The sequence below is a fragment of the Dama dama genome, chromosome X, assembly GCF_033118175.1.
Source record: "Dama dama isolate Ldn47 chromosome X, ASM3311817v1, whole genome shotgun sequence".
Taxonomy (NCBI): Eukaryota; Metazoa; Chordata; class Mammalia; order Artiodactyla; family Cervidae; genus Dama; species Dama dama.
In genome coordinates this window covers 32296557-32411694 of record NC_083714.1, presented here as the reverse complement: position 1 = coordinate 32411694, position 115138 = coordinate 32296557, and the positions used below count along the sequence as shown (strand labels likewise).

At 37.6% G+C, this 115138-nt stretch overlaps 1 protein-coding gene, 1 non-coding gene and 1 pseudogene across 6 annotated transcripts; 1 reads left to right on the top strand and 2 right to left on the bottom strand.

The window, feature by feature from the left end:
* The first annotated feature begins 17981 nt into the window (after positions 1 to 17981).
* SMARCA1 (SWI/SNF related, matrix associated, actin dependent regulator of chromatin, subfamily a, member 1) lies at positions 17982 to 88478 on the top strand. Of its 5 annotated transcripts, none has more exons than XM_061135951.1 (25): positions 17983 to 18298; positions 22923 to 23009; positions 24784 to 24950; positions 25262 to 25362; positions 25469 to 25569; positions 28501 to 28680; positions 35818 to 35973; positions 37094 to 37225; positions 38569 to 38637; positions 42198 to 42307; positions 43808 to 44034; positions 45453 to 45574; positions 48144 to 48179; positions 49110 to 49262; positions 51207 to 51339; positions 52108 to 52256; positions 53719 to 53838; positions 59416 to 59526; positions 59784 to 59897; positions 68490 to 68612; positions 70639 to 70771; positions 73177 to 73295; positions 73420 to 73632; positions 86780 to 86890; positions 88002 to 88478. In XM_061135951.1, exons 1-25 carry the CDS (start codon positions 18125 to 18127, stop codon positions 88071 to 88073), a joined length of 3213 nt encoding a protein of 1070 aa, XP_060991934.1. In that variant the 5' UTR covers positions 17983 to 18124; the 3' UTR covers positions 88074 to 88478. The 5 variants fall into 5 exon arrangements, with proteins under 5 accessions (XP_060991935.1, XP_060991938.1, XP_060991934.1 ...); XM_061135953.1 differs by having other exon boundaries at positions 86780 to 86921; XM_061135954.1 differs by having other exon boundaries at positions 87933 to 88068.
* LOC133053352 (small nucleolar RNA SNORD112) lies at positions 22739 to 22809 on the bottom strand. Its single transcript, XR_009692265.1, has one exon. It is a non-coding gene; the product is annotated as a small nucleolar RNA SNORD112 (small nucleolar RNA).
* On the bottom strand, positions 78743 to 79895 carry LOC133051820 (poly(A) polymerase alpha-like; annotated as a pseudogene).
* Positions 88479 to 115138: the final 26660 nt, after the last annotated feature.

Here is a 115138-nt window from a genome sequence, read left to right as displayed (position 1 = left end):
ATCCATTGCCTAATATATAACTCATTGTTAGCAAAGCATTGGGTGACAATAGCCCACGGTTATTTCACACAGCGATGCAGGTTTGAAATTTCAAAGCCACGTGCTTGCTTGTGTCTCCTGCATTGCCAGGCGGCGCTAGTGGTAACGAACCCACCTGCCAAAGCAGAAGATGTAAGAGATGCGGGTTTGATCCCTGGGTTGAGAGGATCCCCCGGAGAAGGGCATGGCAACCCACTCCAGTATTCTTGCCTGGAGAATCCCGATGGACAGAGAAGCCTGGCAAGCTACAGTCCATAGGGTTTCGGAGAGTGGGACACTAGTGAAGCGACTTAGCACGCATGCACCTGGGAAGCCCCATATGCTAGATTCCTCTCTCCTGATTGCTTCGTATCCAGTCAGCCGGCAAATCTTATTAATATGGTCTTTGGAATTACCTTTAGATTCTTTGTTTTCTTGCCATTCACACTGCCATCACTTGAGTGTAAGCCCTTGTGATATCTCATTTGACCAATTTAGTCTGTTGACAGTCATAAGAATATTCTTCCTAATGTTTCAGTTGTGTTATTCTTTTGTTCAAGACTCTATGATGAACTATATATCAAGACTGACTTTAAACCTGTATTAATTAACACAGTGTGGTATAGAGGTAGAAAGACCAATGGAATCAAATACTGAGCCCCAAAACAGGTCTACACATATATGGAAAGTTGATATGCGGCATATTTGACTTTTCAAATTAATGTGGGAAAAATGGATTATCCACTAAATGGTGCAGGGAATATTGATAATCCACATGGAGAAATAAAATTTGATCCCTATATCACACCATAGAGGGAAAAAAAGTCAATTCCCCATGGGTTAAATATCTAAATGTGAAAAGCAAATCTTTACAACTTTCAGAAGAAAATAGGAGAATATCGTTATGACCTAGGGAATGAGAATGATTACTTAAGACATTAAAAAGGAGGAAGTAGGGGAATTGATTGACACATTTAGCTACATTAGATATCAAAATGTATGCACTTCAGGATAACATGAAAGTATGAAATGTGGCAATATCAGAATATAAAGGACACATGTACTTAGTTACAAACAAATTGCACTGCCAGACATTTACTATACGGTTAACATGTAGATGTTCCCAAAGAAGAATGGACAAGAATGTTCATCTGAACATTTCTTTTTTAAGAATGTAAAGAAATGCAAATGAACCTGTGGTCCATTCATACTGTGTGAAATACTATGCAGCTGCAAAAATTAACATGGTAGATCTCTAAATATTAGCTGATTCAGAAGGCTGGCCAGTATATATTTTTGGGTGAATAGAATAAATCACAGAACAGGCAAAAAAACGATAACATGAACAAGTTAAAAGACAAGCCACAGGCTGGCAAAACATTTTCAGTAACTATAATTGACAAAGGATAACCTATGAGGTTCTACACTCTAAATGTCATAACCTAACTCACTCTCCCACCACTCACTCCAACTCATTCTGCTTAATCACACTGTTCCATTCTATTCCTAGGATTTGCCAGGCACACTCTTACCTCAGGGCCTTTGCACTGGCGGTTCACTTTGCCTGCACTCTTGGGCTTCCCTGGTGACTCAGATGGTAGTAAAGCACTTGCCTGCAATGTAGGAGACCCAGGTTTGATCCCTGGGTCAGGAAGATCCCCTGGAGAAGGGAATGGCAACCCACTCCAGTATTTTTACCTGGGAAATCCCATGGACAGAGGAGCCTGGCGGACTACAATTAATGGCATGGAGTTGTGAAGAGTCGGACACGACTGAACGGCTAACACTTTCAGAAAGATTTGCCTGCACTCTTCCCTTCATCAGGTCTTTGCTCAAAAGTCACTTTCTAAGAGAGGTCTTCCTAGACAACTTTACTTGAAACTGCAGTTCAGGGGCTTTCCTGGTGGCTCAATGATGAAGAGTCTGCCTGCCAATGCAGGAGACACAGGTTCGATCCCTGGTCTGGGCAGATTCCACATGCCGAGGAATAACTAAGCTTATGTGCCACAACTTTTGAGCCTGTGTTCTAGAACCTGGAAGCTGCAACTACTGAGCCTTTGTACTACAACTGCTGAAGCCTGCATGCCCTAGAGCCGAGGCTCTGCAATAGGAGAGTAGCCCCCACTCATCACAACTGGAGAAAAACCCATGCAGCAATGAAGGCCCAGCACAGCCAAAAATAAATAAGTAAATAAAATTTAAAAAAATCATTGTGTGAAATTTTATAAAGGTTTTTTAAAAATTGCAGTTCAACAATTTCCTTTCCCACTTCCACACACACATACTCCCTGTCTCTCTTCCCTGTTTATTTTTTCTCCTGAAGATTTTTCACTGTTCATTATTTTATTTTACTTATCAATTGCATTTATGGCTTACCTTCCCCTACCAGAATGTGAGTTCTGGAAGGGCAGGAGTTCTTACATTCTTGCATTCCCAGCACCTAGAACCATTTCTAGAACAAAGTAGATGCTAGAAAAATATTGATTAAATGAATAAATGAATTTGTGTCTTGAATGCATAAGAACCTCTACTAATCGGTGAGGAAAAAAGAAAGAAACCTTGTAGAAAAACTGACAGGGACTTCCCTGGAGAGCCAGTAGTTGAGACTCCACGCTTTCAGTGCAGGGGGCGTGGGTTTGATCCCTGGCTGGGGAACTAAAATCACACATGCCTTGCATGGGGCATGCTCTCCCCCAGAAAAATAAGAAAAAGAAAAACTGACAAAATGTATGAATAAAGGGACTTCCCTGGTGGTTCAGTGGTAAAGAATCCACTTGCCAATGCTAGAGACACAGGTTCGATCCCTGGTCAAAGAAGATTCCACATGCTGTGGAGCAACTAAGTCTGTGTGCCACACCTACTGAGCCTGTGATCTAGAGCCCATGAGCTGCAACTACTGAAGCCCTTGTGCCCTAAAGCCCATGCTCCGAGACAAGAGAAGCCACCTCAATGAGAGGCCTGCACACTGCCACTGGAGTGTAGCCCTCACTTGCCACAGCTAGAGAAAAGCTCATGCAGCAACGAAGACCCAACACAGCCCAAAATAAATAAACGAATAAATGACTAAGCAATTCATAGTCAAGGATATCCAAAGGACATGAAAGGACAAAAGGATATGAAAGGATGATTCACCTCATTACTACTCAGGGAAATTAAAAATTCAAGCCATTACAGCAACATGGATGGACCTAGAGATTCTCATACCAAGTGAAGTGAGTCACAGAGAAAGGCAAGTATCGTATGATATTGTTTATATGTGGAATCCAGAAGAAAGCTACAAATGAAGTTATCTACGAAACCAAAATAGAGTTACAGATATAGAAAATAAACTTATGGTTACGGGGCGGGGCCAGTAAGGACAAATCGGAAGGTTGGGATTGATACATACACACTATTATACATAACACAGATAACTAATAAGGACCTACTGTATAGCACAGGGAACTCTACTCAATACTCTGTAATGGCCTATATTGGAAAAGAATCTAAAAAAGAGTGGATATATGTATTTGTATAACAGATTTACTTTGCTCTACACCTGAAATTAACACAATATTGTAAATCAATTATACCCCAATAAGTTTTTTTTTAATCTCAAGCTAAGAGATACTATTCCACAATCATTGGTTTGACAAAAATGTAAAAATTCAGACAACACCAAGTGTTGTTGAGAATGTAGAACAGATAGAACTCTGATCACTGCTATAAGGAGTATAGGTTGATAGAACTGCTGTGAAGAGCCATTTGACAGTGTATAATACCCTTCAACCCAGAAATTCTATTTCTTGCTGTAGACCTAAGCAAAATTCTAACCTTTGTGCATAAGGATACATGTAAAAGAATGCTCACTGCAGCATGATTGGTAATCTCAAATAAAGGAAACAAATTAAATGTCCATCAGGAGTTGAATGAAAAAATGAACCCTGGTATTCATGAAACTGAATATTATTTTGGAATTAAAATGAATAACTCAAGCAACATGTATAAACAGAGTTAAATCTCAAAAATATGATGTTGAGCATAAAGAAAAAGTTACAAAACATGTACAGTATACCATTCATATAAAGCTTGAAAAGATTATATATTGCTTATGGCTATATACATATAATAGTAATAATATATAAACATGAAAGAGCATGATGATTGTTAAATTCAAGAAAGGGAGAGGGTTGAAACTGGGGAGGGGCATACAAGAAATATCAACTATATCTGAAATATTTATTTTTTCAAACACAATCTGAAAGTTGATCTGGCCAGATTTGATAGAACTAAGTGGAGGATACATATATTGTTATTGGTATATATATATATATGTTATATATACATATATTATGTTATTCCATGTACTTTTCTACATTTGAAAATGTGTGCAACAAATGAAGATGAAAAATATATAGTATGGAGTTTAGGGTTATCGGTGTCAAACACTGAAAACAGGACAAAGAAAATGAGAATTGAGAGAGTCTCTTTGGATATGTCAAGGAGTTCACTGGAGACCATGAAATAAGTAATTTCAATAAATGGTCAGTAAGAGGGTAGCAGGTTTCCCTGGTGGCTAAGTGATAAAGAATCTGCCTTCAATGCAGGAGCCACAGGACACTCGGGTTTGATCCCTGGGTTGGGAAGATCCCCTGAAGAAGGAAATGGCAAACCATTGCAGTATTCTTGCCTGAAGAATCCCATGGACAGAAGAACCCGGCAGGCTACAGTCTATGTTGTTGTCAAGAGTCAGACGTGACTGAAGCTACTCAGCAGGCAGCACGCTCGAGAGGGTAGCAACAAGTTCACAGGAAAGTGAGGAGAGACTGTATTCAGCGAAAACGGGGGCAAGAGACTATGTATTGAGGGAGTTTGGAAATAAAAAGGAACGAAATATAATTTTAATATAATTAGTTTGAAGGGTTGAACAAAAATTCTTGCCAAAATGTGAAGCCTCCTTAAAGCAAAGGAGGAGTCATCGAAGAGAGGGACAGAAGTTTAATCACCGGTAGGGTGACTAGGATCCCACAAGCCTAGAGGTGGCAAAAAAAAAAAAAAAAGAAAAACCAAGAGTAAGAGGTTGTGAAGAAATGGAAATATACTGAGGTGATGATATTAAAAACTGTGGTCTCTCACAAGGGAGATGATGATTTTTGTTAAAGTAATAAGTAGATGTTTTAATAGAAATAAAATAATAAACCTGGTGGTTTAACATTGAATTCCTATGACAGACATTCTTTACATGGCTTCACATACATACTTTCATTTAATTCTCAGGAAATTCCTGTAAAGTCGTAATATTATGCTACTTTGTATAATATTATATTATACATTATGCAATTTTGTATAGTATTTTATTATAATATTATATTACTTTGTATAATATTTTATACTATAGTATAATAGTACATTATACTACTTTGGATAATACTAAGTATTGTTTCCATCTTCAAGATGAGAAAACTGAGTCAGAGACGTTTAGCAACTTGCTCATTAGCTAGTTGATGGCAGAATCAGGATTCAAACTTAGGTTTGTCTGACTCCAAAATCTGAGCTTTTAATCCAACACATTACAGCATTCATTCAATGTTCACAGTCATAACAGTAAGTGTTTTATTTAGAAACTTCTATGTGCCAGGTACTATGGTAACTGCTCTACCTGAACGATCACATTTAATCTGATGGAATTTCTGATGAAACTGAAGTTGAACGTAGAGGGTTTAGGAACATGACCAAGGTAAAGGAGGGAACAGTTAGTGGTAGAGAGTGATAGCGAATCCAGAAAAGTTAATGAAGGTTTTAGAGTGACAGAGAGAGCCCAGTTGGAGGCAGATGGCATGGACTACCATAGATGTCCAAAGCAGCATGAGTCTGTAACCGTCTCTTGCAATGCTTGGCAGATGGAAAGCAGGAGTAGGGAAAAAATCCCAAGATGGTGCATTAGGCTTGGGGATTAGTATAGCAGGCAGAGGTCATGGGGTGAGGGAGTCTGAAGTGGTGTTTAGGATGTATTCAAAGTTGGGTAAAAATTTGTATCTACTCAGCCTAGGGCCAGCAGAGGGGGATGAAGGCAAGCTGGACTAGTTTCTTATCATTTCCCTAGCCCTACTACTGCAGCAAAGTATTGTACATCTTTTTTAAGGATCACTTCAAGTACCTCACTTAGTTATGGGCTTTTGTATGTGGTTAAGTGTTTCTGTAAGATGGCTAAAATCATTATATTATCCATAACTGCCCTGTGACTTACTTATGGTTGTTAATGCTACTACTATTTTTCTAGTCACCAAGTTTGAAACCAGATTTATCCATGAACCCTGCATCTCCTTCATCTCTTATAGCTAACAATTCAAGTTTTGTCAATTCTGTTGTACATTCCTTAATACGTATAGCTCTGATCATTCTCATCTATCTTCAGATGGCATTTTGCCTAACTGAATAAAGGTCTTATGTCCTATACTTGCATTTACATACAAAAGGCATCCAATGCAAAGAATTAAATGGTCATTGAACAAAATTCAAATAAATGAAACTCTGGCTTCGAGAAAGCACAAGTCTCACCATTCACCATCACCACAACTACCCCCTCAACACACATACACATGAATAAACGTGTGTTCAGTGCCTGCCTTTATCCATCAAACAACTATAACTAAGTGCTTAGGACTTATGGGCTTTCTCAAAATAAAAAAGTGAGATCTTTAAAATAGACTGTAAAATACTTAAAAAAAACTCAAAAATAATTTCCATTAAAAGGACACAAAATATAACATTCTATCAAGTTCATTAATTATTTAATTTTACGTTTATTAAGAAAGTCAGTTGTCTTTGAAAACAGTTTTTAGGTTGGATCTTCTGACTTCCCAAGAATTTCCAAGTGTGCACAATGATTATGGAGAAATCACAGCCATTATAAATTAAATTAGTTATGCACAGGCACATAATTTCAAGAGCAAAATTACAAAAGCCCTTTCAAAAATTTATAGCAAAAATATAAATTTTTAATGCAGAATGGGGACGCATTGTAATATGTTTAATATGATGCTGGCTGAAGCCTTCACCAGAAAGAGTGCATAGGGCCTGCAAAGGCAAAAACAAGCCTGCCTAACATAGATGAGGCTGGGGAGGAAGATTCTTATAGGTGAGTCAGCAGCCAGAGGCTGGAAGACAGGCTGAGCAGAAGCATAAATGATTCATTGATTTTTAAATCACCACTACTTGAAAAGCCTTGCTTTTCAAATACACAAATCCAACATAGATATTGTGCTCCATGCAGAGCAGCATAACGAAGAGCTCATTTTTATTTATGTATCTCCATTTATACTTTCCATTCCTTATAGAATTTGGGGTGAGAAAGACTCATGTGAAGGGAATAGGCCCAGCTAGTCTCCTTTGCACACGAGGCCCTGAAAACCCTCCTCCAACTCTCTACAGCTCACCTTCCCTTTGCTACTCTATTCCTGCCCTGTTTGGGCTTCCCTTGTGGCTCAGCTGGTAAAGAATCTGCCTGCAATGTGGGAGACCTGGGTTCAATCCCTGGCTTGGGAAGATGCCCTGGAGAAGGGAAAGGTTCAGTTCAGTTCAGTCGCTTAGTCGTGTCTGACTCTTTGCAACCCCAAGGACTGCAGCACGCCAGGCCTCCCTGTCCATCACCAACTCCCGGAGTTTACCCAAACTCATCTCCATTGAGTTGGTGATGCCATCCAACCATCTCATCCTCTGTTGTCCCCTTCTCCTCCTGCCTTCAATCTTTCCCAGCATCAGAGTCTTTTCCAATGAGTCAGTTCTTCACATCAGGTGGCCAAAATATTGGAGTTTCAGTTTCAACATTAGTCCCTCCAATGAACACTCAGGACTGATCTCCTTTAGGATGGTCTGGTTGGATCTTCTCACAGTCCAAGGGACTCTCAAAATTCTTCTCTAACATCACAGTACAAAAGCATCAATTCTTCAGCATTCAGCTTTCTTTATAGTTCAACTGTCATATCCATACAAGACTACTGGAAAAACCATAGCCTTGACTAGACAGACCTCTGTTGGCAAAGTAATGTCTCTGCTTTTTAATATGCTGTCTAGGTTGGTCATAACTTTCCTTCCAAGGAGTAAGCGTCTTTTAATTTCATGGCTGCAGTCACTGTGGTTTTGGAAAGGCTACCCATTCCAGTATTCTGGTCTGGAGAATTCCATGGACCGTATAGTCCATGGGGTCGCAAAGAGTCGGACACGACTGAGCGACTTTCACTTCACTTCACTTCTTGCCCTGTTTAGTTTTTTCTTTCTTTCTTTCTTTCTTTTTTTTTTTTATCCTGCATCTCAGTTCCCAGACCATGCATGCAGTTCTCAGTGCATCAGATTTAACCTAGGCCATGGCAGTGAAAGCCTGGAATCCTAACCACTAGGCAACCAGGGATTTCCCATGCCTTAGTTTCCTAATTCCCTTCACCCTCCTCCCCTATTTCGCTCTGCTTGACTAGGATCTCCTTTCTGCTTCACAAATCCCATAGCCAGGTCTGACATCACCCAGCCTCCTTTCTCTCAGAAATTGGAGTTAAAAATTATCAGAAAGGATTCTATCCTGAACACATCTTTCCAGAGTTACCTCCCAAATCTACTTTTCACAAATGTTGTGCTCTACCCAATATTTCCCTTAGGAACTGAACAAGTGCAGTGGTTAGTGGCAGTCAGATGGGTGTGTTCATGATTCAGGTGTTCCTTTGATCATCCAGCTGAATACTTCTAACTTGCCATCTTGGTCTTCACCTTTTTAGAGTGTTAAAAAATTTTTTTACTGGTCATAAGCTGTTTAACACATATCTGCGAAAAATCAAAGGGATGCTGATGTTGAAATACAGACTGTAAAAATGATTAAAATTCTACGAATTCCCAAGATGATACTCATCAGACCCATAGGCTGCATTTATCTGATCAAAATTCTTACATGGCACCTGAAGATTTCTCTAGCAATTTGAAAATCCTAAAAGAAAAAATAGAGTTATGGCTGAATTCAACTCAGTTTTTTGCTTATCAGAAATAAAAATATCTACATCTGCCAAGTAGAACCATCTTTCCAATGTCATCATTCAAAGGTTAAATGCAAAAATTAGTAAAGCAATAAGCAATATATTTTTTAGATATATTTTTTAAAGCACAAAATCCAAGAATTCCAATCAGGTTTTGAAAGTAGTTTTTATCTATTTGTGGTATTTAATCTACACTATGATGGATCCAATAGGATGGTCTCTTAAGATTACCCAAGCTCTCTTCTAACTTCAACCCTGTGACCTTTTTTAAATTAAAAAACACTATTTATTTATTAGGCTGCACTGGGTCTTAGTTGCAGCACACAGGATCTTCAAACTTCATTGTTGCACATGAGATCTAGTTCCCTGATCAGGGATCGAACCTGGGCCTGCTGCATTGGGAGCATAGAGTCTTAGCTACTGGGCCACCAGGGAAGTCCCAACCCTGTGACCTTTTGAGGCAGGAGGTGACACATGAGGATGGTCTCCATTCCGAGGCAGATGTCACAAAAGAAGGGAGGAACATACTCTTGGTTTTTAGATTGTTTTATGTCTCAGTCCAGGATATAAGACGTAAAGATTTGGAAAGAATCCTTGCTGGGCAAGACATGTTATGTTACTCACTCCATCCATCCTTCCATCTTAAGATGAGAGTCTCAGAACTGAGAAGAAGGCGAGTAGGAAAAGAAAACAGAAGCTGGAGTCTTGTGGTTATGACCAGGGGAAGCAGTGTTGGGTGGTTGTAGGGATCAGGGTCATTAGAAGCCTGTTGGGGAGTTGGCCACCTTCAGAGATGGCAGAAGGAATGGATGACAGGGTGACTGTATATCTCAAGGAAGGCCAGGGAAGAATATACCAAGAGCCCAAGATGTGGATGTCTCCTCCTCACCACTGCTATTTTAGTCTTACATAAACTCTGGAGTTCAAAATCAACTTGAAGGTCCTAAAGGAGGGAGGGAGACTACACCTACATCTGACTGAGTTTAAACATGAAATGACACACACACAGAGAAACACACACACACATACACACACAAAACATTGAATTTACAAGGATAAGTCTAGATCGTTTTCTGCTTTCAGGAAGAACAGTGCCTGTAGAAAGAAATTACGTCCTGATACAGTCAATGTAAACTCCATGACTCTGTCTTGCTTTGGCTGTGTATCTAGCACTTAGCAACAGTAGTTAGTCAATATAGGTTATCTCTTACAAAAAATAATGTATGATTTAGAATTTTTTACATTTTCTAACATCTAAGAATATTAAACATCAAAACAAGTTGGGAAATGCTGCTCTCATCAGTCTGACTAATTTCTTAATCACATCTTCCATCTCTTGAAAGCTGCCCTTCCCTCTAACCTCCCTTGCAGCTGTACCTGCTGGAATCCTCACTACTCTTCAATGCTCACCTCAAATAGTCCTTCTTCTTTGATGCTTTCCTCCTGTTACTGCTCAGCTGGAAAAGAATGTTGCTTCTTCTGAACAACACTGTTTCTCTCTGTGTACCTCTTATAGACCATATTGGAATTTTTCAAGGTCTGCTTTGTATCATATTGTTACAGAACAAATAAGCACACAGTGAAATAACAGAGCATGAGCTCTCAGCATTCTTAACTCCCCGCACCATCTCCTCAGTGCTTTACAGGGGGTAAATTTATTTTTTATTAAAACAAAAATTGTTGAAATAATATTGTGTTGGTTTCTGCCATACATTAATGCAAATCATCCATATTATACTTTTAGAAGCAAGCGTTTATAAAGCATTCACACTTTCCTATAGTATGTCTATTTTTTCTGCTTTTAATGTGTGTATACAATTTAATAAATTACTACCAAGGTTACTTGCCCATGTAACCTCTAGCCAGATCAGGAAACCAAGCACTGCTAGCATTTTGGAAGGTACCCCCAAACCAAGTGCCTCTCTCTCTGACCACCCCTTCTTCCTCCACCTAGAATTAAACCAGTGTTAGTACTGAGCCAGCATACTCTCATGAGATATAAAAGCATCTATCCGATAGGATTTGAATCGTAACAATCATTAAACATTTTGAAGATCATTCCTGGATATAACTACTATCTTTATTTTCATGCTAATCATTTTATTTGCTTTTCTTTATAGTCAATTATGAATGTAACCATAAATACTTTCACTTATTTATGAAGTTTATATGGATAGCATCATACAGTATGCATGCTTTTATAACTTGCTTATTTCACTCAATATTGTGTCATGCATGTAGATATATATAGCTGCCATTTTCATTGGTATAATATTCCATCACGGAATACATCACATCCATTCCCCTGTGGATGGGCATTTGCATGGTCTCTGATATTTGGCTCTCATAAACAAAAGTCGTTATGAATATTCCTGTACACAGATTTTGGTGATTACATAAGAATGATATTTTCTGGGATATATTATCGTAGTGGGATTTCTAGGTCCAAGGTGTCATAGATTGGGCTATCCAGAAGCAAAAGCTGAGATGGGGTGTTGAATGCAAGATGTTTATGAGGACCAACACCTGTGAAAGAAAGTCAGAGGAAGGAGGATTGGGCCGAGGGGGACGGTGACCTGACCGGTGACACAAGTCTGACAAAGCTTGAGCCAACCTGGTGTGGAGCTTCGGAACAAGTAGAGCCCATCAAGTGTGCTCTGCATCTGGCCCGGCTCATTGACACCCTGACCTTGTTCATTCATCTTAGGAAGAGCATGACCCTGGGGCAAAGCAACTCTCCGCAGCTAAACTAGACCTTCAAGGAGTTGGCAGCTGGAGGCTATCTGTTCATGGCATTCCTCATATCTGCACAGAATGTCCTTCCTTGAAGGAGAATCTGGGTGGCACATCTCTTTCTCTATCATGCAAGGGTACATGTGCGTTCAGAGCTGGTAAATAATGCCAAACTGGTGTCCAGAGTGGTTCCACAATGTACACACTCAAGCCATACTACACGAGGGTTCCCATTGCTTCTCATCCTCACCAACTCTTGGTATTGTCAATTTTTAAAAATTTTTAGCCATTCTATTGGATGTATAGCAGTATCTCATTGCTGTTTTAATCTGCATTTCCCTGGTTCAAGGTTAAACACCTACTTACATGTTTATTGCTTTGCTATGCCTCTTTTTTCCACTTGTCTGCTTGTGTTTGCTTTATCTTCCTTAGACAATGAGTCTTTTTCAGGTAGGGGTCAGCAAACACAGCCAGATGCCCATTTTTATATGACCCTCGACCTAAGGACCGGTAGCTCAGCTGGGAGAGAATCTGCTTGCAATGCTGGAGACCCCGGTTTGATTCCTGCATTGGGAAGTTCCTCTGGAGAAAAGATAGGCTACCCACTCCAGTATTCTTGGGCTTCCCTGGTGGCTCAGTTGGTAAAGAATCCACCTGCAGTGTGGGAGACTTGGGTTTGATCCCTGAGTTGGGAAGATCCCCTGGAGGAGGGAAAGGCTACCCACTCCAGTATTCTGGCCTGGAGAATTCCATGGACAGTATAGTCCATGGGGTCACAAATGAACGACTTTAAATTACTCGACCTAAGAATGGTTTTTATGTTTTTTAATTGTTGAGAAAGTATAAAATGGAATGATATGTCATCACATGAAATTCAAATTTCAGTGTCCATAAGTAAAGGAGGAGGAGGTGGAGGAGGAGGAGGTGGAGGAGGAGGAGGTGGAGGAGGAGGAGGAGGTGGAGGAGGAGGAGGAGGAGGAGGAGGACCCTCACCATATACACGATTATCCTATTGTCTATGTCTGGGCTATGCTATAGCCCAGAGTTTAGTGCTTACAACAAAGACCTTTTGGCCCAGAAAGCCTGAAACATTCATAATCTGGTCCTTCACAGAAAGAGTTTGCTGAGCTCTGTTCTAGGTCGCTGGCCCTAAAGTGTGGTCCGTGGACCAGCAGCATCAACATTACCTGGGAACCTGCCAGAAAGGCAAATTCCTAGCCACACCCCAAGCCTATCAATTCTGAGTCTGGGAGTGGGTCCAGCCATCTGTGTTCAACAAGCCCTCCAAGTGATGCTGGTATGTTAAATTTTGAGACCACTGGTCTAGGCTCCAGGAAAGGACATAATCCATTTTCTATGCCAGTCATCATAATCCTTGACGTACTGTTCCACACAGAGTGGGTAAACTGTAAAAAGAGCCTTGAAAAGTGTTCTATAAATACATTATTATGCATATAAAATCTGTCCAAAATGGACACCAAGGACAAAGTTAAAAGAGGAAAAGTGGGAGAAATCACAGAGGGTAACAAAACACCTGAAGGGTATGTGAGGAGCAGGGAAAACACGATGCCACTGGGGAGCCAGCCCCTGGGCCCCCTTCCCTCCACTTCATTTCAAGTAGACTTTTATTATATCCATTTTACAGCTGCAAATTGGAGGCTTAGAGAGGTTAAATTATTTGGTAGAATTCAAACTACAAGTTTTTTTGACTATAGAGACCAAGCTGGTAATAACTGTGTCACTCTGCCTCTAATAATATTCACCATTTGTTTTTTAGCAAACCCAATTCAGATTACTTAGCCTGTGTTTCACATTTTAGGGCATGCATGGGTGTGTAGAATTTCAGCTTGGGAAGTATTTAAAAAATCTGGCTATAGTTTTTTTTTCCTGAGCTAGGTTTTGTGTGATAACATTTAGAAGTAAAAAAATTCTTTCACTATTTAAAAAATCTGGCTATATTTTTTCCTGAGCTAGGTTTTGTGTGATAACTTTTAGAAGTAAAACAATTCTTTTACATGCAACTTAAAATATTGTCAACAAAAACCAGTTCCTTAACCAGGTAGCATTACTATAAACACCACAGTAATTTATATTTCTTCTGCTATGTTACACATGAAATAGCTGCATTGTCTCTTCAGTGTGAAATTGCTCTGTTTTTTTTAACTTACCCTGTCTACTATTTCCTACTCCTTCTATTAGGGATGATTTCAACCTGCCCAGGTTTCAGCAATATTTTTTGATTCACCTGAGAAAAGTGTTATTTTTTTTCAGTATTTTTTTCTGAAGTATAGTTGATTTACAATATTGTGTTAGTTTCAGGTATGCAGTAAAGCTATATATATATATAAATATATATATATATATATATGATGTCATTTATAAGTATGAATACCTTCATAGAGGAAAATTAGATTAGAAAAGCAAAAATAAGAAAAAGTCACCCTTAATCCCACCATCTTGCTGTAACTACTATTAACATTTAGCGTGGTACCTTTCAGACCTTTCTTTTGTGCAAATCTATTTATGTAAATAATTTCTTTCTCTCTTTTTGCAAAAATGGGTCACTCTGTTTTCTTGCTTGCCTTTTTTCACTCAACAATACATTAGAAGCATATTCCCATGTCATCAGATATATATTTACATAATCATTCAAAATGACCATTTAGTATTCCATTTATGAATATACTATATGATATTTTGCCAAATGCTTCTTCTCGGACATCTAAGTTGTTAGATTTCCCCCTGTCCCTGAATTCTAACTGTCCTGAGTCCATTACTGTTCTAAGAATTTAATTTGGATACAAGAAGAATCTGAGATCATTCTATAACTTCCACCTTACAACAACTTCTATGTGTAGCTAAAGAAATTATCTGGGTTGATATAATACCAAAGCCTTAAAAGTGACAGTTTCTTCTAAAAAACAGAGAGTGAACACCATGGAGACAATTGGCAGAAATATTTTTCAGTTATTTTCTCAACATAATTTTTGCTGTCAACGAGGAAGCCTTGTGAAAAACAGAGAACTTAGTAAAGGTGAAGTGGAAAGATGAGGTTTGGAGCCAGACAGTCTGGCTTTGAATCTGGTTTCTGTCACTCACTATCTGGGGGACCTTAGAGGAGTTGTTTAGCCTAAGTCTTTGTTTTCTGATATGTAAAATAGGGATAAAATATTTATTTCATTAATTACCAGGAGGATTAGCAGTATCATACGTAAAGAGCCTAACACAGTGCCCGATACAAGAGTATACACTAGACATACTAGCTATTTTACTATTTTACCTTTTCCTTAACGTACCAAGGAAACTGCATATTTTCAAAAATGTCACTAGCTTAAATGTCTTTGATAAGAATCGTGAAGTAGCTTTGTGATAAGAACAGAACGATCACTAGAGTGGTAAGCAAGATACTGTTACCAGAAGTGTTTGTTCCAGCTTCTGAAGAACCCTGAGCAAGGGGATCACAATGTGGTTCTTGGCATACTGTGGTTTCAGTGATGAATTTCAGATATAGGATCGAGAAGGAACACCAAGCCCTTGACCTTGCCATTATGAACTTTATGAAAGCATTTAAAAGCACCACTGGACACACATTCTGGGAGCTAGTAAACAAGTTTTGGCTATGTGAAAATGACTATTGGATAACTTCTACAATGTTCACTGTTGGCCAAAATGGACATATTGTCCTGTCTTATGGACTAGGATTCATTTTGAGGTTCTCAAAGATGACGCCACGGTTCTCTATAAAAACTTGCCTTGCTCTACAGCCTCAACAGGGAAGAGCAATTCAAGACCATTTCAAATGAAAAGACCTAATAGGGGAAAGTAGGAACAGACAGGGCAAGGTGCTGAGTAGGATCAGAAACAAGGTGACTCGAGAACAAAGTCTACAGATAATGAATTTTAGGCAGATTTGCAAATAAGGATAGTACATGCTCTGTAAATAGCAGTTGTTGCCACAAGCCAAAGGGCAATATTTACATGAATCCGGTGGCAAGGTCTGTGGACCAAGCCTTGACCTTTCCAGCGAAACTTATACTTGGTAGCACTTTCAGCCACGTCATCTTGCAAAGGAAGGATCACATAATACATACATGGAAAATTGCCAAATACAAATATGTTTTGTTACCCCAAATTAATTTCTAAATTCTTTTTTTTTTTTTCGGAACTGGGAACACATGTTCCCACAGAAAAGGTGTTATGAAAGTATGTGAGTTCCCCACATCTCCTCACAAAAGTGCATTTAGACCACTACTTTAACTGAAATACCATACCCTGGAAATGAGAAAATCAATCGAATAAAGTACTCTTGCAAGCAGGAACACATCAATACACAAGGAATGTTTCTTGAGACTTTCTTTGTGGATGCCCCAGGCAATGAAAAGGGGAATTCTATCCTCCCATAGCTGCAATTTGGTGATAAAGAACTCTTCCATTGCCCTTGTCTGGAAGGGTCCTTCTCAAGTCAGGTGGATCCATGTACTATAGCATCCGTCTCTTTCCGTGCTTCTTGAATTTTCCCACCAGACAACTTAGTGAGTTGAACAGCTAGTGGGGAAGGGGTAGGATATTCAATTAGAAGTTTCAAACTATCACTATCATTTGGAGACACTTCAAACTCTGCAGTTCATTCTTTAATACATTTGCACATTTTAATTAAAAAAATAGTGTTTAGAATGACCTGTCAAGTAAATTAATTCCATCCCACTTTTGGATTGCAGTTGATGCTTCAGAAAAAGGAACGATTTTTAATATTGAGACTCCATATACCTGTTGGATAGTACACATGTGTACTTCAGGGTGAGAAATGTAGGCACTAGGGGCAAAATCTAAAGTAAATGAGGAGAACATAATGAAAGTAAAATCAGAGAAAAGCTAGCACCACCAGCCTGTCCTTTCTTCTCAGCGGCACACTCCTTCCATCTTCTGTGTTTTGCTCTTTGCTCTTTCCTTTTCTCTGTTCAAAACCAGTCCCAGGACAGGATCTCACACTCATTCACACTAAGGTGTAAATGATCAACAATAGCCAAAATGTCACATGGCCTTTGGACATTAACGAGTCAGAGCTTTAAAACAAAAAATGAATTTAGGGTACTATCCCAAGGAGAAAGGGATATATTTGGGGGGTAATTGTGTGCTTTCCTGCTTTTTGCAGAAATCACACTCGATTTCAGATTCATAATTCAGGAAGGTGTGTTGAGGGAAATTAATCATGACTTCTTTCCACTTTGGAAAATACTTGCCTCTTTTTGGAAATTTTAGTTTTGTGATTGTTGCTTGGTATACTGTGTTCTATATGTTTTGTTATCTTTTTTCCCTAATGACTGAATTTTAAGACTAAGATGTAAATCTTTCTGTTATTGATCAAAATAAATGGGTGGGGAGAAACAGAAACAATAATATTTAATAACTGATATTTGCATACCCTTTACCAAATTCCTTTGTACCCACGATCTTGCATATGATTGGTGTTGACTTACTACCAAGTAACAACAGGGATATGAATAAAACAAAAAACCCCCCACAATAACTCAATCTAATTATTAATATTAGGCACCTAACATGAATTGCCCCAGGTTCTGTGGGGACCTTGACCTTGCCCCCCAGGACTTTTAAAATTCAGGAGTGAACGCAAAAGAAGGGCTTCTGTACACTGGCCATCTAAGAGATAGCAGAGTTGAAAACAGATCGAGTCACGCTTTGCCTTCTAAGTGAACATCTGCAGCTGCAATCAAGAGATTCAAGGAATGCTTCTTTTGCAGAATTTACAAAGGTGGGAAGGGCACCACCGGTTCCCCTTTGGGAACCTCGGAAAGGGCAGTCCCGTGAGGGGCTCTGGGCTTGCAAATGGTGAGACAGACCTTCCACAGTAGAGTTATGAGCAGAGGAAAAGTTCTTTGTGCAAGAAGGGGAGAGCGCCCCGAGGTACAAAGAGCAGATTTAAGGGGAAGAGGATTCCTTCTGCACACATCTGCGAGGGGAGCTCGGGCTGACTGTTGGGGGCGTGTGGGGAACGAGATTTTCAGGGGGCCGCGGGCTGTGGGTTCCCGCCCCCACCCCTGTCCGCGCCCCACGCTCCGGCAACAGTTGGTCGTGCGGGGCCGCCCCGGCTCGGAGTGGGGAGGGGGAGTCTCGCGATCGTTCGGGGGGGGGGGCGGAGGAAGGGGGGAGGGTGACGGGGGGAGGCCATGACGTAGGGTGGGTGGACGGAAGTGGGGCAGGGTTGAGGGTTATTTAAAGAAGGGGGGCCCGAACGAAGGGGTTGGAAGCGAGTGATTCCCCACCCCTGCTCCATCCAGCTCGTTCCAGTGCAGACACTGCCGCCGCCCCGGAGCCCTCGTCCCCTTGCTCGTCCCCCTCCTCGTTCCCGCTCCAACGCCATGGAGCCGGACACCGCCGCAGTGGCGGGCACCGTGGCAGCCTCTGATGCGACCGCCGCGATCGTGCTCCTAGAGGACGATCAGCCGGGGCCGTCCACCTCTAAGGAGGAGGGAGCGGCCGCCGCGGCCACCGAAGCCACCGTGGCCACGGAGAAGGACGAGAAGAAGAAGGAGGTAAATAGGAAGGGGGTGTGTATGCGGTGGACAAATCCCGCGCCGGGCCCCTCCGAGGGGCCCAAACCTTGACCTTTGGGCGCCGACAGGTACCCGCAGAGCTCGGCGGGGCTGGGGGCGGCGGGCGCGCGGGGTGGGGGCGGCGGAACAGTCTCGGCTTCGCTCCCCTCCCCCTTCCCTTCTCGCCGCCGGGAGGGCGGGGGCGGGGCGCGGGCGCGGCGCGGGGTGGCTGGTTCCCGTTATCCCGGGGCTGGGGGGCTGGGGAGCCCCCCAACAGCCCCCGGCCCCCTTCGCGTTCCCGGAACTGGGGTAACGGGGTGGGGGATGGGGCCGTGCAGGAAAAAGCCTCCGCCTCTCCCTCTCCTCTGGCTCTCTCTCCCCCTCTTCCCGTCGGCCTCTGCCTGGGAAATCTGGGCCCTTCAATCCCACACTCGCGCAAAAGGGGTTTTGCTGGAGGCTTATTTTTTTAAAATTTGAATTTCCAGGTGCCGGTGGTGGGGAGGCGGAGGACGAGAGGAGAGACTTTTTCCATCTTTGATTGGCAGTGTCGGCCCCTTGGGTGGCAGGGAAAAAAAGAAAAAAAAATCATCTCTTGTTCGTTTGGTCCCCGCCTGCTGAGTGAGGCGGGGGTGTCACCCCGAGAAAATGAGCTCTCGGCGTTGTACCCCCGCCCCCTTCCAATCCAAACCCCAAACTGAGGCACCGTGGACGCTGACTTAGGAAAATTTCCAACGTGTGCACCCTCACCCTCTCCTGCCCCGCCCCCGACGGTATAGTGTTTCACTCCAGGGCCACCCAAATGGTCCCCCAATCCGGCCCCAAGCCTTCCAGGCTTCCGCCTCTCTTTCCTAGTGGGCGCTGCTGGCTCCTGGACACACGCAGGTTTTTTTTTTTTTTTTAAATTTTTTTAAAACTCAGCCTCGCCAGAATGAACTGCTGCTACTGTACATAAGGGGACCGCTCTGACACCTATTAAAGCCAGATCCAGAAAAATGTGTATTATCTCCGTAAGGCATATGTCGTATGGACCGAGACGTGCAAATAAAAACTAGGAAACTCGCTGAAAAATTAAGATAAAGAATAGGATGGGGCATAAGGATGTTTCATGTATAATAAAATTGCTTATGGCTGGATTTTTTTCCATTTACGAGTAGACATATCGCAATTTAAAAAAAAAAGGTAGGTAATGAGAATTATGCTTTAGTGATCTCCAGTGGCTTTGTCTGAATCATTATATGATACTATACGACCAAATGAAAAGCTTTTGAGGGAAATTAACACCTTTCGCTCTGAATTAGAGTAATTTTAAATTAAGCAGTTGCTTAAGTGACATATTTTACTATTACAAGGTTGACTAAACAGAAAGACAATTGTAGTGCTAAGTGAAAACCATAGAAAACATACGCATTTTAAGATCTGTGTGGTACTTGATCGGTAAGACAATATCAGTGATTAAAGCTGGGCCAAATACCAAGCATCAATATAAATCAATGTTGGGAAATTTCAGCAGCGTGTCTAGGTGCCTTTTATTCCCTAGACTGGACGAATGTAAGTGCTCACCCGTCTTTTGTACGGCAATCAAGGTTCTCGAATCTCCAGGGTGTATTAAATTTTTTGGATTATGAAGAGATTGGGAATCAATAGAAAACCTGTATAATCACTGAGTTGAGGCATAGATATTGATGTAACTCTGTGGCCTCATCAGAAATTGCCCTAATAGTACCTCATTTGTCCGTTCAGCACAGGGAAATGAGATGCTGCCTGGAACTTACTTCCTGGATATCTGAAGTTTACTACTTTAGTCACTGCTTCTTTTTTATTTTTAATTTTTCCTTGAAAATCTGAATAGCCAAAACATCTGCTTAAGTGCTTTCATTTGTACCATTCCTTCAAATAAAGTAATCTGGTACTTCCCCCCATTCTAAATATTTACACGCTGCCTTGACGCCTTAACTGGTGTCCTAAAAAGTGCAGATTAAATGCCTTTTTCTTATGTGTGTCAGTTATTGTACTCTGACAGTGATACAAAGGCATTTAAGACCTAAGAGGTTGTTTCCCCTCAATTAAATAACCATCTCCCAGACATTTCAATATTGTGTTGATTTTTTTTTTCATAATTTTTCAGTCTCCTCCCTCAATTGTCAGACTGTTGCCCAGTCACTCAGTGGTGTCCAACTCTTTGTGACCCCATGGACTGCAGCATGCCAGACTTCCCATGGCCATCTCCCGGAGTTTGCTCAAACTCATGTCCATTGAGTTGTTGATGCCATGCAACCATCTCATCCTCTGTTATGATAAAGGACGTAGATGTACCAAAACATTTCAAATAAAACAAATGTAAAATACAGAATTACTAGTGATCCACTAGGGGGAGGGAAATCACCTGAACGCCCAGCAGAAGGGCGATTCCTGCAGTGGAACTGAAGTTTCAGTCCCTGGCTTTGGCCATTCCTCTTGCTGTTGCCAGGGTGTCTTCTTCAAGTGGTGGTTCCCAAGTCGTTTGCTGCTGCTTTTACTCTCTGTAGAATGGGAAGCCAGATTATCAATCATGCTGAAATTGTGTGTATATTAAATAAAAGAAAATAGTCGCTGAATGAGAGCATTTTCATGATGCATAAAGTAGCTGAGAGTGGATTGTCTTCTGAAATTTAGCTAAGAAGGGCATTTTTGCTTACCTTCTGGTTCTTTTTTTTTTACCTTCTGGTTCTTTAACTTCCTTTTTCTAAGTGACAGTTGGATAACCCAACGCCATGAAAATTGGAGTTGGTATTTTTGGTAATGTCAAGAAAAAGGTCATGGTCTTTAAAACAGGACATCTTGGTGATGTTGTGTTGCATTCTTATAGCATCTAGACTACCAGATGAGAAAACCCATAAGGAATTCATTAGAATATCTTAGTCACCTTTTATATTTCCTGGGATGAGAGGTACATTTGCAAAAACATACACATACAAAAATGGGAAGATTTTGAAGGTAGATATTTTAAAATTTGTTGTGAAAGATAGTGCCAATTAAGTAATTGGCTACTGCTTTAAATGGCAATGCTCACGATTAGGAATTTTAATTATCATATAATTAAAATTTTATGATATTCTACTACAAGGTAAGGAAAAAGTAACAAGTGTTTTTCGAATAGTAAAGCTTTAGTTTTCTGTAAGTGAAATTTGCATTCCACATTATTAGATATATACTTAGGTATTTGAGGAGAGGTAATTTTTGAAACTTGTAAAGTTGATTTCATTTAGCTTTTCAAGGAACGATAAAGGATTTTCTTATCCAATTTTCTTTACTTTTTGCTTTGAAAATAAAAGAGGGTTTCTAGCATATGTGACAGTTTGAAAGTGTGGTATTGAGGGCATTTGAGTAGTTTCTATTCTCATCCATCCATAATTACATTCAAAACATCCCACATATATACGTATGAGATGCTGTAAATCAAGACGGCTGTTATTGGGGCTAAGAATAACTGGACAGTATCTAATCAGTGCTCCAAAGGAGAACCCTGATCAGGGTCAAATTCCATAATCTTAGTTTGGATTTCCTCAAAATAGAAATTTTAGTAAATGTTGGAAAACATTTATTAACTACCGGAGCCAGATTTTTCTTGTTTAAGATCACATTCTTCCATTGATTTATGACCTAAGCTTTTAGGAACATGCTGTTAAAAGTCATGCTCAAATGGACATAATTTCTTTAGTTTTCACAGATTTGTGTTTTGACTTTGCAGTCTGCGTTAAAACTCAAATGCCCTCCACTTTGGTACTAATGGGTAGATTTATATTTTTATTATTTTATTTCTTGATTTCTTTCAGGGATGGAGGTATATTCTACATATCTGTTTATAAGTGCAAGCTTGTCTTTAAAAAGGATAGGGTACCTGACATAACCCCCTGGATAATTTCAGTATTTTTAGGTAGCTGATTTATGTTACTATTCATTAAATTACAGTGTTTTAAATATCAAAGGTTAATAATTAATAGCCCTGAGAAACTGCTTCTACAAGATATTCATGTATATACTTTTAAAAGGTTTTCTGTCCAGTTGGAGAAAATTAACATAAACCAGAAGTTTGAAACTACTGTTTCATTGTTTCAAATATAAATGATCACACTGCAGTACATAAAAGTTTTAATGTTACAATTAAAATATAAAAACAATATTAAAAAATTACATCTTTTCAGGAGCAGAAACCACAGTCTTTTCTCATGAAAGTTTGGCTTGTTTCCATTACATAAAGAAGCACCTTTGAGAATTAATATTTACTTTCCTTGAATTCTTTGGTTTGTGGTTGAAAATATCCTAGGTTTTGAATCTCCTCTTCAGTGGTTATGCACTTCTTTCACTTTACACAATAGGTGAAAAGGCTCATTTTCCCACCTTTTGGTTTTTATTTTAATTAGTATTATTTCTCTGGCTTTACAGTTCTTTGGATTTTTTTTAATTGGACCTCAGGTGCACAGAACTGGATTAATCATAAGCCCTGTTCATGACATGCTCTCATCATTGGTCCATGCATGGCCCATGTGGATTTATTTATTTAGTATTTAATTACTTTTTATTTTCTTCAAATGAGAATGCTGACCTTGCTTTGCAATTTGATGATTTATTTTCTTTGAAATTCTAGAAAAACGTTTCTCCATTTCAACTCAAACTTGCTGTTAAAGCTTCTAAATCTGAAAAGGAAATGGATCCAGAATATGAAGAGAAAATGGTAAATATGTTCTTGGGTAGAAGAGTGAATACAGCAGTTGATTTTTATAGAGGAGATGTGAAAGATTAAAAAATACATGTGTGTATATGATGAATACAGAATCATAGACTTTAGAATTAAAAAGTAATTTAATATATAATCCATCATAATAGATTTTTGTGGGATAAATGAATCTCCTCATTTTCAGATGAGGAAATAGAGTATCAGAGAAATGATATGGAATAGTTGAGACCAGAAGCCACATCTCTTCATTTTTGTTTAGCCCTCTTTACCCCATAATAGGATGTTTTATGCTAGAAATATTTTATCCACAAAGTGAAAATATAAGTGGCAATATCAGTATGGCTGAGAGAAAGCAGGTCACAAAACCAGCCTGGTATTTTTTTTCCTCTCTCTCTCTCTCTGCTCTGGATATGTGAATGAATGCTCCATATTATGAAACATGTAATATATCTTTTTGAGGGAAGGCTAATTGCCCAGTGTATGAAAATATTACACATTTAAGCAGTATAACCTTAGATATACCTACCTAGTGCTTTGCTGTACATTTCATTATTTAATTTTACCTCACGAAAACCCATATTTTAGCTTTAATTTTAACTGGACTTTTATGCCTTGGGATTTTTCAAAACCAGTGAACTTGGTTAACTGAAAAGAGAAATAAATGAGTAGTTGGAACTGAATTTTTTTTTGTCAAGGAGTTGTTTTTGAAAGTAAGTAGAAATGAAGTACATTTTTCGGTCGTTTGTAGTGATTTTACAGAACTCAGTGCCTTAACACTTAAGGCCACATCTAACGTGGACAAGTTAATGTTTTAACAACTCTAGAAACAACATTCCAGTGAGGATAACATAAAATGGAAAGATTTTGGCCTCCTTCCAGCTACTGGTCTGAATGTATTTGTCTAATTCTTGTATTTATGGTAATGAATTCTTGGAAGATTCTTATGTTATTAATTATGCATCCTTCATTGGTAATCAAATATTGTCTACCCTGTGGTTAGAAAGTGACTGGGAATTAAAAAATCACCTTTGTTTTTTTCTTTATCTAGAATTATAAATAGTCTTTTGATCTTTTAAGATGTTTTTAGTGAAAAAATTTTATTGCATTTATTTGTATAAGCTATATGACCTTTTAAAATTTATTTAGAATTTATAACATACACTTTTGAATTGCTAATGTGTATTAACTGTTTCAGTTATATGTGTGTGTGTATTTTTTTTCTCTTAAGTCCTCACTTTCAGGAGAAACTTTATATACTTTTAGCATAAACCACAATTCTGCAGATCACTATACTTGAAGAGAGAAATGTATTGTACCAAATCATTGAAAATATTTTGAGAGAAGATGACACTATATTCTGAGTTTTAAATTATTTCTAGATGAAAATTCTTGGCTTTCCAAACCATTCAGAATTTGCTTTTTGACCCCAATACTTTAAGCAGAATACTTATTATTGAGGCATTTATTAAGCCTGTCAAATCACTTGGCTTCTATTCAGACAATCTGAAAATATCATTTCCAAATTCTCCTTATTAGCTGTGGGAGCTTGGGCAAGTTACTTACCCTCTGTGGGCCTCAGTTTTATTTTTTATCATCAGTAAAATGGGGATAATACTAGTACCTACCTCATAGATTTATTAAAAGAATTAAATGAGTTAGTATGTTTAAAGTACTTAGAGTGTAGTACAAATTAATTGCAATGTGTGTATTTGTTAAATTTTGAAAGAACACAAAAGGAAATCATTACTTTTTCTTTTGTCTTGTAAATTAGAAAGCAGATCGAGCAAAGAGATTTGAATTTTTACTGAAGCAGACAGAGCTTTTTGCACATTTCATTCAACCTTCAGCACAGAAATCTCCAACATCTCCTCTGAACATGAAATTGGGACGCCCTCGAATAAAGAAAGATGACAAGCAGAGCTTAATTTCTGTTGGAGAGTATGTTGGCATCTCTCTAACTTTCTTCCCTCCTTTCTTCCTGCCCTTCATACTTGCCTTCCTTCTTCATGTATTTAGTGTGATTTTATATCCAAAAAACAAGGTTATCACCTGTGTAAATATGTTTTAGAGACAATATTTTTTTTTCTCAATAGAAGTCAACCAATAAAAATGTCAGCTGGTTTTTATCAACTTTTATGCAAGACTCTAGATAACTTTTTTTTTCATAAAAGATATTAACAGAATATACTGACTTAATTGACACCTTAGCATTTGGATTGAATATGAAGATATTTCTTTTTCTGTTTCAGCTACCGTCACAGGCGCACAGAACAAGAAGAAGATGAAGAGCTCCTCTCAGAGAGTCGGAAAACATCTAATGTGTGTATTAGATTTGAAGTGTCACCTTCGTGTAAGTACCTCATCATGTTGATGTTTTTTGTTTTCAGTTTAGTTTTAGAAAAATTTTACTTGGTTGTACTAATGAAAGTATGTGAGCCTTGATTTTTTTTTTTCAGATGTGAAAGGAGGACCACTGAGAGATTATCAGATTCGAGGACTGAACTGGTTGATCTCTTTGTATGAAAATGGAGTCAACGGTATTTTGGCTGATGAAATGGTAAGGAGTTGGTAGCTAAAAACACATTCTCATTTATCAATAATTTTATGTAAATTTGAAATACCCGAGCTGAAATTCCCACCCGCCCCGGAGTTTGGGGGCTAGATGTTTTATTTAGCTGTAACATACAAGGTATTTGTAAAGTCTAGAATTGTTTAACCTCTGGAACATATGCTTTCACAGGCCCCCAGATTTGTTATTGAAATTTCCTCAAATGGTATTAAAAAAAAACCCCCTTGTACTTTTGTCGATATTTGCACTTTGGTTTCCAAGGAGCTCAGAACTATAGTGAACGCCGAAATGGAACATCTGTGTAACTTTTAATGGTCTGCCATTGTGTCTTTTGTGCCTTTTCCTATTCTTTACCTTTTACTTTCCTTGGCCCTCTTTATTTCTCTTTGACCATTAATTTATGTTCCATGTTTTCATTGTAGGCTACCTGAAATCCTTTTGGGACTGAGGTGGGGCTAAAAGCCAAACGCTAAATGAATGAATGCATGCATGAGTGAATGTAAATGCCTCTGTGTGTGATCAAACAAAGTGTGAATAGATGGAATAAAGAACAAAAAAGTGAAGAGCAGTATTGAGTCTTGATATAGTAGAGTGCCAGCTGGGTCAGGAAATGAGCTGAGAATTGATGGGAGGTATAGTCGTCCCTCCATATACGGGGTAGATTAGTTCAGGGACTCCCTGTGGATATCAGAATCTGTGGAAGCTCAAGTCCTCATGTAGAATGGCATAGCACAGTTGGGCCCTCTGCGGATTTTGATCTGCGGTTGGTTGAATACCTGGATGTGAAAGCTGTGGATTCTGAGGGCGCACTGTGTAAAAAAAAAAAAATGACCAAAGAGAAAAAGTAAGGCCATTTAAAATGCTAATTCAGGAGGTCAGAGGAGTATATGAAGACTTGGTTTGACATTTTAAGACCAAATGTATACAGTGTGGGTTAAGAGAGGGCAGGGATACTCCTATTTATGACTCCAGAGCCATATTTGCAATCACTTGTCCATGTGAGCCACATGACTATTTATGCTCCATAGCTTGTAGTGTAGTAGTTGGTTCCGTAAGTGCTCATCCCTGGCTAAGCAACTGGTAGGTGTGTGGCAGGTCCTTTAAATCCAGGGTCTGGAACTCCTTACGTTTAGTATTCTGGGTTGAAAACTGCAGTCAGCTCAGGCAGGAAGGAGCTTAGTTAATTGTTTGCAATCCCATGGACTGTAGCCCCCCAGGCTCCTCTGTCCATGGGATTTCCCAAGCAAGAATACCAGAGGAGGGTGCCATTTCCTTCTCCAGGACAAGGGAAAGACTAGGATTATTTGCCCCAAGCTCCTCTTGGCTACAGCCTGTCTAAACAGGAATTAACTAAAGATCTTTCATATTGAATTTATGCCGATACCAGTTATATTTTAATTATTAAAAAGGAGAAAGTTTAATGATGCTAGAAAATTTGGGAAAAAAATCAGGAAAAAATTTAAAGTAAGTTTTATTTTTATTACCTAGAAACAACAATACGTAACAGTTTGCATATTTCTTTTTAGCCTTTTTCCTCTGGTTTTATTTATTTTTCATATTTGAGGTCATATTGTATATATGATTTAGTATTCTGATTTCTTCACATTTGTACATATTTTCCACATAATTAAAACATTTTGGTAAAAATAATTGTTAAATACTGCATAATAATTAATTCTAGGAAGGTAACATAATTTTATTCATTTCATATGGATTGGTTGATGTATTATATATATAGTATGTATAATATATATGTATATAGTATATATTGGTTGATATATATATATATCTCCTTGATGTCTAATAATACTGTTATGAGGACCCTTGTAATTTAGTTTTCTGCACCTCTCAGATTATTTCCATAGTATTTCTAGAAGCAGAATTACTTGGTTAAGGAGTATAAACATTTTAAGATTTTTTTTTTCATTTTAAAATTTTAATGAATAGCATCCATAAAACCCATCTCATAAGTAAAATGTCAGGCAGGATAAAGCCTATAAAAATAGCTTTTAGCTTAGGTTTATAAAAGAAATATATACCTTGACTAGAGACAAAGTCAGAAAGTGTTTTAAAAGGTCGTGTGACATAGAACATAGTTCCTTTTCCCGTAGGTTAGGTAGTGGGTTCATGGGTGTTCAGTATATTATTTTTCTTAAAAAGTCACCTGGACTAGGTGATTCCTAGGTTCCTTTCTGGCTGCAAAGTTCTTTTATGTTTTGTTCCCTTATGATTCCTTAGGTCTTCAAGTGTATGAGATGCGAGTATAGAGCTATAGACCTCTTGAGATGCAGAGTCTGAATATTTCAAACCTGGGCTGTAATGATGTTGAGGGCAATGGGAAAGAAAGAGTGGTATCTAAGCAGGCTGACTGGGCTTCCCTGGTGGCTTAGTCTGTAAAGAATTCGCCTGCAGTGCAGGAGACCTAGGAGATGCGGGTTTAACCCCTGGGTTGGGAAGATCCCCTGGAGAAGAAAATGGCAACCCATCCCAGTATTCTTGCCTGGGAAGTCCCATGGACAGAGGAGCCTGGAGGGCTGTGCGTGTCCAACGTTTTGTGACTAAACCACCACCACTAACACCAAGCAGGCTGATAAAGGAAATGTGTCTTTGTGAAATACACAAAGTTCCTAATTTTGCAAACTAGTAGAAAAAATGATAGGGGTTGCTCACTCCTTTAGGAGTAAAAGTCTCCTAAATAGAAAATTGCTTTGTTGAGCAAATTTCTAACTGCAAGTTCTTGACTGCTTTTTGTGCTCAGCCAAAGTATTGAATTAGAATGGTTATTCATTTAAAAAAAAAGTCTTTTAACTTTTCCCAATGTGAGATACTTGGCAGATATCTTTTGTAATGTTGCTACTAACAAATGTTTCATTAAATAAAAAGTGATTATGGATTTTTTTCTCTGTGATGATAATGCAGGGTCTTGGTAAGACTTTACAAACGATTGCTTTGCTTGGTTACCTGAAACATTACCGAAACATTCCTGGACCTCACATGGTTTTAGTTCCAAAGTCGACTTTACACAACTGGATGAACGAGTTTAAGCGATGGGTCCCATCTCTTCGTGTTATTTGTTTCGTTGGAGACAAGGATGCGAGAGTAAGTGAGAAACAGGTTTTAAAAGGCAATCAAGAATAACAACATTTCTGGGGTTAAATTTTTGTTGCTATAAAAGACATTTGAGTTGACTACTACTGAAGAACACTTAAGTTGTGCTTACTCTGTGTTAGATTCTTTTGTAAGTGCTTTTTTTAAATACCACATTATTTCTTGTTATTGACGTTTGTGTGTATCTCTGTCAATGTACCTATACATTTTTTAAAAATTGGAATATAGTTGCTTTCCAGTGTTGTGTTTCTGCTGTACGGCAGAGTGAATCGGTTATATGTATACATATATCCCCTCTCTTTGTTTAAAATTTCCTTCCCATTTAGGTCACCACACAGCATTGAATAGAGTTCCCTGTGCTATATAGTAGGTTCTCATTAGTTATCTATTTTATACATAGGGGTGTATATATGTCAATCCCAATATCCCAACTCATCCCACCCCCGCTTCCCTCCTTGGTATCCATATGTTTGTTCTCTACATTTGTGTCTCAATTTCTGCTTTCAGATAAGTTCATCTGTACCAGGTAAGCACTTTTAATATATTAGTTTAGCTAATTCTCACAACACTCTTCTGAGGTAGATGTATTACCTATTCGTAACAGAAAATCCATTATTATGCTTATTTGCATTTACTTTTAACTAGCTCATTAATCTAAGCACTTTTGAGTTGCACTGAGTGACTTTTTATTTTAAAAAATCTTATTTTATTGACCATCTGTTTTATCAGTGATTCTATCATTTGTGCTATTTTGATGCCAAAAGTGTATGAATTTGCATTTCAGTTTAATTTTTTTACTTTTGATTTTGACTTGTTTACATCCACACATGCACATGCAGATACACGTGAATGGAATCTTTTATCCTTGTACGGAGAACCTTGTGTTTTGTGTTTATGCATAGACACAGCTTTCAGTTTTGATCTTTGAATAGAAGAATAGGTGTCTGCATACATTCTTAGAAAATATTAGAAATTAAGGGTTCTTGTTTAAATTAACTATTTGTCAATCTAGTAGGCTACAATTATTTTAGGACTATTGAATTAATCTAAAAATAATGAATTATGCAAAAATACCAAAATGAATAATCAGCTTAGAAAGCATATTATTAAACTTGGTCTTTATTTTGCCTCCAGACAACATAGTTTGGAGTAAAGATTTATTCTATTTTACATATTTAGATAGGTTATCAAAAGATATTCTCAAAAGAGTGGTAACATAATTATGTAAGTTTATTCTTATCATTTTGCTTGAAGAAAAATTACTTAAATTTATTTAAATTTAACTTATAAATAATTTAAATATTGAAATACTGAGCTCATAAATTTAGAATTACAGGCTTGATTCTTCCCTATGCCTCATATTTTCCAGTAGCAAATTAGTCACTTAGAACTCTTTCTGATCACTGCTATTATTTAAATGTAATACCATTCCTTATAAAAATTTTGTATTTCCAAATTACTGATTTGTTTTGCTGTAATTTTCTTGAAGATCATAGATATTGAGAAATATCTGGGCTTGTGTTTTCATCATGTCTTAAGTCAGTTTAGTTGCTCAGTTGCGTCAGACTCTTTGCGACCCCATGGACTGCAGCACACCAGGCTTTCCTGTCCATCACCAACATGTATGCCAGTGGTTTTCGATTTTATTATATGGAATCCATGGGCTCCATGAAGTGTCTCTGGGAGTTTTCAAGAAAGAGTGGATTTAATTGGTTACTGCCCTCTCTCTCTTTTTTTTTCTTTTTTTTTTAAGTATAAATTTATTTATTTTAATTGGAGGCTAGTTATTTTACAATATTGTAGTGGTTTTGCCATACATTGACATGAAACTGCCATGGGTGTACATGTGTTCCCCATCCTGAACGCCCCTCCCACCTCCCTCACCATCCCATCCCTCTGGGTCATTCCAGTGCACCAGCCCCAAGCACCCTGTCTCACGCATCGAACCTGGACTGGCGATACATTTCATATATGATAATATACATGTTTCAATGCCATTCTCCCAAATCATCCCACCCTCGCCCTCTCCCACAGAGTCCAAAAGACTGTTCTGTACTTCTGTGTCTCTTTTGCTGTCTTGCATATAGGGTCATCGTTACTATCGTTCTAAATTCCATATATATGCGTTAGTATACTGTATTGGTGTTCTTTCTGGTTTACTTCACTGTATAATAGGCTCCAGTTTCATCCAACTCATTAGAACTGATTCAAATGTATTCTTTTTAATGGCTGAGTAATATTCCATGGTGTATATGTACCACAGCTTCCTTATCCATTCGTCTGCTGGTGGGCATCTAGGTTGCTTCCATGTCCTGGCTATTATAAACAGTGCTGTGATGAACATTGGGGTGCACGTGTCTCTTTCAGATCTGGTTTCCTCAGTGTGTATGCCCAGGAGTGGGATTGCTGGGTCATATGGCAGTTCTATTTCCAGTTTTTTAAGAAATCTCCACACTGTTCTCCATAGTGGCTGTACTAGTTTGCATTCCCACCAACAGTGTAAGAGGGTTCCCTTTTCTCCACACCCTCTCCAGCATTTATTGCTTGTAGACTTTTGGATAGCAGCCATTCTGAGTGGCGTGAAATGGTATCTCATTGTGGTTTTGATGTGCATTTCTCTGATAATGAGTGATGTTGAGCATCTTTTCATGTGTTTGTTAGCCATCTGTATGTCTTCTTTGGAGAAATGTCTGTTTAGTTCTTTGGCCCATTTTTTGATTGGGTCATTTATTTTTCTGAAATTGAGCTGCAGGAGTTGCTTGTATATTTTTGAGATTAATTCTTTGTCAGTTGCTTCGTTTGCTATTATTTTCTCGTGTTCAGAAGGCTGTCTTTTCACCTTGCTTATAGTTTCCTTTGTTGTGCAAAAGCTTTTAAGTTTCATTAGGTCCCATTTGTTTATTTTTGCTTTTATTTCCAATATTCTGGGAGGTGGGTCATAGAGGATCCTGCTGTGATTTATGTCAGAGAGTGTGCCCTATCTCTTTACCACTCCTGGACTTCGCAGGTGGCACTGGTGGTAAAGAATGCAGGATGGTGCAAGAGACTGAGACATGAGTTTGATTCCTGGGTTGGGAAGACCCCCTGGAGTAGGGCATGGGAATCTACTCCAGTATTCTTGCCTGGAGAAGCCCACAGACAGAGGAGTCTAGCAGGCTACAGCCCATAGAGTTGCATAGAGTCGTATGTGACTGAAGAGACTTAGCACGCCCTACCTCTACCCCATGGGAGGTTGAAATTCTTCTAGAGACTTCAAAAACTTCTTAATCATGAAAACTAACCTTCAAAGTTGGCGTTTTACAAATTACCACTCATTAATGTGTTGGGATTCAGCTTAGTGGGTGGTGCCAACAATTTTTGGAAACATTGAGATAGGATAGAATAGAAAATAGGAGTGAAAATATGTAATATGTATTGTTTCTTTCTAAAAACATGTCCTCAAACACATATGTATACCAAATTGCAACTTAAAACACAATTCTACTGTGGGCCATGGTCAAAGACTTTGAGAACTAGTAATTGTTAATTACATAAATAATTAATGTGCCATATGCAACACTTAAAGATTGATGTCATTATGTATAGAGAAATCCTGGAACATTACTTATAGACAGATTTGAACATTTGTACTGCATGGGATAGATATATTGGGTCTTTTTACTTTCCTGGCCTTCTGTAAACATTTTATGAGGTCAATTTGGTAATAAAATATTTGATGTAGGCTACAGTAAGTGTTTAATTGAGGTAGGAAATTATTTGAGAAAATCATGATCCTATTTGAAGCTAATGTAGTTCTGAAGTATTTACAGGTATGATTCCTAAACGTGATTCTCTTTTAAAAAAATGTTTTATTTATTTGGCTGCACCTGGTCTTAGCTATGGCAAGCAGGATCTTAGTCGCAGGCATGTGGGATCTTTAGTTGCAGGCGTGTGGAATCTAGTTCCTTGACCAGGGGTTGAACCTGGACTCTCCGCGGTGGGAGCTTAGAGTCTTAGCCACTGGACCACCAAGGGAGTCCTCCAAACATAGTTTTTGACACCTTCCTTTTCTACTCTAGAGGCGTCTAAGGTCATGGACATGGAAACAGATCTGGTTTTAGTTTTAGTTTTGCTATTGACTGTGATGTTGAATGAATCTCAAAAGGCCTTAATTTTTGTCACATATGTGAACTTTTGGATTATGTGATATTGAATGTTCTGTCGATATTTAACTCTGAAACTATCAAATAGTTACACAAGTTTCAAAGCAGAGCTAATTTAAATTAAAATATGTGTATGTTCTGTGAAACTGTAGGAGGAACCATTAAAGTGAGTATTTCATAAAATCTAATAAGGATAAAGTATTTGCAGGACCAGATGGGGTCTGGCGCCCTGGTTCTTTTTATTTTGCTTCTAACTCCCTAATGTCTTAATTAACTTTTTGACTATGACCACTTCCCAGGGTGAGGCTGAGATCTACAGAGGCCTTTTTTCCTGTCCTCTCCTTCAGTCCAGGCAGTCCTTTTATACATAGTGGGCGCTCGTTGAATATTTGTTGAGGGTGTCCCTGGTATGTTTGGTACACGACTGAATTTATGAAATAACGACTTTGAGATGAACAGTCAGTTATGTTTAAACACTGTCATTTCAGATTTATAGTACTAATCAGCCCCTTCTCAGTGTAGATTTTGCTGCTCCCTGTTAACCTTTCTGTTTTTATTTTAACCCATAATAGAGATGATCTGGAATTCAGTTAATACACATTAGAAGCGCTTTCAGTCACATTGCACATTGGCCACATGAAGATTTAAAAATAGTTTTAAGCAGTCTCACTTTTTTTTTTCAGTTTGAATATATTTATTTATTTATTTATTTTTTATTATTTTATTTTATTATTTTTTTTTATTTTTTCAGTGGGTTTTGTCATACATTGACATGAATCAGCAATAGATTTACACGTATTCCCCATCCCGATCCCCCCTCCCACCTCCCTCTCCACCCAATTCCTCTGGGTCTTCCCAGTGCACCAGGCCCGAGCACTTGTCTCATGCATCCCACCTAGGCTGGTGGCCTGTTTCACCATAGATAATATACATGCTGTTCTTTCGCAACATCCCACCCTCACCTTCTCCCACAGAGTTCAAAAGTCTGTTCTGTACTTCTGTGTCTCTTTTTCTGTTTTGCATATAGGGTTGTCGTTACCATCTTTCTAAATTCCATATATATGTGTTAGTATGCTGTAATGTTCTTTATCTTTCTGGCTTACTTCACTCTGTATAATGGGCTCCAGTTTCATCCATCTCATTAGAACTGGTTCAAATGAATTCTTTTTAATGGCTGAGTAATATTCCATGGTGTATATGTACCACAGCTTCCTTATCCATTCATCTGCTGATGGGCATCTAGGTTGCTTCCATGTCCTGGCTATTATAAACAGTGCTGCGATGAACATTGGGGTGCACATGTCTCTTTCAGATCTGGTTTCCTCAGTGTGTATGCCCAGGAGTGGGATTGCTGGGTCATATGGCAGTTCTATTTCCAGTTTTCTAAGAAATCTCCACACTGTTCTCCATAGTGGCTGTACTAGTTTGCATTCCCACCAACAGTGTAAGAGGGTTCCCTTTTCTCCACACCCTCTCCAGCATTTATTGCTTGTAGACTTTTGGATAGCAGCCATTCTGAGTGGCGTGAAATGGTATCTCATTGTGGTTTTGATGTGCATTTCTCTGATAATGAGTGATGTTGAGCATCTTTTCATGTGTTTGTTAGCCATCTGTATGTCTTCTTTGGAGAAATGTCTGTTTAGTTCTTTGGCCCATTTTTTGATTGGGTCATTTATTTTTCTGGAATTGAGCTTCAAGAGTTGCTTGTATATTTTTGAGATTAATCCTTTGTCTGTTTCTTCATTTGCTATTATTTTCTCGTGTTCAGAAGGCTGTCTTTTCACCTTGCTTATAGTTTCCTTTGTTGTGCAAAAGCTTTTAAGTTTCATTAGGTCCCATTTGTTTATTTTTGCTTTTATTTCCAATATTCTGGGAGGTGGGTCATAGAGGATCTTGCTGTGGTTTATGTAGGAGATTGTTTTGCCTATGTTCTCCTCTAGGAGTTTTATAGTTTCTGGTCTTACATTTAGATCTTTAATCCATTTTGAGTTTATTTTTGTGTATGGTGTTAGAAAGTGTTCTAGTTTCATTCTTTTACAAGTGGTTGACCAGCTTTCCCAGCACCACTTGTTAAAGAGGTTGTCTTTTTTCCATTGTATATCCTTGCCTCCTTTGTCAAAGATAAGGTGTCCATAAGTTCGTGGATTCATCTCTGGGCTTTCTATTCTGTTCCATTGATCTATATTTCTGTCTTTGTGCCAGTACAGCAGTCTCACTTTTTTTTTTAATAGATTCCTGTAGTAGATAGAGCAAGCCTCCTTTATAAAATCACATTTGTAGCCTCATAACATCAGGACTTTCACAAAAACACTAATGGGCTTTCATGACCCTTTAACAGAGTTTATCACTCATCCCTGCTAGAAAGTGAAGGAAACATAGGAGTGATCTCAAAAGGTTGGAATCACTCATGTGTATTGAGCTTTTTTCGTTTTTTTTTTTTTTTAAATATATATTTATTTATTTATTTGACTGTGTGAAGTCTTCATTGCAGCAATCAAACTGCTAGTTGTGACATGTGGGATCTAGTTCCCTGACCCGGGGTTGAACCCAGGCCCCCAGCATTGGGAGCACGTAGTCTTAGCCACTGGACCACCAGGGAAGTCCCAGCTTTTTTCATTTATTAAAATGATATCATGTTGGTTAGTGCTTGGAGCTTGGTAAGAGTATGGTATTCCGAAAGTAGTTCCTTTTGCCCATGTCCTTTTGATCCCTTGTGGTATGAAGAGTAATTGTCATCTTCTGGTGATACGGACTTCTCCAGTTCATTGAATATACTGTACTTGTTTAATGGAAGCCTCTGCTTCTCTTTCGTTAATGGAAGTATTAGCGTGTCATCCAGATAATTGACCACAAAGTACCTTTGGGCTTCAGCATTCCTATCTCTAAAATGAGTGAGACCAAATGATTCTAGAATAGTCTCTTGATGCTTTAATTCTGTGACATCTTGTCAGCATATTCTAATATAAGGAACTTTGTTTTGCATCAGGCTGCTTTTATTCGTGATGAAATGATGCCAGGAGAGTGGGATGTTTGTGTTACTTCTTATGAGATGGTAATTAAAGAAAAATCTGTATTCAAAAAGTTTCACTGGCGATACCTTGTCATTGATGAGGCTCACAGAATAAAGAATGAAAAATCTAAGGTAAGCTAGTTCTGAATATCTGTATTAAAGTTTCTTTTAACTACCACATCTATTGGTTTACTTCCCTGTATTCAGAATTTAAAAAGTGATAGATTGTGATTTTATTCAAAGAATGTGAATGAAAATCAGTTTTAAAAATGATTTTGGAGTTTAAATGATTGAATACAAGATAAATAAAAATTTAACCCAGTTTTTAATGTAAAGAAAATTCATTTACTATACCTGTTGCAGTCTAAATAACTCTATTATGCTACAGTGTTTTAATATTTTTGCAATATTGGTGTACAAATGTCATTTGCTTTGGTTTATTTTTTATTGAGGAGCTATCTTATATGTATACGTATGGATTAGGAAAAAAACTCATTTTCTAGAATTACCTGACTTGTGTGAATTAGAGTGTGGTGTTAACATTGAAAAATAGCAATATTTCTTGCCATTCCACTCCATCAACAGTAGAAAAAGCATCAGTTATGATGATGAACCTCTCTTTGGGTCATTGGTCTGCTTTGGGAGAACCAGAGACAGAACTGAAGCAAAATCACCAGGTGGTGCTTTTGTAGTTAATACTCGATAAGAGGATACATGTTAGAAAATAATTGTTAATTTAAGAGCAATATAAAATGAGCCTTTTAATTGATAAGATTACTGTGATTTCTACTTTTTGTGCTTTAATTTTTGTGGTTTTATATTTAGAAAGTTAACATAAGATATTCCGGGAAGACGGGCTTAGGTGTGGTGCTTAAAAATTGTGACCAGGCCAAGTTAGAAGTTGGTGAGGTGTGGTGGATGAACATGATTGGCATGGAGAAGGTGATTCTATGCTGAAAAGTGACCAGCCTGGATTCCATAAGAGTTCTGACTGTTTCTGTGGACCAAAAATAGAAGAAAATAAATTTTTTTAAGTGGGGGAAGGGTCTCAGATGTGACTGTGATCTGCATTCTTGTAAGTGTAGAAATGCCTATAATATTTTGTTCAGCTGTGCTTCACTGTGGCAATGTCACCTGAACTAGGATTAATAGTTATTTCACTTTTATTCAAAAAATGTTTTGGGTTGGGTGAAGAACTGAGTGTTGAACATTCTGATAAATAAAACAATGTTAACATAACTTATTTTTCTAGCTCTCAGAGATTGTTCGTGACTTTAAGTCAACTAACCGCTTGCTCCTGACTGGAACACCTTTGCAGAATAACCTGCATGAACTCTGGGCACTACTCAACTTTTTATTGCCTGATGTCTTTAATTCTGCAGAAGTAAGTTTAAGTCGTGCGTTTAAAGTATAATTTTCTTATGTTCACAGACGTCTGTTTTCAAAACACAAAATGTATGCCTGTGTGCTAAGTTGCTTCAGTTGTGTCTGACTCTGCGACCTTGTGAACTGTAGCCCACCAGGCTCCTCGGTCCATGGGATTCTGTAGGCAAGAATACTGGAGTGGGTTGCCATAGATGGAAATTGACAGTTCTTTTTCATTTGTGATTCTTTGTGGTTTAGCTCTTGAATAGAAATTTTTTCAAATGGGGATATTTAGAGAAATAAGTTTCTTTGCTTTGAGATTATCCTATTAAAGTTTGCCTGTATCACATTGCCACCACAACTTATGACATGAGGTAGGCTGAGTTCAGAATAGTGCTTTCTGCATTTTCTTTTAACTAAATTGGAAGGGCTTTCTGCATACTAGTTTAGCAGAAAGTAGAGTCATTGAAATAATCTTGACTTATTGCAGGTATTAACATTTGGTGAGTACTAAAGAGCTTATAATATGTGATTTGAGAAGCAACATATTTTATAAATGTTTGATTTATACTGTTTTTATCATTGGCACAAGGTTATGCTGGTGCAACAAACAGAATTGAATGATTTAAGGACTTTGGAGCTTGATTTTCCTCATTACTAATATTAGTTGATAATAATAAGTATCAGGTTCAGCTACCTATTTGCATACCTTACCTTGCTTTTGTTCATTTTTATTGTTTGATTAACATTTTCATTAGCATGTCTTCCATTTTATATTCTTATTCCTACTCCTCTTAACTGGTTATAATTCTGCTGTGGTATGCTGTTGCTGCTACTGCTAAGTCGCTTCAGTCGTGTCCGACTCTGTGCGACCCCATAGACGGCAGCCCACCAGGCTCCCCCGTCCCTGGGATTCTCCAGGCAAGAACACTGGAGTGGGTTGCCATGTCCTTCTCCAATGCATGAAAGTGGAAAGTGAAGTCGCTCAGTTGCTCAGTCGTGTCTGACTCCTAGCGACCCCATGGACTGCAGCCCACCAGGCTCCTCCATCCATGGGATTTTCCAGGCAAGAGTACTGGAGTGGCCCGCCATTGCCTTCTCCGCTATAGTATGGGGAAGCCTAATAAAAGCCTTTTAAAGAAAAACTGCTGATAGAGTACCTGTATAATGGTGTTCAAATTTTGTTAACTGCTCCAGTATTTATTTTCAGAAGTAAATAATATTGGCCATAACAGTTAACATATTTTTGACAATGCTTTTAAAATGAATTATTGCTATATGAGTTGTGTAAGAATTTATATAATGTTACATTTATTTAAAAAAAAACTACACACTTACTGCAGAATTTTCACCCCTCCACAGGACTTTGATTCTTGGTTTGACACTAAAAATTGTCTTGGTGATCAAAAACTTGTGGAAAGACTTCACGCAGTAAGTAATAGCAGACAGGAATATTTAGTAATTAAATATATGTAACCGAGCTGGAAAACATACTGAATCTGTTGGAACCTGTGGATGTGCCTCTGAGCTCAGTCTCAGTGTTTTTCTCTCTCAACCTTTCTGACAACCTCTTTGGGAGGCACACTCCCACTATATGCTCAGCCTCTCTGTGGAACAGCGCTTTTGCTTTGGCGCTGTTCCATGGACAATGTGGTCCTCTCCCGTAGAGGCTGTTCACTTTCCCCTGCCCCATGGATCCCATGAATGAGATCGCATTCATTGAACACCAGTTTTCCCTTCTTTGGTAACAGCTTCTTGTATCCTTCTTTCACTCATATTACTCCTTTTGTACTTGTCCTGTTATCTCACAAAGACATCCAGTGCCTGGATCCCTGCTTTACCCCCATCCATCAGCCCATTTCTGTTGTTACATTTTCTGTATTCAGCAAGGAGCAGGTTCTCTATCACTTGAACCACTTTTTTGGGGGGCCAATATCTCAAACTCCCTTGCTCTCTTGATCTGCCATTTCTGCCCTAAAAGCCCTAAACAAATTATGTAACTGTGTCTCTGTCCTCTGGGTTTGAATTCAGCTTCTACCACTTACTAACAGAGTGACCTGCTCTGTACTGGGGCTGCTCAATACTGACTGATAAAGAAGATGACACCCACTGTACAGGTTGGAACCACTACATTTTCATGTTTGCTGACATGGTTTGATTTCCTTTAATACCTTCCCCTTAATACCTTCCCCTTCTGGGATTTGATGATGTTGGTGATCCTTCTTCGTAGCCTTCTTCAGCATTCTCTCTCACTTCCTGTAAGAGCTATTTCAGTCTCCCCGAGACCTCTAACGCATGTGTTCCCTGTCCTCCTTTCTCAGCAAGTAACGTCATTCCTTTCTCAAAGAGGAAATAAAAGTCATTAGGCAGGAACTCCTTGAAGGATATCCATCTTCCAAGAATATCTGCATCTGTATTACCTTCTGTTTGAGTGGAAGAGGTTTTCTTTCTCTTGTTGGTGGTTGGTCACTAAGTCATGTCTGACTCTTTACAACCCCATGGACTGCTGCACGCCAGACTCCTCTGTCCTCCACTATCTCCCAGAATTCGCTCAAATTCATGGGCAGTGACTAATTCTTCCAACATGAACCCTGGATCTCATCTTTTCCTGTTTCCTTAAGGACTTTTCTCCTTAATTTTTCCTTTTTATTGGCTGAATTTTCTACCTCTCTCTCCATGTTGGCTCTTCTCCCTCAACATGTAAACATGCTCAAGTATCTCCCTCATTAAATCCTAACCCACACTTAGACTTTCCTCCCTATATCCACAGAACAGTACTCCCTCAACGCTCTGCCCCTCTCAATCTGTGATTCTGGTTTCTTCCCTTGATGGCTAAGCTATTTGAAAGTTTCGTTTCTCCCCCCTTCATCCACCACCAAATCGTCTATTCACTCTTCTTTTTTATTGGCCTTGATGCCTATGGCATGTGGGAATCTTAGTTTCCCGACTGACCGGGCATCAAAACTGCATCCACTGAATTGGAAGTATGGAGTCTTAACCACTGGACTATCAAGGAAGTCAGTATTCACTCTTTTTAAAAATGTACAACTATAATGTTAATTGACTCAATGGAATTTTGTGAGAGGGTATAGATGTGTTTTGCTTTTTTTTTTGTCTGCTGTTTTTAATGAGAGTCTCAGTCTTTGTTTATAAATTAAAAAAAAAAAACATGTATTGCTCACCTCTCCTTCTCTCCCCCTTCCCCAGAAAAATGTAAACTTAATGTGGCAGGGATCCTGTCTGTTTTCCACCACATTGTGCCCCGTGTGCCTGGTCCAGAGTAACTGCTCATTAAATTTTTTTATTGACTCGAAGCCCCACCAGTCATCATGTGTTATGTAAATATTTATTTAGAGTTAAACAGAACAAGTCAGAAACCAGTGACCTTATGTAATAGGGAACTTATTGTAAGAATGCAGAGGCGTAGAAGACAAATCTTCGAAGAATCCTGTCATACAAGTTGCAGTGTACAGCTGGGCCTCTCATAGCAGGAACTTGGTCAGCTCTGAGGAATGGCTACTCTGTTTCTGATGGGTCCTATTCATTTCTGAATCCACTGACCATTAAATACAACTGAAACTTAACCTCACAAGTATTTGTGATTTTTCATTATACCATTTGGTCAGTGCCCTGACTTCTCTGTAATACTTTGTACCTCTAACCATGCCTTTCGTGCTTAGTGTCTGGGGATGGGATACATTTTGTCTTATCTCTTTGGCTGTTCTTTTCTGTCCCCATCATGGGCTTTTCTTTCTTTGTCCCTGAAAGTTTAGTGTTGCAGGGCTTTGTCTTTGATTTCCTTTTTCATATGTGCTCTCCCTGGAGGATCACCCCCACAGTTTCAGCTATACCTCTATACTTATAACTCCCAAATTTCTCTCTCCTTACTTCTCTCCTAAGCTCAAGACTTAGAAATCCCACTGCCATCTGCGTGTTCTGCCTGAATGTCTCACAGACAGTTTAAACTCTTAAAAATGCAACTTAGACAAATTTAAGAGGCCCAAACAGGAAACCAAAAGTCTTCTTTTACACTTCCCTTTTCCTTACCTCCCATGGATCTCTAGTAATAATAGCTACAGTTTACTGATGTCTACCGTGGTTAAACTCTACTTATGTACTACCACAGATTGTCACAGCAGTCTTGGAAATAGGTATCTTTATCCCCATTTAAAATGCTTAGCATAGATATATACCATAAATCTATATGTTTTGGATGAATGAATGAGGAAACAGGCTTGGAAAAGTTAAAGAACTTGCCCAGTTTACAACCAATAATCAGGGACTGGGCTAAATGTAAATCAGCCTGATGTGGGTTTGATTACTGTTTCTACCATTTACTAGCAGAGTGAATTTGGTGATGTTACTAAAATTGAAATAAACATCTTTCCCTCAAAGACTTATTGTAAGGATTTAATACTCTAGATTCTAAAGTTCATGGTGCATTGTCTGGCACATTCAGGTGCCCCAGAGATGTTTTTTTTCCTTGTAATAGAATCTGCCTTGCAGGTATACACGGATAATTTCATGTTTTTTCTCTTTTTGTTCTGATCTTCTTTTTCATTGAACCATTTTCTTCTCATTCATATATTTAAAGCCATTTTTAAATGGCTTGAATTTTTATTTCATTTTTAGAGACACTCTGATTCATACTCTGATCTCAGATTTCCTCTCAGGTTTACAAATATTATATGACAGCAGATTATTTTAAAAAGATTCTTTTTGTACTCTTTCAATAGTCAGTGATCTTGTTGTCTTAATTTTTACTGTCTTTTGTGCCATCAAATCATGGATGTCTAATTTAGGCCCCTTATTCTGATTTGCTAATGGGCCGTTACTTGGTTCTTTTTTACCAAGAAAATTAGCAACTGGTGTTGGTAGTGTTTTTCAGATTATATAGTGGGAAGTAAATTTCACTTTAGAGTGTTGTCAACGAAATAAATGGTTTACAATATTGAATGTTTTATAAACGCTTATAAAAACTCACTTTTTAGGTTTTAAAACCATTTTTGTTACGTCGAATAAAAACTGATGTGGAGAAGAGTCTGCCTCCTAAAAAGGAAATCAAGATTTACTTGGGACTGAGTAAAATGCAGCGAGAATGGTGAGTTATTTTATTTCCACTAGAATTTATGTATAAAGATTTATTGGGGAGGGAGGTGGGTGGCGGGATCAGGATGGGGAACACATGTAAATCCATGGCTGATTCATGTCAATGTATGGCAAAAACCACTACAATATTGTAAAGTAATTAGCCTCCAACTAATAAAAATAAATGAAAAAAGCAGGGGACTGGAAAAAAAATAAAAATAGTAATAAAGGTAAAAAAAAAATAGCTTTGTAGTGTTTCAATTGTGACTTTAGTTCAGAAAGTACATTTTAGGTTTAAGTGCCAAGTTATGTAGTTCAAATATTTTAATATAAAATTGATGAGTGTTTTATTTAACCTTCAGGAAAGAGTATATGGGGAGTCTGTAGACCTGTGTTTGAGTCCATGCTTTGCCTCTTAATGGCTATTTAGCTTGGACAAGTTATGTAACCTCAATTTTCCTTCTGTAAAATGGTGATAATAATACTTATAAGAATGATGTCAGAGTTAAAGGGAATAATGTCACTGGCACATTTGTTAGTTATTCTTGCTTTTTCCATCAATGAAAATAGTAATAACCATAATAATGAGTGAAAATATCAATGATTGTAGATATTATAAAAATAGAAGTTGGATTGGTTTGAGAAATACAAGCAGAGCAGGAAATTGACAAGAGGAGTCACACAGAATCATAAATTTGATATAAATTGAACATGTTAATGTAATAATGCTAGTAAGAGAAGCAAAGTGTTGCTTATATAAGTAAAATTAGATAACTTATACTATATAGACACTTCTCTATTATTGAAGCCAGTATAGGGTAGTGGTAAAGAGCATATTTCTCTAGACTCAGAAGTAAGATCAAGCCCTTGCTTTGTCCCTTTCTGTGGCTCTGAATAAATTGTTTCACTTCTTTTAGCTGCCTGAATTTCCATCAGTAAAGTGGAGTACATATCTCAGAGTTGTGAAGATTTAACAAGATGATTCACATGCCTGGCACTTGCACTCAGTACAAGTTGGCTATTGTTAGAATTAAATATTACTACTCCCCAGGTGGATACATAGATCTGTTTTTTTTCCCGGGTGAAGGTCTGGAAAAGACAATAAAAATGTTTATATGGTCAGAAAAAAATGACCTATGAAGACAGGTATAAGAAATTGCAACTGTTTTTAGTTCAAACAAGTAAAAGCTGGATGCCAACTTTGACCAAATATTGTAGTTATTAAATAATATTGTATGTAGTTGTCTGAATTGTTATCAACTGATGGCAATTTTTAGCAATGGATAAAAGCAGGAGGAAATCAGTTTATAGGCAGCATACAAGTTAAAATACTCAAATCCTTGCTAATTTTTTGGTTCTGCTTATCAGATTTAGTCTCCAATCAGATCTTTTTGTTTTTCTTTAAATAGGAATGTAAGCAGATTATCAAAAGGGCATTTTTTTTTCCAAAGGGACATTTCTTGATGTTAAGCCTGTATAATAGTTGATGATTAATTATAGTTTAAATTTTTAGGTATACAAAAATCTTGATGAAAGATATTGATGTTTTAAACTCTGCTGGCAAAATGGACAAGATGCGACTCTTAAACATTCTGATGCAGCTTCGAAAGTGTTGTAATCATCCTTACCTGTTTGATGGTGCTGAACCTGGTCCCCCCTACACCACTGATGAGCACATTGTTAGCAACAGTGGTAAAATGGTAGTCCTTGATAAACTATTGGCCAAACTCAAAGAACAGGGTAAGTTACAAATCTTTAAATTAATGTGAAATAACTTAATATTGTATATGAATAACATTTTGCTTAGTCATTCATCATTCATTCATTCACTTATTCAGCAAACATTGTTGAGTACTTACTCTTTGGTTAGGAATTGTCCTGTGGGCTGTGTATGTTGTTGTTTAGTCAATAAGCTGTGACTGACTCTTTTGTGCCCTTGTAGACTGTAGCCGAGAGAAGGCAATGGCACCCCACTACAGTACTCTTGCCTGGAAAATCCCATGGACAGAGAAGCCTGGTGGGCTGCAGTCCATGAGGTCCCTAAGAGTCGGACACGACTGAGCGACTTCACTTTCACTTTTCACTTTCATGCGCTGGAGAAGGAAATGGCAACCCACTCCAGTGTTCTTGCCTGGAGAATCCCAGGGATGGGGGAGCCTGGTGGGCTGCCGTCTATGGGGTTGCACAGAGTCAGACACGACTGAAGTGACTTAGCAGTGGCAGCAGCAGACTGTAGCCCATCAGGCTTCTCTGTCCATGGGATTTCCAAGGCAGGGAGACTGGAATGGGTTGCCATTTCCTCCTCCGGGGATCTTCCCAACCCAGGGATAGAACCCGTGTCTCCTGCAGCTCCTGCATTGGCAGGTGAATTCTTTACCACTGTGCCACCTGGAAAGCCCCTATGGGCTGGGTATACAAAGATGCATAAGACAACAGTCCTCGCCTTGTAGATGCTCTCAGTGCACTGAGGAGGCATAATTGCAAGTCATTGTGATAAGTGCTGTGATATGCCGAGATATTAGGAGTTGAGGGAGTCTTCACAAAGATGACATTTGGGGTGAGCACTGCAGAATGTGTAGGAGTAAACAGTGGAAAAAAGGAAGGCAAGGGTTTTCCATCTCTGCAATGAGGCAGAGGTGTGAAAGAAGGGAATGTGGAGCTTATGGTATTTAGGTAGCGTGGCAGTGGCTGAGTCTGGGAAGGTGAATTGGGGCTATTACAAAAGGCCATTTAAACCATGCTTTATGGGTTTTGGGCTATTTTGAAGGTAGTGTGGGTGATTGCAGAAGATTTGGTTGTGGAGAAGGACACATGCAGACTTGTATGTTAGGAAGAGAAGCTTGGAAGCAATGTGGCGGTGTATCTCCTGAGCCTGAGAGACTAGAAACATCCTCAGGACAAAGTAAAGGCAGACTTTAAATCATCTCAATATGTGTGGGGGATTTTGAAGACCTTAAAAATGTATAACTCAACAAATACTTACTTCTGTATAGTATCCGTTGAAGAAATATGTGTAGGGGGCTTAGTATTCGTTAGTGGTATGAGTGTTCACATGCTATATATTTATTTTGCATATGATGTTTGCTTTTATTTTTGTAACTTTCAAGTTAGTTTTTCACAAGTTGAATAACTTGCCTTTTTTTGGTGAAACGTTTTAGGTTCAAGGGTTCTCATTTTTAGCCAGATGACACGCTTGCTGGACATTTTGGAGGATTATTGTATGTGGCGTGGTTATGAGTATTGTCGACTGGATGGACAAACCCCACATGAAGAAAGAGAGGTGAGGAAGAGAAAATAAAACAAGACTTGAAAAATCAGAGTTCAGTTACGCCATGTTTTTCATCATTAGGTAGTTTTGAATTTTGGCCTTTTCTTTAGCTAGGTGCATTGAATTGCTCACTACCATCTCTTGCTCCTTGAGATCTTCAGTTGGACTTTCATTACACTGGCTCTTTACAAATCATTCTTTTCCAAGGTTTTCAAAGACATCCTCGCTTATCAAAAGGACACTGCACCATCACATCCTTACCTCCTCTAACCACTGCTATCCCAGGCCTTTTGACTGCTGTTTCTCAGCTCCCTCTTTGACCCTTGATTCTATGTCATTTTCTTTTCCTGATTTGCCTCCTACATTAGACCCTCGCCATTCATGGAGTTGAACAGTTGAGACTTTTTCAGTTTATGAGCAACTGTAAGGACTCATGAGACAATAATTTGTAAAGGAAATGATCTCAGTAGACATTTTGTGAAACTGAATTTGGACGACATAGGTACAGGTGCTTATCATTCAGTTGGATCTTGGAAGACTAAAAGGTTGGTGTGCAGGAATGAGTCACTTAGCTAATGAGGAAGCCTGTCTAGCACCCAAGTATCTTTTAACTTGGAAATTCTTAAAGATTTTAAGATTATTTCTCATGAATATCAGGGGTCTAATGTATATAAAACCCTTCAAAGCACTTTTTCTGAGGGAGGGCTTTGCTAATGTATCTTCTCTTTTCTGTAATCCTTCAGGGCTCTGTCTTTGGCCTCTGTTTTAAGTCTATACTCATGCTGTGGGCAGAGACCGTGATTTCATGGTATAGTGGAAAATGCATTGAACTTGGTTTCCGAAGACTTGAATTTAACATCAACTCCACCATTATGTGTGCAAGCTATTTAATCCTCTGAGCCTCAGTATCTTTAACTGTATATTATAAGGGTCCTGTTAATGCCTAGGCTTTTGTTTTCCTGACAGTGTTGTGAGGATCACTGGCTAGAATAGGTATGAACATATGAACATAGTTTTTGTACTCTGCAGTGCAGTATAGATCACAGGTCATGAAAGTGCACACAGGCCTTTTCACTTCTCAGCTCTTGGACCCCTTCTCAGGCCACAGAGACTCTCAGCCTATGTCCTTGTCCTTCTGTAGCTGCAGTGGGCACTCTGTCCCTTGTGTGCCTCCTATAGCAGAAGCACAGGCCCTTTTCACATTAAGAGTTTCCCTGCTACCCACTATGGGGAAACAGTTGTGGTAATATTTATAAATAAGGATGTTTCAAAGCTTACACTGTTCCCTGCTCTATAGTCCGACTCTCTCGGAAATGGTAACTCAAAACTTTATTGGGCTTTTGCTGATTTTTTCCTGAGAATGGATTTCTGCCAATCCACATGAAGCATAGGCCATATAGTACCATTCAAGATGGCCCTTCTTCCTGGAATGAAGATGATATTAAAGCAGAAAAGTAGGTGCTTTCTGATCTCAAATAGCCAATTTGCATTTCTGACTAATCTCTCTGCTCATGAATAATATGGACTTTACCTAATTATGCCCCAATTATCTGGTCTCTTAAAATGCTAAATAATGTCCTCCCTTCAGAGAGTTGGAATCACGTGTTTTGACTTTGGATGCAGCACAGTGAGAGCTGTTCATTTTGTTTTGGAAACATCCTGCCTCCCCATTATGTCATCATTCAGATAAGCATTTCATCTATTTTCCCAATAAGAAGTGGAAATCTACCTTGGATTCCTTACTCAAATTGTTCACGAGCTGTTCAAAAGCAGTTTTTTCTCAATAGCACTCAGATTTGCCATAGCTATAGCTAAATTCAGCTAGCTTCTGTAACCTTGGCTTACCTTAACTTTAACCTCACTTTTATAGGGAAAGGAGCTAACATTTGTCAAGCAACAGCTATAAGCTAGGCAACTTTATAGTTCCAGTTGATTTCTCCTAGCAGCCCAGTGAAGTATTGGCATAATTTGCTCCACTTGAAACTGTGTCTCAGAGAGGTTAAATGCTTGCTGAGAACCACATGTGTAATAAATGGTAGAGTTATGACTCACACCCAGGTTTTTGCTATTTCCTCTACACCAAATTGCCTCTCACTACACCGTGCTGCTTTCTGTACTGCCCCTCTACATGCTGTATGGACTGCAGCAGAGTCGCCTTCTCTGCCTGCAGCTTTTGACCATGCCATTCCATTCCTTAAAAATAGAACTTCCTGTATTTCATGATTATAAAAGTAATATATGATTGCCAAGGAAATTTGGAAAATAAAAGTATTTCTGGCTGATCTTTCTATGCATATATAATACATAAGTAATTAATATTATACTGTATATGCTACATATAAAGTTCAGTATCCTGATACATTTTACTCAACATTATGTTGTACTTCCCCATATTAGTAAAAAAAAATCACTGTAAAAATAATTTCAGTGTACTGTTTCATCCTATGGACATACAATAAATAAATTTATTCCCCTGTTGTTGATCATTTAGGTTGTTTCCAATTTTTCACTATTATAAATAATGCTTAAGTAAAAGTCCTTCTACATAAATCTTTGTGCCCATCTCTGATTATTTCCTTAGGATAAATTCCTAGAAGTGGAATTACTGGGTCAAAGGGTATGAACACATTTAAGACTCTTGATGCATGTTGCCAAATTGCTTTCCAGAAAGGTTGTACCAATTTACACTCCCAGCAGCAATGTATGAGAGTGCCCGTCTCATCGCCCCCTCGTCAACATTGAGTATTATCATTCTTTTAATCTTCAAAAAATGGTATTATGTTTTTTTATTTGCATTTACTTGATGACTAGTGGGACTGAACATTGTTCTTGTGTTTATTAGCCATTTGTATTTGTTCTTCTGTGTACTGTCTGTTCTTTTTATGCCCTCATTTTTCTATTGACGTCTTAGTGGTTTTTTTTTTTCTAATTAATTGAGATCTTTATATAGTAAGGATATTAATGTCCTATTAATTTTTAAGACTCTTTACTAAATGTCCATGGATTACCTTCCTGATTTTCCTCATTACTTCCCTGTTTGCTCCTTTTCACCATATGGTAGTAAATCTACCTACCTCCCCTTTATCTGTTGCTCTCATTCCCATTTCTAAACTTTTTTTTTCTCTCTTGGTTGGTCTTCTAAACTATATCTTCTCTATTAATCCTTCATAAATTAATGGGAATGAAGTTGAGATATCTGACATTTTGCCCCCTAAATAAATTTCAGCTCTCACTCAATTAAAACATTTTCACTATTTTTATTTTAAAGTAATTTATCACTTGCTTGGTTAAATTTGTCTTTGTGATTGTTGTTTGTCTTTACTGGTGTAAGTGTCTAAAGATTAGTTACGTTATTTAATATACTTTTTACTGTATACACAGTGCAGTTTATAGATAGATGCTTAAATATTTTTGAAGGTGGAAGAATATTACAAAGTGGGGGTTTGAGCATGCATGTTAAAATGTTTATTTATTTCTTAAGAACGCTGGTAATATAATTTTATTTTTCTCTCTTTTCCTTCCATCTCCTATCAATTAAAAAAAAAAGGAAGCAATAGAGGCCTTTAATATTCCTAATAGTAGCAAATTCATCTTCATGCTGAGTACCAGGGCTGGAGGGCTCGGAATTAACTTGGCAAGTGCTGACGTGGTTATACTCTATGATTCAGACTGGAATCCACAGGTGGACCTGCAAGCTATGGTTAGTTACCTTTAATGATATCAGAAATGTATCTTCGGTGAGAAAACTATTGCTATTCATAAAGCATGAAAGTAATTTATGATGAAAGGGTGACAGCAGTCTTTGGGAAGTTTGGTAGATGTTAAAATAGATTTTTTTGGAAAACAAAGTTGCTATGCTAATTGCAAAAACAAATGAAATGAAAACAGATAGATGCCAAATCTAACTGTAGCATTTCTGTGTTGATTCTGGCTTTTATCATGAAACACAAATGTAATTTTTCCGCACTCCTAAATATTGAAGAAGATACATTCATGTTTGAATGATAAGGGATTAAAAATTAGTCTCTAAGTATTATTCTGCTCAACAACTAAATATATTAAAATCCTTAGCACTAAAATTGGGAGAGGTAGGATTTTAACATCTGTAATGAGACAACTGGGGCAAGAAGGTGAAAATGTAACAAAGGAATATATTCCAGGAAAACATTTGCTACCTAGAGACACTCTCAGAAACTACTCCACCCTAAAAAATTCAAGGAGCTTTTCTTACTTTTAATCATGGTATCATTTATTGAACTAGAGCTACAAATTCAGTCACTGTGACTCAAATTTTAAGGTGAATATAATTTCAGAAGTAAAAAGATACAAAATAGCTATGCATTCAAAATCCCCAGAATTTTTGGGACAATTGACTGTCTTTGGAAACAAAATCATATGCCAATGAGGCAGAGCTTAGAAGTCCTCCCTTTTCTTTTGTAATAGAGAATTGAAAATATGTACATTAGGACATTTTAAAATCCACATGCTTTGGCATGCTGCTGCTGGTGCTGTCACTTCAGTTGGACTCTGACTCTGCGACCCTGGACTGGAGCCCAGCAGGCTCCTCTGTCCATGGGATTCTCCAGGCAAGAATAATGGAATGGGTTGTTATGCCCTCCTCCAGGGGATCTTCCCAACCTTAGGATCTAACCTGCGTCTCTTATGTCTACTGCATTGGCAGGCAGGTTCTTTACCACTAGCACCAATTATTACTACTTTAACATGTTGATCTGACTCGGTAAGAGTAAGTCCCGGTAAGTTAGTGTTAGTGAACGGGAAAGTCTGTTGATAACACTTCATTTCCTTAAAAGTGTTAGAATATAGCTGATCTTTCACAATTTACTAATTTGAGTTGGAAATGTAAATGTGTGTAGGGGTGTTGCATTCTCTTTCAGCATGCTGTGTTGAAACTGTTACTGGTGCTGGTGTTTTTATATTTAGTACAGGGCTGTTTGAAACTTGTTTCTTTGCTTTTTTTTTTTTTTTGTTTGTTTGCTCAGCTACCCTTCTTCCTTCACATATTTGCTGAGAGCTTCTGGGCTTTTTAAAAATACTCCCCCTAGCTGTTTATCTGTTATCAGAACTTGCCACCTGTCACCTTTACCAACTGTAAACCACAGGACCAAATTCTAGACCATACAGTAAGGGTATTAATCTCCCATTAGTGTTTATGACCCTTTACTGCAGATCGCTGAATTGCCTCAGTAAGCAGAAAGAACTGCTTGCTGATGAGAGAAAGCTGACTTTTGCCACCATAGCAACCCTTGTTAACTACTTTGCCCCTCACTTAAAAATCTCCTCGCTAGGGTGGAAGGTGTTTTTATTTAATAGCTTAAAGTTACTCAGTAACTCAGTCAGGAACCTTTCAGTTCTTTTTTCAGCTCTTTTTAGACCTTATCTTCAAGGGCTTTTGTCTTTTGTTCTTCTGGAAATTTCCATTAATGATACAGCAGAATATTTGTGGATTTCTTTGTTCCCAGGGTTCTCTAGATAGTCTTAACATTCATTATCCTTCTTTCAAAAGTGGCCACTCTAAAGAGATCAGGAACTAATTTTATTTTCAGAATTTTATAGCGTAAGCTAGCTATACCATACGTTTTATCCAGAATACCCAGTGTCTTATATTAGGATTTTTTTTTACTAGGATCGTGCACATCGTATTGGTCAGAAGAAGCCAGTACGTGTGTTTCGTCTCATCACTGACAACACTGTTGAAGAAAGGATTGTTGAAAGAGCTGAGATAAAACTGAGACTGGATTCAATTGTCATACAACAAGGTATTTATATGTGTAAACTTACTTAGATGTTTCTTTGGAAAAACACATACAGTTTTCTTCAAAGGAGATTACTTTTAATGATAGTTGACCAAAATCTGCAATCTTAGAGAAGAAAGTCAAATTAAAAAAAAATCCCTATTTTGAAACCTTGTGTTCAGTATATGGGGTAGGTAGTTGAACCTCTCTAGCTTATAGTTGAATGTCAATGGCATGTCTTTTGAAGTACTTGATATTATGTAGCAGATAAAAGTTTGGCTTAAAAATTTTAAATTATGTATTAGAGGGTGTCTTTTCATACAGAGAAATTTGATCTGAGAATTGAAGCTTGAACATGAAAAAATGTTTTTGTCTTCCTGTGTTTTAAGTTAATTTTATAGAAGGAAATTCATATTGAAATGGAAGGTATGGTAGAAGAAAAACTTGCAGGGTTATTCATTTAAAAAACTACTTCAAAGTTCACTAATTTTCTGCTGTAAAGCTTTACTTATGGTTAAATGTGTGCTTAGTCACTCAGTCGTGTCAGACTCTTGTGACCCCATAGACTGTAGCCTGCTGGGCTCCTCTGTCCTTGGGATTCTCCAGGCAAGAATACTGGAGTGGATTGCCATTTCCTTCTCCAGGGTATCTTCCCGACACAGGAATTGAACCCAGGTCTCCTGCATTGCAGGCAAACTCATGGTTAAATGTAGTAGTGTCTGATTAGAACTATTATGCTATGCTTTCTCTGAAATATCATTGAATATATACAATTTTTATTTTTATTATTAGGAAGACTCATTGACCAACAGTCTAACAAGATGGCAAAAGAGGAAATGTTGCAAATGATACGTCATGGAGCCACCCATGTTTTTGCTTCTAAAGAAAGTGAGCTAACAGATGAAGACATTACAACTCTTCTAGAAAGAGGGGAAAAGAAGGTAGGTTAAAATGGCTTTTTGTTTTCCAGATCGATTGCTTTAAATCGACATACTTCAGCATAGTTATTGTATTGCATTGTTGCAAATGCATGTTTCAAATGCATGTTTCAGAGAACATGTTACATGTCCTCTGTAAGAATTTGTAGATTTATATCTAGGGATAATTTAGTATTTTTTATATTTTTAGTTTAATTTTTGGTGAGAAAGACTAAGAGCCAGAGTTTAAAATCAAGTGACCTTATACCTCATACTTATAATATTGGCATTTACTGTACTTAAGAGCCAAGTAAATTTTTTGTTTAATCACTTCTATCAGGACTGCGTTTTACGACCTTTCTTTTTGCATGGGATTAGAAATTATCTTGGAGAAGGAAATGGCAACCCACTCCGGTATTCTTGCCTAGAGAATTCCGTGGACAGAGGAGCCTGGTGAGCTGCTGTCCATAGGGTTGCACATAGTCGGACATGACTGAAACAGTCCACCAGGCTCCTCTGTCCATGGAATTCTCTAGGCAAAAATACTGGAGTGGGTCGCCATGTCCTTCTCCATTCTGTCTCTGACTTATTTCATTTAGCATAATAGCCTCAAGGTCCATCCATCCTGTCTCTAATGGCAGGATTTCCTTCTCTTTAACAGCTGAATAATATTCCATTGTATTCATATACACTACATTTTCTTTATCTATTCATCCATCGATGGACATTTAGGTTGTATTCCTATCTTGGCTATTGTAAATAGTGCTGCAACAAACATGGGGGTAAAGGTATCTTTTCGAATTAATGAGTTCATTTCCTTCAAATAAATACCCTGAAGTGGAATTTAGAATTGCTGGATCAATGGTAGCTCTATTTTCAATTTTTAGAGCAAACTTCATACTGTTTTCCTTGGTGGCTGTACCAGTACCAATAGTGCACAAGGGTTCCTCTTTTTCCACATCCTCACCAACACTTGCTATTTCTTGTCTTTTTGATAATAGCTATTCTAGCAGGTGTGAGATGATATCTCCTTGTGGCTTTGACTTGCATTTCCCTGGCAATTATTGATATTGTGCACCTTTTCATGTATCTGAGGTTATATGTTGGATTTTGAGCAATCTTGTACTACTATGTTTCATATTAGTGTGCAGATGTGTTGTTTAGTCCAAGTTTGCCTTTGTTTTAGCATTGCCATATGTCCCATTAAAATTATGCAGCAGAAATTATAATAGGGCTATATTTTCAATGATGAAAGATTTTAGAGAAAGCCTTAGTGAGAGCACTTAAGAAGAACCATTGAAATATTTAAAATACTTGGGGTAAATTAAATTTATATTCAAGTTTGATGTTAGCATTGCATTATTACCTTGTAAATGAACAGATTTTATATTTCATATCAATAATTGCCTTTAAAAAGACAGAGAAGTCACAGATTTTTATAAGTAATTCAGTGATAATTTTCTGATTTCAATGCATTCAACTTTAGACTGCAGAGATGAATGAACGCTTGCAGAAAATGGGAGAGTCTTCTCTGAGAAATTTTAGAATGGACATTGAACAAAGTTTGTACAAGTTTGAAGGAGAAGATTATAGAGAAAAACAGAAGGTAACTTTTTACTGTCAACCGTTAGATTCTCAGATTAGCATTTCTTCCCATAACAATTAAATATTTAACAAAACACTGGCATTTACCTGTTACAATACTCTTCTATAGAGTGAGAGTTATGTAGGTCAAAATGATCTTATCCATGGGCTATGTTTAATATATTCTGCTGGTTGTTTATTGTTATTATTATTACCACTATCATCATTATCATTTTTGCTGTTGCTGCTATTACTGTACCACTACTTTCGTTTTTGAGAAGTAGTATAGGATTGTGGTTGAGTTCCTGGATTCTGAAGCTGAAATCATAACTCTATTACTAATTAAGTGACTTAAAATTTTTTTTAGTTGAAGTATAGTTGATTTACAATGTTGTGTTAGTTTCAGGTATACAGCAAAGCAATTCAGTTATATGTGCACATATTTTTTTTTCAGATTCCTTTCCGTTATAGGTCATTACAAAATATTGAGTATAGTTCCCTGTGCTGTACAGTAGGCCCTTGTTGGTTATCTATTTTATATATAGTAGTGTGTATATGTGAATCCCAAACTCCTGATTTATCCCTCCTCCCCTTTCTCCTTTGGTAACCATAATCAAGTGACTTAAGATAATCAGTGTTTTCACCAATCAAATGGAGGTTGTAGTAATTACATTTTAGAGTAATTAGAACAAAATGTGCAGTATTTAGTATTAATTACATTAGTAATAATATTATTGTTGACATATAGTTTGTTAAATGCTGGAAGGACTTTGTTACAGGTGGTCTCATAAAATAATGCCTTGTAATATACTTCATGGGCCACAAAGTTCCCTTGAAAAAATGTGAATTTTGTTTATTTTCTCTGTTTAAACTGAAATTATGGCTGTAATTTTTAAAACTTTTAATATTGAAATGGCTTTAGACTTTATTGCAAAAAATAGTACAGAGTTCACATGTATCCTTCACTCAGCTTCCCATGTTAACAATTTACCTAATCATATTACAGTGATCAAGTATAGAAAGTTAACCTTTTCCCCCAGTACCCTAGTATCCTTTCCCTGTTCCAGGGTTTACAATCCAGGATACCACTTTGCAGTTTCTAAAAACAGTTTTATTTTTTAGAGCAGTTTTAGGTTCATAGCAAAAAGGAGTGGAAAATACAGAGTTCCCATATTCTATCTGCGTCCCTCCAAGAGCTTCCTACACTATCAACATCTCATTGAACATCTGTTGAACCTACATTGACATATCATTATCATGCAAATGTCATCATTTACATTAGGGTTCACTTTTGGAATTGTACAGTCTATGGATTTCGATAAATTTATAAATGATTGATATCCACCATTATAATATCATCCAGGATGGTTTCATTGCCCTAAAAACCCTCCGTGTGCTGCCTAGTAATCCCACCTTCCCCTCAGCCCCTGACAACAATTGATCTTTGTACTATTGCCATAGTTTTGCCCTTTCCAGAATATTATGTTGTTGGAATCATACAATATGTAGCCTTTTCTGCTTGGCTTCTTTCACTTAGTAATATGCATTTAAAGTTCCTTTGTGTCTTTTCATGACTTGATGGCTCATTTCTTTGTAGTGCTGAGATCCATCTCTGATGTACTACAGTTTATTTATGCATTTATCTACTGAAGGACATCTTGATTGCTTCCAAGTTTTGGTATTATGAATAAAAGCTGCCATAAACATTCATGTGCTGGTTTTTGTGGGGATATAGATTTTCAACTCTTTTGGGTAAATCCCAAGGAGCACGGCTGTTGGATTCTATGGTAGTGGTGGTGGTCTAGTTGCTAAGTCAAGTCTGACTCTTGCGACCCCGTGGACTGTAGCCTACCAGGCTCCTCTGCCCATGGGATTTCCCAGGCAAGAATACTGGAGTGGGCCGCCATTTCCTTTTCCAGGGGATCTTCCCGACCCAGGGATAGAACCCAGGTCTCCTGCACTGCAGGTAGTTTCTTTACCAACTGAGCCACCAGGGAAGCCCCGATTGTATGGTAAGAATATTTAATTTTGTAAGAAACTGACAACCTGTCTTCCAAAATGGTCATACTGTTTACATTCTCATGGGCAGTGAATGGGGCTTCCCAGGTGGCACAGTGGTGAAGAATCTGCCTGCCAGTGCAGGAGATGTGGGTTCGATACCTGGGACACGACTGAGCAAGCATGCAGTGTAGTAGTATGTCTTTTGTTTTAATTTGTATTTCACTGATGAATGATGTGGAACATATTTTCACTTGCTTATTTGCTATCTGTGTATTTCATTAGGGAGGTGTCTGTTCAGATCTTTTGCCCATTTAAAAATCAGATTGGGTATTGTCTTATTATTGAGTTTTAAGAGTTCTTTGTATATTTTGGATAACAGTCTTTTATCAGCTGTCTTTTTTTTTTTTTAATAAGACAAGATTTATTTCTTCTCAGAGTTTACATGAAACATTGGCTGGTAGTCAGATAGGTCTTTTGCAAACACTTTCTCTCAGTCTGTGGCTTGTCTTCTCATTGTCTTCACATTGCATTTCATTGCTGTGTCTCCTTGGTCTCTTCTAATCTGTGATAGTTCTCAGTCTTTCTTTGTTTTTCATGACCTTGACACTTTTGAACAGCGTTTTTCTGCTGTCTTGTAGTTTGTCTTTCACTTTGGGTTTTTGTTTTTTTTTTCATGATTTGATTGAGATTATGCATTTTTGACAAGAATGCCTTGGAAGGGATGTCCTGTCTTTCTCAGTACATCATACCAGGGAACATGATGTCACTATGTTGTGTTACTGGGGACATTAATCTTAGTCACTTTGTTGAGGTGGCACCTGCTGGATTTTTCCACTGTAGAGTTACCAATTTTCCCTTTGTAATTGATAAATATTTTGGTGGGGGGAGCTACTCCTCAAACTTTTACAACACTGATTTTGGCATCTCTTGGTAGAGTTTGCCTACAGTAGTTATTGGGGCATTTACCTAATGGTAATTTTGTATTTCCTTCATTCCATCTATATTTGTTAATTGGGGTTTTTCTGTAAGGAAAAGCTGTCCCTTCTCCCCATTTATTTATATACTCATTTATTTATATCAGCATGGACTTAAGAATATTTTTTCAGTTATAATACAATTCTGTCATTTTTATTTTGTTACTCAAATTGTTCTGTAAAGCTGTTATATTTTTTAACTGGCAGAATGAATTTTTAAAATAATAAAAGCTTATTCTTGGGTATTGATTTTATTGAAAAATGAGAGGTGAGTCATTTTAATTTGCATTGCAACTAGTATGGTGATAATGCTTTGTTGCTACCATTATTCCTGGTTAGTTTTTAGTATCTTGACCAAAATATTCCATCTCTAACTTAATTGAGACCATTTATGGTTTACTCTGATGAGATGGAGGTGATAGCCTGCATGCACAGCGTAGAAACTGCCTTCCTAATATGCTGTTTAGATCTCATTATGTGACTTTTTAAAAATTAATTTTGCAGTTATTCCTATGGGCTTATTGGTTTTAAGAGTGTTTTTTAAAGTAGAAAATATTAAACAGTGAAGAGTCTAACCATCACTGGTGCATCTTATCTACATTCTTAGGGAAAAATTAGGCTTAATAAAATATTTGTCATTTCTAATATAACAAATTTTCCTGTGCTTCTAAGCAAATAATGAGGTGCAGATAACAAAAATTTTAATAACAATTATGATGACATACTTTTTTATATACTTTTATAATTGAATGATTAAATCAGAATTTATCTGAATATTCTGAATTGAGATTATATTTTATTATGTGTTTCCTTATTTTTTAGATAGGTTCTTAAAATAGGTTCATAATATCCTTTGAAAAGAATTGAAAACTTGCAAGAATGTTGTTCATACATATCATGGAAATTGCACAGTAAGGGAGATTTTCATATAAGATTTGCTGAACTAGTTGCATTAGTTCATAACCATACTTGATGAATTAAGTCACAGTGTCTGACATTGATTCTGAATAAATTGACCTAAATAAGTTTGTATTAATGTACTCTTATCTAAAACTAATTTAGCATGTTTGTTCTGTTTTTGAAAGTTTAGGAATTGGCCTTTAATACTTGTTTCAAATTTGAATACCTAGACCTTCACACAAGTATAGGTTAAATGGCCAGATACATTACTTTTAGAAAGTCGTTATTATTGATTTATTTTAACCCCAATTGAGACAAATAAAATATTGGTTATTGAAAAATGTCTTTTCCATTACTGTCATCTCACATTAGCCCATCTGAGGGGAAAAACAAAACAACTCATTTCACTGTTGTGAGTATTTCTCATTTTACATAAACTCACATTATACTATCCATCTCTTATGAACTTACAGAATTAAAAGAGACATTTAGTCTAACAAAGAACTATTTTTTTCTGTCTCACAGATGTTTCCATATGTGGATGCCGCCATTTTACTTGACTTTATCTTTTGCTTCTTTAGACACTGAGAATTTGTAGATTTCTAACCATTCTAGTCACCTTAGTTAATTATTAGCTTAAAAAATACTTAAAATGTATTATCCACTCTTAAAACTCAACCTGTAGATGTGGTCAAATAGAGTGGGACCATTAATTGTAGATTAGTGGCCAGTTTTATGTAAAAGCACTAGGCTAGGTAGTGTGAAATCAAGAAAAATATCTGAGCTAGAAAACCATACCTCAGACTCTAGAACTTCATTTTGTCACTTTTGTATATTGACTTTTAAATAACTTTTTCTAGCTGATATCAGGGTAAAGTTTTGTAATGCTACCAAATCATTGTCTACCAAATGCTACCAAATCACCCCACTTTGGATGTTTAATAATAGCTTACATTTAGCTCTTGGCAGTCTACCTAATGCTTTCACATATATGGTCACATGTAATCCTCAGGTAGGTATTATTATTATTACCACTTTACAGATGGAAAAAATAATTTCTTCAAAGTTATACAGTTGATAAAGTGGCAGAACCTGTTTCAAATTCAAGTCTTTCTGATTCCACTGGCTTGTCCCACAGCTACCTTACCAAGAGGTCTCATTTTAAAATTTCTCTTGATTTGAAGGGATATGTGGCTGTCATGTTGATATTCAGTATTTTATGCTTTTCAACTGTTTTCTAATTCATACACTTAACAGAGTTACCAGAACCAATGTTAGTCTTCCTCCAGTATTAAGTCACTATTTATTTTGACATAAAATATTAACCAGATTGTACAAATTCTTCTCAATTACTAATAAGGAAGAGCTAAGCTTCACACATACTTAAAAAGAAAAAAAAACCAAAACCATCCTTGCACCTAAAATTGCTATATAAAACGAGGTTTTGGAATTTGGGATATATAGCTGTGACTTAAAAACACTTTTTGTTTTGAAGTATAGTTGATTTACAATATCGTGTTAGTTTCAAGTGTACAGCATAGTAATTTAGTTATTTTTTCAGATTCTTTTGAGGTGCATGTATCTCTTCCAGTGAGAGTTTTACAAATCAAGTTTTGATTCTTCCTAATGCTTTGGTTTTCTCACACTTCTACAGCCTTGATGTACTGGATATTTATAAAACAATTTGGAGTAATTAAGCTCTGCATTCTTGTTTTTGTGTACAGCTTGGAATGGTGGAATGGATTGAACCTCCCAAACGAGAACGCAAAGCAAACTATGCTGTGGATGCCTACTTCAGAGAGGCTTTACGTGTTAGTGAGCCGAAGGTTCCAAAGGTAAAGCAGTATGAGGCCAGGTTTCATGTCCTATATCAGAATTCTCTTGTAGCATGGTCTCTGATTCAGATGTACTTATATTAGTGCTAAATCTTAGTCTCTAAAATATAACAATACAGAAAAGTACTTGATATGCCCCAGCCTTATGAATGGATTCCATTGTATTTATTTTTCTACATATAAAAGAAATAATAAAAGATAAGTTCACTTAATGAACTGAAAACAAATATGTGTGTAATGCATTTTTTCCCCCACAGGCTCCACGACCTCCAAAACAGCCAAATGTTCAGGATTTTCAATTTTTCCCACCACGTTTATTTGAGCTCCTTGAAAAGGAAATTCTTTATTATAGGAAGACAATAGGCTATAAGGTAATTTTTCAGTTTTTTAGATTAGCATAATATAATCTTTTAAGCTAATGTAATGTATTAAGCTAGACTAGAAAGTGTTCCATTTTAATGTGAGAGAACCTAAGAGTAAATAAATATAGTGGTGTTTTTAAAATCAAAGAGAAGGTTTTACTATAAGTAAAGCATCAAACTACCCAGTCACCAGTGAGATCATCACAAAATGAGATTAATGGAGAATTATCTACTATTTCAAAAATATTTTAAAATATTAAAAATTCATTTTATTTTAATAATGCTAGTGTTCAAGTGCTCAAAGAATATGTAGAATAAGCAATAGGTATGTATTTAGATAGAAGTGAATGTATGGTAGATGATAAATTTTTGATTGTTTTCCTCAAAATGACCAAGAAATAGTATTTTCATGTTGATTGTTCATAGATTGATAGAAGCCCCGTTGGTGGTTAATAGATTATGTTCACTTAGGTGTTAAAATAATGATAAATATTATAGTGAATTGTGGAATTTAAAAATGATCTTTTGGAATTCAAATTTCTTATTCATATAGGTAGATAGGAACCTATTTATAGTGAGTGAAATTTAAAGTTTGTGATACTAAAGCTATCACATTGAGAGATTAAGCATTCCAGGCTATTTCTGTATGTTGAAATTGGCTTCCTAGTGAATGGAAAGAGATGACCAACGGTATAATAATTGATAGTATGAACAAAATTATGCAGATATTAACACTCATATAATTTTATGAAGATTTTTGTTTTATGAATTGAATGCTGTGTTTTAAAATTTATTGTGAATCTTTATCACAAGTGGAACTATGACCAATCATTTTGATTAGTAGCTGTCATGTGCCTAGAAGAGCTTCATATAGGTATATATATATACATATATATGTATATATATATATAAATATATATAAGATATTTAGTTAGTTCATATTTTGGAACTGAATGACTCTCTGGAATGTTTCTACTATGTGTCCAGAGTTGGAGCACTGTCTTTTGAAATAGAACAAAAAAGTTTTGCTTGCTGTTTATGTACCAAAGTTTAGATATATTTAAATAGGGATAAGAAACTTAAGGTGAATGTAAGTGGAAATGTATATATAAATAGGAACAAGAAAGTTAGGGTGAATATAAATGTAAACATTTATAAATAAAGTGGTTAGTTATAATCTGGTTAGGGAAATGTGATTAAATTTGAATGTATTTAACCAACAGGACTGGATAAAATCCTTCTTAGGAAGTTGTAGAAGAGTAAAGTACTCGCGGTTGAACATCAGATCAGGTATAAAACCAGCTTCAAAGAAAGTGAAAACAGCGATATGTTTGAAGAAACAGGGAAATTATAGGTTCAAAATGTAAAATAAAAATAGTAAAATTAATAAAGTAGTGAATAAGATTTCATGAGGTAAGCATATATATACATGATCCCACTAGGGATTATTAAACATTTTAGATCATTATTTTCTGTTACTTTTATTGACTGTTATTAGTGAGACTTGAAAGGAGAATCAAATTGAAATGTTAGACCTCAGTTAGTAATCAACCAAATATCTGTGTAGAACATCTTATAATTGACTAATGCTTTACCACTTCATTTGATTTCTAAGAAATGCTATGAGATAGGTGTTGTTTTCACCTCTATATAATAGATGAGGAAACAAGTTTGGAGAGGTTAAATGACTTGTTCAAGGTCAGGTAGCTAACAGAGTTGCCAAAGGTGCAAACTTTGGCAACAGAGATGCCAAAGGTGGTCTCAAACACAGGTCCTAAGCATTCAAACGCTATGCTCTTACCACTCAGACATTTGGGGCTATTTCTGCATGTGACATAACTCTGCTTCTTTCTGCAGCCCTAAATAAGGACTGTGTTTACAGTGGTTTGACATGGGAGGTGAGCCAAGTGGTAGTCAAGTAGCAGCAATAAAAAAATCACCTCTGCTAATAGAGCTGTTATACTCCTTCTTTGGAGATACTGAAATTCTGTTCCTGTGATAATATAGTGCCCACCACATTCTCACCACAGCTCTGGTTTTAATGTAAACAGTGACTGTCACTACAGGCAATTCTGGTTAGGGGTTGGGGGTCTTACATGAACAGTTGAGCAGTGGCCAGCTGGAAGGAGATGGAGGAGAGAGGAAACTTTACAAGAGAGAGGAATGAAAGTACAACTTTTAAAGGGTGATAGGGAGGAAGATGTGAGAAGAGAGGAAAGGGATGAGTGATGAGAGGGAAGATGGCGTGGAATCCATGCTATGGCACCTTCCTGTGTTCTGTTCTTCACCTCCTGGAGAGAAGTGACAAGAAAGGGAGTGTGAGTGAAAGGAGGGCTGTTTTTCATTTGATACATATTCATCGAGTGCTCCCCTGTGCCAGATTCTGTGCCAAGCTCTGAGGATAAACTGGTGAATAAGACAACGGGGTTCCTCACACATGGTACTTACATTTTAATGGGGGACACAGACATTACACTGAAAGCACAAAGTAGTGACTTTATTTGGTTTCATTGCTTATAAAGGGTGCTACGAGGGAGCATAACGTGGATATCTAATGTGGACTGGGAGGTCAGGGAGGTGGTCTCTAAGGATCAGCATTTAAGTTGAGATCAGAGAGATGCATAGGAATTAGCCAAGTGAAGTATGGAAGAGGATCACTAGGTTGGGGAGCCACAGATACAGAAGTGTTGTAGAAAGGAAGAGTGTCCCTTTAGAAACTGAAAGAAGGCCAGTGTTGCTAGGGAGTGGTGAGAAGGAGAATGATTTATGAGTGGGTTGAGTTGGATCATGTGGAGCATTGAACATTAATTATAGGTCATATTAATTAGGTGAAACTTTAGAGCAAAAGAAAGCCTTTGAGATGTTTTTTTAAGGCAGAGGGGTAGGTGGGCGATGGAATAACAACAGCAGATGCTTATTTAGTCCTTACTTGTGTTGCTTACTCTCCTCAGTTGTTTACAATGATTAGCTCATCCTTCTCAGAAGAGCCCTGAATCTACATACCTATTTTACAGTTGGGGAAACTGAGGCATAGAGAGGTTGAGTAATTTGCCCTGAGTAATTTGCTCAAGGTCAAACCACTTATAAGAGGTAGAGTATGATCAGCTTTACATTTTTAAAAACCGCTCTGGCTGCAACAGAGAATGGTGAGTTTCTCCAGGGAAACCAGCCAGGAAGCTGCCACAGTGTGAAGATGAAAAGATGGAGGTGGCTGGGAGTGTGGTGGTGGGTTGGAGGTGGAAGGAGAATGATCCCCTGGCACTCCACTCCTAGTCCCAAACTCTCCTCAGCCCCATCCCGGATTGCCTTTGTATTGTCTTAAGACTTCCCTTGGTCCTCCATATGCATACTTAGCTGAGGATTTACAAGACAAAGAAGAAAATATCCTGGATGTTGGTTCTTTCTGAACCTTGTCTCTTCCATTCTTTACCAGGGGCTACAGACCTGAGCTAAGGTGGGTGCTTTAATTGGGTGGGTCTTGTGTTTGAGTACAGTTGTCCCTCAGTATCTGCGGGGCATCGGTTCCAGAAGCCCCCACAGGTACCACAATCCGTGGATGCTCAAGTCTCTTATATAAAATGGCGTAGGATTTGCATATAACCTATGCAAATGCGTCCATATATTTTACATCATGTCTGTATTACTTATAATACCTAATCCAATGTAATTGCTATGTAAATAGGTATAAATACAATGTGAATGCTATGTAAATAGTTACCTGCATGCAACCAAAGCCAATTCACGTTTTGCTCTTTGGAACTTTCTGGAATTTTTTTTCTTGAATATTTTTTGATCTGAGGTTGCTTGAATCCACGGATGCAGAACCCACAGATACAGAGGGCCGACTGTATGGACAGATGAGCATGGCATGTTAATCATCTGCAAAAGCTTCCTGTTAAGGACGATGTGGTATTGATAAGTGTTGGGCATATCTTCTCAAGGATATCTAGCATTGATTTTTCCCCCCCCTACTAAACCTCCAGAAAACTCAACCTGAGCCACAAAAGTGAACGGAGCAATAGTTTGTTCTCAGATAAACGGGACCGTTGTGTTGAGTTTCCTGATATTCTGTACATAGTTAAGCTCTCAAAAAAGGGACTCCTCTCCCCCTTTTTGCTTAAATGATTGTTAGCCCAGGGATTAGAGTTTCTGTGTGAAGCTGGGGTCACTGTGGTGCATGGTTCCATTTTGCCCATTTTGAGTCCCCACAGTCACGTTCTGTGGTGGCTTGGGGTGGAGCTAGTGAGGGACTCAGTAGGCTTGAAGCAGTTGGTAAATAGCATTTTTCTCCAGGGCCTGCTTATTTGCATTTTTATTTCCTGTTGTGTTTTTTCCGCTCCATACTCGGCATGACAAAGTCACAGCAGTATTGTTGTTAATAAGATCTGGAATTGAAGAGTTTTGTTTTATTTGAAGCTGAGAGAAGTAGTTGTTTTGCTGTCACCACTTGGTGGAGAGCTGTGTATCATGTGCCTGTTTTCCCTGCTGTCTAAGTTTTGACCTTGTTGCAAGTTAGACATATTCAGAAGCTTCATTGCTCTTGTGACTTAAAGGAGTTCCCCTGATGCTTTTAATTACTTGTTCACTAAAATCTTTGTGTTGGAAGAAGGTGACTGAATTGAAATTTCAATTGCAGAATTTTAAAAATCCAGAGTATCCTGAAGTCCCATGAAGTCTAAAGACCTGCAGTGAGAGTTTTGCCGTAGTAGAAGCTGAAGAAGGCTGTAGAACATTCTAACATATATCTTCAGTAAAAAAATTCTTTAGAAGTGGATGTAAACATTTGACAAATGCAGGAAGTTCTATGATCTTTGTGAGTTTTGGTAATGTGTGGTTGTGGGCCACCTGTTTTGCTGTGGTAGAACTAAAATACGTGAGTTGATTTCAGGTCACTACTTTCATTTTGTGTGTTGTCACATTTAATTCTGTACTCCATATTTCTATGAAATGCTTGCTGAAACTCCTAAGAAACATGACCCTCCTAAAAGTTTTTCACTTTTCCGTGGAAAATAGCTCTTAATCACAAATTCCTTGCAATCTGACTAGAAATCTAAATAATAATTGAGCTGTTTTCTTGAAAGATAACTTCTTGTATGTTAAGTGTTGCTGGGGACCATCAGTGAGATATATACAATGTGAGTACTTGAGATACTATCTAGGTATCTGTTTGGTCTATTGGCCTATAATTTGTCTATTTAGTTCTTTTACAGCACTTTGAGATCAAGGGAAGCTTAGTGCTCATAAAACCTCATGAGGTGAAAAATGAATACCTTTTAAAAATAATAAATATTAAGAAGTAGATTATTTGTAGGAGAGACAGGAATTTAGGAATTTTGAGTCATTTCTAATTAAAAAATTCTAACAGCTATTTTTGAGTAATTTTTAGAATTAAAATAGTAAATGTAAAATTAAATGTCATTCTCAAGTTTTGCTGTATTAAAAATAGGAGCAGTGGATCCTAAAATCTAATGGGTATAATGTAATATTCTGATTTTGCCTTTATTAAAATTCAAGGGATGAATTTTTAGTATTGGGGAATATCTACATAGGAATAAGCAGTTTATTTTGTGTTGGTGTATTATTCATTTTCTATCATAAAAATGAGGTATTTGTGAAATTTTTTGTTAAAGTAAGGATTTTTGGGTATGCAAAGTTTGAAGCTATTTGGTAGAGCAATATCTTAAGATTAAATAGGTTTTCCTCAATTAAAATTAAAATTTGAGGCCAAAGTAACTTCACCAGCAATTTAAGGGGTCTGTTAAACTTTTAAAGCTGTGTCTGTAATTTTTTCAACATTTTATTATGAAAAAATTTCAAATATAGAAAAATGTTGAAATAATTATACAGTGAACACCACATATATTCTCCAATTTACATCTTACTATATTTGCTTTATCACCTATTTAACCATTTCTCCAGCTTTCTATCAAATGAATATCCTTAATTTTTTATGCATTTCTAAGTTGCAGACATATTTCACCCAAAAGCACTTCAATATGCATATTATTAGCCAGAGTTCAATATTTATTTGATTTTTAATATAAAATTTATATACATTGAAATATATAAATCTTGTGTATCATTTGATGAATTTTGACAAATGGTATGCCCACATAACTGAAGTCCCTACAAAAATGTAGAACATTACTGTCACCCCAGAAAGTGCATCTTTCCAGTCAATTCCCAAACCCACTCCCCAGATAAACTCACTGTTCTGATATTATTTTCCTCTGTAGATCAGGTTTTTTGTTCTAGAGTTTCACAGAAATGCAATCATATAATATTTGTAAGGCTTCTTTCACTTAGCATAATGTTTTTGAGATTCATCCATGTTGTCTCATTATCAATGGTTCATTCCTTTTTACTGCCGAGTACTATTCCATTGTAAGGAAATAGCACAGTTTGCTTATCTAGTCTCTTGTTGACGGACATCTGGACTGTTTTCTGGATTTTGGCTCTTGTAAGTAAAGCTGTTGTAAGCATTCTCCTAAAAGTCTTTGTGATAGTTCAGAGTGAAATTGCTGGTGTGCTGGTAATCTAACAGTGGAATTTAGCTATTGAAAAAAGTTACGTTAAACCATGCATATCACTGAACTACACTTCATTTTTAATTTACAGCTTCCTTTTCATTTCCATTTGCTATCATCCTAGGTCAGGTGATCATACCTCATTTCTAGATTAGTTTAGCTGGTTCTCTTGCCTCTAGTCGCTTCCCTACTTCAGTCCATCCAGCACAAGGTTTATAGGTGGTATAACACTACTCCTTTGTAATCTCCACTGGCTTGCTGTTGCCTACTGTGTGGTTTGAGAAGGCCTTCTAATTCTGTCTCCACCTGGCCTTGTTTCTTATCCCTTCTCAACATAAACTCTATATTTGCTCCTTCTGGTTTTTGCCTTCACTGTTTTTGCTTTACTGCTCCAGCCTAGAATATTCTTCCTCTCTTTTCCATCTCCCCAGATCTTTAGAATTCTTAGAGTACAGCTCAGAATTCCACAACTAGGTTGTGAGCTCCTTGTAGGCAAGGACCATGTTGGCTACTTTTTATATTCTAGTGAACACCTGTCTTAGTGCTATGGATAAAATAGACATTTAGTCAGTACTTACTAATTTGATTGTCTCATACTGATGATTACAAATGAATCTGTTTTTTCAGTATTTCTTTAAGATGTTTTCTTTTGGCCACACTATGCATGTGGGATCTTAGTTCCCTGACCGGGGATCAAACTTGTGCCCTCTGCATTGGAAGCACAGAGTTTTAACCACTGGACCATCAGGGAAGTCCTTCAGTATTTCTTTTTAATGCCCAGTTAGTAGGTTTCATATTTAAACAACTACTGGATACAATAGTTTTTTAAAACATTTAAATTACAATCCTGTGGTTGAAACGCTATGAAATATCTATAATGATTAGAGAGATATACCCTAATATGCATTTATAATTACATCACAGTAAAACCGTGACTATTTGATACCCCTGGAGGATGAGTCATTTATGATGTGCATTCCAAACAGTGGAAGGCTTACCATCAATCCTGTTCTTGCCGTATTTAATGGAATGCTATAAATAATGTACTATATATGTTATATACCTGCCCTCCTAAATCAATGTGCTGCATTGTCACTGCAGATGCACTTAAAAATAATGTGAGGCTTTGCGCTGAGTAACTTAGTTTATCACTCCATACAGTGAATGCTGCTCCATACTGCTGAACTGTACGGGTTGTCTGTGTTCATGGGGCCACACGGAGGCCCCTGGGGCTACAGTTTGGAGATACAGATGACTGGCTGATTGCTTGCTTCCTTGTAGAGCTGAGCTTCTGTCCTCAGTCTTTTGAACTTGAGCTCTCTTCTCAGTTGTCAGTGTATTGCGATTCTCTATACTATGCAGAAATGTATAGTATACACTACACTTTCTGTTGGTCACGGCTGCTGTAGTCTTTTTCCCTTGACTGCAGGCCCCATCGCAGCTGTTTGTGTGCTTTGCTTATCCCTTCCCTCTTATATATATATATATAGTCTCTTTCTTTCTCTCTCTCTCTCTTTTTTTTTGCTTCTTCTTTATCTGTCAGTTCTTTCAGTCTTTGCATTTTATGTGAAGATGGTCTCTCTTTCCATACCCTGGCAGGCAGTAAAAGCACTCCTTTCTTTTTGCACGCTGAACTGATCAGAGCATTGGATGCAATCTTCAGGTGCATTGCCACTTCTATACCCTGGTCTATATTGCCAGGTGAATATGGACTCTTTCCGTATTACCAGACTGTTTGTTTCTGGGCTTGAGATTGTATTGTATAATGTTGGTGTTGGGGATAATGATATTATTACCATGTATTAACGATATCATAGGGATGTTTTTTGTTCCACAGTATGATTAAATCTAGAATATAATGTGGCATTTAGCAATGGGTTTTTAACTATAAAATACCACATGGCACATTTAAGAACAATTTTACTTTGGTAATATCATGGTAGTAGAAATGTGGAGAGGATCGTGTGTCATGGTATGATAATCTACCGTTGAAATAACTCTACATATTGATACAAGTATACCCCTAATTAATTTTTCTCAGCAGTTTACTCATAACACATCTCTCGATCTTTAGGTCCCAAGGAATCCCGATGTCCCAAATCCAGCTGTTGCTCAAAGAGAGGAACAAAAAAAGATTGATGGAGCTGAACCTCTTACACCAGAAGAGACTGAAGAAAAAGAAAAACTTCTCACACAAGTAAAATATTTTAAGTGATTGAAATACTTCTAGTCAACCAGTAGAAGAAAAGAAAATATAGATCACACTTACTTTTTATTGTATGAGCCTGGTACCCTGATCAGACACACCAGCACAGCACAGGGCCTTAGTGTAGACATACATTTAGATTAGCTGTCCCTATTTTTTAATCCCTTACATAAAACAGTTTTGGAAATACTAAAAAATACATAAATGAAAAATATGTGTCAATTATTAGAAATAAGACATGCATTTTATCAATTATACTAAAGTCACTTAACCTGCATATGAATCCTGATAGACAATAATTACTAGCATATTCTTAAAAATTTATTTTATTGATTATGAGCTGTCCTCTGAAATTATACTCTACTAATCTTTTATTTATGGAATGACTTCATAATTCTAAAAATCCTTCATATCCTTTCTTGAAAAGAACTTTAATACAATGGTGAGAAATTTCTGAAACTTTTAAAGATACTCATTGTATAGTTAAAAGTTAATAATTATTAAATATTTAATATTTATATTTAATAACAATTAAATATAAACATTTTCATTTGAACAATATATTAATGCTTTCTGGGCATTGTTGCTTTAATGAGTTTTATGAGTGACATACTTCCAAAACAACCTGTAGAAGATAAAAAGAATTACAATGCAAAGGATACTTGCAAAATAATAAATAAAAATGTGTTCTACCTTAGTATAGAAAATAGCCAGCAAGATTTATTATTCAACAAATTCTTTTGAGCGATATGCAAAGCACAGTGCTAGGAAATTTTCCATATTAATTATTGAAAGTTCATTTTTATATTTATATCTTATTTATTATATAGATCTTTTCTTTGTTATAACATGTAATTTTATTTAGTGAATTTTTACAAATTACATTCATAAGTTTCTGAGCCAAATGCCTGGAAGTCATAAAGTTCAGTTGGAAAATGTAATTGCAGCTGGCTAAATATTAGGACTTACCATAGAATAAAATAAAACATTTAAATATTCATGTTTTATTTTCAAAATTTATTTCCTGAACACAAAAATAAAGTTATGGTCTTAGAATGTTCCTTGGCTTGCAGTATATTGTAAATGTATAACATATTGTGAATATACAGTCTCAACTGAGAAATTGCTTTTGTTTGTAATTAGAAACAGAATCAATTTTTTGCCTCTTTTAGTACTTGAAGTCATCTTTAGTCATTTTTCTTTACTGCCCTAAATAATTAATCTTTCAAAAAATCACAGGAGTACAAAGGAACAAGATGTAGGGTAATTGGAAAACTTTATCAACTAGAGGTTAGGGATGGAGTTTTGCTTTGTTGAGGGTATCACATTTATGTGAGTTGGGACAGGAGGAGTGGAAGACAGAAATTTAGTCTTGTGACTTCAGAGACATGCTAATAAATACCAAAGAGACTGAAAACACTGATTGGTCGAACTGTTCTCTTTTAGGAAAGAAATCAAGTGGGCCCAATAACACCGTTTATAGAAATCCTATTTATGAATATAATTTTGAACAGAAATTATTTATTCATAGTAGTTTGGAATGATGTAAAGAGTTATAAAAATTTTCTTCAGTCTTTTTTTCTTTATGTATTTTTTTGATTTAAAGCATCCACATTTTTTTCTTAATTTACATGGGAACACATCTGTGAAAAAAATGAAGTACTGGAATATCCAGGACTTAAGCATTTATATTAGCATTTCTATTTTATGTATTTGTATTTTAATGTAGTAGGCATCTATAAAATATGGAGTTAAAAACTATATAATATCTTGGAACTATAAATCAGTTTTTAGTACTTACAGGGAAATATATTCTCTTTATGATAGAAAAGCAGTTATTTTTGCAATAACACTAACTCAACTTGATTCCAACATAAAAAAACCTGGGATTTTATAAGGAGAAAAATTTTAAGTCTTTTGACTTCTTTTTAATGTATTGTTGTATAGAGCTAAATAGAACAATATTTGGAGTTGTTAATTTAACCTCTATTGATGATGCTTGCTTTTTTGTTCACAGGGATTCACAAATTGGACTAAGCGAGATTTCAATCAGTTCATTAAAGCTAATGAGAAATATGGAAGAGATGACATTGATAATATAGCTCGAGAAGTGGAGGGCAAATCCCCTGAGGAGGTCATGGAGTATTCAGGTTTGTATATATAACTTCAAAAATGGTGTTTTACTTGTAACCTTATGCATTTCTTTGAGTCAGTTTAATTATACCTTTGTTCAGAGACCTTTAGACTTTTATGAATAAACTGTAGGTGAAAGTATAAAATATAATTGCATTTCTATGAAAAGATTATAAGACTTACAAAAACAAATTGCTGTTGTCCCTTCTAGTTAGCTAATAGAGCCAAGTATAGCACCGATAAAACAAGGGTTCTGGGCAAGTCAAGTCTAAGACTTCGGTTTCAGTGGATGGAATTAGTGTTTTTCTAGGTTGTCCTTGAAGTAGAGAATTCCTATCAGGTTCTTTTAGATCCTCAGACACTCTCAGGGTTCCAGTTTGCTCCAGGGAGGTTATGTGAATTGCATTAACTCCAGGCAAGCTGGAGTAGATCTGAAAAGACTGCTTGAATAAATTTGTTGACAGGTCCTGGAATCAACTCCCTCTCTTACTCAGCTGTGTCTTTGGTCTTGACCAGAACTAAATTATGTGCCAAAGCATATGGAGTAGATACTGATTTCCATGTCACAGTGCAGCCAACCTCAGGCTTCTGAAAAGAAATCTTACTAAAATAGACAAGTATGTGTAGTAAGTTTTCTTTATGTAGAACATAGGAAGTTTCTAAAGTCCAAATAGGTTGAGTTCTCAAATTTAGCCACTTCACTTTCACTTTTCACTTTCATGCATTGGAGAAGGAAATGGCAACCCACTCTAGTGTTCTTGCCTGGAGAATCCCGGGGACGGAGGAGCCTGGTGGGCTGCCGTCTATGGGGTCGCACGGAGTCGGACATGACTGAAGCGACTTAGCAGCAGCGGCAGCAGCTATATAGAACCTAGGACATTTTTCCCCTTAGAAATGTTACAAAGTAGGTTTAGATTTCTGTGCTAGCCCCTCAAAGCCTACTTAGCCTAACAAGTGAAATTCTATATTTTTGCTGTGAAAAATAGTAGGGAGGAAACATTGAAATGCTAATAAATATGCCAAAGATTAATACAGACTAGGAACAACTTTTAATTAATTTATTTTTTAACTTTTAATTTATTTATAGTGCTAGTGCTTGAATAAGTCTGTGTGTAATTAGGGAGAAGATACTTTATTTTTCTTTTGCAAATGTGAAAGAGCCTTCTGGTGATTGCCAGGGACTTTAGAGGTGGATTATATTGAGTTGTTATTTCGTGTAGTATAACATCAAGTCTATGAATGTTCTTTACTTTGATACCAGCATAACATTACTACTGCTGTTAACATTTGCCGCATAAGTTTAGGGCATTTGGAGACTTAAAAAGGGGTAAAATAGAGAAGAGAGTTAAATTTTAGCCACAAGAGTTGAATGAAAATAGTGTAAAAAGATATGTGCTGAGAAATTTTCTGAAGTAGAATTTTCTTCAAAAGATAGGAAGAGGAATAAGCATCAATGTGTATGAAGTTGTAAGAAAAAAAAGTTGATTAAAGAAGATATTATGTCAGATATTCCTTCAAATTGACACCAGGCCAGGTAGGATGACTAACTCAGGACAGCTTAATTGGGGCTGTGCTAGAGGATATAATGTTCAAATAAAAACATAGCTTAAATCAATATCTGTAGTATCTTTTGAAATTCTAGTCATCTGAGATGGATAATTAAAAACTTCATAATAGGGACTTCCCTGGTGGTCCAGTGGCTAGGAGTCCACTCTCCCAATGCAGGGGGCCTGGGTTCAATCCCTGGTCAGGGAACTAGATCCCGCATGCTGTAACTAAGATAGAATATCCCACTTACCATGACTAAGACCTAGTGCAGCCAAATAAATAAAAAAATAAATAAATAAAGTAGAAAAAAAGTTTCATAATATTTCATGAAAGGAAAATTGCTAACCTAAAATCTTCTTGTTGAGGTCTTACTTTTAAATGAAAAGAGGTATTTAATATCCCTCATTTATTACACCTTAAGAGTATTTAATAATTGAACATATATACACACACACACACACACACACACACACACACGTGAAAGTGAAAGTGAAGTTACTCAGTCATGTCCAACTCTTTGCGGCCCCATAGACTGTAGCCTATCAGGCTCCTCCATCCATGGGATTTTCCAGGCAAGAGTACTGGAGTGGGCTGCCATTTCCTTCTCCAGGGGATCTTCCCAACCCAGGGACCGAACTTGGGTCTCCTGCATCGCAGACAGACACTTTACTGTCTCAGCCACCAGGGAACCCTGTGTATATGCATATATACGTGTGTGTGTGTGTGTGTGTGTGTATACTGATGAATCTGAATCTTAAGTATAAACAGTATAAGTTCACTGTATCATTTCCTGCTAAGTCTTCATTCTATAGTTCCTTGGATTCATTTATGTAAGATGACAGAAATGTGAAATAATAACTCTTGTTTTTTCCAGCTGTGTTTTGGGAGCGTTGCAATGAATTACAGGACATTGAGAAAATTATGGCTCAAATTGAACGTGGAGAAGCAAGAATTCAACGAAGGATTAGTATCAAGAAAGCCCTGGATGCTAAAGTACTATATTTCCTAATTGTCAAATTACCAATAGATTGTTTCACTTGATGATTAAATGGTGGTTGGCTTTGACTTATTATTACTGCACATTTAGTTAGAAGCACTATTTTGTTTAAATCTATAGATTGCAAGATACAAGGCTCCATTTCATCAGTTACGTATTCAGTATGGAACTAGCAAAGGAAAGAACTATACTGAGGAAGAAGATAGATTCCTGATATGTATGTTACACAAAATGGGCTTTGATAGAGAAAACGTGTATGAAGAATTGAGACAGTGTGTTCGGAATGCTCCTCAGTTTAGATTTGACTGGTTTATCAAGTCTAGAACTGCCATGGTATGTATTCCTTTCTTGCTTATTTCCTCCTACTTTTTATTTTGAAAAATTTCAAACGTCACATATCCTTCACTTAGATTCTGTAATTGTTGACATTTGCCACATTGGCTTTCTCTTCTTAATAGTATATGCATTATGTGTATATAGATGTATATGTGTGTGTGTGTGTATATACTTATGTACATAGAATCTGTCTATACAAATAGAATCTATATATTATACTCAGGAATTCAGAAACACAGCTATGTTCAGAAATCTAGATCTGTATTTTCTATTTATTAATATACAGATCTATGTTTCTGAACCATTTGAAAGTAGGTCACAGACATCACGTGTTCACCTCTAAATACTTCAGCATTTATCTCCTAAAAATAAGTGTTTATCTCCTAAATAAAAATATTTTCCTCCATGACCACAATACCATCATCCTACCTGAAAATGTTAACATTGATTCAGTAGTATCATCTAGTATACAGTCCATGTACAAAATTTTCCACTTGTCCCCAAAGTATCTCTCATAGCTGTTGTTTTAAATTGATGAGTCAGTCACAGTTCACATAGCGCATTTGGTTGAGTCTCTTTAGTCTCTTCAATCTACAACTTTTGTTTTTCACAACAGTGACTTTTGTAAGGTACCCAGGCTCATTTTGTAGAATGCCCAATATGTATCTCATTGTTTGCTCACAGTTAGATTTAGGTTAAGCATTTTTGGCAACAGCCTGCCTAAGTGATGCGTATTGCATCACATCAGGAGGCTCATTATGTCAGGTTGTCACACTCTTGGTGATGGTGAGTTTGATTACAGGGTTAATATGGTGGCCATCAGAGCTCTCCACTGTAAAGGTAGTTTCCCCTTTGTAATGAGGCAGGTGATATTTGAGACTCTGTGAATAACTTAAGAATTTATTTTTAATGAGAAGGAATTGTTGCCTGAGTTTTTGTAAGAATATCATGAGACTGAATAATTAAGAAGAGATTTTATTTTAGCTTGATGAAATTTCCTGTTACTTTCTGACATGAATTGTGTTTCTATTAAATCTTAATGCCACTTAGCAGTGTTCTTGCTGGTATGGAAGTAAATGCTGGTATGGAAAGAGTCATGTTCGACTCTTTGTGACCCAACCCCATGGACTATACAGTCCATGGAATTCTCCAGGCCAGAATACTGGAGTGGGTAGCCTATCCCTTCTCCAGCAGATCTTCCTGACCCAGGAATCGAACTGGGGTCTCCCGTATTGCAGGTGGATTCTTTCCCAACTGAGCCATCAGGGAAGCCGGAAATAAATGCAACATGTTTTTAATGTTGGCAGTGTCAGTCTTTTGTTAGTTGAGGTAATTAAGACAAAAATAGATTCATATAGCCTAAAAGAGTTGGACACGACTGAGCTGAGTGACTGAACAACAACAATGAAACATTAAAAGTAGCCAGAAACCAACAATCCAAACAATGGACATTTTTCTTTAGTTTCTATCATAAATGTTTTCTTGGCCAAAAGTTCATAGAGATGTGAAGCAATGCTTGATATTTTGTCTGACCCATTTTATATTCTCAGTTCAAATTGAATAAAAAGAAAAGTCTGAATTGCTATATTGAAGGTGCTAATTTTGGTGGATGCTTTATAAATCAGATATTTTGTGTTAAAACTTTAACACAAATTTAGAGTGTTCCTGGATTGTTATTAGACTGTGTCTATCAGGTTTGTGGAATACATAGTACTGAGAGAGGTATAGCAAATACTTTGGATCAAGCCAGAATACAAAAGGAACTAGAGAAATTGTAATGATGATTGAATCTCCCTTGCTACATGACAGTAATAGGGATGAATGTAAAGTGCTGTACTTGTATAAAAGAATAGGAAGAGGTATAAATGTTAATAATACACAGTAGAAAGAACTGAGGAAAGAATAAAAAAGATGAGGATTAATCTGTAGCATGAAGGACTGATGGAGGGAAGAGTTGTTTGACAGGTTCTTTGGATTGTTGAAATAGACTATTGAAGAACAGTGTAGAATAGCTTTTCTATTAGCTTTGAAAATTAAATTCTATTTTGACTGTCTGAAGACTTTGGCAGTAAGCTTGTTGGCCTTTTAAGGTGCCTTCTAGCTTGGTGCATCTATGACCATGTTTAGCAGAGAACTCCTTTCAGAAGCCAGGCATTAAAAATTTTTAGCCATTTGGGATTTTATGCATATGGTGATCTAATTTACAGCAGCATTAACAGCTTGTAAAAGACAAATACCCACCTGCATTTGTTGATGAATTATCTTTTAGATCATACATGCCCTTTTATGTGATGGAACATTTGCAGAGTTTTGTGTATTATTTCAGTGGTATTTTACTACTTTTTAAAGGTTGAGTTTAATGCTGTTTTCAGTTTCTGAAAACATTAAGCTAAAGCAGTAGGGTGAAACAGATTCAGAAGTGCAGGGAAAATCTTATATTATTTGTAATATGAACATGACTGTAGAACTATGTAACCTTATTTCATTTTCCAGGAAAAAACCAAGTGTATTGTTAACAACCACTAGATGTCTCTGAACTCCCTTGTAAAAAATCTTTTCCTCCATCTTTCTACAAAACATTTACATCTTTCTTTACCAAGAGGTTTAAATCTCTAATGTATGTTTTTCAAAGAGTAGATATTAACTACATACGTGACTGAAAAATGAAACTTTTATTTTGTCTGTTAAAAACAAAGACAGTTCTGTCCTTAATTATGTTCTGGAAGGTGGAATTTATGACTTCTAAAGAATCTTTAAAAACATATAGTAGCTTATTTCATAGTAAATATTTTAATCCAGAGTTTTTGTTAAATTTTCCACCATATCATTTCCTTCCTAGTTAATAGGTAATTTTTATGTATGTTTCTGGATTTAGACTATTCAGACCATCTTTTTAGAATATTTCATGATAATATAAATCATTAGGGAATTAAAAAATGGATTACTGTTATTTCTAGATGATCTCTTTTTGCCTCATTTTAAATGATTGGTCTTGTATAGTGGATCATTCACAATCTAGGAAGTGAAACTTCCCTCTTGAAGGAGGCAGTTGGATTTCCAAAATTAAAATAATTTACGGGAGGTGGGAGCGGGGATCGGGATGGGGAATACGTGTAAATCCATGGCTGATTCATATCAATGTATGACAAAACCCCCCCCCAAAAAAATAAAATAAAATAAAATAATTTACTTCATTGAAAAACCCCAAAATACAGAGGATATAACTTGATTCATTATGTGAGTGTGTCACTGTGTTCAAATTAACATTTTATTAATGATTAAACCTTAAACTTAGCTTACTAAAGAAGCTATCTTTAAAAACAATCTTGCTTAAAGATTACTTTCCCAGAGACACCAATAAATAGTGTGAAATACTTAGAAAAAAATAGAAACTTTGGTAGTTATATTTTATTCAGAGATCTCAAACTACTGAATTCATGGCTTCTGACTTAACTAACAGTCTTAAAATGCTTAAAGGCATGAACCTTCACTTCTGAATATGCCACATTTTGAAAGCCTTCAGCTAAAGGTTGAAAATTTCTTTGAGGCTCTTTTCCGTTTAAAAATGCTGGCTGTACAAAAGAGAAAATGAGTTTTAGTTCCATTTCTCTGTGCTAAAAAAGATTGTGATTTCTTTCTCTGAGAAATTGTGTGGTCTTTAAGTAAGTAATCAGTCTCTATTGAACTACATAAACAAGTAGGAAGGATATGATCAATTTAGATTTTTAAGCTCAGAGCATATGAATTGCCTTAACCATTTTCCTTCTAAGAAAAAAATGTATTATAATGAGGTCTTAGTCTTAGGACATTTAAAACTATCAGAATTAAAAGTATCTTTGCCTATCAGAATTTAAAACTATCAGAATTAAAAGTATCTGATATCTTTATATCAGATATAAAAGTATCAGAAGAAAAGATAATACTTTGTATAGTACCTTTTATACTATAAGGTTGCCAATCCCTTTATCAACAGTGTCTCATTAATTCCTTTTACTGAATGAATTTCAGGGCACTGTCTTCATTCATTTAGTGACAGACTGACATGACTGGGAGATTTGAAAAGAATCTGAGAAGTCTAAAAGATCTAGCACATTAGTCAGTTTACTGGAAAGGACATATTGAAAGTATCCAGAGTTTAATTAGTAAGTCCTTGCTCCTGCTTAGGTTCTTTGAAGTACTCAAAGGATAAAAAGCAGAATTTGGCTGTCTGAAATAAAGAACATTTCTTGATATAGTGACTATGCTTCCTTGGCAAGGTTGCTCTGACTTTTCATTTTAGCCAAAAAATATTCTTAATTTTTAGACTCTAGGGAGTTTTTTCTTTCCTCTGCTAGACTCTCAAGAAGCTCCGTGTGCATATCCTGTGGCCATGGACCTTAGAGTTGAATGAAAGTATTAATAATTAGTGATTACAATTGCCTTGCCTTTTGTGGTAGTTCAAATGAATTTTTAAGGTAGTGTTTCAGAGAATCACACGCTGTTGTACAATGTAATAAAAATTTCATGTTATTGCTGTTTGTTTTCAAATCACAGTTTTATTATTAATGAAAGTGTTCCTTATTTAAAATTAAGAACATGACATTCCTCATTAGAGTTGTAGGAGAAAAATACTTTTTAGAAAATATTGCTATAGCTTTTTATGAGCTTGCTTCCCTTTGTGTAGGTTTATCTGTGATAGTAAACATTAACTAAGTTATTAGTTCAGCACAGGATATTTGATAAATTATCTGTCCAGTCAGAGAAGAATTTTCTTTATATATACTTTAGAAAAACAGAAGTCAAGTTAAAAAATTTCCAAGCTATTCTGTAGTCACAATGATACTTTTGTTTGTTGCTTATGCAGTATAGCCTAGGAAATTTTATAAGGAAGGCCACTCATGATTTTTCATTTTATGTACTAGTACTTAATTGTGTGATAACAGCTAATATTGGTATCTTAGAGCATTGCTTTCTTTTTTTTTTTTAGTATCCTTTTATTATTATTTTTTTAAACACAAATGCCTACACAACTTTGACTTACAAGGCAGTTCTATATATAAATTGTTAGTGACCTTGATATTATAAACTACGTACAATTAAATGTGGTTCCAGGGTACATAATTATGCTTCTCATACCAGAGGACAATTCTGGTTGAGATTAAAAAGAAAGTGTGATACGAACATGTCCACTCATACGTAACAGAATGGGAAGTCTCCCTCAGTTTATGCAGATGACTTCTACTCGTTACTGCACAGTGCGAATTTGTAGGGGAAAAAATAATACACTAACCCTTGGGTCCCATATAGGCAAATTAAGATTGCATTCTTCAGGCAGTTTCAATAGGACTGGATTTGGCCATTCCCATTTAGAAAATATCAAGAAAAATTTATGTACAAGAGTTGATGCTATTGCATTTGGATAAAGCTGGCAAGTTCTTGCTACTAGCATAGCCCAGGAAACACCACCGAGGAAACCTAATATATTGGAATAGATGTGGCGTTTGGCCCATAGTTTGATAGCTCTCAGGGTTAACCTGAAGTTGTCAATGTTTGGTACTAGATATAAAATTTCATCGGTTACCCTGCAACCATTAAGACTTCTTATACATTTTATATTTAAATTTTTAAGCAGACTGTCATCTCTTAAGTCCAAGTCTTCTGGAATAGTCTGCAGTGCTAATCTTGCAAACAAAATATCAATCTCTATCCCATCAAAACACAGTTTGATAACTGGTACAAATGCCTCTTCAACAGCTCTTAAATCTTTTACTTCTTCCTGTAATTTCAACTTATCATAGAACGAGGTGAAAAAATCACTTCGATCAACATGTCTTGGTGCAACACACAGTGCATCAGTATCAGCACCTTTTGTATGTACTCCTAATCTATGAGATCCAAATGTAAACATTTTCCCACCAACATTTTCAATTACAGATGGTGGAAGGTTCTTGCTTTCACTGATTTCTTGTATCCACTCTTTTACCAGGTTATTTAATTTTCCCAAAATTAAAATCCTGCACTGCAGTTCCTCTTCCTCTTCAAAAACCCCAAAGGGCTTCAGAGTCTCAACTAGCTTCTGTGTGAGTAGGCAGTCAGTCTCCTTGGGGGCTGCTAAGCTGATGGGAGAAGTAATGCCATAGTGCTTCTGTGGCGGCTGTTTGCTGTGATCCCTGTGTTGTGACTGGAAATGGCATCGTCTCCTGCACCGGCACCGCCCAGTCACTACCCCCCAACCCCGCAACCGCCACCGCTGCCGCCCTGGGCATGATCCAGAGCATTAATTTCTTAATGAAATGTGAGGATATAAATTAATACATTATTCAAAAAATTGGTAAAATAGAAAATTATTGATGAGTTCTTGACTCTAGAATTGTTAAAATGTGTTTATGCTTATAGCTATGTATTATTTCCCCATGTGCTTGAAAGACTAAAATGTCCTCTTCAGCCTTAATTTTCAAAAAGATCCTATATAGAAGTGTGTACAGAAGGAGTTGTTCTTAACTTTGCCTTAAGGGTTAGGTCAGAGGAATGGTTTCACAGAAGAGGTCCTTCTTGGAAATGAGCCTTGAAAGACCAGGAAGGAATTGGCCCTGGGACTATGAAAATGGCATGTGCAAAGGTAGAAACAAGCACAGCATATTCACAAACTGCAAGTAGGTTGGTGTACTGGGGTGTGAGTAGGAAAGTCCCGGAAGATGAGGAAAGAGCTGGCAGCCGAATGACCAGGGGCCCTGTTGAACTGCGATCACTGCTCCATAGGAAATGGGGAGTCATTGAAAGATTTTAAGAGGGCGGTGACATGGTCAGATTTACTGTATAGAAATACTGCTCTGTGGAAATGGGCAAACATCTACCTCAACTCCCATATAGGCTGATAATTCCCAAATTTCTATCTCTGTCTCTTCTCTGTTCCTCCTCTTCCCGCCCCCCCACCCCGCCCCCCGGCCTTGGCTAATATATCACCATCTGCCCCAGAGTCATTTTTTTACTACTGCTGTCTTAACCTTCAAGAGCAAATGGTTACATCTAAAGGTACTAGCATAACACCTTGCACAAAGTGGGCATTCAGTGAATGAATGAGCATGGAACTTTGGTTCTGCGGTTGGCTTCTGTCTCATAGACCCTATCATTGGGTCACATTTGGATAGAATGTGAAGAAATGTAGCAATGGGTTTGAGTTCTTTTTTCCTCTTCCTTTCTTTTCTTTTCATCTACCTTTCTCTAATGATGGACTTTAGTTGGCTATAATCCCTGCAGCTTCGGTTTGAATAGCCAGTTGTAAACATCATGTTTTATTAGTAACTGTAGTGTTTGATTTAAGACCGAATTGTTCTAACAATCTGAAATATGATACATGCACTAACAGGAGTTTGTTTTACGTACTTATGTGCTATCCTGGCAACCCACTTCAGTATTCTCGCCTGGGAAACCCCATGGGCAGAGGAGTCTGGTGGGCTACAGTCCATGGGGTTGGAAACAGGTAGCGACTAAATAGCAGCATCAGCTAGCCTGTGAGGAAGTGACATGACATTTTACAAATAACGATGTTTAAGTAGCAGCAATTAGGTAAAACTGTCATAACATTTGATACTTGCTTAAGAAATATAAGATATTTTTATATTATTATTATTAGAATATATAACTCCCATCTAATGGCCAGTGTGCTTGGGCCTTGAGATTCTAGCATGGAATGCCGTTGCTTTTTGTTAGTATGAGAGGGGTTACCAGGTGACAAAGAACCTGGGAAATATATGACAGAAGATATAGTTGAAGATGTTGATTCTGAAGGTAAAGTACAGGGAGTTTACAAAACAGCAAAGGAGAAAAAACCTCCCAGTTTCGTTTTACTAAGAACTATAGAAGAAAATTCTGACTTCATAGAACTACCTACAAATTTTGAGGCACCAGTGTGGAGTGCAATTATTTATTTTTTTTTGCTCCTGCTCATTCACCTGCTTTTGACTTTGAACCAATAGCGGGCACCGACCTTCTGTCATTCAGACTTAGGCAGGCTTAGTGTCTAGGATTTTAGTACATAGGAAATGTAATGTGGAGTCTCTTTAATCTCTTTCAATAAGTCACTTCAAGTCTACTGATGCTTTCTGTGCCTTTTGAATTGATGCTTTGAAGCTGAGTATTGGGGCAAAGGATGTTTGAACTTGGTGCCTGGCGTGATTGATATTCACCACACAGTACAGGGCAGCGCCACTTACTGCAGACATCCCATCATTTATTAAATAAAGGTAGAGAGCCATGTCCTAGTACTCAAAAGTTGGGACTTGGGTGACTTTGCATTGAACAGAATCATAAACCATTAAAAAGACATGGAAAACCAAGGCAGACAGTTTGCTTAAAGTCAGTCTAAAGTCTAGTTTAAACCAGGGTTTGGCAAACTACAGCCCTTTACCTATTTTTGTACAGCCTGCAAGCCAAGAATGATTTTTACATTTTCAAATGGTTGAAGGAAAATCAAAAGAAGGCTGTTTCGTGACATGTGAAAATTGTACAAAGTTCAGATTTTAGTGTCTGTACAGTTTTGTTGGAACCCAGCCACACGCCTTCATGCTGCAGTGGCAAAGCCAAGTAGTTGTGACAGAGACCATGTGGTCTGCCGAGCCGACAGAATTTACTGTTTGGTTCTGCGCAGAAAAGATGTGCTGACCCCTGATTTAAAGAATGTGTACGAAAACTGGAAGGAAAGAAATAATATAACCAAGGTAGACATAAGCATTATACAGTCCTTCAGGAAACATGTTAAATGAAGGATGGGTAAAGGGGGAGTCTGTTGAGCCTAAAGGAGAGATGTTTGGCAGGTCTGGTGGTGATTGTGGTGATTGTGATGGAGGCATGAGAGCTGCCTTGTAATATTTGAAAGATTGTCATACAGAAGAGGGGATCAGCTTGTTCAATCTGACTACAAAGGTTAGACCTAGAACCAATTGTTGGAAATGATAAGGTAGCACATGGTAACTTTGCATAAGGGAATATTTTAAACTTACTCAGAGGTGGGCTAGGCAATCTTGTGAGGTAATGAGTACCCCATCATTGGAAGAATTCAGACAGGCTGGACAGATAATTAGCAAGGACTTCGTAGAAGAAATTCAGCATCAACTTGAGTGATTTTTAAAGGTCCTTTTCAATCTTGAGAGTCTGTAATTTTATGAGTCCCCCTATTGAGACTCTGTATCAGGGGAAGATTTCGGAGTACATAATATACCTTTGATTACATGACTCCTCCTGCTTAAAAATCATCAGTGAGATCCTTCTGTCAACTGAATTAAGTAAAATTGCTTAGTTCTTTGTTTTTAGCTCCTAGGTTCTTTGTATTTTGATTCAAACTTAGTCTTCTCCATCACTCTTACCCTGCACAGCATTTCCCAAGTTGGTTTCTACCAAACATTGTTCTAGGATTTGCAAATATACAATATGCAAAACAAGGTTCTGAATCCTGCCCTTGACCCTTGCAATCTACATTAGACTGCTAAGAGCTCTGTGAAGTCCTGCCATGACAAAATTTGTTTAACCTTTTAAAAACCTAGCATTTCCTGAGCATGTGTGAACACAAAGTACTTTTTTCTCCCCTTTGGCCACAGCTATTAACACTGCACAACAGTTTTCCATTTGTCATTTTCCTACTTTGTTCTGTTGTCTTTCTTATTTTTGTATCTCCTGTCTTCCTCTTGTGTGCTGTTTTTCTCCCTTCAATTTCATTCCTAAATCCAGCGTGGGGAAATCGTGAAAGAAAGAGATAATTAGACTACAGAACTGTGGAAACAGTTTGAGACCATGTGAACCACTCCCTGTAACCCCAAGGAAAATAGAAAGATAAAAGGTAAAAGAATCTAGGGGGAACATGTATGTGAAAGAAGAAATTATATAAGATAAAATTGCTTTAGACATCATAAAATTTCTCAGAATCATTTTGTTGTCATTTAGTTATTCAAAAAGTGAATCACTGTTTTATTGGTAATCTGGCCTCTTTATTTGTAATTTCTGCTGTTGGCTAGTGTTCTGTTTATGACACCATCTGCTTAGTTAGGCAGTCTAAGCATGTGAATAAAAGATGGGGTTGGTATCTTTAGAGGAAGTGGCGTTACCTACGCTAGGAAGGTAGCATGCAGACTCACTCATTCCTTGATGCCTTTCTCCAGAGAGTTAGATTATTTTTTTGTCTGTAGTTAGTGACAGGTTAAAAGGAATGAAGGTAAGAACTTATTATACAGTCTATTTATAATCATCTTGAGATAGTCTACTTCCTTGCATATGAAACTGTCTCAAAAGTATTAGTTTTTTCCTGAATCACCCATATGAACCATGAATATGTATCTAAAGATATCTGCAGTCACAGGCAACTATTACTTATTGAGAATAATAATAGCCAGAGGGTATAGCTTAATGATTCAAGAATCAGCTTCACATAAAGACTCTATCTAGTCTCCCTAGAAACCAACAATCAAATCTCATCAGGGTCAACTTAGCCCTTTCTATAATAGATAAATTGAATAACATGCTGTTTAATTTGTATGTGTGGTATTGAATGAAGCTATGAAGAGTGTTTGGTCTGCATATTAAAGATACTGCTATTGTTTTGGTAAGTATGGAAAATTCCAATGTTATTTTTCCTAAATTATTTAACCTTGAGTAATTGAGGATGATTATTTTTAATAGTTAAATAATAATTTATTAATGAAGAATTTTTTTTCTGGCTAGACTGTCTTTGGTTTTCTGCCTTCTTTACAGAATAGAAACTGCTTGGATAGTTGATAATATTTCTCTGTGCCATTTTTCTTGCTTTTATTTGGAAAGATAAAACTGTATTTAAAAAATCTGCCACTTTTAAAAAATGTTAGATTGCAGTGTTCATTACAAAAAATTTAGAAAATACATGCTAGTATAAAGAAGAAAATAAAAGTTCCCATTGGTTCTATATTCAGAAATAGCTTCTGTTAACCACCAGTAACTCTGCACATAGTTCTCTCTCAGCTATTTCTATTGTGTATGTGTGTATGTACTAAGATGTATTTATATGTATATCATAATTTCCAAATTAGCAAAAATTTAGTTCCCAGGATTTCTCTGCGAAAAAGCACACTGCTCTAAATATTGTTTTGTAAATCTTTGTGTACATCTCTTATTTCCTTACGTTAAGCATCTAGAAATGGAATTGTTCATTCAAAAAATATGAAATTTTTAGGATACATCATTGATATTTCCAATTTTCTTTCTAGAAAGATAGTATTTTGGTCTTCTTGGGCTGCCATAACACAGTACCCACATGAGGTGACAATTTCTCATGGCTTTGGCTCCAGGCGGGTTGGTTTCTGGTGAGGCCTTTCTCCCTGGCTTGTAGATGATGTCTTCTTCCTGTGTCCTTACACGGAAGGACTCAACCGTTATGACTTTGGTTAACCTTAATTACTTCCTTTTAAAGGCCTGCTCTCCAAACCCAATCACATTGTGGGGCTGTTAAGGCTTAAACTTATAGATTTGGGGAGGACACAGTTTTTTCACAGTGGCATCCCATCACCAGTGAAGGAGAGCTTCCATTTCACCATCTTATTGCCAACATTGGATGCACATATTATACACACATGAACATGTCTTTGCTAATTTGATAAATATATCATTGTTTTACTTTGCATGTCTTTGAGTGAAAAAAGTTTTTAATATTTGGACACTTAAAATTATTTTTGTTTTCTATTCTTGTACTTTGACCACTTTTTGGTTGAAGTTCTCAATTGTTAATAAATCTACATTTTTATTTGAGCATTTAGCTATTTTATATCTTATCAGATATTTTTGCTTATGCAAAAAGAAACCATTTTAAATGATATTTACCCTTTGATATTAAGCCGTTATTTACCTTTAAAATACAGCAAAGTATACAAGGTTAATATATATGACTGTCCATATTAATGAATCATATATTTAATGCTCACCATGCGTTCATAAAAGCTGTTTATAGTTTGGATGCATTGATTTGCTGGCAGTGAAATATAGGTAGTGGCAAGGTTAATGTGGAATCTTTCCAGCTATTGTTTGCTTTGAATTAACAACTGCAGCAGTATTTCCTCAGAACTTTGATCCCACGAGGTATCCTTTGAGAAGAGATTTCTGCTGATTGAATGGCTTTGGGAATTGCTTGCTTTCTCCATCTCCTACCCTAGTGGTTGACAGTGCTTATTAGAACTTTAAAGGCTCTGAGCAGCCCTGTAGAAAAGAAATCTGACTTTTGTAAGCTGAGTACTTCCAAATCGTACTTTGACAAGAGGACATCCCCTTATTTTTTTAATGTGATTTTTGTTAACTTTTTGTTTTGAAATATTTGCAGATTCACAGGAAGCTGTGAAGGAATGTCCAGGGAGGGCCCATGCACCCTTCACCAAGTTTTCCCAGATGGCAACATCTTCCACAAACACTGGACAGTGTCAAAATCAGAAAATAAACATTAGTACAATCCAAAGAGCTTATTCAGATTTCATTGGTTATAGATGAACTCATATTTGTGTGTGGGTGTGTGTGCACATGTGTATGTGTGTGCTAAGCTGCTTCAGTCATGTCTGACTCTTTGTGACCCCATGGACTGTAGCCCGCCAGGCTCCTCTGTCCATGGGATTCTCCAGGCAAGAATACTAGAGTGGGTTGCCGTGCCCTCCTCACAAGTGTGTAGTTCAATACAATTTGATCACACATAGGTACATGTAACTAGCACCACCAGAAGACTTACTCATGCTGGCTCTTTAAAATCACACCCCCTAACCCCTTTTTTCTAGTCCCTGGCAGCCGTTGACATGTTCTCCATTTCTAAACTTTTGTCATTTAATAATGCTATATAAATGGAACACTGTGCTATGTAACCTTTTGAAATTGGCTTTTTTCACTCAGATAGGGTTCATTTAGGTTTCTGCATATACCAATAGTTCTTTCCTTTTTACTGCTGAGCAGTATTTCATGATATGGATGTACCACAGTTTACTCATTCTCCCACTGAATGATATTTATCCACTTATCATATATTTAGTGGAATATAACCTGTATGAATATTGTTCTGAAGAATACCAACTTAGAAATTCTTTATCACAGAAATGATAGAATCAAATAATTATCACTTTTTGAAGGTTGTACCTGGGTTGCAGAAATTAAAAGTCTTCTTTATTTGATTCAGGAATTCCAGAGACGCTGTAATACTCTGATTTCGTTGATTGAGAAAGAAAATATGGAAATTGAGGAAAGAGAGAGAGCAGAAAAGAAGAAACGGGCAACTAAAACTCCAATGGTAAAATTTTCAGCATTTTCCTAACTTTTAGGTAGATCCCATTTTTTTACATAATTAAAATGCCTCTATTATGTTTAACGCTATAGTGATACCTATTATAAAAACTGGTTTTTATGAAATGCTGATTTGTTTTTGACAGAAAAAGCATTACACTACAACCACGTGTTTCCTATTTGTTTGTAGAGTATATGGTTAGGAACTCCCTAGTAACAGGGCTCAGTATTTTAAAAAAATTTCTCATGACTTTTAAGCAGAAGTATAATGCAAGTAAAATCCTCTGAACTGAGACTGAAGTTGTCATGGGGAGTAGAAGAGGGGTGGGGAGGGGTGGGGCGGGGTGGGGCTAAGGTTGAAACTGGGAGTTCTGATTTGATCAAAGAAGTTTTCTGATCTTTGTGGAACTATGAATACAAATAAGAACTTTGAGGAGACAGCAAAGCTTTACTTGATTTACTTGGTAATAAGTTAACTGTTAATAGTAAGATGATTTTAACTCAGTCAGGTTGCCTTGTATAGTTACAATTTCAAGTACTCTTTAACATATTATTTGAGTGTGGTTAAGTAAACTACCATATTTCATCAAGTCTAAGATGCCTTCCATTGTAAGACAAAGCATTATTTATGTGCTACTAAGAAAAACTGCTGCCAAGTAACTCTGATTTGTCATCAATTATAGGATGCATCCTGATTTCAGAGATGCTAAAGTGGGAAATAAGTGTGCATCATAGAATATATGAAATATGGTATTTTAGCATCTATCATGACATTTCAAAAATAATACACTCATAAATAACATTTTTCCCAGAAAATTTTAAGTATTAAGTAGTTCTTTAAGCATACATTTTTAGTACCATGTGTAAGTAGAAACTTGATGACTATTTTTGATGGGTATTTTATGTCTTTTCTTAAAAAGAAAACATGTTTGGAGGTTATTTTACATTGGGTTATATAGTTTGTTGGGCTATATAGAACATTAACTGTGAGTATAACATTTAAGTGAATATTCATGTTAAAATTTTTTTTTGATGCATTTACATCCTAGATTTAACATTGTTGGGCCATTTAAAAATGTGCATATTGGAGCAGAACATTAAATCTGTTTCCATTTTAGTCACAGAAAAGAAAAGCAGAGTCAGCTACTGAGAGCTCTGGAAAGAAGGATGTCAAGAAGGTGAAATCCTAAAGCCTAGAAATAAAGTTTTAAATGGGAAACTGCTATTTTCTTGTTCCCATCTTCAAATGCTAATTGCCAGTTCCAGTGTATTCATGGTACTCTAAGAAAAATCAATTTGGTTTTGATTTCTTGCATATTTTATATATTTTACAATGCTTTCTACCTGAAATGTGTAGCTTTATATTTTATGCATTCTAGTATTTTTGTGTACTGTATTTTGTGTATTTCATGTCTTCATCTAAATCCTCTCAGTCCTTGTTCTTTTGAAGCTTGTGCTGAGGTTTTAGCTTTTCTATGTTTTATATGCCGCTGCTTTGAAAGAGAACCTAGATTCTATAGCTGTATTATTGTTGTTTCATACTTTAAATTTATATGGCTGTGGAAAAATGAATTAAAATGATTTGAGGAGAAAGACTTTTTCACTTCTTTGTTGCTTTCTTTTCTATTGAGTATGGGCTTGTACGTGTTACTGCATACTGTGATTAGCATAATAATTGTTTCTTTGAGGTCATCTAAATATTTTTTTCCTAAAGGAATAAAGGGTGAGAACAGAAAATTATTAAAAAAACTAATATTTGATACTGTGCTTGCTGTCAGTATGCATTACATTTAAATTATTCTCTAAATATTCAAGTGGGAAAGTATAATAAAGAAATGTCTATAAGAAATTTAATTATTTCCTGTGTTTTGTGCAGTAGAAAATAGTTGTGTTTACTGAATTGTATTGCTCACAACTATGTATTTGGTTGAAAGTTAAAGCTTTGCTTGCTGACTTGTGCCTGATCTTTTGTCACATAGAGCCAGTTCAGGGGAGTCTGGGTATAACACGTAGATCTATTAACAACTCAGTTGTGGGTATGAAATAAGCAGCATGCATGCAGAAGAAAGGGGGAGGTCTTCTATAGGAATGCAAGTATGCTCAGTTAACAAGACAGAGTATCCGAGTTTTTATATACCAGAAGCTTTTATCTTTCCCACACCACAGACCCCACACAGGCCAGTGGGATGTGAGATGGGAGGAGATCTGCTCCACACAGTCGCTCCAGGCTCCAGTCTGACCGAGGCTCCTTTGTTTCATGTTTGCACCATCTAGAACGTGTGGGTTATTGAGCTGCCACCATAGGAGAACAGGACTCTGGAGAATCATGTATAGGCTCTTTATTTCCTCAGTCCAGAAGTGACAGATGTCACACCCATTTATATTTCATCGTCCAAAACTAGTCACATGATCTTGTGTATTTGCCAGAGGACTGGCAAATGTAGGAGAACAAATGGAATGCCTTACAGTACTGCCTCCGCCACAGGGGCTGTCACACGAAACTGTTAGTGTGTGATTAATCAGAGTCAAGGTCAGGTTATGAGGGAACAGGGAAAATGGATCAGAGCCTAGTGTGAAACGCATAGCAGTTAAGTAAAGCTGGGCATGTGGGATGGTGGTGTTTGTTATAAAAACAAGATTTGGACGACTAAAGAGTTGCTCTCTCCCTGACCCAAGATCTTTTGCATTTCCTCTCCAACTCTGTTTAGTGTACCACTGGCAAAGCTTGGTGCAAGTCAGCATCTTTCACATCCTCATTGTCATTGGGGTTCTGCAACATAGGAATAGATCTTCTAGAATGACAATCCATCGTCTGCTGGACTCTTACAAGCCTTTGTTCATTATCCAGATTTCATATTTCTTACTGCCGGGCTCCTGATTGGATTATTTTTACTGTTTCCACTATTAGGAGACTCGTACTCTGTTGGAGGTTGGGATGAAACTGGGTTGCTATTAAGAGATGAGTTTACAATGATGTTAGGTCAAGGGACCCAGAGATATCCAAATCTGTCCTTGGCTTAACCACCCTTTCTGTAAGGTTCACAAAAGAGGCAAAGGTAAGCAGTCATACTTCACCTGCTGGTGCTTTGCTCCAAACTTCAATCCAGAGCTCTTAGATCCAAAATAAAATCTCAAATTTTCCACTCCAATGAAATTAAAAGTTCCAGTCACCTGAGATGGAGAAAATTATACATTAGAGGGTCTTATTAATACCCACAAGTTCCGTGCACTGAAAAATAGCCCTATTAGGGTCTTGGACTCTGATCAATCAATCAGTTCAGCATTTCTTGGGGGAGAAATGAAGGTGGAGGGTGGGAGCAGGTACAATTACTATCTTTGAACTTCTTTCATGGACCTGTAACACTCTCTACTTGTTCTTTCTCTGTTAACCCAAAGGGGTTAATGACTAAGCTGTATGTGGCTATCTACTTTAGGAGAGAAAATCTGCAGGTAAGTTCTTCCACTCTTTTTATGGGACCATTTTCCTGGCCATATGGCTCTTTCTTGGACCCAAGAGATGGGAAATTCAGCTCTCCTAGATTATGTGCAGCGTCACTGGTGAATGTAGCCTACCAAGGAGTCCACACAGCGAACAAGCAGATGATAGCATGGCCCAAACCATACGATGCTGGGAATGCACAATGCCCCAAGTCTCCGTAGGAAACCCCTCTGATTGTCAATTTTCCACAGAGAAATTAAACTGTCATAGAAAATTTCAAAGTCCCAACAAATAAATCCTGTTTCACACCAGAGGCCTGGGCTGATGGGGTAGTAACCCTGGACCTGACTGCCATGTTGGATTGGAAGAACAGGATAGTCAGTTACCATGTCAGCTGCTCAGAGACCAGAAGCAGTGGAAGAGTGCTGTATCCATGGATGCAATTTGACAGATGCACCGTGCTCCAGCCTACCAGTAAAAGTGGTCTAATAGATGGTACTGGAATCTGACCTAACCTGATTGCTTGTTTGGAGAATGTGCAAGGAGGGAACCAGGGACTCTGGTTTTCCAGTAACCCCCAGGCTCTCGCAGAGGCCTTTGTAAAGCATCTGTCTTGATCTGTTGGATACTCTAAAATCAGAAGAAGATAGAGAGGTCAGCAGTCTCTCATTTGCATCAGAGTCACTTGTCTCTCAGTCTTTATCACACAATTCCTTCTGGCTCCCCAGCCTACAAGTGCTTAGGCTGTCTGGAAAACCTGGGTTCTTGTCAGATTACACATTCTCCCGTGAAGTATGCCCCCAAATTAGGTCCATTATATGAGACCTAGTTAAGAGAAGTTACTGACCTAGAGTCTTTGCAGCTATCTTAGTCGCTGGGTGTTTGGCTTGAAAACCTAACTGGTGAAACTATAATATCTACTGTCACCCAAATAAAGTTTTATTATTTCCCAATTATTGGCAAAGCTCCCCACTGTGGTCTCTTATGGTGCTATAGCCAGTGCAGCTTGTTCAGATTCCTGGGCCAGTGTCAGTGATGAGACGGGGGTCCGCATGCTTTTTCTCCAGGTGTTTTTTTGAAATGCTCCAGTTGCCATCAAATTTCAAACAAAGTTGTTCCCCAGAGTTTACCCATGGCATGAAGCTCCAGTCGGCCACAGTTGTGGCTGTGTTGATAACAAACTCCGTACTGACTGCTTTCATTTCCCTCTCTCACTTCCTCACTCCTGTCTGACTGTTTCCTGGGGCCAACTCATAAAGAAACTGCTTGTGTTAGAATCTTTGTCTCAGGGTCTGCTTCCGAGGAAACCCAAATTAAAACCCCTTGTATGCGTAGCTCTTCTTCAGTTCAGTCACTCAGTTGTGTCTGACTCTTTGCGACCCCATGGACTTTAGCACGCCAGGCATCCCTGTCCATCACCAACTCCCAAAGCCTACTCAAACTCATGTCCGTCAAGTCGGTGATGCCATCTAATCATCTCATCCTCTCTCGTCCCCTTCTCCTCCTGCCTTCAATATTTCCCAGCATCAGGATCTTTTCAAATGAGTCGATTCTTCACATCAGGTGGCCAAAGTATTGGAGTTTCAGCTTCAGCATCAGTCCTTCCAATGAATATTCAGGACTGATTTCCTTTAGGATGGACAGGTTTGATCTCCTTGCTGTCCAAGGGACTCTCAAGAGTCTTCTCCAACACCATAGTTCAAAAGCATCAATTCTTCGTCACTCAAGATTTCTTTATGGTCCAACTCTCGCATCCATACATGACTACTGGAAAAACCAGTGGTTTTTTTTTGACTAGATGGACCTTTGTTGGTAAAGTGATGTCTCTGCTTTTTAATATGCTGTCTAGGTTAGTCATAGATTTTCTTCCATGGAGCAAGTGTCTTTTAATTTCATGGCTGCAGTCACCATCTGCAGTGATTTTGGAGCCCCCCAAAATAAAGTCTCTTACTGTTTCCATTGTTTCCCCATCTATTTGCCATGAAGTGATGGGACCAGATGCCATGATCTTAGTTTTCTGAATGTTGAGCTTTAAGCCAACTTTTTCACTCTCCTCTTTCACTTTCATCAAGAGGCTCTTTAGTTCTTCTTCACTTTCTGCCATAAGGGTGGCGTCATCTGTGTATCTGAGGTTATTGGTATTTCTCCCTGCTCTTCTTAGCCCTTAGCTATTTCACAAGAAGGTGTTGGGTGTTTAAGAAGAGTAATGATCGATATTATATCATTATTCCTAGAAGATCTACCCTTCTGTGGACAGTTAGTGTGTGACTTGACTGACCCAGGATATTTTGCACTGGTACAAAGTACTGGATTCTCATTTCTCTCCATTAAAAAATGAGACTTTTTCATCTCACCAATAGCTATGGTACTGGGAATTACCAGGAAGATGTTAAAAGCTTCCCAAATTTTTGGTAAGGCCAGAGCTGGTATCCAGGCCATTGTCTCTCTCAAGCATTCTCTATGCTGGTTGGTGCCCCTTCCCTGTAGCAGTGATTCACTGAGGTAACTGGACTAAGTGTTGGCCTTTCGCACTGTACTGTTCCATATAGCCATTATAGAAACTTGGTCATAACAGGCTTTTTCCCCCATCTGTTGGTCTTTCTAGTGACCTGATTATTTTGTCCCTTCCCTGATACATTGCTTTCCCACTGGGAGAACTTTCATTTAGGCCACTCTAAGATTCAAGCTATATCTTTCTCTTGACTTTGAACCTTGCCTTCCATATTGCCCCCAAGACATGCTTAGTTAATTTCTTATCTTTCTGTGATCTGATACTAGATTTGTCCATGTGTTGGACTATCAAATTATGTGGTTTCATACTAGATTTGTCCATGTGTCGGACTATCGAATTATGTGGCCTATTTTTTAGGATCTCCATATACCTATGGGAGGTTGATAGTGAGTACTGTTCCTGTCAACTGTCTACCTTCCATCATTAATACAGTTTTGAACTAACATATCTCCTTCAGTGGTAGACACTAAAGCCTATTTGCTACATCTGAGACAGAAAATATCTTTTAATAAGGTCTCATCTTGGCTAAAGTATTTGATGTGTGACAGCCATCATCAGTTAGGATTGATACCTTATTTGTCTCTGTTGTAGAATCAACTGTAAGTCTCCACACACCATTTAGTTTTTGTACTGGCCATATAAGAGCATTACCAAAATAAATTTACCCATTTTCTATTAATATTGGCATAGTATTCCATCTACTGTTTCCCAGTATATGTTGGATAGGTGGCTTTTTACATTCTTGATAGCTGATTGCAATTAAGTCTGGGTGTATCTTTGTACTTGTGTCCTTTTTTCCTTTCATATATATCCATCCTGGTTTCTGGGATCTCAAGGTTTCTTCTTTCCCTTAATTTCCTCTTTCCTAGTTTGCCTCCCATCACTCCTACAGCTCAAATTATCTCCTGGACAAGAGGTTTTAGTTCATTTAAAATATCCTATAATCATGCTACCTGATAAAGGGCCTTCCACTATGTCCAGGCCACCTCAATTCTCAAAGTCAGGGCAAGAGTCTACCTTCCTCAGGCAATAAAGACCTGGATTCTTTTCTACTAGTGATCTCTACCTCCCTGCAATGATTGCTTCCCACAGTGGAAATCTCTGAAATCCACAGCCATGACTGGAGCTTGGCCAATGCTCACTGAAGATACCTGATCAGAAAAGCCATTGCAAGGAATATACTGTCTCCTGATTAAGCCTTGCAAATCACTAACAGTTATTTTTTGTTACTCTATACTTTTAATCTTTCTATAAATTCATAGATTAGAATTTAGAGGATGCCCAAATCAGAGTCAACATGAGAACATAGCTTGGAGAAGGGACTCAGAAAACTTCAGAGAAGGCACATGATACCACCAGAATTTAATCTCTTCATCTTTTTCTCTTTACCCCTGGACCTGCCATCTAGTTGGCCATATGATTATTTGGATCTAACCATCCAATAGGCAAAAAATGTCACACACTTCTTGTAGGGAGACCTAGATTGTGTTAGAGACACTCCTGCTCCCGTACTTTGCAGTCAGGGACAAGGTTAGCTCCTAAAATGATTATTTGCACCAATACCAACACCTGCCTATTACACATGGGAGATTATAGTTTGGGTTTACAGAAGCACTGCTGCTTCTGTAGTTTGAGGACTGAAATTCAGTCTCTTCTGTGGGACCTTGCCCTCTGAATGTCAGTTTCTAGGACATATTTCTACTGTCTACCGAGATCATGTTAGGATTAGGGATGGAGATAAGGTCCAGGTGTTATTAACTGTGGATGGAATTACAGTAGTAGTAGGCTAGAGAACTCAGGAATACTTATCTTGCCTTGGCTCTACCACTCTTGCTGTTCTACAAAGGATACATATCCTTAAAAGAGTGTCAAAACAATGCAAAGCAACATTTTGTTAACTGCGACATTGGCCCCAAACCCTAGTTCAGCACTGTATTGAGCTGGGCTTGTTCACAGGGCAGCTTAGGGTAGAGGCAGCCTGCAACTCAGAACTAAAGCAGGGTGAATGGCTTAGCATTTCCTGTAAGCCAAAATCAAACTTCAGAATTTGCCACTCCAATGAGAAAAAAGCTCACAGCAACCAGCTCCAGATGGAATGAATCCAGAAACAGGCTTTCCATTTGGGATTGTTTATATTCCTAAGGCTCCACCCACTAGAAACTGGTTCAACAGGTGTTCAGGAATCTTACCCATCAGTTGTACGTGAACTGTGAACTTCCAGATGTTCAAGCTGGTTTTAGAAAAGGCAGAGCAACCAGAGATCAAATTGCCAACATCTGCTGGATCATCAAAAAAACAAGAGAGTTCCAGAAAAACATATATTTCTGCTTTATTGACTATGCCGAAGCCTTTGACTCTGTGGATCACAACAAACTGTGGAAAATTCTGAAAGAGATGGGAATACTAGACCACCTGTCCTGCCTCTTGAGAAACCTGTATGCAGGTCAGAAAGCAACAGTTAGAACTGGACATGAAACAACAGACTGGTTCCAAATAGGAAAAGGAGTACGTCAAGGCTGTATATTGTCACCCTGCTTGTTTAGCTTATATGCAGAGTACATCATGAGAAACCCTGGGCTGGAAGAAGCACAAGCTGGAATCAAGATTGCTGGGAGAAATAACCAACAACCTCAGATATGCAGATGACACCACCCTTATGGCAGAAAGTGAAGAGGAACTAAAGAGCCCCTTGATGAAAGTGAAAGAGGAGAGTGAAAAAGTTGGCTTAATGCTCAACATTCAGAAAACTAAGATCATAGCACTTCATGGCAAATAGTTGGGCAAACAGTGGAAACAGTGGCTGACTTTATTTTTGGGGGGGCTCCAAAATCACTGCAGATGGTGACTGCAGTCATGAAATTAAAGGATGCTTGCTCCTTGGATGTAAAGTTATGACCAACCTAGAAAGCATATTAAAAAGCAGAGACATTACTTTGTCAACAAAGGTCTGTCTAGTCAAGGCTATGGTTTTTCCAGTAGTCATGTATGGATGTGAGAGTTGGACTATAAAGAAAGCTGAGTGCAGAAGAATTGATGCCTTTGAACTGTGGTGTTGGAGAAGACTTTTGAGAGTCCCTTGGACTGCAAGGAGATCCAACCAGTCCATCCTAAAGGAGATCAGTCCTGAATATTCATTGGAAGGACTGATGTTGAAGCTGAAACTCCAATACTTTGGCCACCTGATGTGAAGAGCTGACTCACTGGAAAAGACCCTGATGTTGGGAAAGATTGAAGGCAGGAGGAGAAGCGGACGACAGAGGATGAGATGGTTAGGTGGAATCACCGACTCAATGGACATGAGTTTGGGTAAACTCCGGGGGTTGGTGATGGACAGGGAGGCCTGGCATGCTGTGGTTCGTGGGTTCGCAAAGAGTCGGACACGACTGACTGAACTGAACTGAACTGAACTGAACCCATCAGTTGAGCACTCTGCCATGACTTGTGTAAGAGGATAGTAAGAGGATCAAGCGGAGCCTTGAACCCCTTCCCCTGGAGGCCAATATGGACACTGCTTGCACTGCCTAGATATCTAGTTTCTGTAGCCAGGTCTGTTTCTATAGCCTGTGGTTGATTTAATGTTGTTATATGGCTGGAACACTGACGACCACAAAATGTCAAGAGAAGTACCATTACAGAATGCAAACCTGACAACTTCTCGTGAGAATCATATCACCTAAGTGGGATTTCTTATTTACCATATTTTGTGATTATTGGTGAGACAGTTTGTCAGTGAACTTGAGTCCTTGAGAACAATGGCCCATTATGTGACAGTGTCACAGTATTTTGAGTCTTCTCTTCTGGGAGATGGCAACTGTTGCCAGTCATGATAGTAGGAGAAAAAGTGTTGCTTTCATATGCTATTATAAATGCACATTTACTGCTAAAATTTAAATACAGACACACCGTGTTTTTAAAAGATTCACTTTTATGGTTAAAAAGGCAAGATAAACTATGTGTGAATAACTTGCATGCTATAATTTTCTTCATGTGGAGATCTTCCACAATGCTAGGTGCTGGATGGAGCATGGCAAGATATATTACTACTACATGGCAAGATACCTGAGCCTCCCGGACCTGTTAACTAGTGGCTGTACCTCCCAGGGTGCAGGGGTTTGGACTTAATACATTAAGGAGAATATTCAGAATTAGCTTCAGGCTTTGAGGGTAACTGAACTTGGTTTGGTTTTACTTTAGTTAGGCTCTGCATCAGTTAACTTTTCCTGCCAGCCACTCTTAAAACTTAGTGGCTTAAAATAACCATTTCTTGAAATCAAAATTCTGTCGGTTGGCAGTTTGGGTTGGGCTCAGATGGGTGGTTCTTTTGGTCTTGACTCTGTTCACTCACATATCTATGGTCAGCTACTGGCTAAATATCTCTGGTTGTGGGAATTGACTGATTGTAAGCCTGGGTAATGGGGGTAGCTTTATCATCCAGTAGGTTAGCTGGGGCTTGTTCACATGGCAGCTTGGCAGGGATCCAAAAGAAAGAGCAGGAGTTTAGAAGGCTTTCTTGAGGCCTAGTCTTAGATTCCACACTAGATTCTACTGGTCAAAGCATATCACAAGGCCAGACCAAATTTATAGGATAGCAAAATTGACTCCACTTCTTGATGAGAGATGCTGCAAAGTTACATTGCCAAAGGTCTAAATACAAGATGTGGGTGGACAAGAATCTACCATGAGCTTCTGTTGAGGTGTTCTGATTTATAGTTAGTGTGTGAATAACAGTCCTCTAGGAGTGTCCCAAATTATAACATGGAATCCCCTTGTACACAGCTCAACAGTCCAGAGTCTATCACTTAGAACCTTCCTTCCTAATGTGTCCATGAAGGGCATCAAGATATTTTGCACCTGCCTTTTTACTCTGCCATTTGAACTAGTAGTCTTTTTGAGCCCCTAGGTTGGATCCCTTATCTATCTGGCTACAAGAACATTTGGACTCCCCATTTCTGAGTACAAGGATGTATATATGTCACCATTATGCTAAAAGAGAAAGAGACTGCTAATTGCTTCCTATATATTGCTTCCCTATGTATGTCTTAAGGGGCTTCCGCAATGGCTCAGTGGGTAAAGACTCTGCCGGCAATGCAGGAGACACAGGAGATGCTGGTTCAGTCCTTGGATTGGGTAGATCCCCTGGAGGAGGAAATGACAAGCCACTCTTGCCTGAAGTATCCCATGAACAGAGAAGACTGGTGGGCTTACAGTCCAAAGGGTCACAAAGAGTCAGACACGACTTAGCAACTGAGCACACACAGCACATATATCTCTTCTTGCTTAGTAATAAGACTATATTTTCAGCTGTTCACATTGCCAGTTGTCTTAAAGACTACGTTAGCCCGTTTCCTTTCTGGCTGGGTATAGCTGCATACTAAGGTTTGGCCAGTGAAATGTAAACAGAAGTGACATCGCAACTCCTGGAAAGTGTCCTTAGAAAGAGGTTTTCTTCCTCTTTTCCTCTTTCCTGATGGTTAGAATGTGCCTATTATGACTAAAGTTTGAGTAACCACCTTGAGTGATGTGGAGGCATGTCAAGGATGTTGTAGCAGCTGGATACAAGGAGCCTGGGTCCCTGATGACCATGGAACCCCCTGACTAGCCATCGGGTGCTCCCACTTCTAGACTGTATCTTGAGAGAGAAATAGTTTTCCATCTGTTTAAGCCACTCTTTTTGATTTTTGTTGTCATTGGTATCTGGACTGTCATAGGTATCTATATCCTAACTAATACCCCAACATAGATTTTTTTTAATTGAGGAAATTCTTATTGAAACAAATTGCCTTAAGCCAACTAAAGTCCTTGATCGATTTTCTAAACTGTACTGATTTTTTTTCCCATTTGTATTTTTATTCTACTGAAAGTATCAATATTTTCTTGGGATTCATTAGTTTCATTTTAAGTTCACAGTAAGGATTTGCTTTGTCAATAAACTATTTTTCATAGTAAAATTTGCTTTGTAAATTATAGTCTGTGGATGTTATTTTTTTTAAATCAAAGTCTGTTTCCTTGGGTCAAAGTTTACATGTCTAAAAATGTTAAGAACCTGTGATTTTTATTTGTAAAATTATAGTAAATAACAAATTTTTTCTTGTGCAGTTTTACAAGTTGCCATGTCTTTCTATGGTTGTTATTTCCACCAAGTCTAAACTTTCTCAGGTCAGTTTTCAGTTTCCAGTGTTACAAATGACAGGTATTTTTTTCAGTTTTTTGTTTCTAATACATCTTAGCATGTGCTGTCTTAGACACTGACCATTTTATTTTGTGTTGATTAGTTCTACCAGTTATATTTATTATTAAGACTCAGAAATTGATAATTTCTTGGTGATCCTGCAAGGAAATTGTGTGCCACTCCCCTCAGATGTCCCAGAATTTCCCCATTCTTAAGGATGGATCTCTGTTATTGCACATCCAAGGCTTATGAATACAATCTTTCCCCTCATGATTTGTTCCTGGCAATCTCCTTTGGTGCAAATCCTCCTAAATCAAAGTTGCAATGACCATTACTTAAAGTGGGAAAAAATGTTATGCATCCCTGAGCCCCCACCTTGACAGCCATTTTGTTAAAATACCACCAAAATTTCATTGAAATGGACTCACGTGGTTTATAAGTAACATTACTTATCATAGTACAACATGTAAACAGGCAGTTTCTCCTAATATAATTATGACTAGTTATTCGTTCTTCTTAAACTTTTTGTAGATATTTTACACTCAATATGAAACTCTGTTACCTCTACAAAATCATAAATAAAATATTGAAAGTTTCTGTCTTTCCACCTTCCATGCAAAATGCACACACACACACACACACACACACACACATAAAGAAGCAATAAAGACAAATCAATTAAAAGAATGCATGTTAGGGGCAAGGCAGTGCCCCTCAGCTAAAGCCCACCAGGGACACACCTATAGTTGATCAGGTTGGGTTTACTACTTTCTCCAGAGAGGCTGAATGCACACCCTGGGAAGCCATGGGGTCTCTCAGTGACAGGATAGTAGAAAGAACCTACTTATTAAAGGATTTGGGCTTTGGTTAAGTAGGGGAAGGGTCTGAGGAAGCGGAGGCTCTTTCTAGATTGATGCTGTCAGGAATCAGAGATGATTCTATGACTGGGTTTCTCATTGAAATCTTTCTTATAGGGAGGGCAGGCTAGAGAAAGGTTAAAGCTCTAATCAGGGGTCCCCAACTTCCAGGATCTAGTGCCTGATGATCTGAGGTGGAATTGATGTAATAATAGTAAAAATAAAGTGCACAGCAAATGTAATGTGCTTGAGTCATCTTAAAACCATCCCACAACCCTGGTCCATGGAAAAATCGTCTTCCATGAAACCAGTCCCTGGTGGCAAAAAGATTGGGGACCACTATGTCTAACTGGTAAAGAAATAGCAGTTCCTCATTTAGCCAAGAGGGAGTGATGTTTGGTAGTTTGTTTGGAGCAAAGTGACTTTACCTTGTGCTTAAGACAAAATTATGAGGTGTCCTTGCTTTATCTCACATTCAAACAATACTTGTTTGAAGTTTTATGTGAACTTGTTAAAATATCCAGTGGAAGAAGAACATGGCCTAGCTGTGAGCACCAGGCCATCAGCTTTCAGATCTCAGAGGCTGTCTTTTTTTTTTTTCCCTTTCTCAGTCACTGCACTTGAGGTTATCATGGCTATAAACTGGCAAAGCAGGAGTGCTCTGAGAAGAAACCCTAATGCAACATGTGCCACCTCTACTCGTGGGAAGATTAGCACACCTCTCCCGGGCTCAGCTGATTTCAAGGCATCAAATCCCTATTTATACATTCCAAGAAGAAAAAAAGTTGAAATAGAGGTATTAAACTCCTAGTAAAATTGAATTCCTCTCACCATCCATATTCTGGGTGGATGAAAGAACAAAATTCAGAACAAAAAGTGTTCTGGGGGTCAAAAATGGCAGGGTCAGAATAGAGGCCTTCAGAGCAAATGTCCTGCACTATCTGGGAATGCCCCAAGGCGCCACAGGGTTTCCCAAGGTCTCTGGTCCGCTGCCTGTCCATCCTGAGTCCTGTTGACTGTGGCCAGTGCAGAACAGAGTAATATCATGTAGAACATGGCTGCGTGGGCAGCAGGGGCTAAGGATAGGGCAGTTGCACAATGGGCCTGGGGCCTGGCAGGCACTGATGAACATTTTGAATACAGTGTATCGACCAGCAAAGTTGATTTTCAGATGGTACCCACCGCCCTGGTTATTCCAATCAATATGCTAATATTTAATATAATCAGTTCAGTCAGTCAGTTCAATCACTCAGTCATGTTCGACTCTGAGACCCCATGGACTGCAACACGCCAGGCCTCCTTGTTGTCCATCACCAGCTCCTGGAGTATACTCAAACTCATATCCATCGAATTGGTGATGCCATCCAACCATCTCATCCTCTGTCGTCCCCTTCTCCTCCTGCCTTCAATCTTTTCTAGCATCAGGGTCTTTTCCAGTGAGTCATTTCTTCACATCAGATGGTCAAAGTATTGGAGTTTCTGCTTCAACATTGGTCCTTCCAATGAATATTCAGGACTGATTTCCTTTAGGATGGACTGGTTGGATCTTCTTGCAGTCCAAGGGACTCTCAAGAGTCTTCTCCAACACCATAGTTCAAAAGCATCAATTCTTCTGCGCTCAGCTTTCTTTATAGTCCAACTCTCACATCCATACATGACTACTGGAAAAACTATAGCCTTGACTAGATGGATCTTTGTTGGCAAAGTAATGTCTTTGCTTTTTAATATGCTGTCTAGGTTGGTCATAACTTTTCTTCCAAGGAGCAAGAATCTTTTAATTTCATGGCTGCAGTCACCATCTGTAGTGATTTTGGAGCCCAAAAACATAAAGTCTGTCACTGTTTCCATTGTTTCCCCATCTATTTGCCATGAAGTGATGGAACCAGATGTCAAGATTTTAGTTTTCTGAATGTTGAGCTTTTTTTTTTATCATTTATTTTTATTAGTTGGAGGCTAATTACTTTACAATATTGAGCTTTAAGCCAACTTTTTCACTCTCCTCTTTCACTTTCATCAAGAGGCTCTTTAGTTCTTCTTCACTTTCTGCCATAAGGGTGGTGTCATCTGCATATCTGAGGTTGTTGGTATTTCTCCCAGCAATCTTGATTCCAGCTTGTGCTTCATCCAGCCCAGCGTTTCTCATGATGTTCTCTGCATATAAGTTAAATAAGCAGGGTGACGATATACAGCCTTGATGTACTCCTTTTCCTATTTGGAACCAGTCTGTTGTTCCATGTCCAGTTCTAACTGTTGCTTCCTGACCTGCATACAGGTTTCTCAAGAGGCAGGACAGGTGGTCTGGTATTCCCATCTCTTTCATAATTTTCCACAGTTTGTTGTGATCCACAGAGTCACAGGCTTTGGCATATTCAATAAAGCAGAAATAGATGTTTTTCTGGAACTCTCTTGCTTTTTCGATGATCCAGCAGATGTTGGCAATTTGATCTCTGGTTCCTCTGCCTTTTCTAAAACCAGCTTGAACATCTGGAAGTTCATGGTTCAGGTACTATTGAAGTCTGGCTTGGAGAATTTTAAGCATTACTTTACTGGCGTGTGAGAGGAGTGTAATTGTGCAGTAGTTTGAGCATTCTTTGGCATTGACTTTCTTTGGGATTGGAATGAAAACTGACCTTTTCTAGTCCCGTGGTCACTGCTGAATTTTCCAAATTTGCTGGCATATTGAGTGCAGCACTATCACAGCATCATCTTTTAGGATTTGAAATAGCTCAACTGGAATTCCATTACTTCCACTAGCTTTGTTTGAAGTGATGCTTCTTAAGGCCCACTTGACTTCACATTCTAGGATGTCTGGCTCTAGGTGAGTGTTCATACCATCATGATTATCTTGGTCGTGAAGATATTTTTTGTATAGTTCTTCTGTGTATTCTTGCCACCTCTTCTTGATATCTTCAGCTTCTGTTAGGTCCATACCATTTCTGTCCTTTATTGAGCCCATCTTTGCATGAAATGTTCCCTTGGTATCTCTAATTTTCTTGAAGAGATCTCTAGTCTTTCCCATTCTATTGTCTTCCTCTATTTCTTTGCACTGATCACTGAGGAAGGCTTTCTTGTCTCTCCTTGCTATTCTTTGGAACTCTGCATTCAGATGGGTATGTCTTTCCTTTTCTCCTTTGCTTTTCTCTTCTCTTCTTTTCACAGCCATTTTTAAGGCCTCCTCAAACAGCCATTTTTCCTTTTTGCATTTCTTTTTCTTGGGGATGGTCTTGATCCCTGTCTCCTGTACAGTGATGTCACGAACCTCCGTCCATAGCTCTTCAGGCACTCTGTCCATCATATCTAATCTCTTGAATCTATTTCTCACTTCTACTGTATAATCATAAGGGATTTGATTTAGGTCATACCTGAATGGTCTAGTGGTTTTCCCTATTTTCTTCAATATAAGTCTGAATCTGGCAATTAGGAGGTCGTGATCTGAGCCACAGTCAGCTCCTGGTCTTGTTTTTGCTGACTGTATAGAGTTTCTCCATCTTTGGCTGCAAGAAATATAGTCAATCTGATTTTGGTGTTGACCATCTGGTGATGTCCATGTGTAGAGTCTTCTCTTGTGTTGTTGGAAGAGGGTGTTTGCCTATGACCAGTGTGTTCTCTTGGCAAAACTCTATTAGCCTTTGCTCTGCTTCATTCTGTACTCCAAGGTCAAATTCGCCTGTTACTCCATGAGTTTCTTGACTTCCTACTTTTGCGTTCCTGTCTGCTATAATGAAAAGGACATCTTTTTTGGGTGTTAGTTCTAGAAGGTCTTGTAGGTCTTCATAGAACTGTTCAATTTAAGCTTCTTCAGCATTGCTGGTCAGGGCATAGACTTGGATTACTGTGCCTTGGAAAGGAACAGAGATCATTCTGTCACTTTTGAGATTGCATCCAAGTACTGCATTTCAGACTCTTGTTGACTATCATGGCTACTCCATTTCTTCTAAGGGATTCTTGCCCACAGTAGTAGATATTATTTAATATAATATTAAAATATAAATAAAATTATTTCATAACCAGCTGTGCTGGTTATTAAAATACTGAATACCTCTTGTTGTTGTTCAGTTACTGAGTCATGTCCAGCTCTTTGTGACCCCTTGAACTGCAGCACACTGGGCTTCCCTGTCCTCCACTATCTCCCAGAGTTTGCTCAAGTTCATGTTCATTGAGTCACTGATTAGTATCTATAACTCTTAGTGGCTGGTAAATTGTTCCTTCCCTGAGTCCTTCAAGTGCCCCCCATAACCCCAGATGACCTAACCCCTCCCAGGGAACCCCAAGATCTTCTTACTACCCAGAAATTGAATAGTTCATTTGTAATCTAGCAGAGGAGTTTGGGCTTCTATTTCAGGGCTATGTTGGCCTTCATTTTGATTAGCTGATGTCTGTGCTCCACTGGTGGTTAAATATTTTGAACACCTTTCCCATGACTTGCATAGAGAGAAGATCCAGAACCTGTATTACAAAAGGCGTATGTGGAATATTTTCTATGTGTACTTGCATTAGTGTAGTCCTAAATTATGTATTTCATAGTTTGGTTGGTTGTCATTTCAACAAGTCTTTCTACAAATTTTGCATTTTTAAAACATTCACCATATATTTCTGTTAAAGAAAAAAGGAGAAATCATGTCTTTCAAATAGTATTTTAAAGTGATAATCTTTCCTTAGGTTCACTCTTTCATTGCCAGAAAAATAAATTTGGGTCACAAATCAGAATCAGTCGATTGCTTTGAGGTTAGTGTTACATAGTAGTAAAACTGACCTAAGGAAAAAAAATCCCGTTTTCTTTACAGAGAATAACTCACTTTATAGTAGAAAGAAATTTGTTAGTCTCCTACAGGGTTGTAATGGAAAACAACCTTGAAACAAACCAAACATTGTTGAATGTTTTCATTCACAGAAGGGATGTAGGATGATGTGTAGTGTCTGGCCATAGTGTTGCTCAGTAGCTAATCCAAGGATTGGGTAAATAACAGGATCCCAAAATGAACATATGTTCAAAGAACATATGAGGTCCTGAAAAATAAATTAGTATTTCTCAACTGAGAGTAAAATATGTAGGATGAAAAGTATTGCCCTGAACTTTCACAGAACAAAATTACATTTGGTATATTCTTCAACTGTTGAAGTGTATTTGCTGAAAGGAACTGCATTATGTAGTTCAAATTTAAAGAATACAGACTTTAACAACTGCAAAGGGAACTGGGAGCATTATTCAAGGACTGTCTCCTTTTGCTAACCTCTTCAGTATACCAAGTGATAAAAACGTCCCTTTCAGATTTACTAAGATAAGAAGTGTGACTCTAAAGCAATGTGACTATTTGTTGTGTGTGACTTATGAAATAAGGGTTATTATTTTAGAGTCTTTAACAATGGTTATTCCTCTTTGGGGAAGTGATATAGTCTAGTGAATTGACATTGGACTAGACAGGAAACTTAAGCCCAACTTGTCACACTCCCGGTGGGTTTTGGAGACCAGGGAGAGAAATCATGGAATGGAGGAAACAGCGCTGGCTTGGGGACTCTCTGAGCATTCATTTGCCCATCTGTGATGTGAGAATGATACACTCAAGGCTGACTTTCAGCCAATCCTTATCAGCACAGGTGGACCAGTTGTTTATAGCTGATCTCTGTTCCGATGGGACCAGTGTCCACTCTGAATGGTGGGTGTCCATGCTGTTCTGGTTGTTAAATGTTTTGATTATCACTCCTGGTAAGACTTAGTGGGTAGGGTTATTTGGAACATTAAAATGAGAGAATATATGCGAAGTTCCTGACCCTGAGTTGGTACTCGTGACATATTAGTTATTTTCTTCCTTTTTTTCTGTGCAACTTATATAAAAAATGTTTTTCAACGTAAGTAAGGGGAGAGAAAAATGCCCGTCACTTGTTTTCTCTGTGATTTTAAGAGATTACGGGAATTGTTTATATCTTACCTTTATTCAGAATCAATTAAACACACATTCAGTTCCTACTCTATGCCAGATCCTTGATGAGTGCATACTCTAGGAGGGGCAATAGATGGTAAACTGTGATTTCAATCCAAACAACTGCAAGAATCAGTGTGAATCTATAAGGTGCCTTTGTGCAGATTTACGAAAGAGACTTCGTCTAGGCAGGTACAACCTGGCTTTGCAGGGGAGCTTGGATTTGCATACCTACTTACTCCCTCATCTGGGTGCCTTTGTGCAGTACACAACCTGTGCAATTACATACAGTGGCCCTGAGAACTGTTATAATGGAGGTAGATGCCAAGTGCGATGGGCCTGTAGTGGTAGGAAGGACTGAGTTTTGCTAGGTGAATGGCATTTGTCCAAATTAAATGAGGGAGAAAGCATTAGGTTGCGTCCAAAGACACAGAGGTCTGAAAGAACTGGGAGGTTAGGGGGATAGTGGATGTTCCTGCTGGATGATATATTTGGATCTGTTGTTTTGAAGAAAAGGATGCCAATGTAAGATATATTTACAACTTAAGTAGATAGTTTACAGTCATTACAATTAAATATTAAAACTATGTGTAAGTTGACGTTCCTTTATTGCTCTTAGATTAGATAGCATGCTTCCTGCTTTAAATCTTTTGTTTGTATTGAAAAATTGCTGTTTTTTTTAGACCACACTGTCCTCTAAGGTTAATTATTTGAGGTTATTTAGTGTTTTTCCAGGGGGCCTTTAGCCTGGACAAAGATCAGTGATCAAAGTGGTTAGAAATTTCAGTAAAATACTATTTAAAGAAAAAGAATGTGGAGACATTACTGAATTATGAATCTGTTTACTTCATAGAATATTAAATCATAGACTTTTAGAGCTTAGAGCTTTTTTGGAGACCTTTGAGTCTAATCCTCTCATTTCAATGTGACTTTATTGTTCTAAAAATGATTCAAGCTCATTACAAATAGTTCCAACAATTCAAAGTAAAAATTTGAGAACTAAACCACCCAATTCCCATCACCCTAATATAATCACCATTAAAATGAGATTAACAACATTCTAGAATATCTGATTGCACACATATAGACAGATAGGTGATAGATATACAGAGCCGATTTTATTTATTTATTTGTCTTTATTGAAGTATAGTTGATTTACAATATTGTGTTGATTTAAAAGTGATTTGGTTATGCATATATATGTTTATATCTATATCCTTTTCTTATTCTTTTCCACATAGTCTATTACAATATTGAATATAGTTCCCTGTGCTATACAGTAAATCTTTGTTGTTTATCTAACTTCTACTTTTCACAAAGTCTCTCTTCAGCTATGTTTAGTCTTCAGTTCTTCTCTATTCAGTTTTTAATTTCAATGGCTATTTGTGTTATTTTGAGAAGTTCTTTTTGTTTCTCCTTCAATCTCTTTTTCTTCAAAGTCCTATACTCTTTTATCTTTTTAATTAATTAATTACTTTTGACTGCAGTGGGTCTTGGTTGCTACTCATGGGCTTTTCTCTAGTTGTGGTGGGTGGGAGCTACTGTTTGTTGTGGTGCGTGGGCTTCTCATTGTTCTGGCTTCTTTTGTTGTGGAGCACAGGTGCTAGGCTCATGGGCTTCAGTAGTTGTAGCTCATGGGTTCAGTAGCTGCAGCACACCAGCTCAGTAGTTGCAATTCCCGGGCTTTAGGGCACAGTTTCAATGGTTGTGGTGCATGGACTTAGTTGCTCCATGGCATGTGGGATCTTCCTGACCCAGAGATTGAACCCATGTCCCCTGCATTGGCAGGTGGATTCTTAACCACTGGACCACCAGGGAAGTCCCCTTTAATTATTTGAGATATACCTACTTTATAATTCCTTCAACTGTTTATTTTGTGTGCTTCTTGGATGGTAATCCTGCTATTTATTGTGACAGCTGATGTCCTCACAGCGGTTAATTTCCTCTTATGGTTTCTGCCTTTTAATTATAAACTCAAGGTTGCCTTTTCTATGGGTGTTTCATGCACTCTAGGATGTGGAGGTGTCTGTAAACAATTGATTTTGATTCTTCAGGAACCGTGGGAATTTTACCAATTCTGGACCAAGTTTTATGTTAATTTATTGTCCTTTTCCATGTGAATAATAGGTAAATGGTACCCCCACCCAAAAATGTCACAGACTTAGAATATGACTTCTCATACTGTGGGGTATTATGTTGATTGATCTGCAGGTATTGAACCATCCTTGAATCCCTAGAATAAATCCCACTTGATCATGATGTATGATCCTTTTAATGTACTATTGATTTTGATTTGCTAGTATTTTGTTGAGGATTTTTTGCGTTTATGTTCATCAAGGATATTGGCCTACAGATTCCTTTTTTTTCATAGTATCTTTGTCTGGTTTTGGTATCACAGTAAAGCTAGCCTCGTAGAGCAAATTTGGGAGTGGTCCTTCCTCTTTAATTTTTTGGTATAGCTTGAAGAGGATAGGTATTAACTCTTCTTAAATGTTTGGTAGAAATCATACATTAGGGTAGAGGTATCTCTTTGCTGTGCTGTGCTGTGCGAAGTTGCTTTAGTCATGTCCGACTCTTTGTGACCCCATGGACTGTAGCCCACCAGGCTCCTTTGTCCATGGGGATTCTCCAGGTGAGAATACTGGAGTGGGTTGCCATGCCCTCCTCCAGGGGATCTTCCCAACCCAGGGATCGAACCCACATCTCTTATGTCTCCTGCATTGGCAGGTGGGTTCTTTACCACTAGTGCCACCTGGGAAGCCCAGAGGTATCTCTTTACCAAATGATTATTTACAGAAGGATCCATTCTGGATTTCTTCTAAATAACCATTCATGTATTGTGTTGAAATGAGTTTTAATTAGTAAAAATTCAATCTGTGTGGCACTTTACATCGTAACCAACAAATACTTACTGAATGATTGAGTGACTGAATGAATGAATGCAAAACTACTGTAGCATGAAATTGAAAATGCCATTTTATAAATACCTACAGGATAAAAGATTTCAATACAAATTTAACAACAGTAAGTTGTAATCACAAGTGCAACAGGAAAAATATTAACTAGAAACCATCATGAGTTGTCAAAATGCCAATGATTGGCACTTAGACTTCATTATTTTGAAGCTAAATATAAAACTGCTTCCTGAATATTCAGTCTGAAAAAAACACTCTGCTGGTTTGTGGTGATCTTGGAAGTTAGTTTAAACGTCACATGCAGCTATGTATTAAAGAAAAGACATTTTTATGGCTTGTGTACAATTCAGCAACTGATGCATTCTCCATTTCTTGAGCTACAATAGAATTTTCCAGTGTTGAGAGTATCAAGAGACTTTTTTTGCAAAGAGAAAGGACCACAGGAGAGATAAAAGGAAGTTATAAGGAAACATAAAGGAAGGAGTATTATGTTCCAAGCCTTTAAAATATAGAAAGGGGAGGGAGAAGTCATTTTGAACACTTGTTATTCTGTGCAACAGTACTCTGTACATTTTGAATAATGAAAGGAAGATCAGCTCAAGATTTATTTAATGTATATCCAAACCAATGGTTTAGAAAATACATAAAGCGTCTTTGAATACAAGGCGAACAAGAATTAGGACAATGCTGCTTTTCTTTCTTTGGTTAAATGAGGCTTAGTTATGGGTATCACATAGGTTTTATATAAACACAATGCTGGAAGGGAAGTTCTAACTTTACAAGGACAAATGGAGTTGAATTCACAACTAAATTGTGTCTCAGAAACTATTAATATATTATGTCTCACAAGGGTTGGGGAATGATTTCATTGTCCCATAGGAGCTATGAAAAAATGGGGGTGATTTTAGTTCTGGTGAGATCTCAAGATGAGCAAAAGAGCTTCAGGATGGAAGGAGTTAATTTGATTATAAAATATTTCACAACTTTTTACTGATGTCAAATGAATTTGAAGCCTCATGCTAATATTTTTGGAATTGTAAAATGAATGAGTTCTATTAATAGTGAGGAATGTCATCCTTAAGGGGACCTTAATGATTATGCAGCCCAATCCCTGAACTTTATAAATGGGAAAACTTATGCTCAGAGAGTTAGTGACTTGCGTAATGTCACAGAGTGAGTCAGGAGAGAACTGGGACAAAAACTGAGGTCAACTCTTAGTCCAGTGTTATTTCTCCCTTCCTCCCTCCCAGCCTCCCTCCTTCTCTTCCTTCCTTCCCTTCTTTCTTTCACACCTCACCAACCAGGGTTTGAACTCAGGTCACAGCAGTTAAAGCACTGAATCCTAACCACTGGACCACCAGGGAACTCCTCCAATATTATTTCTGATCCCATACTAGTTAAAACTCTGTTATTTTATTTATTTATGCTCTAAATAGCTGTATTGTTTTGCTAGGATTATTATAACAAAGTACCAAAAGTAGATGGCTTAAAATGACAGAAATTGATTGTCTCACATTTATGGAGGCTGAAAACCTAAAGTCAAGGTGTATCAGCAAGGCCATGCTTCCTTTGAGATTGTAGGTAGAATCACCCCTTGTCTCTTCCTAGGCTTCTGGTAGTGGCCATCGACCCTTGGTGTTCCTTGGCTGGCTGCTATGTCACTCCAATCTGTACCTTTGGCATAGATGGCATTTTCCCTATGTATCTATCTCTTATAGGGATACCAGTCATGTTGAATTAGGGACCAACCTAATGATGTCTTCTTTAAAAAAAAAAGATTTAATTATTTATTTTTGTCTGTGCTGGGTCTTTGTTGCTGCATGGGCTTTTCTCTAGTTCTGGCAAGCAGGGGCACTCTTCATTATGGTGCACGGGCTTCTCATTCTCTTGTTGCAAAGCATGCACTCTAGGACACTTGGGCTTCAGTAGATGCAGCTCCCAGGCTCTAGAGCACAGACTCAGTAGTTGTGGCAAACGGGCTTTGTTGCTCTGCAGCATGTGGGATCTTCCCAGATTAGGCATTGAACCTGTGTCTCCTGCATTGGCAAGCAGATTCTTTACCATGAAGCCACCAGGGAAGCCCCCTGACTTCATCTTAACTTGATTAAATCTGCGAATACCCTATGTATAAATAAGGTCATATTCACAAGTGCCAGTGCTTAGGATTTTATCATGTATTTTTGGAGATACAATTCAACTTATAATATCAGTTTTATTGAGATATCACTCACATGTCTTATAATTCACCAATTGAAGTGTACAATCTATGGTTGTTAGTATATTTAGAGTTGTGTAATTATCACCACAATCTAATTTTAGAATTTCCATTCCCCCTAAAAGAAACTCCATACGCATTAGTAACCACTCCCTACTTTCCTTCTCCCTGCCCTATCCCTAAGCATTCACTAATCTGCTTTTGTTTCTCCAAATATGCCTCCTCTGGACATTTCATATAAATGGAGTCATAAAATATGTAGTCTGATGTTACTGTTCTTTCACTTAGAAAAATGTTTTCAAGGTTGATCCATGTATCAGTACTCCATTATTTTTTATAGCTGCATAATATTCCCTTGTATGATGATTTATATGTACATAATCTATTCATTCATCAGTTGATGGATATTTGAGTTTTCGCTTCACTTTGGGGCTATATGGATAAAGCTTATGTGAACATTTGTCTGCAAACTTTTGTGTGAATATATGTTTTGGTTCCTCTTAGGTATATATAATTAGGAGTGGAATTGCTGGGTCATATGACAACTATATTTAGCTATTTGAGGAATTGGCAGATAGTTTTTCATAGTGGCTGTACCATTTTACATTCCCACCAAAAAGTATGAGGGTTCCAATTTCTCCATATTTTCCCCAGCATATGTTACTGTTTATCTTTTTTATTATATCCTAGGGGGTATGAGATGGTATCATATTGTGGTTTTAATTTGTATTTCCCTAGTGGCTAATGATGTTGAGTGTTTTTTCATGTGTTAATTGGCCATTTTATATCTTCTTTGGAGAAAAGTCTATTCAGATCATTTGACCATATTTTAAATTGAGTTATTTTGACTTTTTATTGTTGAGGTATAAGAGTTTTTAAATAGTCTGGATACAAATTCCTTATCAGATATATGATTTGCAAATATTTTCTCCCATTCTGTTGATTCTCTTTTCACCTTTTCCATGGCATCTTTAGAAGCACAAATGTTTTAAATTTTGATGAAGTCCAAATTATCTATTTTATTGTGGTTGCTGCCCAGTATGTCTATCTTGTACCAGACTGTCCTGATTACCATTATTTTTTAGTAAGTTTTGAAATCAGAAAGTTTGACTCCTCCTCCTTTGTCCTTGCTTTTCAAGGTTGTTTTGGCTGTTCTGGGAAGTTTTCAATTCCCTACTATATTCTAATATATTAATATTAGAATCATTTTTTACATTTCTATAAAGAAATCATCTGGGATTCTGATAGGAATTTTGTTGCATATGTAGATTAATTTGGGGAATATTACCATCTTAACAGTCTGAAATCTTCCAATCCATGAACATGGAATATTTTTCCATTTATTTAGATCTCTAATATCCTTCAACAACAATGCTTTGTAGTTTTTGGAGTATACTTCTTTCAAAATTTATTCCCAAATATTTTATTGTTTTTTATGCTATTGTAAATATAACTATTTTCTTAATTTCATTCTTTGTTCATCAAGATACAGTTGAGTTTTATATATTCATCTTGTATCCTGCAGCCTTGCTGAACTTGTTTATTAGTTATAATAGATTTTTTAGTGGATTCTTTAGTGTTTTCTATGTACAAGATCATGTCATCTTAAATTAGAGATAGTTTTACTTCTTTCCAATCTGGATGCCTTTTATTTCTTGCTTGATCGACTGGGTTAGAGCCACCAGGACAATGTTGAATAGAATTGGTGACAGTGAGCATCACTGTCTCATTCCTGACCTGAGAGGAAAAGCTTTCAGTCTTTCACTATTATGATGTTAACCATGAGTTTTGAAGCTCTCCTTCCATTAGTCTCAGCTGATCAATCCAACATTTTCCCCCACTATCAACCTTTGCATGCCTATTTGCCCAACTCTCCAATTCCAGCCTTGCTCACAAAGACCCACTGGTCTAAATAGCCTGATTTTTAAAATCCTTTTCTTTACATGCCCTATTTTATTTTTGCCTTTGTGCCCACTGCTTATATAGTTATAGCGAATGCTCTATTTCCTCCACATTCTAGTTCACACACTTCCTCAAGAAGCTCCATTTCCCAGACTATGGCACTACTACCTCCCCAACAGACACAAGAGGGAACACATTGGACACACACACATCATGTAATTCCTCGAGACCCCATTTCCTAGGTTCTTGAAGCTAATTTATATTTTGATTACACTAATAACACTTTATAAATTTTATTTTGTTATTTGAGTTATCTTTGTCTTGGCTCCACCAACTATACTATAGCATTCTACAGAGGAAGGAACAAGAATGCTATATTTTAATATTATCCCCAAAAGGACTAGACACAAAGATCTCTAGGGCCCAAAGATGCTTAGTAAAAGCTGACTTCAGTCCCATTTCGTTCTCTCAGAAGGACCCCTCTTTTTGGTAAGCCATTCAGAAAATCAGAGCTGCCTGATGCCACTCATTGCTCTATCCGTGTCCCATTTCCATTTTCAAGGCATTTCTCTTCTCCTCCTTATATTGGCTGAGTTTCAGAGGGAGATAATTGGCTCCATCAATTTTTATAGCTTAATGAAAGTCTCAACCATATTTACTTGCTTCTCTTCCAGAGTAAATGCATCATAAGCCAAGCCCTTGTTTAAAAAATGTATGATTTTTATATTGGCCCCGTTAAAGCAATATGGGGCCAAAGTCCAGTAGCTATGACCTCAAAGATGACCTCCTTTAAAAATCAGTGTATCTCAGTGAGAAATGTTCACTCTCAAGGCCAGGCCTATGCTGGGGTTTGAGTGTGTCTGATAAGGGTCCCAGATTCCTGAGCACAGTATCTGCTGTTGTTTTTTCCCCATGGCATTTGTCTTTTTTTTGTGCTTTACTGCAATTAAAGTATTGACATCTTCCTGTCTCACCCCATTAACTATGGGAAATGCCATGGAATGAAGATCCTTTGCAGTAAGCATGCCACCAATAACAGAGAGTGGGGCTTAGTCTTATGGCCTTAACAGCTAAAAAGGAAGGCTGAATACCAGTTTCAGGAGAAAATAGTTTTTATTAGGTACTTGGTGAGCACATAGTCTGGCATGTGGGAGTGGATAGGCAAGTAAATACATAGTTGCTGCTCTAAAAGAATTTATGGTCTCACTAGGGTGATAAGACTGACATATCTCAAACAGAGAACTGTTAAGGTAGAAGTAGTGTGTGATAATTGCTTAAGTGAGGGCAGAGGAACATACCATCAGTGTCACTTGAAGTCAAGGAAGGTCTTTCAGAGAAGGTGAACTCTTTCACCTTTGAAAGAGTCTGACTTGGAAGAATTTTGGTTGTCAGAGAAGAAAAAAAAAAAGACGTTGACAATAAAAGGAGACTGACTAATAGGGTCAAAGGCCCAGGAACTCTTTGAAGATAATGTTAGTGAAATAGGATAAGTCTAGACTGAAGTGTATCTTGAGAGGATAGAATCACAGAATATTAGAGCTGGAAAGGCATTGCTAATATTTCTGCTTAACCTGGAACTCCTAGTCCAGTGTCTACTTCCTATTGTTTTCATTAGATTTTTTTTTTAATCCATGGAATTTTTTCTTCAAATGGAATCTTATGTAAAGAAGCCCAATATGTAAAGCAAACAAGAGGGAAAAATACTTTGGTTGAATTTAGGCAAGATCAAGATGAACCCACCTGAGATATGGGGACAGGTAATTATCTCCTTGTCATTAAATCTAATGGACACTTCTTAGTCCCCATCTTGCTTGGCTTCTCAGCAGCTTACCACATTGTTCACTACTCCCTTTTGCTAAACACACTCCTATCCTATGTCTTCTATGATACAGTTCTTCTAATTTTCCTCTTCCTGACCTCTCCCTCTCAGTCTCATTTGGGTGCTCATTCTCCTACACCTAGACTTTTAAATGTTGGATATCTCAGGACTTGAGCCTCAACCTTTTGACTTGGTGCTCTACATTCCCTGCCCAGGTAATCTTATCTGATGACTTCAAGTATAATATAAATGATGGTGACTCTCAAGTTTTATTTCCAGCCCAACCCTCTCCTCTATTACTGATTAGGCATCTCCATCTGGATATGCCACTGGTGCTGCAAAACTCAGAATTCCCAGTATTAAACTCGTCTCCTTCACCTCCCCATAGCCCTTCAAGTTCACACCTTGTCCTGTGTCCTGTATCTCAGTGTATGACATCATCAACCACCCAGAGTTCTATGCCCTAAATCAAGGACTCACCCTTGACACCTTTTTTCCCCTCTGCCATA

What these genes read in the sequence shown, in the direction of transcription:
- SMARCA1 (XM_061135951.1), top strand. Translation starts at nt 18,125, where the DNA reads ATGGAGCCGGACACCGCCGCAGTGGCGGGCACCGTGGCAGCCTCTGAT. An exon ending in TTGGAGACAAGGATGCGAGA is followed by an intron (nt 28,681 to 35,817) that starts GTAAGTGAGAAA and finishes GTTTTGCATCAG; the next exon opens with GCTGCTTTTATTCGTGATGA. An exon ending in TTCAATTGTCATACAACAAG is followed by an intron (nt 51,340 to 52,107) that starts GTATTTATATGT and finishes TTTTATTATTAG; the next exon opens with GAAGACTCATTGACCAACAG.